This window comes from Armigeres subalbatus, chromosome 3 (genome assembly GCF_024139115.2).
Source record: "Armigeres subalbatus isolate Guangzhou_Male chromosome 3, GZ_Asu_2, whole genome shotgun sequence".
Classification (NCBI taxonomy): domain Eukaryota; kingdom Metazoa; phylum Arthropoda; class Insecta; order Diptera; family Culicidae; genus Armigeres; species Armigeres subalbatus.
In genome coordinates, this window is record NC_085141.1 from 74,070,886 (window position 1) to 74,215,064 (window position 144,179).

A 144,179-nucleotide genomic window follows, 5' to 3' on the forward strand; every position below is an offset into this window, starting at 1 on the left:
AATTGAAAGCTGGCGAAAAGAGTTTAACTAACTAATATTTAATTTATAATGTATTCTAGGTTCGAAGCAAATAAAAAAATCCTTTAAAAATCAGGATCATATCGCCTCATATTCTATTTACGGCGAGCGCATGGTTTTCTGAACCTATCAAGGATTTTGGGAATCCTACGAGATTTCTAGATTTTTGAAACAGGGCTGAGCGTCGATGAACATCATTTGAAATATTTAAGACATCAGTTGAATCGAGCGAAAATGGTAAACTGTTTTGTCTTATGAATGTAAAAATAGAAAAGTTCAGAAAAAAGTTAGCCCCCCTAGAATTTTTCATTCATTCACGCCAATGGACAGAGATAGGATATTTTTCCCATTGGTATTAATTATTTTGAAATTTCTGTGTCAGATTCAGAGTGTAAAATAATCGAAAATTTTTAGTGAAAACCATTTTTCTTCATTCGTCAGTTCACTTCCGTTTTGATAAGAAAATTGTCAGACTTGTCAGTCGAGTCAAGTACGAGACACTGAAGACGGCCTTACTGTTGAGGTCGAAATACGTATCTGTCAAGATACAATTAAGTGGTGGTATTCAATGGGATTGTATAAACTCGTCTTATGACAAGTGAGTTCACTTCCGACACATTCATAGTCGGCTCTGGACAGTCAATATTCAGTTGAATATTTTTGCACATTTTACAAATTGATAAATTTTCTGAAATCTGAACACGTTGCAAATGAGTAAAGTGATTTATCATACAGGACTGAATCCGATTTTCATCCGCGAGGCACTTTCAGTAGTAAACATCAACATAAACAATGCTAATTATGTTTTTTTCTGCACATAATAACCACATTCAGTGAAAGTCGAATGAATGAGTTCGTGGAGTAGTCGTCTGACTATGTCATTCTATGTTTTGAATATTCATGCGATGTTTGTCAAAATTCGGACCGAAGTTGCTTCATGAAGATGAATATTTTAAGCTCTGGTCAGATTATGGCGTGATTAGCGTGAAAAATGATTTGCCTTTCTTGTATATTTGCTTTTCGGATTTTTGACGAAAATGTGTTTTTTTTTCCAAGCGTCCCCCCTTGGCAGCAAAGGCGCAAAAAAAAATGTTTTTACTTATAATGCGTTTTCCGACTAGGAATCTCCACTAAAAAATGTAACGTGCCTGGTTTTGATTTATTTTACGTAAAACTTAATTTTTAAAAATCTTCTATTTATTTTGTTTGTTGTTGCCACCAATGTTTTCCCTCTTGCAAGTCAGTGGCAACTATATTGTTATCAATTTTTAAATGTTTCTGAACTGTTTAATGTATAACAAACATACATTTGAGTTTAAGACGAGCTAGGTAGTCTAGTGGCTACCGCTTCTACCTTATAAGCAGAAAGTCGAGGGTTCAATTACAGGCTCGTCCCTTTTCCTACTTTGTATTTTTATCTTAGTTCTTTCTGTGTTTCACGTTCTACCGGAACGATTCCTACTGTTATAACCTTCCACACAAATCCAAAACCTTCCGGGCCATCTATGAGAGGTCGAGTTCTCTGCATCTTTCTTAAGTAGGTGTCCAACTTACCATCCTTCCCCTTCCTCAGCATTTGTAAGGACGTGAACAGATCTCGACTATTGGAGAGTGCAATGCTTCCATCTAAGAGATAGTTATTAGTCCCAAATCAATGTCTGAGGTAACGGATGAAAGTAATGCTACTCTCATACAATAGTCTTGGCTTGTACCACCTACGAATTTGTGCGAGTTGCTCAATACTAATGCTAACAAATATACATTTGAGTTTAATATCTAGGGCAGCAGGGACTATATCCAAGGGCTTGACGATCCCTCCCCAGGCCATCTGCTGTGGCGCCTGCCTGAATGTGGTGGGGTTTGACAGTGGGCCCTGTTAAAACTCTATAAAAAGCTGCATGTATCCACAAGTAGGCTCCGCCAAAGCGACCGTGTGCCGCTTAAAGCACACAAGCCCAAGTCCTGGTGTTAGGTGGGACGCTAACCGACTACCTTCTACCAAAGCTGTGACACCACCAACGAGCTGGGAACCGGCTTCATAGTGCTGGGAAAGATGCACCAACGCGTGATTGGGTGGCAGCCAATCAACGCAAGGATGTGCAAGCTGAGGATAAAATGCCGTTTCTTCAACTATAGCATTATCAACGTGCACTGCCCACACGAAGGGAGACCCGACGACGAGAAAGAAGCATTCTATGCACAGCTGGAGCAGACATACGATGGATGCCCACTGCGGGACGTCAAAATCGTCATCGGTGACATGAACGCTCAGGTAGGAAGGGAGAAAATGTACAGACCGGTCATCGGACCGGATAGTCTGCATACCGTATCGAACGGCAACAGCCAACGATGCATAAACTTTGCAGCCTCCCGCGGAATGGTAGTCCGAATCACTTTCTTCCCCCGCAAGAATATCCACAAGGCCACATGGAAATCACCTAATCAAGAATCGGAAAACCAAATCGACCGTTACAGTATGTCTGCGCTCAAAACTCTCGACGGTGTACAACACGCGTCGGAGTCGTCCGCCGCGGCTAAACACTGGGCGGCTACAAGAACGGAAGAGCAGCTAGACGCAGCGTCTCTTAAAGATGGCTGAAGAGATATTCGATCCGCCATTGGAAGCACCGCAACCGCTGCACTAGGCACGGTGGCTCCGGATCAGAGAATCGACTGGTATGACGGCGAATTTGAGCAGTTAGTTGAGAAGCAGAATACAGCATGGGCGCAATTGCTGCAACACCGCACGAGGGCCAACGAGGCACAATACAAACGGGCGCGGAACAGACAAATCTCGATTTTCCGGAGTAAATAGCGACAGCAGGAAAATCGAGACCATGAAGAGACGGAGGAACTGTACCCCGCTAATAACGCACGATAGTTCTATGAGAAGTTGAACCGTTCACGTAAGGGCCACGTGGCACAGCCCGATATGTGTGGAGACATAAACAGGAACCTTCTTACAAACGAGCGTGAGGTGATCCAAAGGTGGCGGCAGCACTACGAAGAGCACCTGAATGGCGATATGGCAGACAACGGTGGCGGTATGGTAATGAACCTAGGAGCACGCGCGCAGGACATGCGACTTCCGGCCGGCTGAAAAACAACAAAGTCCCTGGAGTTGACCAACTACCAGGAGAGCTGTTTAAACACGGTGGTGAAGCACTGGCTAGAGCGCTGCACTGGGTGATTACCAAGGTTTGGGAGAATGAGGCTCTGCCACAGGAGTGGATGGAAGGTGTCGTGTGTCTCATCTACAAAAAGGGCGATGAGCTGGATTGTAGCAACTACCGCGCAATCACATTGCTGAACGCCGCCTACAAGGTACTCTCCCAAATTTTATGCCGCCGACTAACACCAATTGCAAGAAAGTTCGTGGGGCAGTACCAGGCGGGTTTTATGGGTGAACGCTCTACCACAGACCAGGTGTTCGCCATATGTCAGGTATTGCAGAAATGCCGCGAATACAACGTGCCCACATCATCTATTTATCGACTTCAAAGCCGCATATGATACAATCGATCAGGACCAGCTATGGCAGCTAATGCACGAAAAAGGATTTCCGGATAAACTGATACGGTTGATCAAGACGACGATGAATCGGGTGATGTGCGTAGTTCGAGTTTCAGGGGCATTCTCGAGTCCCTTCGAAACGCATAGAGGGTTACGGCAAGGTGATGGTCTTTCGTGTCTGCTATTCAACATCGCTTTGGAGGGAGTAATACGAAGGGCAGGGATTGACACGGGTGGTACGATTTTCACGAAGTCCGTCCAGTTATTTGGTTTCGCCGACGACATTGATATCATGGCACGTAACTTTGAGAGGATGAAGGAAGCCTACATCAGACTGAAAAGCGAAGCTAAACGGATTGGACTAGTCATCAACACGTCGAAGACGAAGTACATGATAGGAAGAGGCTCAAGAGGTCAATGTAAGCCACCCACCACGAGTTTCTATCGGTGGTAATCGGTGGAAATCGAGGTGGTTGAAGAATTCGTGTACTTGGGCTCACTGGTGACCGCCGGTAACGATACCAGCAGAGAAATTTTGAGACGCATAGTGGCTGGAAATCATACGTACTTTGGACTTCGCAAGGCGCTCCGATCGAATAGAGTTCGCCGCCGTACCAAACTGACTCTCTACAAAACGCTTATAAGACCAGTAGTTCTCTACGGAAACAGAGACCTGGACGATGCTCGTGGAGGACCAACGCGCACTGGGAGTTTTGAAAGGAAAGTGTTGCGTACCATCTGTGGTGGGGTGCATATGGCGGACGGTACGTGGAGGAGGCGAATGAACCACGAGTTGCATCAGCTGTTGGGAGAACCATCCATCGTTCACACCGCGAAAATCGGAAGACTGCGGTGGGCCGGGCACGTAGCCAGAATGTCGGACAGTCTTCTTCTCTTCTTCTTTATTGGCATTACATCCCCACACTGGGACATTGCCGCCTCGCAGCTTAGTGTTCATTAAGCACTTCCACAGTTATTAACTGCGAAGTTTCTAAGCCAGGATTCCATTTCTGCATTCGTATATCATGAGGCTAACACGATGATACTTTTATGCCCAGGGAAGTCGAGACAATTTCCAATCCGAAAATTGCCTAGACCGGCACCGGGAATCGAACCCAGGCACCCTCTGCATGGTCTTGCTTTGAAGCCGCGCGTCTTACCGCACGGCTAAGGAGGGCCGGACAGTAATCCGGTGAAAATGGTTCTCGACAACGATCCGACGGGAACAAGAAGGCGAGGTGCGCAGCGGGCAAGGTGGATCGATCAGGTGGAGGATGATTTGCGGACCCTCCGCAGACTGCGTGGTTGGCGAAGTGCAGCCATGGACCGAGCTGAATGGAGAAGACTTTTATGTGCAGCCTAGACCACTCCGGCCTTAGTCTGATAATAAAAATAAATAAATAAGTATTCGGGAGAGAATGTGTAAATCCCACATTCCTCTCAAATACCATGTAGACATTGTGTCTTATTTAAATTGTTATTCTTTTTTTCTAATTTATTGTTTAGATTTGTCTGCCTTATAAAGGATTAAAAATAGAGGTGAAACACTTAAATAGTGGTGAAAAATGACTCGATTGCATGAGAAATAAAATTTAATGATAAAGGCATGGTTGTTTGTATATCTTAGCAGTGATAAAGAGAGTGTGAGATGTAGTGTTGTGCTGAATCATTATCAGATGATAATGATTGCAATTTCCATGTGAAAACAGTAGGCGAGTTGTCGCCGGCGATTCAATTCAATGTTCAATTTTGTAGGGGAAACTGGACACACATGATCCCCACTTTTTGTTTAGGATATTTCTCGATGTAACATGCACTGATTTGCACGCTGTTGGAGGAACTTGATAAAGAATTTAGTTAGATATACAAAAACGTCATTGGAAGTGATTACATGTTGAGAAGAGTTAGCAAAAACTAGATTTTGCCGAAAGAGAGAAAATATGGCATTTTCAAAACTTGCGGAGACTTGATCCCCATATAGGGGAAATTGATCCTTTCATGAGCTGAACATGTTTAGGTTCTTCCAAGCCCTAGTGAAAGGTCAAATTGGTCTATTCTCAAATCCTAACAATTATTCATAGTCTGTCGTAATATTAGCAGTCATTCGCAAATGAAATATTGTTGGTATTAAGCAAGGCAAGTATTTTGGTTCTCGAATAGAGTAATAGTGACAGATATAATGTCGGCTATAGCAACAAAGTTGGCATGGTGATGATGATGATGATGATCTGCAAACCATTCACTCCACTGAAAGACACTGGTCATATCATGACAACCATGATGTTCCCAAGAGGATCTCTTCTGAAAATTGGCCACACTGCAAATGCCATGGCCAATGGTAAATATGCCTGAGTGCCTGTTTTGGGACCAACGAAAAAAGTCTGTGATACATCGAGATCGGCAGACTACTACCAATACCAAAACCGTGATCATACCAGGATGCTGACTTCATACATCAATATGGCCCTGTCACTCATTCTTTAAACACCATATTTTTCTGTAGTGCGTGTTATTATTACACAAATGCGATTTCTCTTAAACGGCTGACCAAAAGTTGTTGAATGAACATACTACATATTAAAAATTCTTTAGAAAGATTTACAAATAAATGGTGATTATAAGCAAACTTCCCCTAGTTGCAACGGAAAGAATTGAATACCAGATCGAAAAATACTGATTTTAAGCCCAGTGATTTGTTGAGTATTTTCAAAGCTTAATTTATACTCGTTTTCATTGAAAATAATGTTGAAATGCATTTGATAAAACTAATCAAAACTAAGTGAATCATTTGTTTGAGAAACTGCAAAAGTCCATTTTACACTATTTCGAGAAAACAACAAAAAACTGTTTTTGAACAAATTTGCACCGAATCTTTCGATTTCCTCGATACAGATCAATAGTTTTTGGCAAACTCAACACCCTGGGGCACTTTCAGTGCAAAAAATGTAAGCAGTACTCCACAATTGCTCTTCAAAGTACGTGGACATATGTAGTTTCTCAAACAAACGAAAATTTTCTCATACATTCCTGAACAAAAATTTTTTCTTCGTATTTTTTGCCAGAATACGTATTTTTGGACGAGGATTTAGAATATATAAAAATCTCATTTTGGCCAAAAATGTTACATATGCAGTTTCTCAAACAAACGGTTCAAGTATGTGCAACTACACTTTTTTCTGGTTCATGAAATAAGGTTATTGAGACATTCAAATTGCGCGTGTATTGCCTGATTGACAAAATTAAAGGGGAAATAAAAATTATTTATACTGTTTAACTAGAAAAGAATTTTAACAGATCAATTTAGTTACATACAATACATAAATATGCGATGGTATACAACAAACGCCTTAATATATGCAATATCGGGATCAAGTGTGTCCAAACTGTGGGGGATCAGTGTGTCCATGTTGAGTATTTATCTTATTTCGTTTATTGTATTAAATTGAAATAAGCAATAATTAATACAATGAATTTATATAATTCTACAATAATAAAACTTTGTCCAGTAAAAATTTGACACGTTTTGGTTGGACATATTCACAGTTATTAAACTTTTTTCCTTTGAAGAAAAAAAGGATTGAGAATGTTTAAATAATAAAACCTCTCTAAAACCCATATACATAAAGTAACTAATATCAAATGTTACTCAGATTCAATAATCTATCTAACGGATCCTTTTGCACATATCAGAGGTATAAAAATGTGATTAGTTTTCGAGAAAACAGGGGGGGATCATGTGTCCCCGGGGATCATGTGTGTCCAGTTTCCCCTACTCAAACGATAATAAACACAAAATTTTCATTCCAACATTAATCTTTCCTAATATCAGCTAATTGTCAATAGTCCCGTTATGTCTTCTATTTGGCGTAATGGTTTTATGGTATTTAGTAAGGAGAAAGAGTTCAAAATGTAACGGTAAATGCTTCAAATTAAGATACAATTTTCAAACGATTATTCTTAATCGCCGTCGAGTTTTTATCACTTGATAATTTAAAAAAAAAGATCGCTGGTGAGTGGCAAGTTTTGATCAACCTCGATTTTTTGAAAATTTGATTTTTCCCATGAGATGTAAGAAATGCAAATCAATAAATTTAAGTGAAAATAAAGGGATTTTATTCAATCAAATTAATCAATGTTGCATCATTGTAAGAGTAATATATGTTCATGAATGTAATATAAACGATTTTATATTTTGGCGATTTTGCTCCATACATCCAGAAATTGTAAAATCATGTTTATTGTACACAGGATTTTGTTTTTACACGATTTTTTTTCGCTCGTATTTTTGATCGTGTGACTTCAATTTGCCAGCAAACTCTTCGCAACATGTTTCAAAAAGTCCAGAATAAATCATGATAATGATTATTATGATGATTATTATTATGAATTATCATGATAATTAATATACGTTAAACATTTAGGATGAGTGGAAAATTGAGAAAATGTAAATCGCGTAAAACAAAATCCAGTGTATATAATAAACGCAAAATAAATGGCGCTCTTGGATGCGCTGTAGTTTTAGTTCTTGTTCCACTCAAAATTACACTATCATGTAACAATAAAACAGATTCAATTGGAATTTAAATGAATATGACAGTTGTAATTACATCAAATGTGATTTACTTTTACAACTATTTTACATGTCGTTTAATTTATTCATTTATCTGAGCATGGGTGCATTTAGCATCATCGTCCCTACTCCTATCAAGTAATAAAACTAGTAGTCAAAAAAAGCTATAAAAAGCCGCTCAAATGGACCTACAGATACAGTGGAATTGTAGCAAAAACATGTTGCTTCAAAAATGTTTTCCATACGGCGTGACAGGAATAAAATCCCACATGTGTGGGGTGACTTGCATCAGCTTAGAACTCAAGTTTACTCAAAACTTTGAATTATTTTCTGTCTTTATTTTACACTGTAATAAACTGAGATTTTTCGTCAATGTAGCTCAAAAACGATATGGAACCATAATTTTATCAGAATCTCAACGTCAGTGCGTAAGCTTCAAGACCAATCCAACAACTCCCGACCAGTATTGCAAAATGTCAGGATCGTCATAAGACAAAGAGCTTTTGCTGTCTCAGGCGATCAAATGAAAGTATCATAGGCTCTTTGATCAATTTTGGATGAAAAGCAGTCATGAAAGGAAGTTACGTTTTGTTTCGAAGTTAATATTCCGAAATTATTTTAATGGATATCTTTGCAGATACGTGTTTCGACCACAACTGTGTGATCGTCTTCAGTGTCTCGTACTTGACTCGACTAAAAGAGCTTTAAGGTGGTTATACAACAAAGCCACAAATCGGCCATCTTGGAAACCACGTGCTTTTTCTAGTGATTTTTCAAGAGCACGAATTGATAGAACAACAATGCCCATGGGGATCGCAACATCTGTAGATCGTTTGATTACTCATATTAAGCAATTGACTTTAATTTCAGCATTGTACAACAAATATTACGCTGGTTTTGAACTTTAGATAATAGGAGTAGAAAAACGTGTGGTGAATTTGAAATTCACCACATGGCTTGATTGTATAATCACCTTAAGTATTTTTCCAAAAAAATCAATTAATATTGGCCTGTTCTGAATGTGATATGTGTACATTGTGAAATATAGAATAGAATATGTGTATGGAGCATGTTCGCGGTTATCCAAGAAACACCTGAAGTGGAGGCACTCAGATCTTTACGCGTAACCAATGATCTTCAAGCTTGTTTTGTAAATGTAATGTACCCATTGTGATACAAATAACAGAATCTGCATATGGAAAATCTTCGTGGTTATCCAAGAAATCCCTGAAGTGAAGGTCATCAGGTCTACAGGCATAACCAATGATCTACAGGCCTGTTTTGTAAATGTAATGTACCCTTTGAGGTACATATGACATAATGTGCGTGTGGAAGATCTTCACGGTCATCCAAGAAATGCCGGAAGTGAAGGCTTTCAGGTCGACACGCGTAACCAATGATCTGCAGGCCTGTTTTGTAAATGTAATGTACCCGTTGTGATACATATGATATAATGTGCGTATGGAAGATCTTCACGATTATCCAAGAAATCCCTGAAGTGAAGGCCATCAGGTCTACAGTCATAGCCAATGATCTACAGGCCTGTTTTGTAAATGTTATGTACCCGTTGTGGTACATATGATATAATTTGCGTATGGAAGATCTTCACGATTATCCAAGAAATCCCTGAAGTGAAGGCCATCAGGTCGACACGCGTAACCAATGATCTACAGGCCTGTTTTGTAAATGTAATGTACCTATTGTGGTACATATGATAGATCCTGCGTATGGCAGATCTTCAAGGTTATGCAAGAACTGGCGGAAGTGAAGGCCTTCAGGTCGACACGCGTAACCAATGATCTACAGGCCTGTTTTGTAAATGTAATGTACCCATTGTGGTACATATAACAGAATCTGCGTATGAAAGCCGTTCGCAGATATCCAAGAAATACCTGAAGTGGAGGCCTTCAGGTCGACACGCGTAACCTACGATTCAAAGGCCTGTTCTGAATATGTAATATACCCATTATGAAGAGAGCATCTACCATATTTGAAACCGACAAAATGATCTTTAGTTCCGCATTTAAATCGAAAGGCCGTACTCTAGGAATTTCTTGGATGACCAAGAACATATGCTGTGAACACATTCTGTTCTTTGTACTACAGAAAGCATGTACCATATTTGAAATCGGAGAACTAATCTTTAGTTACGTGTGTAGATCGAAAGGCTTTACTCCAGAGATTTCTTGGATGACCATGAACCTATGCTGTGAATGCATTCTGTTCTTTGTACTACAGAGAGCATGTGCCATATTTGAAACCGGAAAATTGATCTTTAGTTACGCGTGTAGATCGAAAGGCCTTACTCCAGGGATTTCTTGGATGACCAAGAACATATGCTAAGCACACATTCTGTTCTTTGTACTACAGAGAGCATGTACCATATTTAAGGTGACCAGACGTCCCGCGTTTCGCGGGACAGTCCCGCTTTTTCGCCATTTGTCCCGCGCTGAAAAGAGTCCCGCGAAATGTCCCGCGTTTCACTTATTTCAAGATAATGTCCCGCGAAATAAAGATATATTTAATAAATAGCAGTAATTTAGTAAACGTTCTTCAAGAAGATTTTGAAAAAATGTATTATATTGATTAACGGTTTTCGATTTTCGTCACATACCTACAAAGCATCGCTCCGGAGGCTTGATGAGTGGTCTTTCACCCAATGCCACGGCCACACATGTGGTTCAAACCTCTTTTCTGCGTCCAAATTATATTTCTTACATCTTAAATAAAATTATCATCAGTAACAAATAGAGTAAGAAAGAGCTAAACAAAAGCTCTCTCCTACTCTGTTTGTTACTGATGATAATTTTATTTAAGATGTAAGAAATATAATTTGGACGCAGAAAAGAGGTTTCTCGAAGGGTTTCTCATATTATCATCAACGTCATTTGTATCTTCCCGTCTCCCACAAAATTATAACTGTGGTAGTACAACGCCGAGCGGCAGCACAAGCGCTCACTAAAGACACGTGTTTGTCGGTTTACAATTTTATTTCGTCCAAAAATCTCGCGAGTTTGAGGAATTTTGACAAGCCTGCTTTGGTATATTCTAGGGATCCTAGTCAAATCCTCATGGACACGAGAACGAGGAAAGATTCAATTGGATATCTACTAAAAGAGCTATAATAAGTGAAATGGAACAATACTTTTAAAAGTGAAGAACTGAAATCATTTCAAAATTTACAGAAATAATAAATTTTCGAGATTTTTAGACTATACAGTCTGATTTATTAGAACAAATTTTTAAATTTTGTCCAACGTTTCGACATCGGGTTCGATGTCTTCTTCAGGGAAAAAAATGGTTTGCTCTTTGCTACGGAACGCCTATCATACTTAACAAAAAGCGATCAATATTTTTCTCCTGGAAGAAAATATCGAACCCGATGACGAAACGCTGGACAAAATTTAAAAATATGTTCTAATAAATCAGACTGCATTGCCGAAAAATCTCGAAAATCAACACTACAGTAGAAGTCAACAACTAGAAATAATAAAAAAAAAAAATAACAATAATCCTTTGGCCCAGATTCTGACAGTTCTGAAAGGATAGTTGGCTAAAGATCTCTGAATGTAGGATCCCTAGCTCAACAATTTCGTCTTACATCGTGTTCGTATGCTGTTATTATTTCAGTAAAAACTTTACTTGAAATCTAAGCAAGTTCGACGAATTTTAAGTAACTCGTATCTTTTTTTGTTTCAAACTTATGGAAAAATTTATGATAAATCGTCTGTCAGTTTGCGGGGAATAATAAAAAACCTGAGTAAGATGTAGGCATTTTAAGCAAATTTGAGCGCTCTGCTTAATTGCATAAAACGAATAATACGATCACTTTGAACAATTGCCTTAGAACACATTCTTTTTTTTTTTACTACAGAGAGCATGTACCATATTTGAAACCGGAAAACTGATCCTTAGTTACGCGTGTAGATCAAAAGGCCTTACTCCAAGGATTTCTTGGATGACCAAGAACATATGCTATGAACGCATTCTGTTCTTTGTACTACAGAGAGCATGTACAATATTTGAAACCGGAAAACGTAATTCTCAAAATCTGGAACGAAATGCCCATGCAGACCGTGCGTGCCGCTTGCGATAGATTTCAGAAACGTTTGAAGCTTTTGAAGAAGTACAAAATAAAGGTCATTCCAGAAGAAATGTTACAAACGTTCTTTATAAACAATACTTTCAATGAAATGTAACCGGAAAAGAAACAATTTTTAATTTTTTCAATTTTAAACATTTTTAAAAGTGTTTTCGAACTTATTGAACACCCTGTAGATCAAAAGGCCTTTACCCCAGGGATTTCTTGGATGACCATGAACATATGCCTTAGAACACATTCTGTTCTTTTGTACTACAGAGAGCATGTTCCATATTTGAAATCGGAAAATTTTTCATCTACGTATCTTTTCTCTGTACCACAAAGAGCATGTACCATACTTAAAACAGGACTGCAAATCTTTGTTCCTGAGCTCAAGCCATTTCTTGGAGAACTAGATGACTTATCTGTATCTTCATGCAGAATAACTACACTGAAAATATTATACACGTCCATGTAATGTTCTATTTCACAAGAATCCAACGTGTTTCATCCAGTTAGATTATCACTAACTTTCCACGTTACTGGCTAGAAGAAAACATTGAATTGATACTACAAGGGAAACTATGCACTTTAACGTGTTTTGAACATCAGTTCTCTATATCATCCAATTGAAAAAATAAAACATGGCGGTAAAAGAAAACAATTCTGTTGAGAAAAAAATATTTCTATTTTATATTCAGATGCATGGAATTCAACGTAAACACGTAACAGTAAATTAAATGATAATTATACCAGTGGCAAGATATATGCGGAAACATACAAAAATGTAAGTTTATACTATAAAATCAATAAAAAAATCTCTAAAGCGTTAACAAATTTTCAGATTGATACAAGCGATAAAGCAATGGAGAACCATCAAATTGGTTACGTTAATCGGATCCAATATACAAGTAGAAGACATAAAATCAATTCAAAATGTCCTTTTGCGCATTATGGATTTAAGCCAGCTATCGAGCAGTTTTGTGTTCCAGAATCAAGAACAAACTACCGGGTAATCATCGACAGGACGATAGTGGAATACTTTGCCGAATGACTTAAACAGTGATTGTAAGATTATTTATGCTATGGAAGACTTGTATCTAATAATAAATAACCCTTTTGGAAAAGAAAATTTAGTCGAACTTATTCTTCGTTATTTATGTTTTTCATCATTCATACATAGGAGGCAAACAAAAACAATTAAAGCCTTTAGAACGCCATTTACGTCACAAAGCGTTCCATTATATTCTAACGTGTTTTTCATTTCTATTCTCAATGAAATTCCACTGTATCGCACGTTATGATTTTTGACATTTGAGAATGGAAATCACGTTATTAAAATATGTTTTGCAACTAGTGAAAAATCACGTGTGAAACCAGTAGTATGAGCGTGTAGAATATTTTCAGTGTATCATTTCGGTCAATTTTGAAAGTAAAATTTGAAAGTTTATTTCGGTTCCAGTTAACAAAAATTCCCTAGTGCAATCCCATTTCGACCGCATAAAAATGGTTTTGATTGTGCTGCCATTCAGTTAAATGCCTCAGTCTGTCGAACAACTAACACACATGCTCAACATGTACGTGGGTAGTGCTGCCAGCAAATTTCTATTATGAAATTATTTCTCCTGTTTCAAACTTTTGGAATAGTAGAAAATTTTAGTATGAATGACGAGTGTGCATGAAAAATATTTATTTGGAAGCAGCCCGCGGGCGCGGTGGCATCCCTATCTCACACAATAGATTTGTTTTGCAGCCAACATTGCGCGGCCGTATCCCACTGACAGTTCTGTATCCTAATGAGAATCAAATGTGATGTTTGTACACAAAACACATACTATCATGAATTTTACACTGAGATGTTGGCTGCAAAAACATGGCGTCGTGCCACCCACCTGTTTGGAAGACTTTACTTTTGTTTGTTACGCTAGCGGAAAATAATTGAAAACCCCACTTTTATTGACTGCATGATGTATTATCAGATGGGTAACATAAGATTATTTCAGTTCAAACCGCCAGTTTGGCAACGCGGTTTTCGACTATAAACAAGGCGACAAAGAAAATAAATTTCAAACGCTCTAAAGTTTGAAAAATAGATCATTTGAACGCCTTCCGGTAGTTATTTTTCAATTAGTTTTCACTTCAGCAATGAACATTGCTTTATTTAGTGCGCAGTGAGAAATTTATGTAAAAAGTGCGGTGAAAATCAGTGAATTACGTTGATTTTGGTGACGATGTTGCGCGTCTTCTACAGTACTGAACGAAGGGCCGATGCCCACGTAGCGTTTTCTCAACGCTGCGTGCACGTGGCGTTGAAAAACGCAGGTGTGCATCGGTGCGGCCACGCTGCGTTACCGCTTTTTCCCGATGCACACATGCGTCCTTTAACGCCGTGTGCACGCAGCGTTGAAAAGACGCTACGTGGGCATCGGGCCGAACTGGATTTTCCTTCGTCGCACGGATAACGTAGGAAATTGTGCAAAAAGTCACAGTCGAAAAGTTAAATTTAACTGTATTTCAAGTAAGTAACACCGGAACGTAATTTAAATGAATGCAGATCGTAGTGTACACTTTTTTCTATCTCGCCAGATGATTAGTTTATTATGTTAGTTTACGATTCGCGAGTATTTAGTGATTTAGAATTTGATATGACGGATACTAGCGCCACGGACGAATTAGCGCATAACCCCACCGACGAACCGACGTGTCACTGAATGGAAAATAATTCAAATTTGCTGCCCACGACGCCATGATGAAAAATCATCGAACACTACCGCCACCCCCATAATGGCTCGCGAAGTTTTCATAGCTCTGCCTCCACCCAACGTGTATTAACATTGCAGCGGAGTTGTGTCTTAGCTCATTTGACAGAAGCGATCGCCCGCAAAGCAAATGACCGTTAAAAAGCGTGAGACAGTCAGAGAGTGCCAGTGACAAGTCGGTTCGTCGGTGATAACCCTATGTGTATATGCAAAGAACATTAACAGCCCCGGATTCAACCTATCTGTCCCGCATTGCCAGGCACAACGTCCCGGATTCTATGATGAATCTGAGAGGTCTGGAAAATCTGTGAAATCCGTAGAAAAAAGGGTATCCACAAAAATTGTAACAGATTCGAACAATTATACAAACAAAATGATTAACAAGAAATGAATGGTCAGTTTGTGCCACCCCATTTTTGTGACACAAAATAGAAGCTAAATATTTTCAAAATATTCAGAAAAATTACATCACGTTTATAAAATGGATATTATCTATAGGATACATCGAAATTTTCATGGAACATTTCGTGCATTTCAATTGGCCGACTACTTTTTAGTGTGCTTATAATTTCTGGAACAGTCTATATGAAAATCTCAGTGTCTTATTTAAAAGTATACCGTAAGAAGACTGCAAACTATAATAATATATTCGTAAATTCGTACAAACGTATGTTGTACGAAATGCAGAATCTTCAGGAAAATTAAGGAACTCCGAGAGGCTCCAGAAAGTTGATACACACTTCTGGAAGCCTGAACGAATTTACAATTTATGCCTTTCTAGAAATAAAAACTAGATTTAAAAAAATCCTTCAGTCTTTCGTGACAAATAATCAGTCTGCGAATAAAAAATGGGTCTGCGAAATAACACCACCAGATAATTTCCATAATTTTCAGGTCATTCTGGTTTGGAAAGCACACAACCCAATAGCTTTTGAATCCAATTAGTACCTATTAACATCAATTTGGCTTATTCTATACATTGAATGATGGTGAGTAAAGCAATGAATAAGCACTGCATTGTATTGCATCGATAACTTCACGATAAGCACAATCTCTTTGGTGACATTCTAACAACTTTCAAGGCCGTAGACAGGCGCAAGCAATTTCCATATCGCCGCTAGAGTGTTTGGTGCGTAGCAATATACCTACTAACTGATACTAAAAATTGATTTCCTAATGACATACATCGAGTGAACTCTCTGAGCTCGTGCGCGTCCGTGGATTGCAATAATGCGTGGAGGGGCTTATCTTGCAGTTGCTCACCGTTGTTGGTTGACCGGCCAAAACAGTGTCAACGGCGCTGACGAGCGCGGTCACGACGATTGCCATTCAAGGACGCATAAAAATGTGCAATTTCTTCATCGCGCCCCAAACCTATTACTAATATGTTCATCATGGGGCTTTAACCATGCAGTAAGTCGAGCTAGCGGCAAAATGCTAAACGCCTGTGCAGCACAATATCGAAGTTTGAATGCACTGAGAATTCCGCGAGATACATTCGCATGCTCTCTTGCTTCGCGCATCAGCATGAGAGCACAGGATATACATACGTTGCGGTTGAACATTTTAGTCGACACTACAGCACCACATTGATTACGATGTTTAGTATTTATATTTCGAGATATAGCTAAAATCTAAACTTGTTCCACAGCATTTGTAGTTATAATACCTGAGCATCGAGATAAGCTTCATTGAGTTCTTCTTTTTGTAGGCGACATAGTTTCGAACTAGATATTAATTGAGATTCATGAGCTCCGTAATCGATGCCATTGGAGCGTTCAATGGATCATGTCGCAGCTACATGTTTGCGATGTGACACGCTATCAATGAGGTGTAACATTTAGTGATAACTAAAAATTTGTACTGGTGTTTTTTTTTTCATTTTGTAGGGATGGAATAACAGTCAACAACGAATGCAAGATATTCTTACATTCTTAGTAGAATATATACGAATAAATAGAAAGGGTATACTCATTGGCGTAAGTACATGTGGGGCTAGGGGGGCTTAAGCCCCACTTAGGATCTAGTTAGCCCATAATATAGAATATTTCAAGACAAAATTTTCAAAACGACTTACCTGTTTTTGTAAACTCTCCCCTTGTAGCTCTCCCACGCAAACCAACACCATCAACAGGTAGCGGAAACCTTCACCTACATATGTAGATAACTCGAGTAAATTAGTATACAGCTGACCGACCGCGTCGGAGACCAAACTGTTCCTCGAGCAAGATGTTGAGATTTTCGGCAGACTCAAGTAACAGGCGCTGGAATAGCTTTTTCGAATATCTTGGATGATCCTGAGAGAACGCTAACTTTTGGGGGACGAATGATCCTTCCCAGGCTCATGGATGGGGATGACTTTCGCTGACTTCCAGGACGATAGAAAGTAGCTGAGCCGGAGACACTGATTAAAGATCAGCGAAAGGTGCTCAAAGAACATAGCACTCATGTGTTTGAGCTCGAGATTCAGAATGTTATCGAGACCTGGAGCCTTCATGTTCTTAGATGATTTGATATAGAGGGAATGACGGCTTTGGCAGGTTTTGTTCTATTATTGGCAGGGGGGTTTTTTATGACTGACTAATTTATGACTCAAATTTGGCCTAAACATTCTTTGCATATCAAAGCATATTGTGGCCAAATTTCATAAAATTTGGTCGACAAAACCCCCCCTGCCAATATTAGAACAAAACCTGCCAAAGCCGTTTTTCCCCCTAGGTCATCAATTCGTCAGCTGTGATCTCCATCTCCTCCGAGAAGTCGTTTGGAGTCAGAATAATGCTGTTTGTTGTGCATACTCGTTAATGGCTGCTTCGTATGGACTGATGATGTTCTGCCCAAGATTGTGTGAGTTGACAAAGTGACGACCTATTTAAGCGACCTTCTCTGCAGGAACCATCAAGCGATCCTTAGAGCCATTATTGTCTACTGGGATTAAAGGTGGAATGGGTCGAGGCTTGGATTTTGGTCATTTTCCAGAACGGCTTAGCATAGTCTAGGAGAGTGCAGATCTTATTCGAGAAATCATTATTTTCGAGGTCCACCATTCTGTCCTTGTTATTTGTTTGTGATTCGTTTGCAGCGTGGCTTAAGCTCAGGCAGTCCAGAACGAAGAAACTGCCTGCGTGTGACATTCCGCATTCGAATCAAATCTTTGACGAGTGAACCGATGGTTATGGTGTTCTCGGGCCACCGAGATCGACTCCTTGATGGAACACAGCTGCCGATAAATTGTCGTAGTCGACGTTGGCGTCCACGAACCTTTGGAACCGGCCCCATTCGACTCGATGATAGTTTCGCCGGGCCAGCTGATGTCGATTTACTGAGAAGCCCATTTTCGCTGGAAAGTTTACCTCGTTAAGGACAGGAATACGGTTCTTCTTCGGCAATGGTGGAAATCTTCTTACGGATTTACAAGAACGCCGCCCGCTTTGGATTGTCCTTGGTTGTAGCCCGATGTTTGTCTCCGCAGTTGGCGCACTTGGGATCAGTGATGGGAAATGTCAAAAAAATGTCATGGCATTGCTATTACTAATTTTCTAATAACTTTTTACACAAGTCATTTACAGTTCGGATTTTTTGATTGACATGAAGTGTTTAAAGGGTCCTAGAAGTTTGCCGAACAGATCATTGTTCTAAATACAAAGTTTGAGTCATGAGAGCTATATTTAAAAAATGTCATGGAATGTCATGACATTAATGTCATTTGACACTAATTCGGCTCTCACGTCGCCAATATCACGTTTCGATAAATTACCTGTTAGAAAAAGTTTTCAGGTCCTTTGAGGGCTACATGTTTACATGTAAAACATAATGTTAAATGACTTGTGAAAAAAGTTATTAGCAAATTAGTCTCATGACATCGAAATGACATTTCCCGTCACTGCTTGGGATCAGCCACACTTGTTCCTGGTGGGGGCAGCAGGAACTTTGTCCAAGGGTGTCCAGTTGTCCAGTGTGTGCCAATTGGCATGGAGAGTGTCCCTACTTCATTAGGGTAGTGCGAGTGCTGCTTCAGCAGAGAGTGAGTGATCTGCATGTGTTGAGGCAGAAGTGTCATAAGGCGTCACCACTACTGTCACTTCACCACGGCAGAAGTTTGAGTGTGGACTGCGCATGCTGAGGCAAGAGTGCCGTAGCGTAGTATCGTTGATTGGTCCCTACCTACCGCTATTAACACCTCGAGGCATGCCAGTAGACTGTTAGGGTGAGCACCCAAATAAGACTCACATGGGTCGAGTGGCATTTGGAGAAGCTGCTTCGGCGACAGGGTGGTAGTGGGTTGAATCCACACACCCACAATGAGGCACAAGTGGTGCACGGGAGTGCCCCTACTTCGGTAGGGTAGCGCGTGGTCTACTTCGGCAGAAGAGTAAGTTATCGGCCTGTGCTGAGGAAGGAGTGTCGTAGCGGGTAACCACTATGGTCACCCCGTGGCATGGCTGAAGTTTGTGCATAGACTACACATGCTGAGGTAGGAGTGTCTTAGCGTAGTATCTGTTGGTCCATTCAGTTGCCGCTATTAACTCCTCGAGGCATGGTAGTTGAGTGTTAGAATGAGCATCCAAGTAAGTGTCAAATGGTGTGAGTTCCTGTGTGAATGAGTACATTAAGTACAGCCTATCATCCAGAAGTAATGCTGGAAAGCTGTACCGGGCAAAAATTAGGGTTGGAGCCCGAGGAGGAGTTAGAGGATAGGAACCCCACACTCCGGTACACTGTACATGTCGTACACACACTGTACATTCGTGAAAAAGATCAATTTTAGAAACTCATTTTGATTGGCCTGAGAGGTCATTGCAGGTCCTTCAGAAGATCCGGAACATCCGTAAAAGTAATCAGTTCATGAAACTCATTCTAAAAAGCGATAAATAACTTTCGACAAAGGAGCGCAATTTTGTTCAAATCTTTTCATCAACATACTCTGTGTAACAAATTATTGTCGTTATTATGAATGAACCCATTCATACTTCAAGTTTCTTTGATATTTATAAACTTTCTTTCTCAAATTATCAGATCTTTCAGGGGTTAGAATTTAATAAATTCAATCTGAATTTCCTGAAATACCTAGAATGTTAAAAACTCCTAGAATCTTTTGTACGCATATAGAAGTTTTAAACAAATATCTTAGGCAGACCTCCTTTTGAAACAATACAGGTTACGGCAATTGAAGTGCTACATGAGAACAAACAGATAAATTGATCAAAATAAAAATATTTCATTTAAATTTCATTCAATTTCACAAAAAAAACGTATCACTTTTTGATAGCTCACTGTTCAAGCTCTTGTGGTAGGTATTTTACCAAAGGCCACCAGATGTCGCTTCAGGGCTTACATAAAAAAATATGATATTTTAGAGCAGACGTGGCATCCAACATACTCCAGACAGTGACATTCATAGGGTTCAGGTCCGGCGATCTCGCTGGCCGCTTTTATTGCTCGTACTGAATCCTGAAAAACACTTTATTGGCGTTTCTTCACTGTTTGAGCCGTCGTAAAACCTAACCCCTGGTATCAAAATCACGACGTGCCCATTGGTCGACGACGTTGTGTAGAACTAGTTTCCAATACATATTTTGTATTACACTGGAGTCGGTTTTTACTCGGGGGATACGTTCCGCGTAAATCAAGACCGCGTAAAAAAACCGCGTAAGTCCCAAAAACCGCGTAAAAAACGACTTCACTAAAAATCGTTTTTTGTGGTTGTCACGTGTTTCCAAACATTTTTTAAAAACCGCGTAAAAAAAACTTTCGAAAAAATCCACGTAAAAAAAACCGCTTGAATCCCGAAAATCGCGTAAAAATAAACCGCGTAAAAACTACTTTTTATAAAAAATCGGTTTTTCGCTATTTTTACACGTAACCAAAGGTCTATCCATTTGTTTCAAATATGGTGCATGCTCCTTGTGCAACATAGAATAGAATGTGTATGAAGAACAACTTCTTGGCCATCGAAGAAATTCCTGAAATAAGGCCATTTGATCTACACGCGTAACCAAAGGTCTGTCGACCTGTTTCAAAGATAGTGCATGCTCTTTGTGGTACATAGAATAAAATGTGAATGAAGAAAAACTACTTGGCCATCCAAGAAATTCCTGGAGTAAGGCCTTTAGATCTACACGCGTAACCAAAGGTCTGTCGACCTATTTCAAATATGGTGCATGCTCTTGTGGTACATAGAATAGAATGCGTACAAAGCTTAACTTCTTGGTCATCCAAGAAATTCCTACAGTAAGGCCTTTTGATCTACACGCGTAACCAAAGGTCTGACGACCTGTTTTATATATGGTACATGTTCCTTATTGTAGATAGAATATAATGTGTGCACAGCATAGTTTCTTGTCTCTCAAGAAATTCCTACCGCAAGGCCTTTCGATCTACACGCGTAAACAAAGGTCTGTCGACCTGTTTCAAATAAATTGCTTGCTCCTTGTGGTACATGGAATAAATTCCGAGTGCAAATAGTCACGTAAATAACGACCCAAGTCAGGGACGTTGTACGGGTCGGACAGGAGAGTGACATCGGTCCTCCACTCCGAGACCGACTGCCACAGCAGCTGCTGGACAGATGCACAGTGGTTAAGATTCAACTGTGTTGCTTGCATGGCTTCTTCTTGTTTTCTCTCCGATGGGACACAGAGGTCCACCCATAACGTGATTATATGCTTGCTTTTTGCTGGCGCAGATGGACACTTTGGTAACTTATCGCATTCCTGCGCCTTGTGCCCTTCCCAACCACAATGACGACACAGGTTGCTACGGTCTGGGCCCTTAAAGTCGTAGGACTTATGTCCCGACTCTAAGCACCAATAGTACCAGTCCAGTTTGCTTATTGGGCTTACTGACCAGCCGATTTCAGCATCCCTCGCTCCATTAACTAGGGTAGGCTAGCTGCGTGCCAAATAGACGACCTTTGTACCGAACTGCGCTCTGACGGCAAAGACGACGTCGTCCGCGTTTGTGACCTCGTCCAGTTGCTTGCACTGAAGGTCACTTCCGTCCCGTACTTATGCTTATCAGTTTTGAGCAGCAATGCCTCTACTCTGTCCTTAACTTTTTTTGTGGGTCGAGATGCGCTCAACTTCCGCTTTGAGCTACTGACCAGCTGCCAGGGATTTCGGTCCCTTGTGCCGATGGCACTGGCCGGCAGGTACCCTCTTGCGGCCCGGTGACTTGCGTTTGGTTGGTGCCTCTCGCTTCTTTTGGCCGAGAAGTCGCCTTCTCGGGTCAACGCATCACTACATCCCGATCTGCTCCGTCAAGACGACGTCTGGCCTACTGTCGCCTACTGCTTGGCTTTGCTCTGAGCACCTTCGTCGGCTTGCTGCCTGAGCCGTTTTTGGTTGGGCGCAATACTTTCCTCGTTGGCCGTCAGGGCGAAATTAATCGCCTCTTCTGCCATAGTCTCACTTTTCATTTCTCGCCTCTCACTTCTCACTTCTCAGTTCTCAACATTTTGCTGCTCACCTCTCACATCACACACCTCACTTCCCTCTTCTAACTTCTCTCTTGTCCCTTCTTACTTCTCACATCTTACAAATTGCTTTTTATTTCTCACTCTTCACTTCTCATAACTCACTTCTCACAACTCACTTCTCTCCATTCGCTTCTCGGCTTCCACTTATGATTTCTCGTTTCTCACTTCCCACATCTTACATCTCACTTCTCGTATCAAATGTCTCACTTCTCACTTCTAAATCTCACTTTTCACTTGTAGCTTCTCATTTCTCGGCTCTCACTTATAACTTCTCACTTTTAACATATCTCATCTCCATCTCATTTCTCACTTCTCACCTCTCATTTTGCACTTCTAGCTCCTCAATTCTCACTTCTCACTTCTTACTTTCCACTCCCCACTGCTATCTTCTAACTTCACCCTTTTTGCCTTCATTTCTCACATCTTACAAATTGCTTTTTATTTCTCACTCTTCACTTCTCATAACTCACTTCTCACAACTCACTTTTCTCCACTCGCTAGCCGGAAGCCGAGCACTTATCACTTCTCGTTTCTCACTTCCCACATCTTACATCTCACTTCTCGTATCAAATGTTTCACTTCTCACTTGTAGCTTCTCATTTGTCGGCTCTCACTTATAACTTCTCACTTTTAACATTCAACATCTTTCTCATTTCTCACTTCTCGCTCCTCAATTCTCACTTCTTACTTCCCACTCCCCACTCACTCTTCTAACTTCACTCTTCTTTCCTTCCCTTCTCACATCTTACTACTTTCCATTTCTCGTTCCTCACTTCTCCCAACTCAGTTCTCTCCATTCAATTCTGGCTTCTTACTTTTCACTTCTCGCTTCTCACTTCTCACATCTTACTTCTCGGCTTTCACTTCTCGTTTCTCACTTCTCACATCTTGCATCGCACTTCTCGTATTGAATTTCTCACTTTTTAATTTCACTTCTCATTTGTCGCTTTCAACCCATTTATCGGTTCTCACTTATCACTTCTCGTTTCTCACTTCTCGCTTCTCACATCTTACACCTCACTTAACGTATCGAATTTCTAACTTCAAAATCTCACTTCTCACTTATAGCTTCTCATTTTTCGGCTCTCACTTATCACTTCTCGTTTCTCACTTCTCATTTTTCAAATCTCACATATTTATCTCATTTCTCACTTCACGCTATTCACTTCTCGCCTCTTACTTCTGACTTCCCGCGTCTCACTTTTCACTTCTCGCTCCCCACTTCTTACTTCTGTCTTCTCGCTTCTTACTTCTCACTTCTAATTTCTCCACTACTCGCATATCATTCCTTACTTCACACTTCCCAAATCTCACATTTCGCTTCTCGCTACCGTTTTCTTACTTATTATTTCTCCCTTCCTATTTCTCACTTCTCACATCGCACATCTCACTTCTCATTCACTTTTTACTTCTTCCTTCTCGCTTCTCATTTTTTGCTTCTCGGGTCACACCACTCGTTTCTTACTTCTCAGTTCTTACTTCTCACTATTCACTTCTTACTCCTCACTTCTCACTTTACACTACTTACTTCACACTTCTCATTTTTCACTACGTACTTCCTACTTCTCTCTTCTCACTTTTTCTTTCTTAAATCTCACTTATCGTATCTAATCTCTCATTTGTCACTTCTCACTTTCCTCTTTTTACTTACCGCTTCTCGCTTCTCAGTTTTCCCTTCTCACATCTCACATGTTTATCTCATTACTCACTTCTCACTATTCACTTCTCGGCTCTCACTATTCACTATTCACTTCTCGGCTCTCACTTGTCACTTCTCATTTCTTGCTTCTTATTTCTCACTTATCGCTGTCATTTCACTCTCCTCACTTCTCCCTTCTTGCTTCTCACTTCTTACAAATTATTTCTCACTCCTCATTTCTCACATATCACTTCTCAATTCTCACTTGTCACCTCTCTCTCATTTCACTTCACACTATTCACTTCTCGCTTCTCACTTATTACTTCTCACTTCTCACTTCCTCACTTCTCGCTTCTCACTTCACACTTCTCGCTTCTTACTTCTTACTTCTCCCTTCTCACTTCTACCTTCTTGTTACTCACTTCTCACATATTACACCTTTTTTCTCATTTCTCACTTCTCACTTATCACTTCTCACTTGGCCTAACGGCTGTGGCCAAATGACCTTCGGGACTGATGGCCTTCGCTCTAATGACCCAGCATTGCACCTCCTTTAAATATTCTAGTGTTTTCCCTTGAAAAGGACTTAGAATATTTTTTGAAAACCGCGTAAAATCCGAAATCCGCGTAAAAAACGACTTTTGAAAAAATCGATAAAAAATCAACTTTTCACCATTTTTACGTGATTTCAAGACATTTTCGAAAAATCACGTAGAAAAATAAAATCGCGTAAAAAAAACCGCGTAAATCCCAAAATCCGCGTAAATCCCAAAATCCGCGTAAAAAAAGTCGCGTAAAAAGCGCCCGGCGTAAAAAAAAACCGCGTAAAAGAGACCCCAGTGTATATTATTTTTTCTCTCTTTTGTAGCAGTTCAATTTCTAGACCCTGTAAATATGAAGCAGAAGCATGAAGAAGGTCAAATCAATAAAACTATTCATATCTGTAAAATAATTAGGTCACATTTTAGTTTAAATCATTTAATATAAAAAATATCGAAATAAATGTTTTTGCCAGGGTTTGCAGAAATCGCTCTCAATAGATAATAAACAACGATAAAAGAGAGGCAAAAACTGTTCCGAATCATAACAAGCCATGATAACAAATTTATCAAACTTGTATTATACAAGTGCGAAAAAACAGAATCGAATAGGCAGCCTCCACAGAAAAACGGTGATTCATCATCAGAGCCAGTGCTCCCCGCATTTGGAGCTGTCTAAAAGAAATTTATCATGGGGTGTAGCCTCCCGAATTAGTTCTCTATCATGACAGCTTGCGAAAAAAGTCTCTCACGGTATGATACATATCGTATATGTATACAGAGATGATAAGTGAGAGACTTGTTCTTTCTCTTTAGAATTCAATCCCTGGTTTTTGCCAGATTTTAAATTTGTAGCATACTAGACTTTTCCCAAAAAGTAGTGGTAACCCTGTAATATGATTTGAGTGACTTATAAAAACTATTGCAGTACGATCAGTTTTAAGTGGAGTTGGGAAGTTTCTTTCATTTCTACCGTAAATATACACGCACAAGTTTGAATCATTTTTCTCTATTTCTCGTTTCAGTTTTATTTTGTTTGTTATTGTTTTACCTCACGAGTGGTACACAGAAAATGCTAGTCTTGTCAGAAGACTGAGTGTGTGGAAAGTACGTTAACTATAGTTTATGTTTTTTTTTATTTGTTTAAGCGTGTGTTTAGCTTTCAAATGTTTTTCGACATTGTCCTTTGTGACACCACCACTCATCTTTTTTCGATATTTACAACATTCCTCCGCTCGTAAGGACTCGACATTTCTCTCGCGCATTCACGGGAAAAGGCAAATGTACACCCGGATATAGGTCAATTTACACGCACGTATATCAGAGAACGGAACAAAAACAATCAGTTTATGTCGGCTAGAGTTAGAAGCCTCCTAATTAACCACGAACAATAATCGTAAGATTGCAGAAAGTTTATACAGGTTTACAGAACTGAAGTGTAACGAACAGGAAGTGGAATTGAACTGCTGACAAATACAGGGATTGCATCATAATAAAGTCGAACAAGCGGCAACAACCTTAATTGATCATGCAGATTAATTAGGCCGAAAGAAAAACTTTCAATGTAAATAACAATGTTTGCATTTAGTTTTATTCTTTTTCATCTCTCTCCATAATAAATCAATTGGCAACGGAGACAAACTAACAAAGCGTATTTCAATGTTCACTCTCTGCTCTTCGATTCTGTAGGCTTCCATTGTTCCCGGCGAAACACATACCGCGGGTAGGTTACTTAACTAAAATTTCAAATAAATAGGACAAAAAAACGAATGGTATAATTTGCATAATTTTTTGAAAGAACAACAAAAAATCTCTTGCACAAGTTTTTCTCGCTACTCGATCATCTTTTGACTGTGTATTTTTATTCTGTATTTTTTACGGAATAATCATGGGGCTTATGTTTTACTGGATTTATCAGTTTTTAGACATTCCTATTAAAAATATATGTATAAATGAAGAATTTCTGCTTAAAATCTGGAGGGTCATCAGGTGACAACCTCTGATCGTATGCTTATGATTTGTGTGCATTCATTTAGTACGACTGTACTTACTATTACTAGACTTGAGTTTTTTCACGATTGGCCTAAGTAAATTTATATCAGCTCTTGTTTTCATTTATGCGCAGAAGACGAACTTTACCATTTCGTTTCATCTTATGTTGCCTGGTTCACGAAATCAAATCTTCTCGCCATTGTTATAGGTTTTGATGATCATTGTAATCGTTTTTAAATAAGCGCTTTGACAAAAGGGTTCCAGTTACACCTGGGAGAATTATGGTCAGGTCACTATAGATTCTCTCGAGATAAAATATGGGCCGCATCGCTGATTTGTTTTATCCTCTTTTTTTAATAATTTACAAACAATATTTACAAAAATGTAGAACTTATCACCAATCAATAGCGGATAGTATAAACAATTCTGTTGTTACATGGCTGCTTCCATGTTGAAACACCAAGTGCCTAGTTGCAAGTTTTACGAAAAATAACGCTTTCATTTTTCCTCTCCATAACATATTATAAGGAAAACTGTCCCTGCAGATCTCGCCTGAGAAAAAAATATATCCAACAAAATATGGGCGAACCTGTTCTAACCACCTTCTCGAATACCTATCATATGCTTGTTCTAGCTCAGTTCTAGCAGCAAACCTAGCTTACACTAATAATAATAATGATAATAAAATATTAATTGAAATAAAATAAAGATATATACGTATATTGTATATTCCCACATAAATTTGAACTAAAAAGTAAAATCGAACAAATCAAACACACCCTCGGTATGGTCCAGGGAAAAGTTGTAATCGTTGTCCAACGGTTCCAGAGGCAGGAATGCATCCATTTCGGGCACTGCAATGTAAAACAGGGAGGTAGTTTGTGAGTATGGAATCGGATATGGGGCAAACAGAATATGGTGTGATAACTGCTTTGCGCTACTACGTGGTTTATATTTTGTATTATGTATCAGAATAAACAGCGTTTCATATTTAATCACTTCAACGCGGGAATATCTAATTATTATTAAAAAAGTGGAAACTACATCTTAAGATCGACTGCAATATACAACAAGCGTTAATTCAGACACGATTCAATTATAACATCTTCTTCTTCTTCTATGGCTCTACATTCCAACTGGAACTTGGCCTGCTTTTCAACTATTAGCATTTCTTTATTTATTAATTGAAACCTTTTCTATGCCCGCCAATACATGAGTATGTATCTTGTGTGGCAAATACATTGCCCAGGGAGTCGAGAATGTTTCTAACCCGAAAACATCCTAGACCGGACCGAGATTCAAACTCGCAATCTCCGGATTGGCAATCCTACGCCTTCGCTCGCAAGGCTACTGGAGACCCCATTAACATCTATTATTATGTGCTAATTGTCTCGTACCTATAGACTGTATCAAAATATATAAGCACTAAAGTGGCTCAAAAAACACTTTTTCAAATTTTTTTATGGGCCGCCCTCTTATTCGGTTCTATTTGATGCCCTGATGCTCTGGACAAAATTTTAGCCAAATCGGTCAACGTTTGGGTAGTGCTAAACTCGTTGGAAGTTTATATGGACTGCAGTACTAATATGGACGACTGCAGTACTAATCACAGAGCTATTTATCATTACTCTGGTCAATGCTGTGGTGGCTTTTGCTGCCTTATCGCAGTCGTAATAGACTTGGCTGTTGAAGTTGAGCTGGTCATTTAGGTTGCTGATTATCATCACTTCGGTTTTATGGTGGGCTAATGCCAGCTTTTTTCTTGCGTATCCAGTTCTCCACTATTCCCATGGCCTCCGTAGCACGTACTTCCACCTCATCTACTGTTTTTTTCGATTACCAAGAGCATCTCGTCGTCCACAAACCCAATTATCTTCACGCCTCTTGGTAGGATGGGACCTAGTTGAACACCAGCTGCTATTCCTACTCTCTTAAGTCCCTCATGTGTTTCATAATCTAGTGTCCGATTCTCAAAATAGCACTTTAGAATTCTGCAGAGATATCCCGGAACCCTCATCATGTGTAGAGAATTAGCTATTGCTTCCTAACTCGAACCGTTGAACGCATTTTTCACGTCTAGGGTAACCACAGCGCAATAGCGATTACCTCTCCTCCTCTGTTGCTTCTTGGCTGCTTCAGCTGCTTCTACGACTTCCCGGATAGCGTCTACTGTGGATCTGCTCTTCCGGAACCAAAACTGCCTGCTTGATAATCCATTATCGCCTTCTGTGTAGATAGCCCAAGTAACATTTTTCGTTTTATAACGCTCTTTAAGACCATAATTTACTCTACTTCATCTTCTTCTTATTGGCATTACATCCCCACGCTGGGACAGAGCCGCCTCGCAGCTTAGTGTTCATTAAGCACTTCCACAGGTTTCTGCTAGGTTTCTAAGCCAGGTTACCATTTTTGCATTCGTATATCATGAGGCTAGCACGATGATACTTTTATGCCCAGGGAAGTCGAGACAATTTCCAATCCGAAAATTGCCTAGACCGCCACCGGGAATCGAACCCAACCACCCTCAGCATGGTCTTGCTTTGTAGCCGCGCGTCTTACCGCACGGCTAAGGAGGGCCCCAATTTACTCTACAAGAGTGTAATAAAATCAGTATAAAACCAAAATGTTACTAATCTGTTGAACATAACCTTCTTCAGAAGTTTTCCGACCGTGACAAATAGGTCTGTAGGACGATGGGTCTCCGGGTGGCTTACTCGGCTTCGGTAGCACTACTAGTTTTTGTCGCTTTCAGCAATCGAGAAAGTTTCTTCATCGATGCACTTCTGCATCGCGATACGGACGAATACGAAGTTTAGTTTTAGGCTTTTCACAGCAGTGATGAGTTCCTGATTCGTAAGCAGGGCTTCATCCGCGTGGGTGGCCAGACCGTTGGCTCGTGGTGTGGAAACAGACCTTCGATAATTGCCTTAAGCTTTTCTGGGCACCTCCTTTTCTGTATGCATCTTCCTATGGGTTAACATCTGCCTTACGGCAAAGCTCTTGCATGCAGGCTGCTTTGCTAACCCTGATTTCCTTTTTGAAAGTAGCTCTTGCTGCGCTGAACACAGGTCTACGCTCTTCTCTTTCGAAATTATTGCGGGCTCTCTGTATACTCCTCCTTGCTCGAAGACTGTTGCGATGGAGTTCGGCGATCATTCCATTCCACCAGTAGACTGGATGGCGGACATGTCGTGGCTGTACTTTTCTCGGCATGGTTGCATCGCAGGCTCGAGTCAATGCTGCAATCAGCTCGTTTGAACTCAGGTTTACCAGATTGCGCTCAAATATAATTGCTTCTGTTAGCACATCCTTGTTAAAGGTTTCTCCTCTATGGACTCGCGACTTCACAAGCTGGCGATGAAGAACAATATTAAACATCCGTTCAATACCGAGGCCCAACTGGCCGGTGAAGATTGGTTACACGGTTTCCGTCAACGCCACCCTGAACTGTGCCTGCGTATTCCTGAAACAACACCGCCATTACTCTGGTCAATGCTGTGAAGGCTTTTGCCATTTTTTGAAACACAGCCGGCCGACTGCCGCAGCTCCAGTGTTGCTGATTTTAGATGGGCACGTCACGCATACCAAAAACATGGGGCTGCCCCAATGAGATAGATAGAAGGTGAGGAAGAAGACCAAATGCAAGTGTACTAGTGGATGATGAAAATGTAAACAGCAAATGGTAACGTACATATTTGCACGGCTTCTTATGGGAGCTCGTTCGAATGTAGTAGTGAAAGCTTTATCACACGAAAGGCACTCACACAAAATATGGATTTCCATACCTTAGTATCTATTTTCATTGGGGCTGCCCCATTTGGCATAATGCCGTTTGGCATAAGTCCGTTTGACATAACTAGTTGAATAGTCAGGGGCCATTTGGCATAATGGAGAAAAATAGTCAATGATTTTAGGGCCATTTGGCATAACGACCATTTGGCATAAAAATTAAAAGAATTATAAAAACTCTAGGCAGAAGCAAATTCCGGGTAATTTTTTTAAATAGATTTAAAGGAATAAATAATGTGCTTAATTTGCCTTATTCCTGAAAAACTGTGATTTTTATAAGTGTTTTTTTTCAAATGCATACTTTGAATGGAGGAATGATCTACTCTTCAGAATTCTTCCAACTAAATGCATGCATGCTATCTCGTTATAAGGAGAAATCGTGTGCTTCAAAGAATGGAATCATCAGCTTATTTGTCTTATTCCGATCGTCGTATGCGTAGAAAAGAAATTATATACGCTTCGAATTTTGCGTTCTGTTGGAAAATGGGTCGTCTAGTCTTCTGCCTTCTTCCGGAAAAGGCGTAGTTTTAAACAAAGGGGTTATTGACTCTTTTGCCTTGTACTTTTAAAGAAAGGATCATCTACTCTGTTGCCTTATTCCGGGCAAATGCATACTTTCAAAGAAGGAGTCATCCACTGTTTTGCTTCATTCCGGGCAAATGCGTACTTTTAAAGAAGGAGTCATCTACTCATTTGCCTTTTTCCAAAAAATGCATACTTTTAAAGGAGTCATCTACTTTTTTTGCATTATCCCGGGCAAATGCATACTTTTAAAAATGAGTCATTTACTATTTCGCCTTTTTCTAGGCAAATGCGTACTTTATAAGAAGTACTTATCTACTATTTTGAATTTTTTCGGGCAAATGCATATTTTTGAAGAAGGAGTCATCTACTATTTTGCCTTTTTCCGGGCAAATGCACACTTTTGAAGAAGGATTCATCTACTATTCTCCCTTATTCCGGGCAAATGGACCATTTTAATGAAGGAGTCATCAACTCATTGCTTTATTCTGGGCAAATGCGTACTTTTAGAGAAGTAGTCATCTACACTTTTGCCTTACTCCGGGCGAATGCATACCTTAATTAAGCAGTCATCTACTCTTTTGCTTTACTTCGGGAAAATGCGTACTTTTAAAGAAGGGGTCATCTACACTTTTGGCTTATTCCGGGCAAATGCGTGCTTTTAAATGAGGAGTCACCCCCAACTCTTTTGCCTTATTGCAGGTAAATATACTATTAACATTCTTACTATTAACCTTTTTTTGTGCCAAATGGTCGTTATGCCAAACGACCCATGTTATTTGATACATCTTTTCAACGATTAAGCCAAATGGTCGTTATGCCAAATGGCCTCGAGGTAGCCAACAAATTATGTCAAATGGTCTTTATGCCAAATGACCTTTAGACATTTAAGCCGTTATGCCATATGGGCTTCAGCCCCCCAAAAACGTAGCCTACCTCGAAAAATCCTAGCAAAATTACGTGACGGTGGTTAGTTTGCTTCATTATCGCAGCCATCGTATGCAACCCCTGCCTTATTCGGAGAAGCCTACTTGAAGACCGCAACAGCTTCCGTGGCACTGAGTGGATTCAAAGCTACAGTAATTGTACCCTTTATTCAGTTCATTTTGACTGCGGCCGATTTCGCACCGTCCGATGTAACTGATGTTCCGGAAGCCATGGACCAACCCGCTGAAGATGGCGCTCTTACAATACTGCTGCATCCTGAGCATGTCGATCAATCCGTTAAGCCACCAATACCATCGACCAATCCAATCAATCCATACCCTTCGTTGGAACATCATATCGAAGATGTCGATGAGAGCTTCTTCCTCGGATTCGACGAATCTGACCAACCGATTTTCCAGAACCTCGATGGGGTTTATGTCGATGAACCTATGCCTTGCTCTAGCAAGGCAATTGCCAAAATGTCATTCGCAGGAAGTGCGTTTGATGTCACTCCTGAAGATATCTTTCCGTTACCAAAGGTAACCGTCAAGAAAATTCGTAAGAAGTCAAAGCGTGAAAAAGCAACATAATTGACTTCGAGCCCCCACCGACGAAGTCTCAAAGGATTGCGTGCTTCGAATGACATAAAACAACTTCAGAACGATCATTAAAAATGCTTAAGGTGACCTTCTTGCCCAGGGTTCCCCTATCCAATTCGTCGGAGACTAAACTCTAGTTGATCACTATTGAATTTGATAATCGATCATTGCGTTCTAAAGTTATAAAGGAAATGGTGTTCAAGCCATATACGATTGGTACATTGCGGTACATCCAACGTAGTTGATACGCAAGGTAGGCAATTATTTTTTGGCATCGCGCTAAGTTGAAATCAAATCTTGTATGATTTTTTAAAACATCGTAAGTCCAAAAGAGAGACTCTATTTGTTTACTTTCTCTTTTGATTATTACAAAGCCAAACTAACATTTAGATCGGTTCAATCAAAGGTAATTGCCTATTTCTGGGGATTAAACCACCCGACTTGGACGTTAATTTACAATGTTATGAAAACTCATATGTGAATATGTACGTTATGTGGAAGACATTGATTTGGAAAATGTATTGGAGGTAACCACTTTCCCTTCGATGGGACTCGAACCCATGACCCTACAGTATTGTAGGGTACCTACTGTAGGGTCATGGGTTCGAGTCCCATCGAAGGGAAAGTGGTTACCTCCAATACATTTTCCAAATCAATATCTTCCACATAACGTACATATTCACATATAAGTTTTCATAACATTGTAAATTTAGATCGGATTTCTTAGCATAAATCTGAAGAAAATAGCTTTGTTTAGCAGGCTGAGTTAAAAATGTTGCCGCAAATGCAAAACCATTCTAGATATTAGCGGAAGAGAGTCTCTTATTTGGACATACAACATTTTCAAAAATCATGCTAGAAATTATTGCTGGTGAAAGACATCAAAACCGCTAGGTGGATTTGTCTGGATTTTAATTAAATTTTTATATAGTTGAAAACAATCAGTGATGAACTTCAACTATAATAAATTAAAAAAAAATTGTCCCTATTAGACATTACGTTTCGGAAGCACAACGCAAGATTACTGTTTCCTTACAACATTTTCTTGAAAAAGTTGTTATATGTACAAACGACTGCTAAATAATAAGCCCTTGTTTCGTAAAACTCTATTAAAGACGATGTTTACATGTTTTTCTTCTAACCTTCCGTTAAACATAATAAAAGCGTCATCACTACTAGGTGGTTTAATCTCGGTGGTTTTTAATTAAACAAATCACCAAAATGTCCCGTTTTGCAAATTTTGATTAAAACCATTAACTGAATTCGCAATATAGCCAAAATAGCTGACACGCAAGCTATTTTCATTTGTTTGGTCTAATTACATTCGACTCGCCAAATCCGCCCGTTCGTGCGCGATGACGCCACCAGCAGCACTCTGCTACTTTCTGGAGTTATATTTGCATACATTTTACGACTCTTTCTATCGCGATTGTCTGCACAGCCGAATTCGATCAAGAAGCAACCCCGAAACACACATACACCACCGTCTCCTATGAACCGAACCAACACCGGAGCTGAATCTCATGGTGCTACAAGCTTTCGAAACATCAACTGCAGACCCACGAGAGTTCAGTTCTGGTATCAATTCTTTCCAAACTGCTACCACCGCGTTGAGGAACAATGTCTTATCACCACTTGCTGAACCAGGAACCGGCTCTGCACACTTGGTATTAGTAGCTAATGAACTGTTATCTACTGGAGTTATGTACATTAAGCGATTAGATGTTTAAGAAATTGTTTCGATATTTTGATCCATTTGTTGATCGACGAACGTCCAAGCAAGAACTCAGACTGTGATGTGATTAGGGTAAAGTGCACACAGGTCACAGCCAGAGTTCTCGCGCGGCACTGTTCGCACCAATGTTTCAACACTTTTTTTTTCAGTAGACAGTATGTAAACCATTTCCTCGTGTTGCCCAGTTATTAGCATTGCTAGCGCGAAAAGGTTAGTAAGTGCGAATCGATGGGTTTCGGACTTACCTTCCGGGTACGGTAGATTGAAGGGACTGTAGATGCCGAGCTCGGGGAGCATAGAGTTCCGTTCGCGCGGATTGACCGGAGTCGTTTTGGCGCTCAGTACTTTCGGTGATAATTCGTCCACGTTGAGCTGAGAATTGACTTCCTGGGGTAGCAGCGTCTCTGGGCTCAGTTTGTTACCATCACTCAACGATGCGTTCTTGTGGGTGATTTCCATCGGTAGGAGCTTGTGGGAATCGATGGTAGCAGATTCAGTAAGATCCGGATCAAACCGCTCTTTTTTAATTGAATCTTCTATTCTGTTGAACATTTCAAGCATTGGGCCAGATGGCGTCGCCATCAAGGGTGTTGCAAAGTTGCTTTGCATTGATTCAGTCGTGCTGATAGGATGTCCGGTTAATGAATCCAACGCGTTGGGTTCCGTTTTTACTTCAGCACCTCCAAACAAGACCTTCAGGTTTCGGACCGAACTTAATGTTTTCGTAACATTGGTGGTTCCTAAAAAAAAAGTAGAGGGTTAAAATATGGAAGTTGATAATGTTAAAAAAATTGTTTCTTACTCAGTTTGTTTTTAGGACTGAATAACTTTTCACTGAACGGTGATAATAGCGGGTCGATGTTTTCCAGCAAGGGATCCGGACCAGACCTGCTGCCGTTCCCACCACCGGTACTGTCACCAAACAAGCTTCCACTACAACTACCGATTCCACCGAGGCTTCCACCATTTGGTGACCCTTCTGATGGTTCCGAACACAGGAACACGTCTATTTCTCCCTTTTCCGATTCTAAAAATATTTCTCGCGGCGGTTGCACGCCAGGTAGCTTTGGAAACAAAAATAAAATGATTGCTTATCGTTATCAGAGAAAATTCCAATGCTTATACATACCACCATATTAGCTTGCGGAGGGGCCTTAATAACCACGATGACCTGATCTTTAAACATATCGATCGAGTTCAGATCCTGACAGGTGACGTACGCATGCTTCATGGTCTGCATGTCATTCTCCGTCATATTGCGCATTTCGACAATCAACCGGTCCAGCATGTTCTCCTTCTGCTCCAGCAGATACCGATCGCGCTGTATCCGGTTGTTCTTTTCGATATTGCACAACGAATTCCCACACTTCCACTGGATATTGTTCTTGGACTTTTTCTCCAGGATACCGATCCCCTCGAGCACGTTGGTAATGTCGTAGATACGACGCTTTTGTACGTTAAGTTTGTTGGAGGCAATGTTTAAGTCGACCACGCCTTCGGACGATTCATTTAGCAAGTCGACGAATTTTTTCGTTAGCAGTCCTAGCGAAGTGTCATACCTGTGAGGGAAGAAGATCGCAACATTAACAAACTAACGATACGAAACTTCATTGATTTTGTCCGCTAACCTCGTTCCCTCGGAGTACCGTTTTTTAGACGAACAGGACGACACGGATGACGTGGGTGTAGAGCAGGTTGAGCTTGGTTGTTTACTACTGGATTGTTTGGAAATCTTGGCCGGAGTTGGCGACAAACTGGATGGCGCTCTGCGTTTTACGGCCTGGATTTAAATTTAGAGGAATAATTAATTAACAATGAAGATAAATTAAGGTATAACAACTTACTTTGAAATAATTTGTAATTTGAGGATCGCCGCTAACACTTTTGTGCTGCTGATGTAGTCCCGCAGTTCGATTCGGTGTCGATTGCTTAGCATGATGACTGCGCGTCGGAGTGGTCGCCGTGCCACTTCTCGACGACGCACCGGAACCGGATGCCGAGGGACTATGATGACGACTATAATTACTATTCTGTTGACTACTGCTATTATGACTATTACTACTAGTACTACTACTGCTATGGTGATGATGGCTTGGTTGTTGCTGCTGCTGCTGCTGTTGAGGCGGATGATACTGCGGCGTTACCCCGTATCCGTATCCATGATCGAGCAGATGCGAGCTGACTTTGATGTCCGGTTTCACATCCTCGTAGTCTTCAGATAGTTCACTACCGCTGCCAACCGATGATTTTCGGCTGCCGCCAAAGGCCATCGATTGGTTTGTACTTGCACATTCAATGTGGTTGCTTTTGCCGCTGCTGCTACTGCCGCTACCATTCAGTCCATACGACTCGCCAGTCTTTTTGTTGAATTCCATATTAGTTGAGCTACCCCTCCAACTATTGGACACTACATAGTGCTGTTGTTTTTGTTGCTGCTGTTGTAGCTGTTTCTGCTTAGGTTGAAAAGTGTACATACTTTAATTCTTTCCTTCTAGTGGAAAGCGTTTCGCGATGCCGCCTGTGCAAGCATTTGCGCGAGGAGCAACGCCTGACGTCCTATTGTTTACTACCGTTTATTTGCTCGAACGGATCTGAAATGAAGCCGGGAGGAAAAAAAATGGGATGTTATTAATAGTCATTCGGTCGACTCGATATGCAGTGATATGTTTGTGACACAATTTTCGCCGACACGCGGCAAATTTAATAACCATTTGGGCAAACCTTCTCTATCTAAGGCTGAGGAACGATAGCAGAAAAATAATTATCGCAAACCGCAACATTTTTTGCCCGCTGGTGTGGTTATCAGTATTGGTTACAATGGCAATAATGAGTAGCAGAACAAATTTTTGCCAAGGTGGAAGTAGAAACGAAAATCATGCGCAGTTGTCGTTGGAGGATTCAGAAAAAAAAGTATGAAAAACCTGACAGACAAAAACGATTACGGCGAGATATTTAGAAGCCAGATTTGACATTGAATCCAAGGTGTGGGAGCAGATGATAGGCTTCGAGGTATGATTGATCAAAGTTCTGTTTTCAGAATTGTCGTGAATGAGGAGAAAGCAGAACTTTATTTTTAATTTTTACTTCTTCGATCATTTTTAATGAGTTTTTAATGTTTGTGGGATATATAACTTAATATAATACTTCTTTCAACGTTGAGCGAAGCTTCAATTATTTCGCTACTATCAATATTTTGAATGGCATCAGGTTTGAATATACTTTTTAACCTTTTTCGCCTTAAAACGCTTAGAAATAGATTGTTTATTTTTGTTGACTTGAAATAAATAATCTCTAGATAATTTTTGTTTTCATCTATTTTTCTATTTTTTAAACTATTTTAGTATAAATAATTATATTTCGGATGATAACGTGATGTCAGTTTTTCACAAAGCTATCACTAGATTCTACATCTCTCACATCATCGCACGCGTATTTTAAATATGTACATATATTGTTGTGACTGATATGTAACCTGATTCGATCATCAATCATGGTGCAATAACCAAATTCGTCGGGTGTGTTGGGCAGAACAATCAGGGAAATATTCTGAAGAACTTGTTCCTTGTTCTTGTTTTCAGGCTGTTCGGCCACATTGAGAGTTGACGTTAAGTCAATGTCAACTTCTCTCCCCGAACAGCCAAGATAGCTGTGTGGTGTCGGCAGCCAGTTATCTGGCTAAGAATAACGCTACGGATTGCTTGTTCCGGTGGTAGAAGTCCACCATACAGGTGATCCCAAATTCTTGGTGTGATGCGGCTTTATGCTTACCGTGCCTACGAATGAATGGTTAGGGGGGTCTAAAAAGAACCTAACCGCTAACGGAGCCTGTGAAGCACCAGGGCACCCTTCACAGTATCTAGCCCTTACTGCGCTAACCGGAGCTATGGCGTAGTTGACTTTTTGCTTCTCCGAAAAAATCGGCTACTCTTATTCAATCTCAACTTGAGGTTAAATAAGGGTGGGATTATGAGCATGTTTTTATTTAGTTTTCCACCAAATTGTCACCTATATGGATTCGCTTTATGCGTCATACACATTGTACTCTGTGTTTCGTCTTTGACTTTCATGATCCAGGCTTGACAAAACTCCTCACCCTCGCTAGAGTCAAATAAAATCATCATCAGCAAAATGCTGCCTTTGCATCCTCACAATTGAGCGGAAGCGTAAAAAAGCAGAGGTACAAAAACGCAGAGTGAGGAAAAGCAAATTAAAAACACATGTGAGTGAGGCGTCGGGCGAAAGAGCATTCATTGAGCCTCCGGAGCGCCGCTTTGTATGTGAAAAAATCTTGGAGGTTGTTTTGAGTGTGAGTGTAAGTGAGTGACGCACCACAAGAAAAAGATGAACAGATAGACTCGCTCTTGTTTTGCGAAGCACAAGCTCGGGTTTAATGATGCACAATGTTGTGAGTTTTGATGCTTATTTCTGCTCCTCAAAAAAACTCTTGCTCTTGCTCATTTTCTACTCGGCGAGGAGTTTTTGGCAAGCCTGATGATAAGATACCAATTTGGTTTCATCGTTGCTGTTCATATTAATGCTGAAGTTGTGGAGTGCATTATCTTAATTTGCAATGGCTTCAGTTAAGATAGCTCAAATCAATCTTCAGCATAAAAGAACAACAACGATTAATCTTTGTAGACTCATGCAAAATGGCAAATCCCAAGTGGCTTTGGTGCAGGAACCCTATTTTCGCAAGGGTAGCTTCTACCTAGGTAACCTAGTGAACCCGGTTTTTGCTGCTTTCAGTAAAGAAATGGCAAACTCTCGATCAATGCCGCGTGCATGTGTGCTTGTTAACAATGCTATTGTTGCTACACTTATCTCTGAACTAACAACCAGAGATGTATGTGCTGTCACAATTGATGCAACTGGCGGAACCCCCGTTAGGAAATACGTCTATTGTTCGGTTTATTTACCACATGATGAACCATCCCCTACGGATGCTTTCAAACGAGTTGTCATATATTGCACTTCAAAAGGCCTCCCGCTAATTGTCGGCAGTGATGCTAATGCTCATCACATCACCTGGGGTAGCTCGGATATCAATCTGAGAGGCTCCAGCTTGATGGAATACTTAAGTAGTACCGAACTTAGTTTACTTAACATAGGCAATCGCCCAACCTTTATGGTATCTAATAGAGCAGAAGTGTTAGACATAACCCTTTGCTCCAATAGAATCAGTCACGAGTTGACGAATTGGCATGTGTCAGATGAGGAATCGATATCTGACCATCGCTACATCTACTTTGATCATTTGAATGTTACTTCGCAGACCTTGCGTTTTAGAAATCCCCGTTCAACCAACTGGGATCTTTACACAGAGTTGCTCTCTACTAAATTTCATGGATATCTACCTTCTATAGAAACTCCTACCGACTTGGACGATGCAGTTGATACTACAACGTTGCACATCGTGGAAGCTTTCGAAGAAGCTTGCCCTTTACGTTCTGTAAAAACCTCAAGAGGATTTGGCTAAGCTAAGGAAGCAGTGCAGAAGGAGTTGGAACAGACGCCATTCAGCAGGGACGGATTCTTTCAAGTTGGCTCGCAAAGCTTACAAGAAGGCTCTACGATCTGCTGAACGATCCGGCTGGAAAAACTTTTGTGCAAATGTTTCCAATTTGAGTGAAGCCAGTCGATCGAATAAAATTCTTGCGAGATCCAAGGATTTCCAAGTTGGCGAAATTCGCAAGCCAAATGGCGACTACACTTCTTCTGATGAAGAATCGTTAGAACACTTATTTGATACGCACTTCCCTGGATGTGTCGATATAACATCATCGGATGATCCTGATGTCTTTTCATGTAGCTATGGGTCTTGGGCTCAAGCACGTAGAATCATAACTACTGAATCGATTCAATGGGCACTTAACAGTTTTGCTCCCTACAAATCTCCAGGGGAGGATGGGATTTATCCCGTTCTACTTCAGAGAGGTTTTGAACATATCAAACATGTTTTGAAAAAGCTTTTAGTATGCAGTTTTGCTACTGGGTATATTCCCATATCCTGGCGGGATGTCACTGTAAAGTTTATCCCAAAAGGAGGACGTGCTTCTAGACCCATCAGTCTGACCTCATTTCTTCTGAAATGCTTAGAACGTATTATCGACCATCACATTCGTGATGACTGTTTGGCAAACATGCCTCTTCATGTTAATCAACATGCTTACCAATCTGGAACTCGATTTTCCGGAGGAAAAAGCGCCAGCAGGAAGATCGAGACCGTGAAGAAACGGAGCAACTGTACCGCGCTAATAACACACGAAAGTTCTATGAGAAGTTAAACCGTTCACGTAAGGGCCACGTGCCACAGCCTGATATGTGTAAGGACATAAACGGGAACCTTCTTACGAACGAGCGTGAGGTGATCCAAAGGTGGCGGCAGCACTACGAAGAGCACCTGAATGGCGATGTGGCAGACGAATATGGCGGTATGGTGATGGACCTGGGAGAACGCGCGCAGGACATAATTCTACCGGCTCCGGATCTCCAGGAAATCCAGGAGGAGATTGGCCGGCTGAAGAACAACAAAGCCCCTGGGGCTGACCAACTACCAGGAGAGCTATTTAAACACGGTGGTGAGGCACTGGCTAGAGCGCTGCACTGGGTCATTACCAAGATTTGGGAGGAGGAAGTTTTGCCGCAGGAGTGGATGGAAGGTGTCGTGTGTCCCATCTACAAAAAGGGCGATAAGCTGGATTGTAGCAACTACCGCGCAATCACATTGCTGAACGCCGCCTACAAGGTACTCTCCCAAATTTTATGCCGTCGACTAGCACCAACTGCAAGGGAGTTCGTGGGGCAGTACCAGGCGGGTTTTATGGGCGAACGCTCCACCACGGACCAGGTGTTCGCCATTCGCCAAGTACTGCAGAAATGCCGCGAATACAACGTGCCCACACATCATCTATTCATCGACTTCAAAGCCGCATATGATACAATCGATCGGGACCAGCTATGGCAGCTAATGCACGAACACGGTTTTCCGGATAAACTGACACGATTGATCAAAGCGACGATGGATCGGGTGATGTGCGTATTTCGAGTTTCAGGGCATTCTCGAGTCCCTTCGAAACCCGCAGAGGGTTACGGCAAGGTGATGGTCTTTCGTGTTTGCTATTCAACATCGCTTTGGAAGGGGTAATACGAAGAGCAGGGATTAACACGAGTGGTACAATTTTCAATAAGTCCGTCCAGCTATTTGGTTTCGCCGACGACATAGATATTATGGCACGTAACTTTGAGAAGATGGAGGAAGCCTACATCAGACTGAAGAGGGAAGCTAAGCGGATCGGACTAGTCATCAACACGTCGAAGACGAAGTACATGATAGGCAGAGGTTCAAGAGAAGACAATGTGAGCCACCCACCGCGAGTTTGCATCGGTGGTGACGAAATCGAGGTGGTAGAAGAATTTGTGTACTTGGGCTCACTGGTGACTGCCGAAAATGACACCAGCAGAGAAATTCGGAGACGCATAGTGGCTGGAAATCGTACGTACTTTGGACTCCGCAAGACGCTCCGATCGAATAGAGTTCGCCGCCGTACCAAACTGACAATCTACAAAACGCTAATTAGACCGGTAGTCCTCTACGGACACGAGACCTGGACGATGCTCGTGGAGGACCAACGCGCACTTGGAGTTTTCGAAAGGAAAGTGCTGCGTACCATCTATGGTGGGGTGCAGATGGGGGACGGTACGTGGAGGAGGCGAATGAACCACGAATTGCATCAGCTGTTGGGAGAACCATCCATCGTTCACACCGCGAAAATCGGACGACTGCGATGGGCCGGGCACGTAGCCAGAATGTCGGACAGTAACCCGGTGAAAATGGTTCTCGACAACGATCCGACGGGCACAAGAAGGCGAGGTGCGCAGCGGGCAAGGTGGATCGATCAGGTGGAAGATGACTTGCGGACCCTCCGTAGACTGCGTGGTTGGCGACGTGTAGCCATGGACCGAGCCGAATGGAGAAGACTCTTATATACCGCACAGGCCACTTCGGCCTTAGTCTGAATAAATAAAATAATACCAATCTGGAAAGTCCACCGTGACTCTTCTACACAAGGTTGTGTACGATATCGAGAAAGCATTCGCTCAAAAGCAATCGTGCTTGGGTGCTTTCTTAGATATTGAAGGTGCTTTCTACAACGTGTCTTTCGATGCAATATTGGAAGCCGCACGTTGTCATGGGCTACCTAATATTATTACCAAATGGATTCACCAGATGCTTAAAAACCGACATCTCTACTCGACATTACGTCAAGCAGCGATTAGGAAATTAAGTGTCTGCGGATGCCCTCAAGGGGGAGTATTATCTCCACTTTTGTGGAATCTCGTTGCAGATACGCTATTGAGGTTACTCAATAATGGCGGTTTTCCTACCTATGGATTTGCCGACGACTATCTTACATTGATAGTGGGTTTGGGCATTACTACCTTATTCGACCTGATGCAAAATGCTCTTCAGGTAGTTGAAAGTTGGTGTCGCCAATATGGCCTTTCGGTCAGATCAGTGGAAGAGTAAAAGAGAGAGCTAGTGGCACGCAGTGCTGATCTGCATCACCTTGGTAAAGCCTAGCTCCTTGGGTCAATATGAAGAAGAAACTCGAGGTGTTACTATGGCTGCAGTGCATTTTGAAATGAAGAATTTGGTCATGAAACAGTCATGAAAAAAACAACTTGTCAACTGGAAAGAGTCGTTTGTGGACCGATAACCCCTCAGGCTGGGAAGGATCTCAATATTTCGTGTCCTTTATAGATGATTATAATCCTTTCGCAATCATTTTTAACACCAAAGAGAAGTCGCAGGTGTTCGAATGTCTCAAAGAATATGAAGCGATGGCGGTTAGCGAAGAACTTAAAATTTAAAAATTCTCATAAAAAAGAAGAAAAAATTAAGCGATGGCGTCGTCACACTGGAATTTTAAAATAAGTAAGCTGACTGTAGATCAAGGAAGAGTATTACTCAAATGATCAACGAAAATTTTACAAGGAAAAGGGAATTCCAAATCCAATCGATAGTTGGAATGGCGTGGCGTAGAGGTTCTATCGTATCCTGGTGGAGAAGATTCGGAGTATATGTGGTGCGAAGCCGCTCTTCCCACCACATAGCTGATCTACAAAAGCCCAAATACTGCTATCGCAAAAAAAATTGAAATCGGGTGAATGTTGGACGAAACTAAACCAGACGGCGTTAAGTTTCGAATCTTCGGGTGCAAGGCTTTTGCATGGGTACCGAATAAATTGCGGAAAAAGTTGGACGAAAAAAAGTCGTGGAGCTGTGATGGTAGGATTCGCTCACAATGCATACCGTTTGTGGGTTGCGCAGTTTTCATAGCTCGAGACGTCCGTTTAGACCAGTGGTCCCCAATGTGCGGCCCGCGGGCCGCATGCGGCCCTCCAAGCCTTTTCTTGCGGCCCGCGAAGAATTTCAGAGAACGCACTACATGTGACCCATTGCACTATGGTCCAGTATACAGATTTACGCGGAAAGATGCATTTTACACCAAAGCTATATTTTTTAGAAAAAACTGTTGTTCTACAAAATTGTTCGAAATAGTAAGGCCATCATTGTGGTTCTACCAAAAAATAAGGTGGCCCATCATATTAAAAAAATAGATTTTTTTTATTTCTTGGAATATTGACATGTTATATTCTACAAAGTTGTAGCGTAGCTTATTCCAATCAATTTAGCTAAAAAAACTTTTTCTGTAGCTCTTAAGTTGGCTGATTTAGAGCAATTTTACCTAATTGGATTGGGGTGTACCTCAAAAAACAGTATTTTTGATCTACTTTTTTGTTTCAGATTTTTCGAAAAAGTCGCTTTTGGGTGACTTTCAGAGATAAAAAATGCAACTTTTGATGGGTAAATATGCTCAATATTTTTTTCCGATCAAAAGTTATATTTGTTTTTCTGTCAAAATTACATTTTTTTTTTCATAAGTTGATATATCCGGTTAGGGCAAACCAAAAAAATATATTTACATGGCATCTGAGAGAAAAAATAATATTCTTTATTATGTCAAAAAATTGGGGATTTGTTAATTTTTTATCACAAGTTTCACCAATTTTACTAAAAACATGTTTTTTTTTAAATAAATTGATATAACTCGACAACGGAAAAAGATACAGACGATATTCTTATAGCAAAACACGCGTTTTGAAAAGCCCCAAAAGTCTTCAGAAGAAGACATTTGTGAAAAATAAAAAATTAAATGAGCAGATCATAAATAAAAAAAATAGCTCAGCATACTTTCTGCCAACTGATTCGAAAAGAAGGTGATGCAAACGAATTATCTCCTGTCAAGTCTTAAAGAGCAGAAGCAGTAGTTTCGACTCATAGTTAGCTATGGCGATAAAACATCACTTAGTACTAAGCTTAAAAATTTTAATAGAAATGAAAAACAAATATATTGCAAATATACTACGGCCCGCTTCAACAGTTCAAAATTGCGATGTGGCCCTTGACAGTGAGCATGCTGGGGACCACTGGTTTAGACGAACCCTGTCTACCGTCCGGGTCGAAGGATCTTTTACTGGAGGACAACCATTCAGTGATTCCAATACGCCATAAGCAAGAGGGGAAAACCCAAAATGCTGTGAACAATGTAGAATCTGAGGGAAACCATTTATATGGCTGTTCCAAAAGACGCTAAAGCAAACCTGGAGAAATATGTCAACTACGTAAGTCGTTATATGGTCTCAAGCAATCGCCACGCTGCTGGAATGGGAAGTTTAACAGAGTTATGTTGAAACTTGGATTCAAGCGATCAAAATATGATTACTGTTGTCTTTATATTAGAATAGGGAAGAATGATGAAGAAACTAAATATCTAGTACTGTACGCCGACGACATACTGATTGCTGGTCTCACTGCACAAATCCTAATCGAAACATTGAGAAACAATTTATTCAAGAATTAAAAAGGACAAATTGTGGTGTATTAAATTTTTTTCTTGGGATTAAAATTCATTCACGATGCCGGAAAAATGATCTCAAAGAAGTACTGTTGGACTTCTTGGAAGATTTCAACAACAATCTGGTCAAGAACACTGGACAGCACTAAAAAGAGTAGTACGATACTTAAAGGGTACTCAGTACATGGCGATTGAACTCGAACGACAAGAAAATGAAAAACCTTTTACCGAATTTGAAATCGATTTTTTATGGCACTTTTTTTTGAAAAATTTGGTGTTATCTGGTGTATATTTTGGTGTATATTATAAAAAAAATGACTTTTTGGGACTTTAACAATTTGCGGGCGGTGTCGCATTTGCTCAGATAAGTTATTTTTCTATCAGACATCATGGCTAGGCTTGCCAACCATCCTTTCTAGTTCTTTAATCCATTGATGGGTTCTTTTGTTGGCCACCAGGGCAGCAAGAAGGTCATCAACTACAAACGACATGGGACAACTATGCTTGGGACGGTAATAGAATTGTATGAAATAAAATTTTGTTCCTGTTCATAATACTTCGTCTTACGAATTACTTCAATTACTGAGTTCAATATTAGAAAGAAAATTGAATGTATGGGGATTGGTATTAAGTTATTCTTTATCATAATATTTTTTATATATATCATATAAAAGCCTCATCCATTTTTTCTCTTTCTTCAATGGCTCAACATTGCAACTAGAGCTTGGCATGTTTTTCAATTTAGTATTGTATTAGCATTTCCAAAGTGATGAAATAATCGAAAGCTTTTCCTATGAACGCCATTGCATGAGTATGTATATTTGTAGCAAGTACAATGGATCCACTAAGCCCAGGGAGTCGAGAATGTTTCCAACCCGAAAACATCCCTGATCGGATCGAGATTCGAACTCGCCATCTCCGGATTGGCAATCCTACACCTTTGCTCGCAAGCCCAACTGGAGACCTTGCTTCTGGAACATCCCAAGGAAATCATCAAACCCGGGGCTTAGAAGAATGGAAATTTACTGTTACAAGAATTCACATTCGTTCGTAAGCTACCAGTATTGATCAGTTCAGAATGGTTAGTACATACTTAGATCCCGAACGGAAAATGTTACAAGGTTAAAATACTTCACTCTTCCATTTACTTCCGCTGTATTCCAAATGTAGCGGAAGTAAATGGAAGAGTGAAATATTTTAACCTTGTAACATTTACCTCTAAGACGCTCAATATTAATTATTCATCCAAAATCTTTTCCAACCATGAATTTGGCCTAGGATGGAGGCAATAATTTCGAGGTTTTTTGCTAGTGAAAGTTTTTCCCCTGCATAAGGTTTAGCCTCAAATAAAGTCAACCATCTTCAGGGTAAAGTTGATTGTTTTAGAACAGAAACTTGGGCTTGGGATTGGGAGATCTTACATCGTAACACACCACGTGAAAATCCAATAATACATGAATTCTAGATCTCACTTCACCCGAGCAAAGTCTGAAAACATAATGAGAGCATATAGAAAACATATTTTGATTTTGACATCAAATCGAAATCATAATTTGTTTTCAAATATGAATCATCATGATTGATTACATATTTTGATCTCATTTTGCTGTAGATTTCTGAATTGTATGATCTGACAGCACACTGTGTACTAATTTTGTTATCAGAACCAATATCAAAATTAGTTTTCGATTTGCTCTCATCGATAGCAGGAATAGTTTTCGATTTGATGTCACAGTAAGATTTTTCTGCTGTAGATTTTGATCTTTTAACCGTTAAAACGACCAAAAGGATATCAACCTGAGTTATAAAAATTAGGCAATTTCACAACAACAAAATCAGTTATCGATTTGCTCTCAAGCTTTGCTCGGGCAATCTCATGATTACTATTAATGGTATTCTAATTTTTCTGATATTAATCCTTAATTGACACCTCTGCCTTCAAATATCGCATTCTGAATAACTAACAAACATTAGAAAACAACATCATACGACACATTCTTCACCAATAGATATACCTTTATGGTTCAAAACACGTGATAATCCTTTTTAAACATGTATCCATTAACGAACTTTAAGTTAGGAACTTCCTTCCTAAAACACATCCATATAAAATGAAATCTTCCAAACACCATTTTCCAGCTTCACCGCAAGCAGCCACATTTTATCTCACAGCCTCCATTAAATGTCCATTCACTGAATATTCCAGCTGCAGTCTGAAAATTCGCACACACGATCCCACCAACCAGTATTGAAAGAAGACGGATTCCGAACAAGAAAAAAATCTTACACTGCACTAAATTACCCATCGCCATCACGTCTTCCTGAATGGATTCTCCGCCGTCGCAGCACAGCAGCGTAACTACTTGCGTCAGATGTCGTCGAGCTCTGGTCCGAAAAGAGCCCCCAACAAACAACAACCACATTTCGGCCATTTAATTTTGCAGCTTGCATTGCAGCCGCCACAGTTCGATTCGATGCCTACAACTACTCTGCACTTACACTCGTCTCGTCACATCACAATCCGGCGGCGATGCGATGCGAACGATGGATGATGGTGAAGTTTGGTTCGGGTTCGCCGCATCAACCGGAATGTTGTGCACTCTCCAGTCAGTCCAGCCCAGACACGCACTCACACACCGACCCCAGAGCGCCAGCCGTGCGCTGAGTTGTGGTGGTTGCGGTACATGCATGGGTAAGGCAGGTATAGGTATCCGTGCGCAATTAGTCCCAAAAAAAACGCAGAGGATACCGATTATTGGTTGATCACGACGACAGCAGCGAGAAGAGAGTGCATTCCAATTGTATGTACTGCTACGAGGATAGCTGCTTCTGCCTGATGCACATACCGGTTTTTCTGATATCGGCGAGGACGACGACGACGATGGAAACGAGGAGGCCATCATCCAGAGAATCGATCCCTACTATTTGCGATGACGACGACTACCTAATAGAAGGGCCCCTGTCCGTGGCAGGATAACCGTACTTTACGAACACGAACACGTTAAAGAGGAGTGCCGTGCGGATATTCGGCAGAGGTTCTCAAATGTTGTTTGCAAGGATTTGTCAGTCTTCAGGGAATAGATATATTTTTCCAATATAAAAAGTAGTTAGGGTAATTGAACCAGTTTTGGCCACTTTAGTTTCTTATTTGGCCTACCCTAAAAAATATATATTTTTCAAAAATAATTGGTTATTTAGTAAGCAGCGTTGAAGCATAAGGAATATATCAAGACAAAATTTTCAAAACGACTTATCTGCTTTTGTAAACAAAGATTCAAACGACGATTCGACGAAGCTGATAGCTCTCCCACGCAAACCAACACCATCAACAAGTAGCGGAGTCCTTCGGCTACCTATTGATGGTGTTGGTTTGCGTGGGAGAGCTATCAGATTCGTCAAATCGTTGTTTGAATCTTTGTTTACAAAAGCAGATAAGTCGTTTTGAAAATTTTGTCTTGATATCACCTATTGGAACTAATATAACCCCACGTTAATTGCTTTATTTTTGGAGTTATTTGTTGAATTGGCCAAATTAGGAGCCATGACCAAAACGTGCGATAGTGGATGCAGAATTCGATCATCAACATTTTGTGCAAGTTCATGGCGGATGTCAATGGCCAGGGTTTGCAAAAATCGTCCTCAATAGATAACGAACAATGATAAAATAGAGGCAAAAACCTCTATGAATTATAAAATGATCGGAGAAAAATAGCATGATCTTGAGCTACAAACACCGAAACTCTGTACACGACGAAAATGTCGATGTTTGAAAATATTACCAGTTTTTTGACAGCGACCTGTCTTTCCCTACCATTCCTATATATCTTTTTGAATTGTCTTTCCTCTCCCCGTGCAAAACATATTTTTAAAATTAGTGATCATACGACATCGCTCCCTTCTCATCTCTCTTTATTTGTGTAGGTTCCCACAGCTCGGACATTTCCGTTTAGCATTCAGTTAGCACTTCCACAGTAATTAACCGCGAAGTTTCTTAGCCACGTAATCATTTATGCATTCGTGAGTAACCTAATTTAACGATCTGAATATATTTTGGATTTTTGGTATTTTTTCTGCTTCCTGATTATGTGTTTCTCTAATGCTCTTACAGTTGAAAAATCAAGTTGCAAAATATAGGCGACAGCAAAAAAAAAACTATCATGCTTAGCAAAATAGACGAAAATAACTCTACCCGAAACTTTCTTAAACCCCAATTCAGTTTTGAAATCGAGCAAATTACCGTTGACCTACAAATGGCTCTAGACAACTCTATTAATGATAGGGTTTTTTACACAGCTATATAGATCAAGTTAAACACATCATTCGTATCGCTCTAGATACTTTTCTTAAAGGAATTTATCAAGGGTTGTTACATTACAGGGCCATTTCCCGCGGCACGAAATTCAATCCGCGCGACAAAAAAGAATAAAATTTCCTATAGCAATTTTTTGAACGGTTTCTCTTTAAGTGCATTTAAGATGATATATCTGGCTTTTAAATATATGTAATTTTAAACTACAACTTTATAAGAAAATTATTTTGAGCTTTTTAGTGGAATGTCTTCACTTGTCCTAAGACTAGTTTATACCATCCCATTGAATTCCACCACTTAATTGTATCCTGACAGATACGTATTTCGACCTCAACAGTAAGGCCGTCTTCAGTGTCTCGTACTTGACTCGACTTCGTAAGTCGAGTCAAGTACGAGACACTGAAGACGGCCTTACTGTTGAGGTCGAAATACGTATCTGTCAGGATACAATTAAGTGGTGGAATTCAATGGGATGGTATAAACTCGTCTTAGGACAAGGGCTACAACTTTATACAAATTGAACAAAATAGTAAAACAACCCTCCTAGATGGCTCCATTTATACAGTACAAAAGCACTTAAAGTAGTCAAAACTAAGACAACAACATTGTCCTCTATTGTAAATATTGGGACAAACTCAACTCGCAATAAGCGTTTGTCCCAAACTGCAACAGAATAGGACAATGATCGCCTGTCGCACATTTAGAGAAGTAGTCGGGTTTCGGCTATGTTTTTGGTGAAGTAAGTATCAGTTATCAATGTTTAGACATAGACCTGTTTACATAGTTTACCTGTTTAGACATAGATCTGTTTACATGATTTGTGTTTAGTTCTAAAATATACATAGATAATGCAACCTGATGTTTTAAATAAAACTTATTTGAATTCGTATCAGGAAGAAATAATTAAAAATCTAACAAAGTTACTCGAAACTCGTTGAATGCAATCCAGAAATCTGAGTATGAAGCGGAAATGACTTTAAAGGTTTTCGGGAAATTTTTGCAAATAAAATTGCGGAATTTCCTGCCAAAATAGGTCCGAAAGTTGTGCGAAAAGTCCTCTTTTACTTCTTGTGAAAACTTTCTCCAGGAGCTCCTATGATTTCCAGCAGGAATTTTACTGGAAATTCTGCGGAAATCTCAGAGAATATACCTTTGAGGGCCCTCCTTAGCCGTGCGATAAGACGTGCGGCTACAAAGCAAGACCATTCTGAGGGTGGCTGGGTTCAATTCCCGGCGCCGGTCTAGACAATTTTTGGTTTGGAAATGAAATGGAAGAAGAACCTTTGGGAATTCCTGGTAGAAATTCATCATTCGTGCAGATTTTTTTTTTCTGGAAATTCTTGCGGTTGAACCTCTAGGAATACTCTCGAATGTTCTCCTGGAAATTTCTGCGAAAACCAGCTGCACTTTTTTTTCATATATTTATTTGGTAGGCACTCTGTGTTCTTAACCGCTACTGTGCCGTGATCTACTGAGGTACTCTGATGTACAGAGTCCACACAGAATCTATTTTTAGATGTCCATAATTCGTTATTGTTGTCGTTGCCAGTCCATATCATCGTGAGTCCATTGTGTTAATTTGTCCATGTGGTAAATCCAGTGATCGTTGCTTTGTTCGGTTACCATTAATTGAAAAACGTTGGAGGAATGCCTCCGAGAAGAACAGTTTTTGTCAGTCGTCATCAAGCAGCCGTGTCGGTGAGGCGCGTTCCCCAAAACGCCACCGTACGGACTGCACTTCTGGCGACTGACAAGGGTTTGGTGGAGGGGCTGGGAATCGAACCCAAGACCATTCGCTTAGGAGGCGAACGTTTAGCCAACTACGCTACGGGACCCCCCTAAAACCAGCTGCGCTTAGAACTACTGAATTCTTGCAAAAGTTTTGTTTCGTAAATCCAAGTCATTCCGCCTGCGGTAAATAATACCAGAATACGTGCGGAAATTCATCCATCAATTGCTGTGGGAATTCCTGCAGACGTTTTTGGTCAGTATCTGAGAAAAACATCCTCCCAGGAATTCTATCGTAAATTCTAAGCGGAAGCCATGCAGAATTTTCTACAGAAACTTCAGAAATGTCCGCAAAAATTCTTCCGGAAACTCCTGCTAAACTAACTCGAAATTTTTTTTTTCGTGATTATTCAAAACGAAATCCTGCAGGAATCCTCTCCTGCAGGAAAATTTTGTCGGATATTTCTTTGTTATTTTTCAGCAAAATTTCTTGTGAAAAAATCTTCGCAAAATATTGCGGAAATTTCTCGCGAAGTTGTTGTGCTGTGTGGTTTGAAATATCTCGAAACTTTCACGTGTCATATCCTTAACCTGCGAACTGCATGATTCTTGCTTTCTTCGCACTGGACATTTTGAATTTTGGAACGGCTTTGAGAACTTTCTTACACTCTTAGTTATGGCGTGACTGAAGAGAAACACGTTTTAATAACTTTAACACTGGAGGTTTATTCAATTAGGGTAAAGTGCCCAATAGTAGACCCTCCAGCCATTTTTGCATTATTACAGCACAATGTAAACATTTTGCTATGAAATTCCATCGGGAGAACCTACCTTACAGTCCTATGATTTGATTACATGCATTGTAAATACTATGGAAAGTAAAATTAAATGATTTTTTACAATTCTATAAAAAAATATACACGAGAGTGTCCATTATAGGAATATTTTGGGGGTCTATAATAGGGAAGAAGAACGTCCCGAAACGGAACATAAAAATCAAATGAAGTGTCGACTATAGGGAAGCAAATTCCTATTAATTACTGAAGGGCGAATTCAATCATACTTTAAAATGTTAATTTCAACGAATAACGTCATGTATTTGAGTGTTTTATGTATGCATCGTGAAGAGGAGATGCAGAACTTGGTATTACATGTCAAGCAGAATTAATACAGTGAACGTTCGCTAATTGGGGTTTTTCTAGTTGGGGCGCTTTTTAGTTGGGGGTTCGCTAATTGGAGCGAAACCCAATTAAAAAGCAGCTAAACGTCAGAATGTGATGTCAAAAACGCGTTGACGTTTTGTTTCCGTGTTTGGCGGGATCGATATTTTCTGGCGCGTAAAATTTTCCTTTGTTCAATGCAAAAAGTAAACAACATTGACGCTTGTCAAAGCGCCCCAATTAGCGAACGGCATTCGCTAGTTGGGGTGAGGTCGTGCCCCAATTAGCGAACGATCACTGTATGTTGAAAATTTCTACTACTTATGACAAAAAGGTCAAAATTTCGCTACTAGGGGGTCCACTATTGGGCATTTTACCCTACGACTAAAAGTATCTAGCCACAGAGGCTGGTTTAATAGTTGCTGGTTGCCATGCAATAGTTATATACTAAGTGCATAGCAACCGGTGTTGCTATGGTGACGTTATGTATAAATTCAAATCTGGATTGCTTCGATTACAATTTCAAATGTTACTGATGACTTACTACGATTTACAAAAACTAACTGCCACATCATATTTCAAAAATAAAATTAACACCTCATCGGCCATCGCGAATTTCTTCAGGAAATGCTTTAGAAAATTCTCTAGAAAATCCTTCGGATACCCGCACAAAAATTCCTTTCGTAAATTCTTTCTGACAAACGGGCCTGGTAGCAGGTCACTTTTTAGTGACTTGGTCACTTTTTTCGGGCTAGTCTCTAAAAAGTCTCTTTTTTCGACCTCAAGTCACTAAAGTCACTTTTTCTCGCAAAAAGTCACTATTTTCAACTATTTTGAAACTATTGACTAAGATTTTTTACGTGATGAACTTATTATAAATATAAAAAATCACGATAATAAAGATAAAAAAACTAAGATTTTTTTATAAGGCTTTATGTATCCATCGGAAGATGCTTTGTTCATGGCGAAAATGAAATTACGGACCTTGGAAAAATGATCGCTCTGTAACTTCGCCAGCCATTTAACTCGCTGCTCTTATTGGCATTTCAACAGTAGCAAATTGAAGCAGTTTTACGTCACAATTTATAAATTGGTATACAGTCATGCAAGGAGGAGACCTGTCGATTACGAGTTTTTTTTTAACTCAAACTTTATGCAGCAGGGGATGGTAGGGAGACTTGATTCTCTTCTGTTTTACCAAGAACTAAAGTAGTATTGTTATAGTGTATTTTTATAATAGATCCTGTAGACACATGATCATTATGTTGCGAGTTTTTTTTTTAAATTGACGACCTTATTTACTGTGTTTTGTTCCTCCTAAGGATGTTTTTAGTGGCCACGCAAAATTAGAACAACTTCTCCCAATAATGACCAAATGCTATCATTTTGTTATCATGCTATCACAGCACAAATCCGTAAATTGAATTGAATTGATTAAATGCTTGAATTGATAAAAATGCAGTCATTCCACCACAATTTCAGGATATTTGGTTTTTAAGTTGTTGGCTCAATTTGAGCAGACTTCCCTCATTAGGCATCCATATAAAAATTTGTCTAAAAAATTTAAGAAATTTTAATTTGTTCTCAAGCGGCTATTTTTTTGTAGATTTGACAGATGTGATGAAGGGTTTGCTCTAAAAAAATATTTATTGAGTATCATAGATATCATAGAAAGGCGATCATCAAGTCTCCCCAATTTTGAAGATTGCATGCGCTGTCGAATTCCATAGTAAAAATCGTTCATGAATACGCACAGCAAGTCGGAAAACCTGCGTATTTTGGAGTAAAAATATCTAAAAGTTCAGAGAGCATGGTCCTCATTACAAGCAGTAGGTCGAGGGTTCAATCCCAGGCTCACATGAATCTCCATAATTTTTGAATCGTTTTTAACTAAAACGATCCGTATTGTTGCCGCACTAAAAATTCAAAAAACATCCGTTTCACCTATGACAAATCGTAGAGTTCTCTGCATCTTTTATAAGTAGGTGTTCAGCTAATCCAATGATCGAAATTTTCACTCATTCTCACGAAAAATAAATGCTCATTCATGCAGATTTTTGCCGAGAAATAATTTTCAGAAAAGGAAAACAGATGTTAAGAGTGATAACCATATTTCGCTCACTTCCAGTGGCGTAAAAAATTGATTTGCTGGCAGACTACTCATAGTTTTGAGTTGTCCTACTTTTTACAGATATTGAGTAGAATTTCCGTAGGTTAAAAGAGAAAGCAATACAAATTTACTTAGTCACTAAGTAGATAAAAGTTAGCGAGTACGATTTTCGTTTTTCTTCTGAGTTCGTTCTAAGAGAAAAGAGTGGTGAGTGAAAGATGTTTTCCGCCACAAATTACGAAAAAAATATTCTCCTTCGACCCAAAACGCCTGATTTCGTCTCATCGAAGTCACTATTTGGTCACTTTTTCAGCAACTGAAAGTCACTATTTGGTCCCTTTTTTCGTCAGCTTTGGTCACTAAAGTCACTATTTTGAGTGGCTTCAGTCGCTACCAGCCCTGGACAAAGGAACTTCGGGACCGTTCAAGAATTACGTCCATCGTTTTTCGGAATTTTCAACCCCCTCCCCCTTCCTGTCACAAATCATTGATCCCCCCTGTACATGTGTCATTTTTATTTTGGGGATTTTCTTGTTATTTTTCGTACACTATTTTTACAATAACATTGGGAGTTATGTCCCTTACTAGCAGTTTGAATTTTTTTAAAATGCAAATTATTCCTAAAATGCTATGAAAATTATTTTGAGCTTTTTAGTGGAATGTCTTCACTTGTCATAAGACGAGTTTGTACAATCCCATTTAATTCCACCAGTTAATTGTATCTTGACAGATACATATTTCGACCTCAACAGTAAGGCCGTCTTCAGTGTCTCGTACTTGACTCGACTCAAGTCAAGTCAAGAGACTGACATCAAAAATCAATCAATTTCGGGTTTGGATCTAATTCTCAGATTGAACAAGATTTCACGCAGAGCGGACGCATCAAAGCGATCGCAGGGAGCGGACACTGCATCACGGAGGCGCTGCTAACATTTTCAACGGAAATCCATCGCATTGGTGGTGGTCCTCGGTGTGTTGCTGCAGATCGTTCAACCTCAATGAACCAGCATTTTATATGAAGAAAGAGTTGACTACAAAAATAGCACTGTTGCGATCCCCTGCCTCCAGCGACGATGCTGAAGACATATTATAAATTGTGGTCTCAGTTAATTGTTGGAAAGGCGCATTGGGTAAAGACAATTGGTTCTTCTCAGGACCAGCATTTTCTGAACAGAAAGGTTTAATTGCGAAAATGGACTGTTTCGGTGGCATCGGTGTTTGGCGTGGAAGCTTGGTTTCTGTTAGTGATTCCATCCATTCAAATTTACTGCATCATCTCCCTCCGACGCGCTATCAAATGCGCTATTTACGAATGAGTTTTGCACTTTGAAGAAAGATTATTTCGGATGGTTGGATCAACCATCCACCAACCATCAGTGAAAACTATCTACGGCAACCACCCATCGGTGAACGTCGGTCGGAAAGACAGATGTTAAGATATAATGTTTTGTAATATGAAGAAACTTCGTCTTGAGTCAAATTTCTGTTGTTATTCTTCGCAACAATACGCATCTTAGATAACCAACATCTCATAACCAAATTCAGAATCTTGCGAGAAAATTTCACAGGATGCTTAGATAGAATTTGTCATTCTCTCCGATGCTTCGAAAAAGCAGTCTGCTCTGCACTATCCGCTGATGACAGCCAAATCGATGAAGACGCTAACACCTCTTCTTGGATAAATAGTTTAAGTCCCGAAAAGGACTGTGTGTAATTAATTCTTGAAGTTCTCCTTACTTTGTCACGTACGCTTCCGTGCGCGACTTACTGCACGGCTGAGGATGTGTCCTCAAAAAAGTCCGAAACAAAGGAGAAATAAGTAGAATCAGAAGTGGCGTGAAACCAAACGCAAATATATTTATTTGCAACGTTTGGTTTTCGCCCACGATGGAAGCATACGTGGCAAAGTAAGGATTGTGATGTCCCCCACTGAAAGTCGGATGAGTCATGTTAATTCCACGGTTAGAGACTCAAAGTCCATCCAACTGGGAGCAACTATTTGACTTCTTTATTCAGTTGACCTCCGAGCAGTTTGCTCAATGTTAATAAAACGACACAAATTATTATGGCAAATACCATTAATTTCGAATAGCTACGTAGTCCTACGTCACCTTTCCGTACAACCCGATTGGGCTGCACCTTTTTTTCATATTTTTTGCCAGAATACGTATTATTGGACGAGGATTCAGAATATATAAAAATCTCATTTTGACCAAAAATGTTACATATGCAGTTTTTCAAACAAACGATTCAATAAGCATCGTATTCTCGGAAATATCAGAGCATGCACGCCAAATGATTCTTGTCTTATTGTGTTTGGGTTGTGAAAAAGGCTTGTTTCGAGGTGCGTTTGTCAGTTACAAACTCTGTTGACGTCAAAGAGTATATTGTTAGGCGTTGTTCAAATATTGATTCGCTGGTCAAAACATACGTTTAAAAACAAGAGCTCGTAAAATTAATCAAAAGGTATCAAAATACTGCTTTATATCATTAGAAAAATGATAATCTCACACGAACGTTTTAAACAAAAACGCATTATTGTCAAGTGTAGTGTAGTGTAATGTGGGGCATATTTTTTCCAGATGTTTATTTTTAAATAAATGGAGGAATAAAGCAGACTGGGCAAATTGTGCTAAGCATTGCTAATTCAACTCCTGAGTCTACTGAAAACAATTTTTGATTGTGTACGTACTATCGAGGTAAAATGTACGTACAATCAAAGGTATGTACTATCGATGTATGCCTGTATATGTGCATCTATGAAGTTTTTTTTTTTAATTTTTCCAATTGTTTTCTCGAACCATCTGATGTGTAATTTAGTACCTTATTTTATAAAAAAATGCATAGAATTGTGGTAAATATTCCAAATATTTCCAAGGAGCATGAATGCATCTGTGACAAGAACCTAATTAAGATGCTGTTAAGACAGAGACAGTTTCAATAATACCCGCCGAATGCAGCTTGTTGTGAGCAAATCCGATGGGAATTCCCAAAACTAAGTTTTTCCTATACGCGTTTATAAATTATTATTTTTGAACCCATTATTCGATTCGGCCATTTTCCCATAACAAACGATGAGGCAGGATTTCCCGTCGAATTTATGTTGATACCTGGGAGCAAACCGATCAAGTTTAATTGCGCATATACACGCACAAATACCTTAGACTAGGGCTGTGCAAATATCGATAAAATCGATAATATCGATATTATCGGATGAAATTTATCGATATGATAGCCGATATCTTTCAGCTCGAATATCGCCGATATCGATAAATCTCTGTAATCGATTTAAAAAATGATGCCAATTAAATCAACTATAAAACACTAGCTCACTTACTACGTCCATTAAAACATATGTAGCAAGTCCATTACATTTTTTAAATGTCCATTTCGTCTGGTGTTGAGAATATGGACTCATCAGGATGACGGAGGTCCTTCCCCTAGCAGCACCATTCAAACCGTTTTGGTTGCTGCAAATCAAATGTGACCCAATTCAGTTGCATATAGGTTACATAAACTTCTATATCACATGTGTGTTGCTCGGGTCGTAGCTTGGTTGGGAAAGCACATGTCTAACATACTGGGTTACCCTCCAATACATTTTCGGAACTAAATCTTTCACATGTTGTGCTATTTCACTAAGCTTCCCAAGTAACATTATAAGTTTTATAACGCTCTTGAAGACCACAATCTACTCTACAAGAGTGTTATAAAACCAGCATAAAACCAAAATGTTACTAGGGTTCTTATCAAACTAGTAATTAATTTCCAATCCAGGTGGTAAATATCCGGAAAATATTAATTTAACTTTGATTAAACCATGAAACAGTTTATGCCTTGGGAAGGCGAAATACGTGAACGAAAAAGCTTACAAAAATCTTGACAGGAACTCTAAAATCATTCAGAATAAACCACAGGCGGGGAAAGTTCTTTAATAAAAATAATTGTTGTTTGCGATGTTGTTACCGGCATGAATTAGAACGACTAAAATCTTCATCCAAAAAAAAATTTGGTGACGAAATAAAGTCACAAACGTGATAAAATCGGGGGTAAACTAAATCAGGTCAAAATTGTTTTTTTTTCTAATTTATCGGATATCGATCCGATATCCGATATTTTCAAACCCGATATATCGCCGATACCGATATAACACCAAATGAATATCGCCGATATCGATAAACCTTCAATGTGCACAGCCCTACCTTAGACACACATCGAGTTGAGTTGATTGGCATAATATATAACACTAATGCCCTGTTCGTCAAATCTAGCAGCATCAACTACTTGATAAAGAATATCTTCTAAGATAGGTGTAAGTTTTTACTTTTGATCAAGTCATCCTTGTAAACTAAATAGGCGGTAATCATCCGCCTTCCTTCAAAAATACGTCTCTGGAAACCCTGAAACAGGCAATAACATTATTTTAGCATTTAGGAGAACTGTTTCCATCATTTCCATCCCATCAAAAACAAAGCAATGAAAAGGAATTTGATTTTTTTTTTTTCAGCACGCATGTTAGCAAAAATAAGCGACTAGATTGATGGCTGTATTTCTCTGTTTTGCGATGAGATGAATATATGCTCAGTAAGATGGAAAACGGAACACGGTTCCCCTATCTGAAATTCAGATCCTGATTCTCGATATTTAAACCTTATATTATGAACCACAATATGTTTAAACTTCAGGGTTTCATATATTCACAACTGACAATCTATATTTCACACCTTCACTGCATGTTATCATATAACTGTCCCATATGAATAGGCAACCCAGCAAAGATGGGACAGCGATGCGGTTACAGGCAGTTTAGTGCTTATTGAAAATCGATCGAAATCTAGATCAGAAAACTGCTGATTTGTTCGCTATTATCCAGATCATCACATGGAACAAACCAGTTTTGGTACGTTCAAAGAAACGAGTCGTGCATTCCCCATCTAAGACCAAATGCACTCACTGAGCATACAGAAAATAATGTTAAAGACAAACGCTTCATTTGTTTTTAAATCACCTCAAATGCAGCTTTAATACTGCACAGAAAATGAATAATCAGAAATATCCAATAGACACTAATTGAAACTTTAGTCACTAAAGTGCAAAAAACTCTTACCACGATCTACGCAAGGTGAGGTTTGTGAACCTCTGTCCCTAGAGTACGTATAGATTAATGGTGTGCACGGTGCCGACGAATATCTTCTTACACGCACACGAATTTTCCTCGCACTTTCGCTGGACGGATCACTTCTCCCTTTCGATTGCACTGCAATGGCCAACGATGGTGTTGCTGTCATGCAAGGGTTTCCCGTTGCATGTTCTGTTTTTCTTTTCCCATTTAGAGGTATTATGGACGGATGGATGGAGGAGTCCAGATGGGATACCGTGCCTCCTTCTGTCACGGTCTAGGTTCCTATATGGATAGGGTGTTCGGTAGTGTTTGTGTGTTGTGTTGCCCTGCTGTCTGTATCCGGATGGCTGTTTTGCGGACCGTAGTGTAGTGGTCTCCTATCGGTGCCGATTTTGTCTGTGTTTGCGTTTTTGTTGTTGTTTTCAGTCGTTTGATTCTTCCTCCTCACCCTACGCCGCTACTGGTTGTGTTCCGTGTACGGTGAGCTGAATACGACGGTTAGACTCAATGTTTGCACTCTTTTTTGTTGATTAGTGGGTTTCTTTTCGGGGGTTCTTTGGCGCTGCTCATCGTCGGCGCGCTCTATTTGCTTCAATATTCGAATTATTATTATACTTCTCCGAGTCGAGTTCAGGAAGACGAAGGTTTCGAAAATTAAAAGCGTTCGATCAATGTTCTTTTTTTCTCCATGCGTGCGTGTCTAAGGCCATTACCTCCTGCGCCCTAGTGTATTATACGGTCGACTTCTTCCTGGTTCTAAGGTGTAACTTTGGATAGGGCAGAATAGAATACTATGTGTATCTTTGAACGCGAAAACTGGATCATCACGAGCTGAAGTATGAAGAACACAGAGAAATCTTTTAAATAAAACTAGCTGCGGATGCGTGATAATTGACCAAATTATATGAATTTAGGAAATGAGCGTTTCATCTCTTTCGCGATTTTGATTCCAATATGTTATGATATGCAAATATTCACCTTGCTATTCGAGTGTAGCTGCTATGCTCTTTGTATTCAACAGGAAGCACGCACTTAGACTGGATCTCGTTGGATTTCGGCGACTCCCCTCAACCACTTGCGTCTGCTATTTCTCTCCCTTTACACCGGTAAAAGCAGGAACATGATGGTGCCACTGCCGTCGACTGATTTGCATCCATGTTGTTTTCGCCCCTTATCCTTTTTTTCATTTCTCCTGCCTATCGGGTGATGTTAGTATTATTCTTGCACAACACATATTTTTTCTTGCGATGTTATGCCACATAACGCTATCGTGTCGGTTCTGCGTTGTATAGAATGCAACTACTACCCGCAGCTTCTCCGGTAATTACGGCGTTTGTTTCACTCCTCGTTTGATGTGCACAAGGATTTTTTCTTTATTGCCGAATGAATTCTTTGCAGGGGGTCAAAGGAACATCTGTGTGCAATTTTTGCAACACATTTTTGCCAGACGTTCTTGGTGTTCAGGGCCCGTCCATTTGGAAGGGTCTTTCTTTTTATCTGTCCATTTAGAGTAGAGAAGGCACGCGTTTTTAAATTATTCACTACACACTTTTGAATGGGATCTTGAACTGATTTGCGCCTTACGGCCTCCTCCATCTTTTTTTCTGGTCATCACCATTGATTGCATTGCAGCAGATACGTAGTAAAGCATACACTGAGAAAAAGTTGAAAAAGGCTAGCCCGCTTCAACCAAGAATGCCTAAAACCTGCTTACCATCGTTACTAGATTCCCGATTGTCGAGGACAGGTTGCTGCTGGCGTCCAGGACGACTTCCCCCGTTGACGTTGATCATTGGAAACTTGTCCGCACAAAACCGGTCACAAATCCGCGGTTCCTCCGAAAATCTCTAATTACTGCGTTTTCCTTGCTAACTCTCGCGGCTCAGAACAGGAGCGTAGTGTATTAGTTTGCAGCTACGACCGAACTGTGATGTGTGTACGTGATCAGCGCACTGCCGATGCCCGTGGTGCCACGATAGAAGGAGAAACCGAAGGATGGTGGTGAGCGCTGCGATGTTCGCTGGGAGCAGAAGCGCAGCGATTTTTCGACATCATACCTACACCGAGAACGGCGGCGGCGGCGGTGACAACCACGAACAACAAGCTGAGCGTATCGAGAAGGAGCAAATTATCATTATCGGATCGGTATCGAATTCGAGCGCCAGTGCTCCAGTGTTGGCGAAAGGATTTCGGCGCGAGATTCGACAATCTTCGGTTATGGCAGAAAATGTCGGCTAGGATATCAAAATAATATGATTTTTGCCGACATTACAGTTCTTTGTTGGGCACAATCAATTTTACGAACCAACGAGACAACTAATTCGACTGACTAAATATCTAAGTCCAAATCGCATAAGTGGTCTCGATCAGAGACAAAATATATTTGTTATTATGGGTGTAGGAAAACCTCATATATAAGGAGAAAAATTGTTACAAATAGTCAATAATTAAGGTGGGATGTAGTTAATGCTATAATGTTAATCTATAAGAAAGGACACATACTAGAGTGTGGCAATTACAGAAGAATCACCCTTCAGTCTGTCGCGTTTAACAGACTGAGACCGCTTGAGGAGTCCTTTGTCAGCGAATACCAGGCAGGTTTTCGTGGGGGCGATTAACGACGGATGAAATGTATAGCCTGCGGATGCTCCTTGATAAATTCCGAGAGTACAACTTGCAGACTCACCATCTGTTCATTGATTTCAAAGCAGCGTACGACTCAGTGAAAAGAAATGAGCTGTGGCAGATAATGTCCGAAAATGGTTTTCCGGCGAAACTGATTAGACTGGATGGCTCGAAATCAAGTATTCGGTTTGCAGACGAAGTGTAAACCTCGAATGTGACCTTAGACAAGTTGAAGCAGGGTGATGCACTTTCGAATTAATTGTTTAACATTGCACTCAAGGGCACTATTAGGAGATCTGGCGTGCAGAGGAATGGCACTATCATCACACGGTCGCATATGCTTCTGGGCTTTGCGGACGACATCGACCTCATTGAAATCGATCCCAAAGCAGTAGTGGAGGCCTTTGTCCCACTGAAGAGGGAGACGGCGAGGATAGGCTCTACTATTAGCTCTACCAAGACAAAGTACATGGTGGCAGGTAGAGATAGAGGAAGACCTAATGGTGTTGGTGGTGAGGTACTGCTTAATGGGAATGTGTTTGAAGTTGTTGAAGAATTTGTTAACCTTGTAACGCTTGTGACATGTGACACTGCGTACAATACTCGGAGAAAAACTAGAAAATGGTGTGTGGCGCAGACGCACAAAAAAATCATATGAAATACGGCAGACTTCAATTGGCTAGTCACTTAGTGCGAATGTCGGAAGAAAGAATAGCGAAAACAATATTCAACAGAGAACCAGATAGAGGCCGGCGACGATACGCTGGCTGCAGGTGGTGGAATCATGGAATCGGACCAGAGGACCCTAAACGTTCGAGGAAACTGGATGAACATCGCCCAAGACCGACGATTATGGAGTTCTACAATACGCCAAGAATAGTTGTACCGACGCTGTAGCGAACCAGGTATCCAGGTAGGCAGTTAATGCATCTTTATTAGGCAGTTTTGCATTAAATAAGGACTTTAACATAACGTTTAGATTTTGTCTAATGCATTTTATTACATTTTGGATCCTATTTGATCACTTCTGGATTTCATTACGTTTAGACAATGTGAACGATGTTTAGATAAGAAGTATGACGTATGTTTGCCTGTGGCACTATTCGCCAGCAAAGCTCGAGGTCCGATGAAATCAATATTGGAACTGACTGAAGTCCGTTGGCCAAAAACCAGGCATTGCAAACCATCCAATCATTCGATCTTTTGAGCAAAGATACTGATGAAATAATGGGATATCGATCTTAGCTATCTATCCGCTCAGTACACAAAGTGCAATGTTCGTCATGGAGAAACATTTTTTTCACAGCTTTTGTTGTAGCAACACCTTCGCAACGCGAACAAACCCCGATCATCAGCGGATCATCAGCGAACGCTCAAATGATAATATCTTTCCAGAGTGCTCTTTGATTAGAGATAATATCTTTGCACAAGCAAAGATAATATCCTGTGCTCAGATGATATTGCAATGCCTGCCAAAAACTACCGTCGGGAGATACATTGACATATTCTGATAATTAAGAAATTCCCCGCAATCGATGATTGACTGATTCCAAAAGTGCCCAATATGAGCCGCCCATTTGCGGCTGATCTAATCACGAATCAGTGGTGATCAGGAATTGAATCCTAAAGAGAATGAACAAGTCTAGCACTCATCTCTGTATAGGGGCAGTAGGGGCAATATGAACATACGGGGCAATATGAGCCACCCTCATTTTGAGCTTATTGACAAGTTTTATCATGTAAAAGTTATATGATCTTTAAGAGGATGCTCCACATATGCATCAACGTGAAAACCGCATTAAAATTCAATTCAAACATGAAAATATACTTGAAAATGTAAATTTTCACTGCATAGGCAAAATTATTATAAGATTTCAAGTTTATAAATAAGGTTTTGACACAAAACTGATTAAAATACAGGTCAAAAGTACACCACAATCAAAAGATATATTAAAATTGAATATTGTGCACACATGTTTATATTGATACAAATCTGAATTTATCATAAAACTTTTTTTTTCCAAAACCAGTCTCTATGGGGCAATATGGGCATACCTGCATAGAACAAGATATCTGGCCTTAAAATGCGAATAAGTTCAAATTTCAGTATTCAAATACAAGAATTCTATCATATATGTAAGATTCATTACGAAAAAATTACAACAGCGCATTACTGCGATAGAAACAGAAAAAAAGACCATTGACCAATTGAAATGTGGCTGTTCAGACGGTGAAGAGTGGCAAATCAGTTCAGTCCGCTGTTGTGCATTTTTTTCATTTTATTTGATATGGAATACTCACAACTGTTGTAGGAATATCATATTCTTCTATATTACGATATTTTTTTCGCCTAAATAAAGGTTTTGGAAGGGTGGCCCATACTGCCCCAAATGGTGGCTCATATTGCCCCGTATAGTCGGGAACACACATTGAAATCAATACATTTTCAAAAGTGCATTCCAACAATTTCCAAACGAATTTTTCGTCATTCATCGACGAAATATGAAAGGTAACATTCTCTAGTATGAGTCAACTACATTTGAACGATGCTTTTTAGAGCTTTTCAGCGCTTTTCGGAACGATTTCCTTAGGTGGCCCATATTGCCCCGATCACCCCTACATATACGATATGTAGCATACCGCGATAGACTTTTTTTGCAAGCTGTCATGATAGAGAACTGATTCGGGAGGCTATACCTCATGATAAATTCTTTTAGAAAGCTCCAAACTCGGGGAGCACTGGCTCTGATGATGAATTTCAACTTGTTCTACACAGCTGTGCAATAACCAACACGAAATGAGCGAAAACAAAGCGAGAATCATCATTTTTCTATGGGGGCTGCCTATCCGATTTTTTTGTTTTCGCACTTGTATACAAGTTAGATAAATATGTTATCATGGCTTGTTATGATTCGAAACAGTTTTTGCCTCTCTTTTATTGTTGTTCGTTATCTATTGAGAGCGATTTCTGCAAACCCTGGTGGTGATAAATTTCGTCTCATTTATTTGTCTTTAGAAGCGTTATAAAATTCAAAATGTTACTTGAGATAATTAATTAGTACTGAGCGTCTTGGCATAGTGGAGACTATAGCAGAGCACCATGCAATGACGTTACTTAGCAGCAGAAGCCCTCGTATTCCTCCAAGTCCTTCAGGATCCCGTGAACAGCGCTAGAAGACATGCCGGACGACGATCTCTACAACGCCATTGTATGCTTGGTCGAGCTGATTCCTGACCATCAGCAGCAGATTTTCGCCCATCATAGGACGAACGGAACAACTGACGACGCCGAGAAAATCGTCGAGTTTTTGGAAAGTGGAATTCAGGAGTTTGACTTCGACCTGGATGAAGCAGGAAGATGAACGGCGCCTCGATGACGGCTGCTCCTTCGTAAGCTGAGCACTTCGTTCCATGAAAAATACATCAACAGAATACTTTACAAGCTCAAAAATATTCCACGGGTCTGAATGAAGCGTTCCAGTCAGATCGTCATCCGTTACCACATCCCGACGACCTGTTTGCCGAATTAGGCCTACCTACATGTCGTAAGTACTCATCGAGATCTCTTCCAGCTTAACCGTCTGCCACCTGGAGTCAAATCGGAAGTAGCGCATGTTTCAGCGCATAATCGACAGTATGGTTGCTGGTAAAACTGGAGTAGAACCCTACTTGGACGATGTCCTCGTCGCAGATCGAACCAGAGAAGAACACGACCGTACTTTTCAAACAGTTCTGAAAACGAGAGTGCGTGAGTATGGTTTTCACTCGAAGCTCAAAAAGGGTCGTTTTGCCATGTCCGAAATTCAATTCTTCGGGCACATTGGACAATGACGGCATCCACCCCGATCCAGTGAAGACGAAAGGCATCTCTCAAATGCCACCCCCTCAAAACGTTCAGCAGCTCCGGTTTTAGCTTGGTGCAGTGAACCACTACGACCGGTTTGTCAAGCAGAAAAAAGAGCTCAGAGCCCCCGTTGGAATTGGTCGAGTGCCACAAATCGACCGGTTCAAATCTATCCTCCTGTCGGGTTTGCTGCAGACTCAGAAGGGTCGCAGCTTCAGGCTTCAAAGGAGATCATTGTTACCGGCTACGCTTTCAAGTACAAACCGGGAGTCGTGATACTGCATCGTTTCCCATCTAGAGAGTTCAAAGCAATCGTTCATGCACCCGGTTGAAGTCGCAGAGGTCAATTACGGTCAGATGGAGGAGGCCCTGGCGCTGATTTTAGCGGCCACGGAGTTCCACAAAATGCTGTACGTAACACGCTTCGTTTTGCAAATTGACCAGCAACGTGCCGTCAAAATTTTCGGTTCGAAAAAGCATCAATCAGACTGCAGCGATAGGCTCTCACTTTTTTGCTGCACAACGTGATGAAACGTACCGTTTCCGCTATTGAAAAAATCTACTCCCGTCGCGATGCACTCCGGCTCAAAGATAACTGTGTGATGTTCGGCGAGCGAGTCGGCGTTTCGCAAAGTGACCGCAAGCAATACTGGCTGTGCATGTGCCAAGACAAAATAAGACTAGTGTCGGACAACGGAACACAATTCACCAGTGAGTATTTCCACAATTTCCACCATAGCCACGGAGTTACACACCTTCGAACTGCTCCATACCATGCACAAACCAATGGGCAGGCTGGCCGTTACACCTTGGAGTTGCTAAGGACAGATCAATTTTCAGCTTCGATCAGCTTAATTCATGCATTTTTAAATGTGGTTGATTAAGCAAAACATTCAGCCATCGAATTTTCTTGATAGAAAGATAGTTTTTTGCGCTATCCTTTAAATTATCAATTTTACCTACAAGACGAGCCGAGCTGTAATATAGAACTGTTCCGTTTTCCATATCACTTAGCATATACCTATTCATTTAATCGCGAAACACAGAAATCAGGCACCAATTCCGCATTTTTTTTACTAACATGCGTGTTTTGCTCACTTTACAGTAATGAACTTCAAATCCATTTTCAAAAATCACTCTAAAAAGCTTGAAAAAATACACTGTAAAAATCCGAAAAATACAAAAAGAAAAAATCCTTTTATTTTTTTTTTCTTTTATGATAACAAATATCGGAGCTATGCGATGAAATCCAGTAGCAGTAACCCTACTAAAAGAAGTCGTAGAAGCATTTCATGAAAAGTTCAATGCCCTTCTTAAGGACGGAATACACTTCCGCTGTATTTGAAATCCCATACTTTTGTCTACAAGTCCTTTTGCAGAAGTTATGCCATCAACTAACATTAATATTAAACGTAATAGAGTAGACTTAGTCGTTATTTTCCCATCGTGGTTAAAATTTTACACGAAACCGACGCATTGGAGTTTTGACAGATTGATAGTTGTATGAAAAAATGAACTTGGCGCTAATTTTCTCGCGAACAAAGTTTAACTATCGAATCTTTAAATCTAACCATGTTCCGGAACAACGTTATTTTCAACCACAGGTCAATAACCATCGAGCTGTTAATTTTTTACTTAAAGTTAAACGAATTGGCGGATCAATGAAGGTTTTATTGTTTTCTGATCCCACATTTCTCGGGTACTTTTTCAAAACGACGTATGTCGCAAATTGTAAACAAACCCGTTTTCAACAGCATATAGCATCAAATTCATCTAAAAATGTGTATATCTTCAAAGCTACATGAAAATGTGTTTTTAAAAATGTAAATCAATTTTTTGCAAAACGGTGTAACATCATTGTTGAAAATATTGCACATACACCGCTTAGCAGAAAATGTACTTTAAATAGTTTTTTCGAACAACTAAATAGTTTAAAACGTGCGTCTGCTTGTACTTTTTCATCACTGATTTCAAAATTAAGCATGTCGCTTAAATATTCTGATTTTCGTTAAGAAAAACATTTTACGTTGTTTTTCTGCAGCAAATGTTGTTACGTCGTGTTGTAAGTGTTGCAGTTTTTTGTCGCATGTGCGTGAAACGTTTCAACTTGACGCAACATTTCGACGTATCAACAATGCAGCGTACGGAGCAGCGTAACATTTCGACGAAAGTAGCATGACCTCGGTCATACTGACGTATCAAAACGACGTATGTGATTTATCTGTTGCAGAACGTTGTAACATATATTTTTATCAAAATAACTGAAATGTTCACACGCAGTGCAGATTTCAGGGTCAGTGACGATGAACCTTTTCATAATGTATCGTTGAGGTATATTCAATTGCAATAAAAATGATTAGTTTCTAAATAGGAATAAAAATGAAATCTGAAAACTTTCAAGCTCATTTTCTCAGCTTGATCAAAATGTTACATACGCCGATTTGAAAAAGTTCCCGAGATTTCTCCGTGCACATGTTGAAGATGTGTGTAATACAGTGATACCCGGACAGTGCTCTCTGCCGTACTACCACCCATTCATGCTCACTTACTAGTTCTAATATGACAGAGCATCGAGAGAATAACAGAGAGCTACTACACCAACGATGAGCAAACTATCACACGGTATGTTGTATTGATATAATTCTAGATGTCGCAAAGCCGTTTGACAGTTGTTACAAGTAACTGTCAAAACGAGGCCCCTCTTCTCCCCTCATCTCTCACACTTTGTTCGAATGAGGTCGGATAAACATCAACCCCCCGCAAGAGCCCAGGCTCGGTGTGTTTGTCATGTGCAATTTTGTCGCTGCTCGCTGCTCCATACAAATCGATCATCATGGATGACCGACAACGATGTCGAGAACACCATAACCGGCAGCAAACAGTCAGAGGTTAACCTTCACCCGTTCTCTAACCATCCTCGCCGTCGAGGTTCGCGTCTACAACCATCGCGAGAGCTATAGGGGGATACGTGCCCGCAAAGGTACTACATATGCGTGATATGTACGGAAATACGGGTGGGAAGCCCATGAAAAGTATGCGACGCACAAGAACATGACTTGAAAGAGGAAAAAATTTAAAATTCGAAGGGGAAATTCAAAAATGTGCATCAAAGTGAAATACAGAATAGCAGGATATTGTTGCTTTAGATTGGGCGACAAGGACCCTTTCCTCAAGCCCTGTCGAAACTGCACTAATCAAAAGGAATTAGGATCAACTGCAGAGGAAGTACAAGACTAAGGACATGTAATTTTCAAAGTAAAAGTATTTTTGCACAGTTTTGAATGGAAATACTTACGTTCCAACCCATTTTCATTTTTTGTGGGGCGCGGGCTTAATTTTTGCTACTGCGGCTGTTTCGGTGGCGGAAATCTCTACACCGTCATCATTTTTTTCTCTGCGTTCTTCTTCAACTTGTCGACTTGCGGTCGGCGAACGTGTCGCGCTTTCTTATGTAAAAATGGTCCGAAAATCTACGCCCGACACTAATCACACTTTCCCGATACCGGAGAACTGTTCCATGTTCAAGTTACCACTTCTGGTCCGCCTTCACGGCCCTATTTAGCGCATTTTCACGCAACCATAATTCGAGTGAAAAATGTCCGCCACGACGGAGGGAACTCTTCCTAGGTTTTTCTTATTTCCTTCACCCTCACTGTGTGTGAGCACAGAAAACTTGCTTTTGCTGCTACTACTGACTGGCTGGCTGGCTGTTCCCTCCTGGTTGAAATTGGATTCTTTAATAATGCTTCTTCTTTGAACGGTCGGTTCTCTCTGTGGCTTCGTTCGACTCTGTCAAAGCAATGGGAGGCAATCCCGCAAAAGTTGTGTTGGATAGGCTTCAGAAGTGCCGTCTGTGTTGGTGTATACGTTCTCTCTGCCATTGAAATTGTATATTTTTGCATTTTTCTCGTACAACAAAGTGTACCGAAAGGCTATAGTATCACTCATGCAACGATCATCCGATAGCATGGTAGCATACTTTGAAGATCTAATGTACCTGTTTGGATAAATTTAAGTAATTTCAATGTTAGTGTATGTACAAAAAATAATTCATCCTACTTATCCTGATAGCCAACTAGACTTCAAGTTCACACATCGTATTTTCATTTACATAATACAACATCAAGTAACAAAGCTTGCTATGCAAACAAGCTGTTGTACAGTTTCAATTAGGTCAGTATATTGACCAATTCTTCGACTCGATCATTTCATTTTTCTAGCCTAAACAAAGCCGCATTAATTTGCATTAAATTGCATTCGACATCGAATTTTAAATTATTGCTTTCTATTCTATTGTATTATATTATTTCTGATTCGTCAGTTCTGTAGTTATAGTCAAATAGCTGTTTTAGAAATTGCAAAATCTTTCCAGAGAAAGCTTTCAGTTTTACACATGTAAAACAATGGGACCTATCCTAAAGATAAATTTCGTAACGGTTTCGTTTCACTACAATTTATGAGGGCACCATCACTGCTAGGTTGATCAATCTGGATTTTTGTCATCCGAAAAAGGTCAGATCGGTCAATGCGTTCGACAACGATGTCAACATTGCTAATTTGAAATATTGGTCGTACTTTGACGCAAGGAAAGCGACATCAAAACGATGGTGGATTAATCTGGGATTTTTCTACATGTAGGTGCTTTGACAAATTGGTGCAAAGAGATGTGCGTAAGTTTTAGCAGTACGGACTCAATGTCATCTACAGAGGTCTGAAATCCAGAACATTGATACAGATTGACTGCCGAAACGCAGAGATGTTCTCAAACTTACGTCCATTGACAGTTGTTGTTGTTTTTGTACGGTATAGCTACGACGAGGGAGACAGACATTGGCGACATCTAGGAAGCATAATGCGCAGGACGCAGAACCGCTCCAACGAACTGTCACGGATGCCTTTCAAACCATATTTTGTAATTATGTATGTACCAAGGGTTACTTTACTGCTCCTTAAATTCGTAAATAGCTCCTTAAATTCGTCCAATAAGCACCTTGAAGTAGCTCAAAGTTATTCCCATCCCGCTCATGTCCAACTGTTAACAAAAAAGAACAAGCAGGACGAGAGAAACTTCAAGCTACTTCATGCTGCTAATTGGACTGCTAAAATGTACTCATGTCAAAAAAATACAAAACATAGAATTTGGGCACAAATTGCTTTGTTTCTATTTTTGATCAATATATAGGTAGTAGGCATGCTAATAATGAAAAACGATTATGCCGAATTCTTTCCCTTTGAGAATATTGTTAGAATACAATGTTTATAATAATGGAAGAAATACCTTACTTTCGAACAATAATCAATCTAAAAATAATAATATAAGAATATTTTTCGCCATGAAAAGGGCGTAATAGCCTCGGGGGCTTAGTGCCACTACTTCTGCTTTATAAGCAGGAGATCAAGGATTCAATATCTGGCCCCTTCCTATTTCATATTAAGATAATTTCGTTAATTATATAGCTAAAATCTTTGCAAATGAAATTCTAATTGCTATCAAGCATGGTTCTAAATATAGAATTGCTATACACCCAGTTCTTTTTTTACACGGGTGGGTTTTAGTTGATTACGACCTTAAGCGTTGATGAAACTATGAGTTAACCCCATGAAAAAATTCACAAAAAATCAAAAAAAAATCAGGTGGTATTAAAAAAGATGTGGAAAATCAGGTTAACCGGGAAATTGAAGAATACCAACCGTGTAAAAAAATATTGGGTGTAACAAGTTTCCTGTAGTAGTAGTAAATAAATGTAAAAATAAATTGGTATTCATATGTGCCTGTATACGGATGCTCCATACGGCCGCTGTTTTCGAACAGGCCTCATGCAGGTACAAATGTATGAGGCCTGCTGCAAGGTAGCGGTGATGTGGAAAACTTGTCAAATACCGTCGTGCGGGGCTTCTTTCGACAAATCGGGGGCTACTTTTGACATTGTGAAACAAGAATTTTTACGAAAATTACTATCAAATCGCCTTTATTACAATTCGGGTATCTTGTTGATAGTTGAGTGCTAACTTTCAGTTTCAAATTTGGTATTTTTTTCGCTTAATTTTTACAGAAAATCCAAATTCCAAAGTAGCCCGTGAAGTCAAAAGAAGCACGACGGTAGCATTCAATTTCTATTAGTAAACAAATTAACCCCCTGTAGAATTTACTTTGATACTTTCCAACTGCTTTTTTTTTTTTTTTTTTTTTTTTTTTGTATCTTTATTAAAGAGACTTTCAGCCCAAGGCTGGCTCGTCTCCGTTTCCAACTGCTTGATCATTCAAATCTATATACATAAAAATGAATTTCTGTCTGTCTGAACCTTATAGACTCCGAAACTACTGAACCGATCGGCGTGAAAATTTGTATGCAGAGGTTTTAAGGCCCGGGGAAGGTTCTTAACCCTCTCCCGCCCATAGTGTCTGTGGAGCACCATCGAATTTTGCACCTTCTAACCTTCATCGAATTGTTTCACCAACAAAAAGGAATATTTGACACATCTTTATGGTTCCATTAGACTGCAAATATAATCAATTTTAAGCACAAATAGTGAAACTATTGAAAACAATCAATTAACTATTGATTTACAATCAAAAACTTTTTTTTTCGTTTTCCACTAATTTTGGCTATGCCAAATAACTTTTGTTCTAGAATTTTTCTCAAAGATGATTCCTTCCTATTGAAATCTTTGAAAAAAGTCGTGGTCGGGAAAGAGTTAAGAATTTAAGATGGTTAGAGACCCCTCCCCCCTTTGGAAAGCGGGGCTCCCATACAAATTAAACAGAAATTTCTGCATAACTCGAGTACTAATCAGAGAATAAATCAATTTTAGGCGAAACGAAGTTCGTCGGTTCTTCTAGTTTCTAATAACTTTGATCATTCAAATATTCCCTTCCCATAGATCGCATCACTTATCCAAAGTGAATCCAGATGATATATCCCTTCTTACTAACGCAATATCCTATAATGAGACGATCGTGGAGATGCAGACGTATACTCGGTCTCTGGTAACAACAAGACTACAACTACAAATCCTTCCATTTCTTGATGACCGTAAGGACGTGGCCGGCGCCGTTATTGACTTAGTAAAATGCAACAAATTTTCAAAATTCATACATTTTGAGAATGATAGCTAAATCCCAAGCTTCATTCAATTGGTTCCCTGTTCTAGTCAATCACATGGTAGCAACTACGAATTGTACGGTTATCCAGTTCATGCTCATGCTCATTGAAATTGCGTAATAACCTGTTCAGATTACGAGCTTCGCGTTCGCCTTCGAGTATTACGAAAGAACAAGGGCGTAGCCAGAGAGGGCTAGAACAATTTGTTTCAAAATCCATCGCCCAGTTATTTTACCGCCATCTAACGTACATGTTGTACGAAACAAAGATTAGTACATATGACAATGTCAAACACAAAAGTATACGATGCGCGCGCCCCTGGATGTGAAACTCGCAAGCTGTTGAATTTAAAACGACCGTGTTACGTCTGTTTGTCTGTGGCGACACTATATAAGATAATAGCGTACAGCTCGAGGCTATTGAGCGCGAACTGCAACGTCCGCAAGTTGGAAAGAATCATCAACACATACCACACCATATCTTACGAGCCAGCATGCTTACCCCGGGGTAAGGTGACCATCAAACTGGTGGTCAAGGAAAACGACTGCAACTTCTTCAGGGCACCGTTAATTACTGGATGAAGATCAATGCAACCCTGTGTTCATGGTTCGAAGCGGAGAAGAATTGCGAAGTTGGGGGTGTGGTGAAATGGACAATACCTCCCATTGTCGGAAGAATGTGGTGAAATGGACAACACCTCTCATTGTCGGAAGAATGTCCACGCAGAGCAGTGGAGTGCTGTCGCAGGCCAGCCGACACAACATCCTACAAGGCCCGATTAAGGCAAGACCTAACCAAAACAACGATTCAGAAGATTTTAATAATTTGGCCCCTACTTGCTCGAAGTAATAGCTACTCCCATGCAAAAGAAAACCAATACTATTTTTGGAACCTAAGGAAAGATGCAACCAAGATGAATATACTACTAAGTGTTCCAATCTGCCAGAATAATGAAGACTAAAATAAAAACTCCCCCTAAAAAATTAGAAATTTTCCATAAAAAATAGGAAATTGCCTAAGAAGAAATCAGGGTATGAGTATGTAATGAATAAATATAAAATACTTTTAAAAACAAGTTCTAATTAATTTTTGTTTTGTGGAAAATTCTCAATTGTTTATGGAAATTTTGCAGTTGTAGAAATTTTATATTTATTTATTGCTCATACCCTGATTTCTTTATGGAAAACTTCCTAATTTTTTATTAAAAATTTCTAATTCTACATGGAAATTTTATTTTGTTGCCAAGATTTAACAAAAGGAGGACTGATATTCGATTTTAGTCAAACATTTTTTTTTACAAAAGCTTGGTATATAATGAAGCTAAAACTACGAACCACATACGCAAATTGTTCGATCTAACCAATCGTGTGTCCGTTTATCCGAGGAATGACGAAAGGAAGCTAGGAAGGACGAGATCCCGGTCGAACTTCTTAAACACGGAAGTGAGCAGCTGCTTCACTCGATCAACAATATTATCCAGAAATCATGGCATGATGAAGAACGGCCTACTGGTTGGTTGGATGGCCTCACATGCCCAATCTATAAGAAAGGGCACAAACTACCGTGTGCCAATTACAAAGGGATTACCCTTGAGGAGATATCGCTTGAGGAGTCTTCGTCGGCGAATACTAGGCAGATTTTCGTGATGACCGATCAAAGACATTTATTATAACGTTCTAGCGGTTTCCGGAGACGAGCCAGCCTAGGGCTAAAAGTCTCCTTAATAAAGACATAAAAAAAACAAAAAACCTTCTAGCGGCATATTAATTTTCATTTTCTATGTCATGCCATGTCAAACTTCCATGATTCTACTTTTTCTCGAAACTTTTCCAGATGACAGCACTGATTCGCTTTGACGCAGCCGAGCCGCGCTGTTGCCATCTAGTGGCGACGGACGTGTGCGTGAAATCACTGTTTTTTGACATGGAAGTATAGGAAGTACATTTTAAAATGCTTTTAAAATGTTATTGACAGTGATATGTTGAAAACCAGGGTAAGAATTTTGAAAAACTACATGCTAGGCTCCTTATCTACAAATGTTTTTTTAATCAAAATAATTCAACTTTCGTGTAACCTATATAAAAGTAAATTAAATTTCTAATCCAAAAAGTTGCGCAATTTTCGGCTAAAATATGTCTTAAGCTTTAATAAGCATTTTAAAAGTGACGTCCCATATCCCTTGCCGGGTGAAATGAAAAACCATCACCCGACCCCCTTTTTGTTTTCTCGCTTTCGTCAGGGCCAATAAAGGAACCGCTCTGTAGAGAACATATGATATGAATCGAAAAATATATTCGGCTACATATGTAGAGAACATATGATATGAATCGAAAAATATTTACGATTCATATCATATGTTCTCTACACGCTCCTACACGCCCGTTTCAAATCACTCAGAGACTGAGTGAAATTGTATGGTCCAATGCACCGAATGAACACAATGACGTTTGAGACGGGCGCTGTTTACTAAAAATGAACACTTGCATGAACTCGATGAATGAAAAAGTATTCATTCTTAGTAAACAGCGCCCGTCTCAAACGTCAATGATGAACTCGGTGCATTGGACCATTGCTGTCTCTTTTTTTCTCACGAAAATCTTACTCATTTTTCGTAAAAAGTGGAACTACTAAAATATTGAGTAGTTCCACTTTTTACGAAATTTCCGTGGGAAAAAAGAGACGGCAATACAATTTCAGGGCTGGTAGCGATGAACGCCGTTCAAAATAATGACTTTAGTGACCACCGATGACGAAAAAGTGAACAAATAGTGACGTTCAATTGCAAAAAAGTGACCACATAGTGACTTTTGTACAGTCTACTCTCTACATCTCGATGTTCTATATCTCAATTATCTCTCCCTATGTCGATGGTTTCCTCAGTCACTTCAATCTACATATATTTGAGCTTTCTACATCTCGATTACATCCCTATCTCGATAACCTCCCTATCTCAATATCCCTCTATCTCGATGTGTTCTGATCATATTTTGTTCAGGAATCACTCTCCTTATGTCGATATGTTCAAATTTTTAGGCTATTAGACCATTTGAAATTTTTATCTAGAATGCTATCTGAAATCAAGAAAAGGTAAAAACAACAAAAGCATGAGGATTACTGGTACTGGCCACGCCCATCTTCATCGTAAGGAGGGAGAGGATGGAAGCACTGGCCTGACTGAGACACTCTCATAAGTACCACAGATTGGATATTGAGGATGGTATTCGTTGGATCAGCCAGAAGCTAGCTATGTAACCATGATACCTCATATTAAGTAACACACCACGAGAAGGAAACTACCCGGTGTCAGGGAAACTGGTAGTGAGTTACAAGTTGCGTCTCGAAATTATGTTGAACATTTCTCGCTTAACTTTTCAAAAGGACCTAAGTAACATTTTTTTCATGAATTAATTTGAGTGCTGCAATCAAAAGCTTTCATGTTGTTCTGTTGATTGCGCTATTCAAATTAATTAATGAAAAAATGTTACTTAGGTCCTTTTGAAAAGTTAAGCGAGATTTGTTGTTTCATTGATACATATTTCCTTAAATTAATATATTACTACCAGATTCACATTTGACAGTCTCTGAGTGATTTGAAAGGGGTTTGTATGGGGGCGGTTCCTTCATCAGTGCTGCCACATGGAAAAGTTTCGAGAAAAAGTAGAATCATGGAAATTTGATATGGCATGATATAGAAAATGAGAATTAGAATGTCTCTAGAACGTTTTAAAATGTTTTTAGTCAAACCATTTTTAGTTTGTGGTCAGCAAGCTCTATACCGCAGTTGAATTTTTCCCCAGATACAAGCAACTTTCCCAACTTCGGAAGTAGTGCTCTGAATTTGCCTAAAGATGGGCTAAACAACGCATCAATTAGTTTAACAGATAAAACTTCGGAAGAAAGTTCGGTTCGGAAGTCCCGACTTCCGAATTTTAGGTTGGTGCTACGCCGACAATATTCAATTATGACTTTCAAAGTACTCTCTTTCGTGGGAAAATGGGACTACACAAAAGATATTTTAGTTACTAGATAAAGATTGTCGCTGTCGTCTCTGTCCGGAACATCTTTTGCTGAAGAGGATAGGGGATCTAAATGTCAATGAAGGCAAAATACATACGATTTGACAGTTTAGTACCACACATGTTTCGGACAGCAGAACAAAAGGAACCGAAGCGACAATCAAGATCTTTTTATGTACAGGTTATCCGACTTGTCAATATCCCCAACTCAGCCATCTTGGATTTTTGTATGGAATTTATTCTCGTTTGTTTACGTTTTGCACTGAAAATGTATGTTTCCCCCCCGCGCTGGTTATTCCCATCTACTGACGAAGTCGGATAACCTGTACATAAAAAGATCTTGGCGACAATCTTTATCTACACGCCCGTTTCAAATCACTCAGAGACTGAGTGAAATTGTATTGCCGTCTCTTTTTTTCTCACGTAAATCTCACTCAATTTTCGTAAAAAGTTACGTTTTACGAAAATTGAGTAACTTTTCCGTGGGAAAAAAAAGAGACGGCAATACAATTTCACTCAGTCTCTGAGTGATTTGAAACGGGTGTGTAGTAACTAAAATATCTTTTGACTACACATAAAAAGGAATAAATATTTATTATGCATAATAATGACTATATTTTATTTACAAATGATTACCTTGTAGGCATAAAAACAGGGAAAAAGTGCTAAACTTATGCTTTTTATGCATCAAATTTTACTCCTTTTGTGGGTAGTCCCATTCTCCGCAAAAGAGCATACCTTAGCATACTTTCAGTTTTGCGTGTACCGAGTCCGTTCTGTATACGGTAACACCGGAGTACTCATTTTAGGAGTATATTTTAAACATATTTGAGAATATTGCCTATACGTCATAAAATGCGTACTTTGAAACCATTGTTGGAGAGTATTTTTCACTCCTTTTAGCTCGCCTTTTAGTAGTAGTATTTTGGAGAAAAGAAAATTTCATAACCAAACTGCTGACAAGCGAACAAAAATAGTGCTGGAAAGGCAATTTCATCGAGCTGGTTGGTTTATATTCCTAATTTGCTTATAGAAAAATAACTGGAAATATATTTAAAGGTCTTCGCTATGAGATGGTCGAAATGTCGGATGGCCCATATTGGCAACCAATCTATCTGTATGCAGTATATTTTGGACTTTGCCAAACAGGTGAGTTGCTTTTGAATTTGGAGAACACGTCTGGGATTTAAATGCTCAAACAATGTTTTCGATTAATATTTCCGTTTGCAGCTTGATGTTGACCCCCGTACCTGTGTCAAATACTTCTTAAAGCGCATTCAAGTAGCAGAACTCGACTACAAGAAGCAGTTCCGATGGGCGATCAAGGCATTCCAGGAAGGGATCGCGAAGCAAGCTCGGATAAAGAAGCAATAAGCTACCGAGGAGCAGAAAAAGGAAGAACGGGAAGCTCGTTTTTGCCCGGGAGGTTTTAAGCCAATAAAGGTGTCTTCAAATCCCTCCCCGAAGTGTTGAAAACGTGTTTCGAGATGCCCGACATTGAAATGCTGCTGGAAGTAACGAGCACTCTGCTCGCTATTACTTAAAATGTTGTATAGATTCCGGAATGTGGGTTCCGGATCACATTAATTTGAATAAAATAACTGCATTTATGCTCTCATCTTGGCTCTCATTTATTATTATAGCATGGAAAGAGAGAATCGTCTTCCCTTTTAAAAAAATAATAATTTATAATAAAGAGTAAAAAGTATACATTTTTGCTTTTGTTATTGGTAGTAAAAAATACGCATTTTTTAGTTTGAGAAAAGAAGTAAAAAGTATACATCATTTGACGTATAAGGAATATATTCATAAATGAGTAAACGAAATATACTCCTTTTAAGCGTAGTTCTAACACAGACAAACAGACGTAACAGCTTGAACATTTTTCTAAAAATCCATCGCTCAACTCCTCTACCACCATCTTGCGAGCATGTTACACGAAGCACTATTTCGTATGACATTGTCACCAGGAGGCGCTGATGTGAAATGTCGAACTCGAAGGATTTCGATGCTAGCACCTCTAGTTGTGAAACGCACAATCAATCAAATTCAAATTGATCATTGAAATCATGGTCGATAGTAATTTCTCCAGTGTTACTTCTGTTTGTCTGTGGTTCCACTTTTCCAGCATTATGCGTACTTTATAGTCCTAAAAGAGTATATTCTGATTACCGTGTAATGTCAAAATTTGATGGATACCATGGATACTGACAACAGATATTTTAGTTACTAGATAAAGATTGTCGCTGTCGTCGCTGTCCGGAACATCTTTTGCTGGCGAGGATAGGGGAGCTAAATGTCAAAGAAGGAAAATCCATACGATTTGACAGGTATGTACCACACATGTTTCGGACAACAGAACAAAGGGAACCGAAGCGGCAATCTTTATCTAGTAACTAAAATCAAGCATAATTTTCCATAATCCTTTGCAGAAAGTTGGCAAAACTTTTTCTAAAACTGTTTTAAAACTAAATCTTTTTTCAACACTTTTTTCCGCTGGCATGCATCATTACATGACACGTAATAAGCGTGCTTCACAGTAAAGCTCAGTTCATTCAAATTCATTGTGAAAAACGATAAAATTATACATACACCGGTATGCTACACGTACGACGGTGTACATTGGTCGGTTTTCCATAGTGCACGATTGACGCAACTGCAGTTTTGTTTTGCTTTTTTTGTTACATAGGTCGCTCTTATTTCCCATATGTTAAAGCGACGTATGTAACAGTGAGACTTCAAAAATAGAAATTTTTACATACGTCGATTCGCAAAAAGATTGAATTAAAGAATTTTAAGATCTGAAATCAGTAAAATCGATGCGTATTATATAAAGCCGCGTGTGATTGTCACGTTGTATTAAAAACCCCGTTTTGTTGACTTTTGTTACATACGTCGTTATGAAAAATTATGCTTGAAATATCTTTTATACTGAAGATGCCGCAATGACGTATGGCATCACTGGTCTCGACCAATGACAACAGATACTTAGGTAAAGAAATCCATATTTTGTGTGCGTGACATTCGTGTAAAAGCTTTCACTACTGCATTTAGGAAGCCCTCATCCACCAATACATTTGCAGTGATTCTTTCTCACCTTCCAATGCATTCCATACTCCACACTGCACACGCTCGTCTGGCTCAACTCAAATTTGGGTCAGTTTAACTCAAAATAGGAAAAACTGGCTCAAGACAAAATTGAGTTCATGGCCTTGAACTCAATTTTGAGTCATGGTGTAAGATATTTAATTTTGAGTTATATCTACTCAATTTCATAAAATCGAATATTTATGAAATTGAGTTTGTCAAACTAAAAGAAGCTCATTATTATCATTTTTTGTTTTCAAAGCAAAAAATACAAATTTTATTTACGTTTATTAAAGTGAATGAATACATAAATTGAAAATAGCTTATATAATTATAATAATGTCGTATAAAACTCGGCATGAAGGAGTCTTCAGAATTTCCGAATCGGCCAATTTCATTTACATCTCGGGGGGATATTTTAGGTTCCAATTCTGCATTGTTTTGCGCCGAGCATCTGGCGAGTCTTCACCGGTCTGTCCGACGTCTTCCAGTAACATTGGATTTTTCTATTAGGTCGTCCAGTCATTAACTTTCTCCAAAATTCATCAATTCGCTATCCGGAAAGTTTGGAAGTAACTCTATAAATTCGAATCAACAAAGGTTATTATTTAACTTTATTCATGAATATGAAACATGTCAGAAACTTACTCTTTAAGCAGAAGTGACCGCTTCTTGCCATCTTTGCTATAAGACCACTCTTTGTCTTGGCTATTACCGTTGCGAGCAAAGACGATTACCGATACGGAGATGGCGAGTTTTATTTCCGATATCTGGCCTATAGGATGGGATGGAAAACATTCTCGGGTCGAGTGTATCTGTTGTGCTTGTCACACAACATGTATCTTATGCAAAAAACGAACATATACAAATTAATCCAATAAATAATTGTGGAAATGGTAATAGAACACAAGTTGAAATGCAGGCCAAGTTACAGTTGAAATTGTAGAGCCATTGAAGAAGAAACCTATATGAGTAATTGAACTGAATGTGAAAAACATACAAGTTGCTGACGTATGTTGGCTAAACTTACCGAGAAACTTACGTATTTTAAATTACTATATTTTCCCACTAAAGATTTTCACTCATATAAAACGTTTAGATTGAGGTTTGGACTTCGCCATTTTTCTAACAGTTTCTCGGTGAACTCAGTTTCATATTTTAGCCTTTTTATATTATTTTGAGTGACAATTACTCAAATTCAATAATTCTCAGTTACTCAGCGTTTGACGTCTCAGAAGAAGTTATGAATTTGAGTTAAATCGACCCAAAATTGAGTTCAGCCGGACGAGCGTGCAGTAACATAGAATCCACACGATACACACATTATTAGTGCTGTCAAATGAGAGCTTGAAGCAAGATCTTTTTATGTACAGGTTATCCGACTTGTCAATATCCCCAACTCAGCCATCTTGGATTTTTGTATGGAATTTATTCTCGTTTGTTTACGTTTTGCACTGAAAATGTATGTTTCCCCCCCGCGCTGGTTATTCCCATCTACTGACGAAGTCGGATAACCTGTACATAAAAAGATCTTGGCTCGAAGTTTCTCCCTGTCCTGCTCATACCCGTTTGTTGACAAAAAAGAACAAGCAGGACGGGAACAACCGAGCTGCTCATTGGACAGCACTATTGTGAACATCCAATCCCATGAAAATGCAGAGCCACAAACAAGATCTTTTTATGTACAGGTTATCCGACTTGTCAATATCCTCAACTCAGCCATCTTGGATTTTTGTATGGAATTTATTCTCGTTTGTTTACGTTTTGCACTGAAAATGTATGTTTCCCCCCCGCGCTGGTTATTCCCATCTACTGACGAAGTCGGATAACCTGTACATAAAAAGATCTTGGCCACAAACACAATCTACCTACTAATTTTTCCACATTTTCCGCAACGCTCCTTGGTGGAAAAAATTCTACCTACCATTAGTCGATAAGGTTTTCACAAATGGTAAAAATCATCTTAAATACATATTGTAATGAAATGTAAGGGAAAACTATTCCCATTTTTGTATTTTTCACTTACCTGCTTTCAAACTTCTACAAGGTCCTTGCTCTGAATCGGAGGGACCCAAATCATCGCCATCACTGCAACTCGAAAGCAATGGTAACAGTAGCCATCATGACATAGAACTTTGGATGCAGTTATCGAAATTTTTTAAAGAATCGGCACTTAGGTGTACCCAATTTCTAGGCCAAAATCCACATCAGCGGTTTTCTTTTACTTTGGGTATACTCCGCCACACCACCATTCATTAATCATGAAAATTTTTATCGACGTCCGCTAGACGGCGGACTTTTCACGGCTACTTCCTTCGACCGGATCAACCGGTATAAAAAATGGAGAAAAATATGCGCACTTTTCGTTGGTAATAAATTAAACGATTTCCACTACAAGTAACATACTTTCAAAGGCAAGTAACAAGTCCCATTTGAAGCGCACTTTTCAATTTTGTTTTCTATAAATTATTGCGTATAAAATTGGGTGTTTCACTTTTTTCTTCTTGAATCAATGGAATCCTCAATAGTGCACCTGAGAAAGGAAAAACGACTCTTCTTTTCGGCGGCAGTCCGCGCTTTGAAAGCTTGAATTTTCTTTCACTACCACAGATGACCAGCCGAATTCGTGATCGCGAGCGCGACTGCGAAGCTAATGCCTCCCTTCACTCCTATGGGGAAAATGCTGGCTATCTGTCGGCAAACTATGCAAACTATGGACGCAAATACATGGACGATATCCACTTCTCTCATTTGCACTAGGCAAAAATACCGTCGGAACGTCGGACGGAAGAATTTTGAAGAAACCGAAGAAACGCACCCAAACACAACAGTGTTGCCCAGTTTACATTTTTGAAATTTCTTTATCAAATCAAGCGTTTATAAAAATAAGGACGTCAGCACGCATAATGAAAAACGATTGCAGTCAAAATTACATATGCGTTATTGTCACTATTCACTTCATTGTAAGCTTGCAATTTTAAGCTTGATTCACCATACCAACCCTACATTAACACCTACTGTTAATATATAACATGCTGTCGATGTGTAATTGTTTTTTATTTATTTATCATCAGACTAAGGCCGGAGTGGCCTGTGCTGCACAGGCCTTCTTCTTCATTCAGCTCGGTTCATGGCTGCACTTCGCCAACCACGCAGTCTGCGGAGGGTCCGCAAGCCGTCCTCCACCTGATCGATCCACCTTGCCCGCTGTGCACCTCGCCTTCTTGTTCCCGTCGGATCGTTGTCGAGAACCATTTTCACCGGATTACTGTCCGACATTCTGGCTACGTGCCCGGCCCACCGCAGTCTTCCGATTTTCGCGGTGTGAACGATGGATGGTTCTCCCAACAGCTGATGCAACTCGTGGTTCATTCGCCTCCTCCACGTACCGTCCGCCATCTGCAACCCACCATAGATGGTACGCAACACTTTCCTTTCGAAAACTCCCAGTGCGCGTTGGTGCTCCACGAGCATCGTCCAGGTCTCGTGTCCGTAGAGAACTACCGGTCTTATAAGCGTTTTGTAGATAGTCAGTTTGGTACGGCGGCGAACTCTATTCGATCGGAGCGTCTTGCGGAGTCAAAGTACGCACGATTTCCAGCCACTATGCGTCTCCGAATTTCTCTGCTGGTATCGTTATCGGCGGTCACCAGTGAGCCCAAGTACACGAATTCTTCAACCACCTCGATTTCGTCACCACCGATAGAAACTCGTGGTGGGTGGCTCACATTGACCTCTCTTGAGCCTCTTCCTATTATGTACTTCGTCTTCGACGTGTTGATGACTAGTCCAAGCCGTTTAGCTTCGCTTTTCAGTCTGATGTAGGCTTCCTCCATCCTCTCAAAGTTACGTGCCATGATATCAATGTCGTCGGCGAAACCAAATAACTGGACGGACTTCGTGAAAATCGTACCACTCGTGTCAATCCCTGCCCTTCGTATTACTCCTCCAAAGCGATGTTGAATAGCAGACACGAAAGACCATCACCTTGCCGTAACCCTCTACGGGTTTCGAAGGGACTCGAGAATGCCCCTGAAACTCGAACTACGCACATCACCCGATCCATCGTCGCCTTGATCAACCGTATCAGTTTATCCGGAAATCCGTTTTCGTGCATTAGCTGCCATAGCTGGTCCGATGTGTAATTGTATAGTTCTTCAATTGTACATCTATCATGCATCCCGAGATAAACACTCAGAGCAAGATTACCGGTGATGAGTTTAAGCCGTTTGGCAAAAAGATATTTTAGTTACTAGATAAAGATTGTCGCTTCGGTTCCCTTTGTTCTGCTGTCCGGAACATGTTGGGTACCAAGCTGTCAAATCGTATGGATTTTCCTTCTTTGACATTTAGCTCCCCTATCCTCGCCAGCAAAAGATGTCAGCGACGGACAGCGACGACAGCGACAATCTTTATCTAGTAACTAAAATATCTTTTGTTTGGCAGCGCAATATCATAACTTGACACTTTACCGGTCGCTACTAAACGCGCTGCTATAACAGTAGCGCGACTGACAGGTGACCAAATTTAGTAGCGCGATAAGAGCGCTGTTATTTCATGAACTGTCAACTATCAAACGTCACCGGTACGGAATAAAGCAACCAAATTGGGTCCAAAAGCCCTACCTTGTTTATGGTTGCAAACGATAGTGCATCGGTCAAGAATACTTGAATCGTTGTTATAAAAATTCTGGTAAAATTATAAATCAGTAAAAATTATATTTTTGTGTTTAAGATATTTTAAGGCAAATTTTGGGCTGTGCAACATTTCAGAACGAATGAACCATCAGCCCAAAACGTCAGCCCCATATATTAACTGTCAAAAGTTGAGTCAAGTGCCCTGCGGTGTTTTGCTAGTGCGTTTGAATCCGTACGTCAAACAAGACCGAAAATGTCGAGGAAGCATTTTTCATCTATTTTTCAATTTCAAATTAAACAATGTTCTTTTCGATTTTGAGGCGAAAGAAAAACTGACACGTGCAGGATGATTACCTTCATCGTTCCCTGAAAGAAAATCGAATATCGATTCTTCATTTTAGGACCCAATTGAGAGCCGAAAATAGTGACCGATACGGAAACGAGTGACGAAACTAAAATGAAAGCGCTGCGCGGGTGATTAAATGCTCGCGACTGATAATGATGCTCAAAAAGCTTATGGGCGCGCTGCATACGCAATATTTGCTTGCGCGTTACCACCGCAAAGAGCTGAGCGTTTGGGTCTGTCTCATTTGGAGAATTAAACTTAAAAGTGACAGTTCGAAAATTAAAAAATCACCCCGTTATAAGAATGGCTGGTGCTACCCAGCAATTCCAATAGGACATCGATGGAAAATGATTCGATATCTGTCAAAAGTAATCTTGCTCTGCGAGCAGGGTTATTGGTAATTATTGAAATGTCACTTTTAAGTTTAATTTCAGTTTAATTATTCAATTGAGACAGACCCTTGATGCTCTAACGCGCACTAACACTTTAAATACTTACCACGGTACAGAAGCCTAATATTGTCGATGCAGATGAAATCAAGAACATGTATGAACTTGTCTCACCAACGTCGCTCGACTGAAACGTCGCTGGTCACTGGCGACCCTTTCCAGTAAGTGCTCCAGCGACGCAGGAAAAATCAATGCGTCGCTGCAGCACCAAACTGGAAAGCGCTCGCTGGTTGAGCGACGCGACGGTCCAGCGACGTTTCAGCGATGACTCGCATAGACAATAGTGATCTACCGCATGCCCAGCAGCAGAAACTGTAATGAAAAAGACACTTTCTGCACCACCATACAGTTTCATTATTTTCATCTCTTCACTATAATTATAAACAAAACTGTACACGCTCAAATGAATTCAGCCATTCTCCGAGTAAAATGATAAGCAAAAGTTTTTGTTCCCTTTTATTTTTTTGAATTAATTTTTTTATTGCATAACATTTCTAGAACTGCAATATGAAAATATATACTTGAGAATCGGTATAACATTTTAATTAATTTAATAAGCAAAGCTATTGTAATTTTATTGTTTTCAATTGTTATTTCATCAATATAATAAATCCATGAAATATTCCAAAATTATATTAATACAATTACATTAGACGGATTTCCAGATCATCCAAACCGAATATTGCGCATAAGCCCCAAAATTTTATTCCCACCTTTGGGTTTCCGCGCCAAGCACTCAGCGCCAGACTCGGCGACAAGGAGATAGTGGTCAAGTTGGTACTCCTGATTTTTTGACAACTGATGTCGTTTGGTTGTGTGAGTGCACCGGTGTCAAAAAATAGAGCTTTTAGCTAAAAATTTAGTTGTCAAATGCACATTTTGACAGCAATATAGATGTATGAGTGAATGAAATGTGCAAATGCTCTATCGCGGAAGCAGTCGCTGAAGACAAGTGTCAATGGTTTCAGTGACGAAACGAAAAGTTTCAATGCAAAAAGCAATACTTTAAAAATTTGTTTAGTTTTTGGATGAGCAATACTAAACATAAGCGAACAATAAAAATATAATAGAATGTATTGGTAACATTTAAATATATTGTTATTTTAATGGACGTACAATAAAGATCTTTTACAACCGTGAACATTTTACAATAAGCGTACAATAGTTTGTATTGTTTGCCACATAATCTATTGTATTTCAATGGGTTATGTCATATTGTACGTGGATTTCCCTATTGGACCCGACCGTTCGAAATAGTCGCTCCTTGAACGGTCGTTGGAATCGCCGTTTTCACCTTCACACCGGTTTTCATATTAAAATCTGTCAAAACTGGCAAGTCTGCTACGTGTTTTTTACTGTTTCCCTCGGACTTCTCTTTCTTTTTCCGATGTTTTGACATCTGTTTTGATAGGCAAGGAGCAAAAAACAAGGTAATCTACCAAACATTTATTGAGTTTGGCAAACCTTGCTGCAAAAGGGAACGTTTGAAATAGTCAAGTGAACCGACCTTCGAATCCATTGGTCAAGTAAATCCACAATACAAGTTACTGTAAATTTTTATCCGGGCGATCAATCAAGTAAACGGGATGTAGAAAGCGCGTTTACATATTCGCAAAACATATACAGTAAGCATTTATCCAGCAGTAGGCATCCAACTCGCAGTCGAGTCAATACAAAATTTGCAAATTTCGAAAATAATAAACACAAGAATTAACAAATTTGATGTTTATTAAATAATCAGAACTTATTTCAAATATCAATTATTACAAACACCTCGTTTTTATCATGCTCCGGCTTCTGGTTAATCTGCATAGCCGAATAGGTAATTGCTTTAACCTCGGTTCCCTGGGGATGCTTTCCAAGATCGAATTCTTCTCCGTAGCACCGGCAAACGATGTGGAAATTTTCCGGCTCCATCTCAAACTTCATAATTTCCAATTTTTTGCAAATCAGAAAAGGTTCAGCCGAAAAAAGGAACAATAGCTCGTCTAAAAATCGAAACAGTAAATTTTCCAGATCATCCGTAGGGTCGGTTTGGATTTCGTAGCATTTCTGTATTTCAACGGATGATAGCTCCGTCATGTAACCAAACATGGCCATGCCACATTGTTCGAACGCTTCCTTCAATGATTCGCCCCATGCGTGCAACCTGAAGAAAATGATAATACAGTTAAGTTCATATAGTTTTTCATAATTTTTATGTTATATGTTAAATAACTCTCTTTTAAGGGTTAGTTTAAAGCTCGAAATAATTTTCCTTCGGGTTTTGGTAACCATGTATTTTATATGGGTCTTTGAATTTCCGTGACTGCATTCCTGAACCTAGCTTTTTTGAAAACACAGGGAGAACAAAATCGCAGATAAGATTCGCAAACTACGAATCGACCCTACGGTAGCCTTACGGCTCGATGTCCACGTAGCGTCACTTCAACTCTGCGTGCCCGCGGCATTTAAAATACGCAGATGTGCATCGAGAAAAAGCGCTACCGCAGCGTCGTCGCGCCGATGCACACTTGCGTTATTTTAACGCTGCGTGGGCATCGGGCCTTAAAATACATAGGGTCCAAAATCAACCGGAAAACATTCCCGGAATGTAACATAGTAAGACCAAACTATAAAAGTACTTACTGTACGTCAGCAGTGTGATCCAAGTCTGTGACATAAATTAAACAATTTATTAGCATCTACATGACAATAAAAATAATGTGAAAATTCACTCACATTCATACTTGACCTCCGGAATGATGTGTTCTTTCGTTTCCAGTGTCGTCTCCATGGGGATGAGTTATCTAAATCCATAAATAAAATCTCTATTTATTATTAAATCTAATTATTACTAAATCAACCTTTCTATTGGCTGAATCGGTTTCCTTTCTTCTTTAAAGTTGGTTTATAGTTCGGGAAAAAATCCAGGATTAATTTTTAATTACAAGATCCCATGAATCATGTATTTTCGAGAGCAAATGGTAGCAAAATCTGCAGACAGGATACCCAAGCTGTAAACATAGCTGTATATGTACTATACTACATCCTCAAGGATGTTCTCGATCGTCTAGAAATCTGGGTATGATCATTTAGTAGTTTATCAATAAAACATCCGAGGGCTGAGTTTCAAAATGTGTTTGATGGTGGACTTCTAATGCAAAAGTTTTTCCACAACTCTGTATCATAGTTCGATTTTTGAATTTACTGGCATTTACATAGAACGACAACGGCCAACGATGCATAAACTTTGCAGTCTCCCGCGGAATGGTAGTCCGAAGCACTTTCTTCCCCCGTAAGAATATCCACAAGGCCACATGGAAATCACCTGAACAAGTAACGGAAAACAAAATTCGTTCTAATCGACGGTAAATTCTTCTCCGACATCACGAACGTACGCACTTAACGCAGTGCGAATATTGAATTGCAGTGCGCTCAAAACTCTCGACGGTGTATAACACGCGTCGGAGTCGTCCGTCCATTGGGCGGCTACAAGATGATAGACTAGCACAAGACTACGCGCAGCAACGAAAGAGCAGCTAGTCGCAGCATCTCTTGAAGATGGCTGGAGAGATATTCGATCCCCAACGTGCCCACACATCATCTATTCATCGACTTCAAAGCCGCATATGATACAATCGATCGGGACCAGTTATGGCAGCTAATGCACGAAAACGGATTTCCGGATAAACTGATATGGTTGATCAAGGCGATGATGGATCGGGTGATGTGCGTAGTTCGAGTTTCAGTTTCGTGTCTGCTATTCAACATCGCTTTGGAGGGAGTAATACGGTCAAGGGACATTGATGTACAGTCGGGATTCGCTGGTTGGGATCTTAATACTTGGGTCACTTTTTAGTTGGGCCTCCGCTGGTTGGGCCATGGCCCAACTAAAAAGCAACCGTACGTCAAAATTCAATGTAAACGCGGAAAACGGGGTTGGGAATCACTGGACATCATTTGTGATGTTCAAGTCGAAATACACGTGTTCAAATGGCTGTCAGTTGGCCCAACTAAAAAACCGAATTCGTTAGTTGGGCCGAGGTCGTGGCCCAACCAGCGAATCGCGACTGTACATTGATGTAAGCCACCCACCACGAGTTTCTATCGGTGGTAACGAAATCGAGGGGTTGAAGAATTCGTGTTCTTGGGCTCAATGGTGACCGCCGATAACGATAGCAGAGACATTCGGAGACTCATCATGGCAGGCTATCGTACGTACTTTGGACTCCCGAAAACGCTCCGATCGAATAGAGTTCGCCGCCGTACCAAACTGACTATCCGGTAGTTCCGGTAGTTCTCTACGGACACAAGACCTGGACGATGCTCGTGGAGGACCAACGTGCACTGAGTTTTCAAAAGGAAAGTGTTGCGTATGTCGAGGAGGTGAATGCACCACGAGTTGCATCAGCTGTTGGGACCATCCATCGTACACACCATAAAAATCGGACGACTGCGGTGGGCCGGGCACGTAGCCAGAATGTCGGATAGTAATCCGGTGAAAATGGTTCTTGACAACGATCCGACAGGAACAAGAAGGTGAGGTGCACAGCGGGACCGATCAGGTGAAGGACGATTTGCGGACCCTCCGCAGACTGCGTGGTTGGCGAAGTGCAGCCATGGACCGAGCTGAATGTAGAAGACTTTTATGTATTGCACAGGCCACTCCGGCCTTAGTCTGGAATTACTATTAACGCATTTGCCCAAAACTACACGCGGCGCTCCCCAGAGGAAACGACGCACCGTACTTTTTGCTGCCCGTATACTTGATTCTTATAGAGCTTGCTGATGTTTGATCTCCTTTCTCTTGTACGCGCACAAAATGGATAGGATTTGTTTTCATCGGGAAACGCTTCGGAAGCGTTTCCCGATGAAAACAAATCCTATCCCCATAAAGCTTACTGACGTTAATCATCTTTCTCTTGCGCGTGCAAGAGAAAGATGATTAACGTCAGTAAGCCTTATGGAAAGATAACATTGCGGCGTTTCCTAGGGTGCGGTTGTTCCCTCGGTTGTTCCTTTCGAATGGGATACGCCGCGTGGAATTTTGTGCAAATGCGCTTTTGGAAACATTATGTGTGATGGAAAGGTGGAAATGAGTTGCTGTCAGTTACTGGGTTTTGCGTTATGCAACGTTTGACGAACATTGACTCCGTCCCCAAGAAAACGCTTCGGTTGCTGCTTTGTTTGAACGTGTGTGAAGTTGTTCGAACAACCATTTGACTGTGGGCAGCTCGGTTGGAAAAAATTAAAACGGTTTGATTTTGGTTTGAGTTGTCGGGGGTGGAGTCAAGGTTCGCCGAACATGTTTGAGCATTTGTAGTGAAGTTGCACAAACCCCCATATATTTTTTGACGGTTGGTGCTCAAGTTGGCGCTTCGGTCGTTCGTGTGTGATATTGTTGGTCGAATGAATTGATTGTTCGTGCCGGTGTTGTCAAAACTTGATGGATGTTTGAATAAACGAGAGGTGGAGTCAATGTTGGTCAAAGTGCTTGACCGTGTGTACATTCCATTAGGGCCTGTTCAAATATTACGTTACGCGAAAAATGTTGTTTTTAAGAACCCCCACCCCCTCGTAACAATCCGTAACAATTTTCAGAACCACCCCCACCCCTATGCGTAACGCGTAACAAATGCGATTTTTTTAAAAAGATCCTAATTTTAGTAGAATTTGAAGGACGGTGCCATAAATTATTATCTTTTGTATATTTCATGCTTTTTCAAAGATAATGAATATTTTTTGAATTTTTAAAAATATTTTTCCCTTTGGAAATAACTTGTTACGCGTAACAATATTTCGAAGGACCCCCATCCCCTATATCTTGCATAACAAAGCGTAACAAAAATCAAACAACCCCCCACCCCTATTGCGTTACGTAATATTTGAACAGACCCTTAGGAGCAAGCCAGAATAAACGCAATTTAAAAGACAATTTTTGGATATGGATCAATTCTTGCAAACAGCTTGGGTAACATTTATTGTAATTTATCCTATAGGAGTATACTCTTTCATTGATTATGAAAATTAATTAAATGTATAAGGGTCTGTTCAAATATTACGTAACGCAAGGGGGGGTGGGGGTTGTTTGTTTTTTGTTACGCTTTGTTACGAAAAATATAGGGGGTGGGGGTCCTTCGAAATATTGTTACGCGTAACAAGTTATTTGCATAGAGAAAAAATATTATTTTTTCCAAAATATTCATTATTTTAAAAAGCCGAGAAAAAAGCATGAAATATACAATAGATAATAATTTATTGCACCGTCCTTCAAATTCTACAAAACTCAGATCTTTTTCTAAAATATCATTTGTTACGCGTTACGCATAGGGGTGGGGGTGGTTCTGAAAATTGTTACGAATTGTTACGAGGGGGTCGGGGGTTCTTAAAAACAACGTTTTTCGCGTTACGTAATATTTGAACAGGGCCTAAGACTAATGATTTTAGCTGCCAAAAAATCGACCAGAATGAATCGATTCAAAAAATCGATTAATCGGGTTTAAAAAATCGATCCACGAAAAAACGGATTAAGATCGCCCACTCCTATTAGTTTTGTTTGAGCTTTGGCAACACTGCACATGGAATGATTCATTCGAGATTTACATTTTCGGGATAAATATCTTTTTTAAATACTATACGGAATAATTTCTATTTGTAATTAATATTATTTAGAATATTCTACTTACTCTTTAGTGAAGAAAACCAGCTATCTAATCGCTTATTGTAGAATTTATTTTTAATTTAACCACGTTATTAACGTTGCTTTGACTGAGGAAGTTTGTAAACAAGAACCCTTGTGTGAGAAGTGCAGCCGATTGGTTTGTTAGGAACAATTCGACATTGCCTATTAAAATAATTTAAGTGAGTAATAGAAACAGAGTGACTTTTACAAATTATTATAGTGTACCTGTATTTGTTGAACCAAGCACTTTATTTTGTACCATAGACCTGTGCAGGAGTTCATCAAATTCACTCACCTGATGGATTTTGACATTTGAGCGGGTCGTCTTCTCGAACAAAAGTTCATTTTGCGTTCATTATGCGACCCGCTCAAACGTCATAATTTCTTGGGGGAGTTCATTTTGCGTTAGTCTATTATGCTTTTGAAATTTTTTTGCTTATTTAAATGCCATTTTTTTTTTGTATTTCTGGATTTTTCCTAGACATTTATTACGGCAACACTGCCAACATATAATCCACACCAGTTATCATATGTTCCACAATCCTTCCATTTTTTGACGTTTCGACGAACGTGAAAGTGAAATCAAAACATCTGCATTTTCGATTGTGAGTGATGGATTGTGATGAAATTGAAAAAAGCATAGCAAATAAAATTTGATTGTAATAATGAAACCAGACATCATTGATCGTGCTTAGTTTATAAGGGAGTTCATCATAAATAGTCGCTCTTTAAGGAAAGGACTAGTACGCCAGTGTCTTAGTATACACCATGAAGAAGCTTACGGGGACGTTCCGGAGTACCCAGTGGGATCCGTACCTGTTGATAGCGCAAATTGTGGCATTGCAAGCCCTTCTCTACGTCAGTCTTGGCACGATCATGTTTGTGATGGATCTTTTTGCCGAGGCGAATCACACACTGGACCACCTCTTCGAGTATCACGTAAGTGAAGTTGATAAACAGCGGCCAGTTTAATGCTATGATATGCCCATTCCCGTTTCGGTATTCGTTAGATTGATACGTTTTTGCATCTATGTAATAAGAATAACTATTCTCTTATTTTACCCTGTAGGAAATTCACGTCACCGACATTGGTGGACGGTTGGTAATATTCGCATTCGTACTCAACTCCTTGTGCGGTTCGGGTCTGCTGTGGTTCATAGTGCGCCGCACCAAGCTCTGTCTGGATTTCAGCGTGACGTTCCACTTCATCCATCTGGTGGTTTGCTGGTGGTACAACAGCGCGTTTCCCTCGACCATCAGCTGGTGGATGCTGAATGCGGTTTGTACGGCGCTGATGTGCGTGTGCGGTGAGTTTTTGTGTCTGAAAACAGAACTGCGAGAGATTCCCGTTGGATACTCTGCCCTCAACAACAAAGTTGATCTGTAAAGTCTGATACCTAATCGCTTTCAGTACGAGAATTCTTTGAGTGTGAATGTGGAGTGGATTTATAAGGGACGTAGTAGTATGCATGAGTCATTGCTGTTAATATTTTGTGATTTATAATTCATGTAAATACACTTTCAAATAGTCGATTTGTTCAACTTTTAACAAAGTTGAATCAAATAGGACATAATTAGTTCAGTAGGAAACCCATCTCACCTGTTTTATCAACTGTTTTAAAAAAGCAGTTTTAATTTATGTTTGCAGTCTTTTTTAAAACACTAAATTTCAAGAAAACGCAATTTGTTCATACCTAATAGTAGCTTTTTATAAATAGGAATAAAAGAAATCCAAATGCAAAGTTAGTGTCCGGAATATCTGCGGGAATACTATTGATAGAGTTCAAGATATGTCGATTCACGCTGTTTGAGTCTTTCTTTTTGTGAGAACCATTTTCACCGGGTTACGGTACGACATTCTGGCTACATGTCTAGCACACTGCAGTCGTCCAATTTTCGTTGTTTGATGTATTGAGTAACATGCATGAATACCATCATCTTGTCGTAACCATATGCGTGTTTCAAGGTGGACTCCAGAATGCCCTTGTACTCAATCCATCGTCGCCGTGACGCTTGGAGGAAGCCCGTAATACCATTTGACATAATGCCGTTTGGTTTTAATAAGTTCAAAGTCTTAGGGCCATTTGGCATTTAAACTATTTGGCATGACGACCATTTCGCATAATGTTTTGGGTACCTTAAAAACATTTGGCATAACCGTTGTTTTGCATAAAATTGTGTCAAGTAAAGTGGGTCGTTTGACATAATGGTTATTTTGCATTATGATCACAAAAAAAGGTTAAGCATGTAAATATATCGCGTCAGCTATTTATACCTAAGGTGGAAGCCCCACCAGCGCAATGTAGGTAACGCGACCCCGGTAAGGTTGCTTACTGAAGCATCTCAAATACACCGAAAAATGGAGAAAGAAGCAAGAGAGAACGTTATTTTTGGGCTATGATTGGATACTCGGTACCCGGAATGTCAGGACCCTAGATGAACCTGGACGCGTGCACCGCTAAACAAGAAGTCCGGTGGCCTAGACTCGGAAAACGTGAATGAGAACTGTGGATTCTACGACCACGAACACTGCATTTAAATATAACATCTACTACTACTGCGGCGGCGAAAAGGAGAGCAAGAAGTTGGTTTCGTGGTCAAGCAGTTGAAGCGAGTAATGCGGTGGAAACCCATTAGCGAACGGATCTGTGTGTTGATGATACGAGGTAAATTCTTCAATTACAGCTTGATCAGCATCTACGCACCGACAAACGATAAATCCGACGACTTGAAGGACACGTTTTATAAATTGTTATCGGAGACGAAAACGCTCAGGTCGGTAGAGAGGATTTTCCGTCGTATAATCGGTAGGGAGAGCCTTCACTCCGCTACCAACGACAACGGCCTACGGCTAGTAAATGTCGCTGCTGCCAGAGGGATGGCCATCAGAAGCACCTACTTTGCAGAAAGAACATCCGAAAAACACCCCATTGGTGAAACTTGCAATCAGATAGACCATTTTGTGGTAGATGGATGTTATTTTGGATGTTATCCGTGTAGGAGTCAACGACGATACAGGATCCACAAACACCAAACTGTTAATGTATAGCAAATTAATAATTGATTTTTCATTCATTATCTGAACATCGAACAAGACAGACGTGTTCTATGGCTATATTCCCACAACCGGAAATGATCGCTAATGAGAAGATGATGTTATTCCTCAGCCATAGCCAATCTGGCCAATTTTCAATTGCAAACAATGAGAAAGGATTCACCGCTAAATGTACCTTGTTGCGAGTAAATCAAATCCAATTCAGTCCAAATCTAATACAAATCAAGTCCAACTCTAATCCAAATCCAATCCAAATCCATTCGGAATTCAATGTACATCCAATTCAAATTCAATTCCAATTTCAATGCAAATACAAACTAAATCCAATCCAAATAAAAATCATATTTAAATATATTTCAAATTCAATCCAATCCAAATGCAATCCCAATTAGCATTAGCAATAGCATTGAGCATTTCGCACAAATTCGTAGGTGGTACAAGCCAAGACTATTGTATGAGAGTAGCATCACTTTCATTCGTTACCACAGAAATTGATTTGGGACTCTATCACTATCTCTTAGATGGAAGCAATGCACTCTCCAATAGTCGAGATCTGTCCTGGTCACGTCCTTGCGAATACTGAGGAAGGAGAAGGATGGTTAGTTGGACACCTACTTAAGAAAGATGTAGAATACACCCCATTGGTAGGAATCGTTTTGGTAGAACGTGAAACATAGATAGAACGCAGATAGAAATACAAAGTAGAGAAGGGACAAGCCTGGAAATGCACACGACCTCCTGCTTATAAGGCAGAAGCGGTAGCCATTAGACCCCTGAGCTCGTCTTCCAATCCAAATTGGATCTAAATCCAATCCGATGTCAATGCAAATACAATACAAATCCAATCCGCATCCAATCCAAATCCAACATTAGTCCAACTCCACTCCAAATCCAATCCAAATCAAATTGGAGTTCAGTCCAAATCCAATTCACATTCAATAGCAAACAATGAGACAGGATTCACCGTCAAATGTAGCTTGTTGCGAGTAAATCGGTTAAGGATGAGTGCCCCAAAAATGAGTGAGTTTTTGTAATTTATTGGTCTGAATAAACGCATTTTAAGCTTAAAAATAGTATTTTGATCACAGCTTCAGAGCCCATAGTCCGATCTGGTCAATTTTCAATAGAAAGCAATAGGACAGGTTATCCATCGAAAACAACTTGTGTTCCGTCTTCGATCTAAGGGAACTAGTTATAACGATCGTCACTACGGTGTTCTCAATTTAATTCTGTTCTGATTCACACACCTCACGGACAGGACACTATTCGTGACCTCGGGACGATTAACAGAGGAAATTATTACTAAACGGCATTGAGTTTCGTAGAAATGGTTTATAAATCAGACCAAAAAATTACAGTCGACTGGTTTATTCGCGCACAATCCAGCTGGCAAACTAAGCTGATCTACCAAATTTGCTGTTACTATTAAATGATAGAATTCGGTTGAGCAGTAGAGGAAACCGCCAAATGTTGAACGGCTAATTTTGTCGCCTATTGTTGATCTCTCATAAGAAATACACGTGCGTTCAACAATACGCGAAGAAATTAGCCGTTCAACATTTGGCGAATTACCCTAGTACCTAAAATCAGCGCATGTTGGATGCTGCGAATTATATCTCCGAGAATATTTACACTCGCACGTATCAGTTATGCTTATGTGCATTGCCAGTGGGCCAAGCTTCAAAAATACTATATAAATTGGTCGATACTTTACATACCGGTCACATTTGAATACGCGGTTGTAGAATATACGATTATACATTGTAGGTATGAATAAATTAATGGAAAGCTAAACCGTTATAGTTAATTAATTACATTAACATTAGCCTAAATAACCATTGTCGCGACCAGATCAATCAAAGTTCCTCATCGGTGCTAATGCTGCTACCTCCGAAAGACAATCAAAGTAGAGAGCAGTTCTACCCGCTCTCTGACTTGATTGTCATCGAGAACTGCTTCCTCCGGCGACATTTCGACCAGCAGGGGCGGTGCCACCCGCTTACACGCTGCCTAGCAATGCCACCGAGAACACGGACCTACTCCTGTAGGTTCTCCGCTGCTTGGACCTACTCCTGTAGGCCCTGGTCCAGAAATGGGCACGACGATGTGGTAGTCTCCGCCCAGGTGCACGTCCCACATTCGATGCGCTTAAACAAATCGGCCAAAAATTCCCAAAATTCCAATCCAAATCCAGTTCAAATCCAATTGGAGTACAATCCAAATTCAATCCTAATCCAATCCAAAATCAATCCAAATCCAATCCAAATCAAATCCATTACAAATTCAATCTAATCCAAATGCAATTTAAATCTAGTCTAGTCCAACCTCAATCCTAATCCAATCCGAATCCAATACGAAGTCAATCCAAATTTAATCTAAATCAAATCCATTCAAAATCCTATACACATCCAATTCAAATCCAATCCAATCCAAATCAAGTCCAACTGTAATCCAAATCCATTCGGAATTAAATTAATGTCCAATCCATATTCAATGCACATCCAATTCAAATTTAATCCAAATCCAGTACAGTTTCAATGAAAATACAAACTAAATCCAATACAAACAAAAATCATATTTAAATAACACAGCAAATAATTTTGAAAATTCAACGATGTGTAAAATTAAAGCCCATCGCATCAAACGAATTAACATTCGATATTCAAATAAATTTGATTGAATTTTACAAGCAAGCACCGTTTAAATTTATTTCGATTTAAAAGAATAGTGAGATCGATTGAATGTTACGTTTATTTGCATGCTCCAAATATGTGCATGAAAATACATTTAAAATCACAACATATTTTTATCTGTGAAATTTCAAATTCAATCCAATCCAAACGCAATCCCAATTGAATCCAAATTGGATTTAAATTCAATCCGTGTTACGTAAGAATGGAATTGTGAGCCCCTGATCATAAGTAGAATTAGAAATGTGGTTTATTTGTGTGTGAATTCATCTTCGGTGTTGTTTTGCCTGCTAATCAAATAAAACAGAAACAATGAAGCGGCAGCACGGGAGTGACGGAATTGAAGTTTCCGTTGCTTTATAAGTGAAACACCGAAGATGTAAGTATTTATTTATTATGTTTAAAGTTCTTTAATATTAATATTAAATAAATGTAGCTTTATAGCATGACGCAATATATTGTGTATTTATTGCCGCGCTGAAAGATCGGTGACTTCTGTGCTGTTCGCAACAATCCGATTTCAATGTAAATACAATACAAATCCAATCTAAATCCAAAATTAGTCCAACTCCATTCCAAATCCAATTCACATTCAATGCAAATCTAAATCCAATTCAAATTCAATTTAACTCCAATCCCAAATGCAATCCAAATCCAAACCAAATTCAATGCAAATCCAAATCCAAATCAACTCCAATTTAATTTAATCGAAAGGCAATCCAAATCCAATCCAAACTGAATCCAAATTCTATAAAAATTCAATCCAAATCCAATCCAGATCTAATTCAAATCCATTCAACTCGAATCCAAATCTAATCTAATGAAAATCCAATCCAATTTCACTGCAATTACAATCAAAATACAAATCCTATTCAAATCTATTCCAAATTTCATTCCAATCTCAATCCAATTCAAATCCACTCCAATCCAAATCTAATCTGATTTCAATGCAAATACAAATAAAATTCAAATCTATTCCATATTCAATAAAATCCAGTGCAATTCAAATTCAATCCAATTCCAATCCAAATCTAATCTACATTCAATGCAATCCAATCCACCATTCAAATCTAATCCAATCTAAATCCATGCATACCAAATCCATCTCCATTCCAAGTCCATCCCAAAACCAATCAAATCCAATCCACGTCCAGTTCCAATCCAATCCGTATCTAATCTGAATCCAGTGCAAAGTATCACATGTATTCGATATCTATGAAAGTTATTAAATTCGTTTGTAAATCGCATCTAATCAAAATGTTTTTGTTTTCCAACTCAGTTAGCAGTATAGTTTTAAGGTGAAGGTGGGTTGAGTACCAAAACAAAGCTTCGATAGTATTGGTACAGTAAAAACTTTCATATACTGTAGTGGTATTGGTGTCGTATTTATAAAAAACAAAGAATATTAGTAGGGTGGTTCAAAAAACGACCCAGCACCATCACGCTCACTCGATTCCGTCCCATGCTCCGAGTGTCCTAGAAAAACCGATTTGAACAAAAACAAAAACTAGAATGGGAAACTAAACCTTTTATTACACTGATTACGGCGCTTTCCCTCCAAACGCTGGCGAAAAGAGAACCCACATTGCTGAAAGCAACATTCCAGAGACTTCAGTGAACGAAAAACGCACCGCAGGAAAGATCCATTGATTACGTAACGCAAATATAGCATTTTATACTCACCCTTATGTCACACTTTTTGTATAAAGTATCTGCCCCTGGTACGATAGTGTAGACTAGACTAGACTAGAAGTATCTGCCCCTGGTGCGATAGATATCACAGACAAATTCTGGGTATTTTGTTGAATTGCACGTTTCACTGATGCCTTCTGAGAAGCCTAATTATCATGCGAAAGAATCGCAACCTCGATTAAAATCGACTCCCAACTATTGGAACGACCATTCAATATGGATTGTCTATGGAGTTGAAGCTCTTAAATATTTCATCCCGTCATATGGTCTCCCCCCTCGCCATCGCCCAATGACGGAGTGCCAGAATCAGAATAATGTTAAATTCAACCTCGCCATATCAACTGTCATACAAACCTGAAACGACCTGCGCACGGTAAGCCTATTCAAACCAGCCCAAACCATTGGATGACACCCAAATTATATGACTGAGCGTGGCGAAGCAAAATTATTTTTTGAGCCACCCTACTTATTAGTTTGCTTCTGCCGGTGCCGGTGCACCGCGGTGTTTACATTCGCTCCGCGATCAGTTTTTAATCGTTTTTTTCGGGCAAATCTAGCAGTTTATACTAAGTTTTCGGTTCAAATAAGTGACTGATTTCAAAAAGTGGTGTTTAATTTGCATTCTATCAACATTTCGGGCTGCTCATGTGCGGAGAAGTGAGTAAAAACTTGATTTTTCCAATGCCCTTTGAGAAGAAGGGAAGTGCAGTGATGAACCCAACAAATCGCGGACGGCTATTAAATTGGCACGAAACTGCTAATTTATGCTACAATTCGAGCCGGAATACATAGGATTCATTGAAGAAACATGTTCATTATCACGGGAAGTAAGGAAATATGCACGGCGTCCAGCAACCACCGTGCGCACGCGTGCCAAGACAAGCAATGTATTCGAGTGTTGCCTGTCTTGGCACGGTGGTTTCCATACCACTAACCAAGCCGTCCACAACCAGGGCGTTAGGCAAGAAGATTCACGCTTCGATTGTGTGCTGTTCAATAGATGGTCTTCCTTTCTCCCTTTCACCCTCTATCGCTTCATACTTGTTCGCGCCCTAGCGAACGCCTTTCAATCTAATGATTTTCAATTATCTTTCGATTATCTACTCCCTCATACTTTGAGTAGAAATGACCGATAAAGCCGATAAACAAATCATTCACCACAATTACGGTCGTAAAATCTGTTTCAATCTAATTAAAATGCTATATCATTTCTCCGTGACACCTTTAAATTTCAGTCCTCAGTCTACTTCCACCGAAGCCTCCATTTTTCTTAGCACTTCGTCTATCTTCACTGAAGAGCAATCTTTGTTTTAGTGCTCCGTCTACCTCAACCGGAATCTTTTCAATTCCGACCAAAATTTATGCGGCGGATGTGTTGAAGCCCATCAATGGCGGGCGGAGACTACCAGAGCGTAGTGCCCATTTCTGGACCAGAACCTACAGGAGTAAATTCGAACAGCAGTTACCGAGTAGCCTACAAGAGTAGGCTCGTATTTCCCGGTGGCATTGGTAGACAGCGGGTAAGCAAGTGGCACCGCCCCCGGCTGGTCGAAATGTCGCCGGAGGTAGCAGTTCCCGATGACGATCAAGTCAGAAAGTAGTAGCATTCGTGTATTCGCTCCGATGGGGAGCGTTGGTTAGTCTGGTCGCGACATGTCGTAACTGGTCATCATACAAATGGAATGGCTGCCCTCTTCCTCTGTCGGCGTGCGAGTCACGAATGAGTCGGTATGCCTTAAATGGCAAGGAAATAGGCGATCTCGCTCCGCCGGACTGGATGTTGCTGCTGGTCTTCACTGGTCGGTTCCGAATTCCTGCTGGGGATTTGCGACACCAAGCGAGATTGTTTATTCCCTTGCCATTTAAGGCAAGGACCGCAGGCATGCCGACTCATTCGTGACTTGGACGCCGACCAGGAGACAAGAGAGACCGAGGAAAACTTGTCTTCCTTTGTAAAAGATTTCAGGAATCCCTCTTGTGCAATCTCAAGCAGCGTTACTTTAAGTGTCGCTATCTGGCCAAAATGATGACCAGGCACGACAATGGAGTTATTTCGGCTAATGTGCTCAGACGCACATAGCAAACGGGTTGAGACTATCGTAGTGTAGTGCCCATTTCACCCTTTTCCTGTAGATCCTGGTCATGGGTCCTGGGACCTACCCATGTTCAGGATCTACAGGAGTAATTCCGAGCATGGTCAAACATGTCACTATAAGAAGCATTTGTTCCCGATGGCTTCAATGGCGAGCAAGTTGATATCACCACGCTTTGCTCCACCACTGAATTCCAATCGAAGGAAGCAAAAGTGGCTCCAATAGCGAGAAGTTCTCTGCTTATCGGGGCTTTGAATGTAAGATCGCGACATGGCGCAGACGGTAGTAGCAATAGGTACAGAAACATACTGAAAAGCAAATTGAAAATGTAATCTACTTCGACGGAGATGGGCAAAGTAGAAGGTTAAAAGCAAAGAATGAAGGTCCCCGGTAGAGATTGACGGGACCTCGAATAGAAGTATATACTTCGACGGAGATGGGCGAAGTACTCTAGAACAATAAAATGTACAATGTACAATACATGTACAAAAAAAAATAAGGATCGTGACAGATTTCCATTCAAAAATAAATTGATGGATTTTAAATTGAGTTCCATTTGAAATGAAACAGATCTACACAAAGAAATAGCTCCTGACGACTGTGGGTAACTCAATTGAAAATCAAGTCGTTTTCGGTCGTTGCAGTCTTGTGAAGCAGCAAAAACAAGTTTACTTCGCATCCGACGGATTCGGTCATTTATTTTACTTTTTTCAAGGATTTGAAGCTTGTTTTGTATTAGAATGGTAAATCTGAGCTCATTTAGAAAAACCATGTAATTTTTTGAATAAAACAGTATGTCAATATAACAACTTCTTTTTTTACATTACTCACGTAATTTCTTAAATTACTTTTACTTATTTATTTCAATCAGGAATATCTATTTCACTTAAGATCAAAACACAAAGGTTTTTTTTACGTCGATCTTTTTCAATGTAAATCAAAACCGTGCAAAATAAACTGCGTTGTTTAAAAAACCGACGTGAAAAATCATGTTATTTAAAAAATCCGATAAAAAAAGTTCCGCAATAACATGAATCGTGTTTCTACAATAACAGTTTTCTTTTATCTTTACACGTTGTGTTTTGAATTCATGCGGTACCGCGTAAAAATAAACCTCAGTGTAATAAACATTTGCTTTATTAAAAACGATAGCTTGTTAGTGCAAGACTTTTGATCAGGTCAAAGAAACAGGCCAAACATAAACATTGCAATCTGATAATTTTCTCCGTAAATCTGATCTCATGATTCAAAGTTACAAAAAATACAAAATTTTTAAAGCAGTATGTTGAGCACCCCTCATGTCCGATGGAGCTCAAATTTTGCATAGGGGCTTATTTTAGGGCTTAGGGAATGTTTGCGTAACGTCCGGTTTTTAAATTCGATGAAATATTGTTTTCGCCATGAGAATGTTTTTCAAAATCCCAAAACAGTCGATTTTTTCAAAAAATTATTCTCAAAGTTTCATGCATTTTGAGTCTTCAAGCATCAAAAAACAAAAAAATATTTCCCCCTTGTGAGAAAAAAAAAGTTTTGATTTGAAAATAAATCAAATTCAAATTTAGCTTAGAGGATTTTTTCGCTACGAAAACGTTTGCGAATCTATGAAAAAAAGTTTCATCATCTGAAAAAAGTCCCAAAAACATTTTTTTGAATAACATCACATCTTGAAGTTTCATGCATTTTTAAGTTATTTAGCATCAAAAACAAAAACTCGATTTTCGACTTTTCCTTTGTCTTTTCTTGGAAAAAAATTCATAGATAATAATGAATTTTAGGCACCCCCAAATCATGTCCGATTGAGCTCAAATTTTGCATGGGGTCATATTTCGGGGTAATTAATCTTGTGGTTGTGAGCAATGTCGTTTTTGGAAATTCGAAAATGTCATTTTCAATGGCACCCTATTATGTACCACATACATCTTTTGATGAATAGCTGCGGCCTTTGATTGCCCGGCTACTGTAAAACGGGAAGAGGTCGCCGTGTTTACATCCAACGAGTTGGTTTTGTTGACGTTGATGACTGGAACTGCCGAAGAGGAGCGTTCGGCAAGCTCGTTGAGCTGTTTGCATATCAGAGCGCTGTTGAGCGAGCAGTGCAACGTCATCAGTCAATTCGAAGTCGTTTAGGTGCTCCATGGTTATAGGCTGCCATACCAGCCCACGGTTTTGTTCACGGTCAACCGCTCCAACCAGAATCACGTCGATTTCAATGAGGAATATTAACGGTGATAGAATACATCCTTGCCTCTCACTAGCTACGACCCGGATAGGGACGGACAAGACCCCACTGTGCAGCACTCTACACGAGAAGGCCTCGATTAGGTTGATGATTTTATCAGGAGCCCCCTTGCGTCTCAAGGCGTCCAACATATTCTCGTGATTGGGACGATCGAAAGCTTTTTCGTAGGCAATGAATACCAAGTAAAGGGACTCTTGGAATTTGCTGACCTGCTCGAGAATGATACAGAGCATGACAATATGGTTCACACAGGACCTTCCGGCACGGAATCCAGTCTGATGCCGCCGTAAAGTCGCATCGATCTTCTCCTGAATCCGGGGTAGGATAACTTTGCACAGAACTTTGAGAACTGTACACAGCAATATAATGCCTCGCCAGTTAATGCATGCAGTTAGGTTACCCATTTTGGGTACTATTGAGATACCTTGCATCCAGTCGACCGGGAAGGTGCCGGTGTCCCTGTAACGTTTGAAATAATTGCGATTAGAGAATCTAGGTTTTAGTTGGTTAATTGATTGAAACTATAACACAAAACAACCAGTCCACAAACAAAATGCTGATCCGTAGACCTTGTACCGAGAACCCCATTCCATGTAGATAACCGTGTTGCACGCGATCCGGGCCATGTGACTGTTCGGATTAAACACTTAGGGTATCTGTGCCCATGTCCATCTCAGCCCCTATCTCAATCTCATTTGGCACGCATCAAATTTCAATTAGGCATACAACTTTAAAATCTCACTGAACGATTCGAAAAACTAATGCAGCACATTCTTACGGGTTCAATTTAGATGTTTTCCAACTAATATATGCGTGAGTTATCTTTACATATCGCAATTTCCAATAAAAAGTGAAGCATGTTCCATCTAGGATGGAAAACTTACCTTCAAAAGTTATCCGTCTTACTAGTTCATACATTCTAGTAGAAAACCACTTTCAAACACTCAACTTTTTCACATTATTGCGAACTAATTGCAACACTTTCCTCTACGAAGCACGGCGCACGACAAAGTTCAGGAAATAGATTAACAATTTCACTAGTTTCTAATGAAAAATAACTTTCAAATGCTAGAAAACTATGAGATTATTTTTTTAATTAAAAATAACACTTATACGTATGTACATCTCATTTTACTATCTTCTTGGCAGCACAGAGGTGCCAGTTTTGAAGACTATTGTACTGTTTCAAAATAATGTTTCTTAGCATATCACGCTGTATCTAACACTGATATCATAGTAAATTTATATTTATATATAATCATCATCTATTTCACATAATTTCGCTAAAAATATAAGCGATGCATTGTGCAGTAAATTATGTGCAAAGCATTTTTTTTTATTTTGGCATCACAGCCACCACGCTTGCTTAGCATCGAAATGCGCATGCGCAAGTTGGCAATGTGTGCGAGTTTGTTGGAAATAGGCAAATCAGCAAATTACTTCAAGCGCTTTTTTGTTGTCGGTATTGCCTTTGCAATAAAGTAAACAAATCAATTGATAATGTCATTATCTATACAAGAAAATCGTTTATGTATGAGTTATACAAAAGATCTACGTGAGTCTGTACAAGACCCACAGTAGTGTTGAGCAAATTTGCGGCAATCAAAAATAAGACCGATATCGGTACACTCATCGCCATCCACGTGAGATGAAAATTCTACGGTGAGATGGATATATGTTCAATTCGCTGACTGTTTTAAATGTTCGTTAGAATAATTAGGTAAGGAAAAAGCACCACTTTTGATATGCAATCAAATCATCGTTTGTGAGCAAGCACGGTATTGATATTTGTTTGAACATCATATTCGATTTCATTACGTTATTGCCAATTATTATATGTTCGCTTGCTTATTGAGATGGATATAGGGACATACACCCTACATAGTATGCGTGCAAAACCGATAGACCTACTGAATCAGAGAATCATCGAGAGGGCTGAAGAGAGACGCCATTAGATGCTGAACGCCTATGAATCCGGAAAAATAACGATCTCATTCCCACCGACTCAGCTTCATCATCGCTGTTGCCATGTTGGGGGAGAGAATAATTGTGGGAAGCGATTTGAAAGAGCGAGATGCGATCAAGACTGACTCTCGTAAGCGATCGACGTCGATTCTACCTTGCGAAACGTTATGAGAGGAGCAAAGATTAGTCCCAGATAGACCGTCCGACGGATCGCAAGAAAAAGCGAAATCGCGGCCGAACATATACATCGTCACGTCTCGAGAAGTGTTCTCTATTTCTGGCAGCATTATGTCTCGTTCTCGGTCAAGCTCGACAACGGCAATGCAGAGTGAGGTGGTAGGCGAATTGATGGAATGTGTGTCCGAAGATGCAGATCCGGTGGCGGGTCCAGGAAATCTCGACGGCACCGTGGACGCACGGTTTGCCACACAGAATGAAACCAGGAGAATCGAAGGGATCCAGAAGCTGCGGTGTGTCAACCAACAACCCATCATGGGAGTTTGGAGCGAGAAATGTTAGGTAATGATACTGAGGTAGTGAGGTTAGGGTCAGCTAGGGTATTGAACAATAAATAATTGTGAAAGTGTACGATTTGGTCTGTTGTTTTCGGCGAGAGAAGAAGCCCCAATTTTTCAACGTAACATCCCAGATATTACAAAATAACCGATGCAGCAGTTGAGTGGATGTCATGGGGTCAGCTTTGAACATCTCGGCAGATATGCGCTTTGGATGGCTGTTTGAATCTCTAGCAGTGATGGAACTATATGTATTGACGCGTGTTATACGTCGGATCCTAGGCAAATCATTCCGAAGTTGTTTCAGCTGATCAGTTGGGTCGGTCATTAACTGATCATTTGCGTCTTTCACAGGCATCGTTGCATTCATCTTCGTCCATCTTAAGCGTCGAGAGATATCGTAGAGGAGGCGAATGTCCCCGGTTGCTGCGGCTCTCTCTCCTTCGTCGGTCAAAGAGTCCGCTAACGCTCGCTTGTCTCGTCGACATGAGCGTTTCACTCCCTTCTCCAGAGCCGAGTATCGTTGACGAGCGAAGACTTTGGCCCCTCTGGTTTTTGTTCGCTTTATAGCAGCTTTGGTTTCTCTTCGCCCCTCTATCTTCCCCCAGGTCTCATCGGTGATCCATCGTTTTCTCTGGGTGCGCAGTTTGCCGAGATTATTCTCGCTGGTGGCGATGAAGGCATTCTTGATGGCGGTCCATTGATCTTCCACGCTGCCCCCTTCTGAAATATCTGCAGCACGCGTCTCCAGTTCTTCAACGAAGGACCGTCCCACCGTGGCATCTTCCAGTCGGCGTATTTTGAGCCGTCGTCCAACTCTCTCTTCAATCAGTTCAATAAAAATCAATTGCCTATATTCCGGGTGTTCAACCACCCGACTTGGACATTAATTTACAATGTTCTGAAAACTCAGTAGGGGCCCTCCTTAGCCATGCGGTAAGACGCGCGGCTACAAAGCAACAAGACCATGCTGAGGGTGGCTGGATTCGATTCCCAGTGCCGGTCTAGGCAATTTTCGGATTGAAAAATTCCCTGGGCATAAAAGTATCATCGTGTTAGCCTTAGAAACCTCGCAGTTAATAACTGTGGAAGTGCTTAATGAACACTAAGCTGCGAGGCGGCTCTGTCCCAGTGTGGGGATGTAATGCCAATAAGAAGAAGAAGAAGAATGAAAACTCTTATGTGAATACATAAGTACATTATATGGAAGATATTGATTTGAAAAATGTATTGGAGGTAACCACTTTCTCTTCGATGGGATTCGAACCCACGACCCTTACTCTTCTTGCCGACGAATCCTGCTACTCTGTTTTGAAATTTTCAGAATTTGAGCTTGAACCTTGAGCTCGTGGAAGAATGGTACCGTGAGCGTGCCTTATTCTGCGCAGCTCCTAATTCTACGCACTTTGACACAAAAACATTTTTTTAAATTTTCTTTACTGTTTTTATCATATTTACTTACATGTCACGGCAAATGCTGGGTAAAGCGTACCATTGGTACTTCGCGTACCTGAAGGAATAAAATAGACCCCATCTCGCGGTCCTTAGCCTCTTACCCAGCAACTCCTATCCCTACCTCCCCGCGGTGCTGGCCGGGATACGAGCAACCTTAGGGAAGAACGGGTAACCAACCCCGGTGGGAACTATGGTCGTATGCTGACAGGGAAGGGGGGGTTTGCTCCTCTCCGGAGGTGCAAATCTTATTGAGCGTCTGTTCTCATGTCAGGATCGGCTCACAACAGCGTCTGTTCTCCATGTTAGGGGCGGCTGATCATCGTCCGAGTGCCAGCGAGGGACTCTAAGTGAAACTGTGCACCATGGTCCACCGTAAATTTAGGGGGTTTGGTGTCAGGACCAGCAAGCCAGCCTTTAAAAATCATAAGCAACGAACAATCAACAAGAGAGTACGGACCGGAACCATCGGCGAAGACCAATGCGACGAAAAGGGACTAGCGATTGGAAACTCGGTTCGTGGAACTGCAAATCTCTCAACTTCATCGGGAGCACACGCATACTCGCCGATGTGCTCAAGGACCGTGGATTCGGCATCGTAGCGCTGCAGGAGGTTTGTTGGAAGGGATCAATGGTGCGAACGTTTAGAGGTAATCATACCATCTATCAGAGCTGCGGCAACACACACGAGCTGGAAACAGCTTTCATAGTGAGGGGCGACATGTAAAGGCGCGTGATCGGGTGGTGGCCGATCAACGAGAGAATGTGCAGGTTGAGGATCAAAGGCCGGTTCTTCAACTTCAGCATAATCAACGTCCATAGCCCACACTCCGGAAGCACTGATGATGATAAGGACGCATTCTACGCGCAGCTGGAACGTGAGTACGACAGCTGCCCAAGCCACGACGTCAAAATCATCATAGGAGATTTGAACGCTCAGGTTGGCCAAGAGGAGGAGTTTAGACCGACTATCGGAAAGTGTTCGCTTCCGATCCGGCAGGTACGAGACGGCGTGGAGCGCAGCGATCGAGATGGGCAGACCAGGTGCAGAACGACTTGGCGAGCGTGGGGCGTATCCGAGGATGGAGAGATGCGGCCTCGAACCGTGCATTGTGGCGTCAAATTGTTGATTCAGTGTTATCTGTTTAGATGTTAACTAAATAAATGAAAAAATGAACTTACATGTCATCAAAAAGTTGGGAATTCATTCGGAGTATTTCCAGAGGTTCTTCCAGGTATTTCGCCGAAAGATCTTCATGATGTTCCTCATGTAGTGACTCAGGACGTTCGTTCAGGAATTTCTCCGAAAGTTTCTCCGTAAATTTTTCCGGAAATTTCTTCAGAAGTTCTTCGAAAATCCCTTCAAAAATTCTTCCAAAAGTTCCTCCACGATTATTCCACAAGTTGTTCCAGAAATTCCTCCGACAGTTCCTGAACAATTTTCTCCGGAAATTTCTTCAGGAATTCTCCCGAGAATCCCTTCAGAAATTCTTCCGAAAATTCCTCCAGGAACTCCTCCAGAAGTTGCTCCTTGAGCAACACACTTGTCTACATGAATTTCTGTAACTCATATAGGGCTGTATTCAGTCATAATTAAGTTGCTTCTACCAAATAAGACTAAAATGTGCTTCTTGGGTTCACGAATTCCTCCGGAATATTCTCTGGAAATTCCTCTCAAGTTTCCTCCGGGTATTCCTCCAGAAGTCCTTCCGGGAATTCATCCAGAAGTTCGTCCGGAAGTTTCTCCAGGAATTCCTCCGGGAATTGCTCCGAAAGTTTATCCAGGGTTCCCTCCGGAAGATCCTTCAGAAATTTATCCGGAAGTTCCTCCAGGAATTCCTATGGAAGTTCCTCCAGGAATTCCTACGGAAGTTCCTCCAGGAATTCCAACGGAAGTTCCTCCGAAAGTTTCTCCGGGAGTTCCTCCAGGAATTCCTCCGGAAGTTCTTCCATATTTAAGTATTTTACCCCTTATGCAAGGCTAGTTCATAACAAGTTCTGTTATTAATGTCGTCGCTCCAGCTCGGGCGGGGACTAAAGAGATCTTGTTGGCCTAATCACGATAGCACCTTATTCTGAGAACAAACAGCTTTTGTTTTTAATTTCAGTCTGAAATACCAAAGAAATTCTAGACAAAAATGCGAAGGTGTCTCAAAAACAATTTCTCAAATTATTGAACAACAGTTTCCACGTTTTCTGAAACATTGAATATCAGGCAAATTTTTGAAAAAATACGAGAAAGGCAAAATGTTAATTTTTTGCCGTCGTATAGGAAAGGATCTAATAATCAAGTTGGCCTTACAAATATATTTGCCCTCAACATTTTTCTCGTTATTTTAGATATAAATTAGCTCCGTGCTAGTTGTAGTTATATATACATTACCATCCTTCTAATCCTTCTATGGTTCTATACTCCAACTTAGTATTCTATTAGAATTTCTTCAATTTTTATTTGAAAGCTTTTTTTGTCCCAGTCATTGCATGAGTTTGTATCTTATGTGCAAGTACAATGAATGTACTATGCCCAACGAGTCGAAAATGTTTCCCACCCGGAAACATCCTAAACCAGACTGAGAATCGAACTCACCATCTCAGGATTTGCAATCCTACGCCCTAGCTCGTAGACTAACTGGAGACCTCATCGCCATTCAATGATTTTGATTTAAAGACTTTATAAGAATAAATTTTGCATATGTATTTGAAAGTAGAAAATTGTCATATTAGTTGGCTGAAAATGTGTATTTCGACAAGCTGAATTAAAAAAAAATGTACGGAACCCTTCTGCTTCAATAGTGGCGCGGCGAGCAGCTATTATTTCGAAAAATAATATCTTGTATGTAATTTTCAAACAAGTTGATCATTAAATTTGGTATTTTGTGTATGTCTTTTTTCTGCGCAATCGGTCATCAGGGAAGAAAGTTACAGTATGTCAAAGTTGGCTATTTTATGTGACAATCGGCCTTTGCTGCTATTACTCCGAACACTACTAACTGTACTTACTTTGTGCGCACTATACTCGTAGAGTTGCCAGAGGATTTTCAATTGGAATTCCTGGAGGAATTCTCAAAAAATGTACGGAACGAGTTTGTTCGAAAATGAAGAACAAATGATAGAACATAGCACCGTGAGCAGAAAAATTGTTTCTTGAGCACGTTTAGATGTAATGTGTAATAATACCGTTTTCCATACACGAATGATACGCACACAAGAGTGGATATCCCCGCCTTAGTAAAAAAAAGAAAGAGAAAATAAGAATGGATGAATATTATCCTATCTTTATGTGTAGTCTTTTGATCTAAATTTCTCATGGTTATAACGTATTGTTAACCAAAATCAGATATAAATTCTTACTAGAAAAATTAGTTTTTAGAATGATATGCATAAGCACATGTGCATGCATAAGCACACGTGGGAAATTTGTTTTACAAAAGTAGTAGTGGCATCTAATGGCAATACACTGAGGCCACTTTTTACGCGGGTCGTTTTTGCCGCGACTATTTTTAAGCGATTTTTGGCATTTAAGTGGATTGTGTCCCAATATTTGTTACGCGGTTCTTTGAAAAGAACCGGGAACGTGAAAAATCGGTTTTTGGCATAGTAGTTTTTTACGTGGTTTTCGGGATTCAGGCGGTTTATATTCAGTTTTGGGGATTTACGCGATTTTTTTATGTGGTTTTGTTTTATGCGGAACGTATTCCTCGCGTAAAAATCGATTTCAGTGTAGCATTCTTTGTATGCGTGCTCCCTATTGTTTTCAACCTACCACCGTTTTTGCTCACTTCCTGTTAGATTGATTTCCTGTTCAGTTTGTTTGAATTGTGTTCTGCGAGGTCGGAAGTTCAAAATGCTTGAAGTTTTCGGTGACTCGGATAACGAATCCGTTTGCTCTGAAATAGACGACAACGTTCCAGAACAAAATGACAGAGAAGATGACGAGATCAGTGCGAGTTTGTTCGAAAATGAAGAATTTGATACCGCCAGCAATAAATATGTTGCAAAAAATGGTAAAAACAAAATCATTTGAACTACTCTGTGATTTGAAACTATGTGTATTCCAACAGGCTTCGTATGGTCTACAACACAGGAGGAGGCTCCAGATAGATTTGAGTGTAATCCTGGGCCTGCTCTCACGGAGTACAGTGAAAGTATTGGAAATTCAATGGACGCATTCCTCAAATTTTTCGATAGTACCGCATTAGATATTGTTATCAAACATACAAATATGCACGCGCAGAGTGACCAGGAATGGTCCGAACTAACTATGGATGAATTTTTGGCATTTCTGGCTGTTTTAATCATCATTGGCCTCAACAAATCTAGAAAACGATCGTTAGAATCGCTTTGGTCAACCGATTATTTTTTCAGCGTGCCGTTTTATAGGACCGTGTTTAGTCGAACACGTTTCAAGTCTATTTTATCTCATCTACGTTTCGACAACACAATCACACGCACCTCACGTATCCAGAATTCGGGTGATAAACTTCAGGCAATAAGGGATTTTACTGAAGCTCTGCGTCTCAATTGCATGAAGGCGTATACACCGTCCAGATGGTTAACAGTAGATGAACGTCTTCAACCATTCAGAGGAAGATACTTTGGAAAAGTATATATGGCTTCGAAGCCTGGAAAGTTTGGTCTAAAGCTGTGGGTCTGCTGTGATGCTATAAATTCTTACGTGTACAAATTTCAGGTTTATTACCCGGGTAAGTAATTTAGTTAAATATATTACCATCTCGTTTCTCGTGCATCACGAAATTCAAAATGTTTATAAGAAAAACTAAACATATGAAAAGATAATATTATTATTTTTAAATATTTATTGCAAGACTCTCGTTGATTGTCATTAGTTTCAATGAAATTATTTGAACATACATACGATATGGGAACATTTTGGCAGCACCTCCCATTTCCGTCCACAATGTTCATAACTCGACCTCCTTTCAACCATATGATTTGATGTTTCGTACATAACTAGAAATCTGCAGTTTCTATCCATATAGGGGAACGGTTTGGCACTTCATCCCATAGCTCCTATTTCCATCCCATCAAAAACAAAGCAATGAAATGGAATTTGGTTTGTTTCTTAGTTTTGTGATTTTTTTCAGCAGTAAGCACGCGTGTTAGCAAAAAGAAGCGACGAGATTGGTGCTGTATTTTTTTATTTTGCGGTGAGATGAATATATGTTCAGTGAGATGGAAAATGGAACAGTCCCCCTACTAAAAACCAAATAATTCAGTTGTAATGCGCCCGAGTGATAGACATCGCGGACGGGAATGGGGGGTGCTGCCCAAATAGTCCGATGCCCTACATCAACTCAATCCGTCTATTCACGGAGAAAAACCAATCTAGTTTGAAACAACCAAAATGTTGGTTGAATTACAAACTAAAATTTTGGTTATTTTCAAGTCTGAGTTGTTTGATTCAAATTTCAAAGAACAGTTTGATACAACATACTTTTTTGCTTGTTTCTACCTCCAAACGTATGGTTACTACAACATTAATTATGTTTATGTCAAACAAATATTTTAGTTTGTTTCAACCATTATTCGAGTTGAATTTAAATGTGGTGTGTTTTATATGTCAAACAACGTTATTAGGTTATTTCAATAAATTTGACATATTGAATCAAACAAAATGATTGTTTGGTCAAAAAAGAACCAGATTATTAGTTTGAGATGAGCTTACATTTTAGGTTGTTCTTTATTTACCATCGTGCAGAGTGCATTGAAAATTTTGTCTGTAGCTTTGTCGTGAAATCCGGTCTGTAAGTGTTTCGTACGTAAATTTTCAAATGTTTCAGACGACATAAAAAATGAAGTGCAGTCATGTACATCTTCCTGGAACTCTCTATCAATGTAAGTAAAACTGCCTTAGAATCATAACAGATGAATATTATTTTAATGTCATGCTTACTCCAGGCAAGCCTTTGATCTCCCGATTTGAGGAATCTAGAGAGAACAATCGGAAGCTCCTGGAATGTTAAAACTGAAAGCCCGATCATATCGATCCGGAACAGTATAGGAACATGTTTGAATTGCAAATATTATTGTATGACTAAACCAGGAATTCAACCCCCAAGTTTTCCGGGCGACCGATGGGCAAAATAAATATTTATATAGTGGTTTCATAAAATCACAACATACATTATTTCATATGAAGTTGAATAAAATTATGATCTCGATTATGATATTATGATTGATTTGTTTTTGTATGTATTTATTAGAAATAAAAGAAACTGAAATAATCCGGCTATTAATTAATAACCATAACGCAGGTTAATTCAAACTAGATTTAGTATATTTTGTTAGTTTCAAACTAACTTGTTTGGTTGAATCAACCTAATATTTGCTTTAATTCTGTAGCTGTCAAAACAAAACAACCAACATTTTGGTTGTTTCAAACAAACCTTTGTTGAACTTAAGTAAAACAGCACGAGAAAAACAACTTTCAATTTTAGTTAGTTTCAAACAACGTACTCAGTTGATTCAAACCAAAGTTTTGTTTGGGCCAAATTCAACCTAAACTTTAGGTTGAAGCAACCTCAGTTTTGTTTATGTTTACCATATATTTTTCTCCGTGATGGTATCTTTGGTATCTATATATATAAAAATCAATCTATGTATGTATGTTCGCTAACTACTTCTGAACCACTTGGCCGAATTCAACCAAATTTGGTACACACGTTCTCTATCCTCAGGGGAAGTTGACAAAGGGGGTGGGAGGGTCATTTAGCAAAGGGGAGGGTTTTGTTTAGAAAACGAACAATTATGTGTAACTTGCATCTCCTAGGGCCGATTTCAATCAAATTTTGTACACATATTCAATATAAGGAGACAACCATATGAGAGTGTAATCTTTGAAAGGGGGGAGGGGTCTGGAGGGAGGGGTATGGTTCAGAAAACGGGTAATTCAGAGTAAATTCTGAACCCCTGCACCGATTTCAACCAAATTTGATACAAACATTCTCAACCCTAACAAAAAGATAACAAGGCGGGTGGGGGGGTCTTTGTAAAAAAAGGGGGGGTAGGGGGAGGGTTGTCTTTATAAAACGAGCAATTCAATTGTAACTCCCAACCCCAGTACCCATATCAACCAAATTTTGTACACATATTCACTAAGAGTAGTCGATCATATGGAAGTGTAATTTGGTAAAGAGGGAGGGGCTGGGGAGGGTATTGTTCAGAAAACAAGCAATTCAGTGTATCTTTTGAACCCCTGGACCGATTTCATCCAAATTTGGTACACACATTCTCTATCCTAAGGAGAAAATAACAAAGGGTGGTATGATCATTGGGAAAAAGGGATGGTAAGGGGAAGGGTTGTATTTAGAAAAGAGCAATTCAGTGTAACACCTAACTCCCAGGACCGATTTCAACCAAAATTGGTGTACACATTTTCTATCCCAAGGAGAAGATAACAAAGGAGGTGGGAGGGTCATTGGGGAAAAAGGGAAGTTATGGGGGAAGGGTTGTCTTTAAAAAAATGAGCAATTCAGTGTAACTCCCAGGATAAATTACAACCAGATTTGGTACACTTATTCTCTATTTTTGGAAGATGTTTATTGAAAAGGTAGAAGGGCCAAACAAATATATAAAAATAGATTGATACAAAGGAACAATTCTATGAGCGGTAGATCTACCTCTGTGGGTTTTGTACTACAGCATTGGACATTTTAATTGAATAATTTACTTTTCAGTCCCTAGCAAAGCCGAATACATATAGCTATTAGCTATCTATATATCTCGGATACTTATTCAACGTATGTGACGTATGTGATTTTGTAAACAAAAATTTAAACGTTGATTTCTGCAATCTGATAGCACTCCCACGCAAACCATCGCCACATACAGGTAGGGGAGGTTTCGGCTACATGTTCGTTGTGTTGGTTTGCGTAGGAGTGCCATCATATTTGACAAATCGACGTATGCATCTTTGTTTACAAAATCACATACGTCCTTTTGAATAAGTACCCGAGATATATAAAACTCAATGTTTGTATGTTTGTGTGTATGCTCCAGCCTAACTTCTGAACCCATTATTGTATTGTTTAGTTATCGATCAATTTAACCATTTATCGAAATTATGGTTGCCCAGTGACAAGCAATGATTAATGTGTTTCCTTCTGGATGGTGAATGTGATCCCTTCTTTAAAAATAGACGTTTGCCCGGAATAAGGCATCGGTGGATGTTTTTCCTTCTTTAGAAATAAACGTTTGCCCGGAATATGGCGATTATGGGTTTGCTCCCTTCTTCAAAACCAGTCAATGTTTTCAAATGAAATCTGCCTTCTTCTGATCAAATGATGAAGTATCGATAAGAAAACGCAATTATCCTGTTGACCAATTGGTTTATTCATTTTCCGATTGTGAAAAAAAAACTGCGAATCAAACTGGCAATTCCGAGCAAGGCCGGGTACATAAAGCTAGTATTTGTATATTTATTTAGACGAGCTCGGTGTTCTATTGGTTACCGCTTCTGCCTTATAAGCAGGAGGTCGTGGTTTTGATCTTAGGCTCGCTCATTTCCTACTAACACCTACTTTCACACTAACCATTCTATGACACCTATAAAAGATCGTAAAGTTCTCCAATTGTTCGGCGAGTTCGATTCTCGTTTCGGTCTAGGATGTTTTCGGGTGGGAAACATTCTCAACACCTGGCATAGTGTATCCACTGCACTTGCCATACATACTCATGCAATGGCGGGCATAGAAAAGTTTTAAATTAATAACTGAGAAAAAGCCAATAGAATACTAAGTTGAAAAGTTGGTCAAGTTCCAGTTGGAATATAGAACCATAGAAGAAGAAGAAGAAGAAGAAGAAGAAGAAGAAAGTATAGTCTTCTGGTAAAGCACTGTTGTACGAGAAAAACAGAAAAAAAACTTGGAATGGAAAAAATAAATTTTGAGAAACATACTAAATATTACTTTCATAAATATTGGTTAATCTTGACACACTCATAATAAATATTTATTTGAATTTCAAGGTTCGCATTTACTATCGGAGAATATTGAGAGCACAAGTGCCTCTGTATCATCTAAGAAGATGCTTACGAAAAATGCTCAATTGGGTAAGATCTTTATGGCTTTATTATTTAATAAAAAGTTGTTCTAATAATTTATTTCGTATTTTGGTTGATGTTCAATTGAATTTTGAAAAATTAATTTACCTTGCTCAACTACAAATATAATGATTGGCACCGATTGACAATACATTCAATAGTACAGAACTACTGATTAATAATTTCCGCCAAAGTTAAAATTGCAGAATGACGGTATTGAAATCAATTTTCCATAAATTCATTTTTGGAATATAAATATACCACGCGAAAATTTAAATCTAAATTTGCATGAATACTTCAGGACTGTTTTTTAGATCCAGAATTTGCAGTCCCAAAATTGGCTGTGGAGAGATTATAATACGAATATAGCAAAATACCTTATAATTTTGAAAGCGTTATTCACAATATCTGTATGAAACCTTGGATTTTTTGTATAAAAAACTAACAATTTCACAGTAGATGTACAAATTTTGGTTAGTTCTTACACAGAGTTGGAAGAAAATTTAACATTTTCCAGTTGGTTGTATTCTTTACTGTATCAAAGCAAATTTATGATTCTTGAAAAAAATATTCAGTTTTTAAAGAATAGCATTTTTAAAGGGATTTTTATTTATTTTCACAGTAAATTTAACTTTTTCCATTGCAACGGAAGATTGCTAATTTTATCCGGATTATATTTACTTATTTGTAATTTCTTCAAAGTTTTTTTTATTTAGTAAATACTATTTTTTGGATTTATTTATTGCAAATTTTTTGGGTAAATTTTCATATTTTCAATTGAACAAATAACATAATGCATTGATTTACATTTTTCCAAAACCAAAAATGGTTTGCAGACTTGATATTGTTTGTTATAATATTTGCAGCGAGTTCAGCTTCACAACACACATCGACACCACTATCCCCCGTTGATGTAGCCTCACATACACACAATGAAGAAACAGGTAGGATAACAGTCTTTCCTCAAATCTTGAAAAGTAAAAATTTCGATCATCGTAGGTAATGTAAGTGAAACAACATTTAAAGCAAAGATATTACGAAACTCGAAGACCAAGCGATCGCAACAAATTCCGAAAGATGTTAACCAAGGGAAACGAGTTCTGTTAGATATGATTCAGAACCTTGAAGGAAGTGGACGGGAGGTTGTAGCCGATAACTGGTTCGTCAGTGCAGAGGCAGCACAGGCGCTGTATTCCAGGAAAATTTATCTCACCGGTACAATGCGAGCCTCACGGAGGGAAGTACCCAAGGAATTTCTACCAAGTAAGACAAGGGAGTTAAAATCGAAACTAGTAGGATACAATGGAGTGAAAACTTTAACCTCCTTTGTTTGTCGGAAAAATAAAGCTATTTTATTTTTATCCACAAATCCTGATATGGTAGACGTAAGCGGTAGTGATGGCGTAATGCCGCTTGTGAACGAGTACTACAATTCAAAGAAATGCGGCGTAGACATTTTGGATAAGATAACAAAAGAGTTCTCGCTATCGAAGCCAACGAAAAGATGGCCAATGGTGGTTTTTCACGGAGATTTCGAAATGATGCTACAAAACTCGTTCGTATTGTTTACAACGCAATTTCCAACCTGGGAAAATAGAAATATTCGACTTGTTTTTGAAAGACTTGGCGTTTTGTCTTGCCGAAAATCATGTGCGACAAAGGCTGAAGCAGTCTCAAAGCGGAAGTATACACACAGGTCTCAAAACGATATGCAGAAGTTCCTCGTGGAGATTGAGAAATTGAAAAACGAAATGGTAGTTCACGAAAATGTTCAACATGCTCTTCTGAAGCAGACCTAAACGTTTGTTCCAAATGTGAGAATATCACATGTCTATCCCATTCATTCAAGAAAAAGCAATACACATGTAGTGTGTGTCTTGGAGAACCTATTCCGCACAGGCAGCAGAAAGGAAAGACCATCTGCAACTTCTGTACCAGATAAAAAAAAAGTCAAATGCAGTGTAATTCATGCAGAGCTTGTGTGTTCCTTGAGCACAGAGTAGAGGATATTTTAAACTGTTGCCCAAACTGTGCAAAGCGGTAGTGAAATAAGAATAAGTATGTTTAATCGGTTATGTTAAATATTCGCTTTGACTTGAACACCTTTTTTTATTTTTTTTTCTACAGAAATAGTGTTATTGAATGAATTATCAAATAAAATAACGATTAAAAAAGTGGTTTATGGTTTTCGTGTGTGCTAACTAATATTCATTCAAGCAGATGAATTCCAAACTTTTAAAATCATAATATAATGACTTTGAGCTAACAAAAAAGTTTGTAGAAGATAGACACTTTTCCAAATCTCCCAGTTTCCAAGATAATGTATCAACTATGCATAGTCCATATAAATTAGCGCCACCAAGCGGATAGGTCTCGAAATAATATTAACTAATACAGTATGGTTTTGACCTTCTGAACAAATATGTAGGAGACGGCCACTTTGTAAATATCACGGATTCCGAAATGTTTGACTGACCGAGTATACCCATATACACTGGCGCCGCCAAACGGACGAGTTCCAGAATAATATGATCAGCGACAGTATGAATTAACCCTTCTGAATAAAATGGTAGAAGCCAGCAACTTTCTAGATCTAACGGATTCAGAAATTTTTGACCCAACGAGTATTCCAATATACACTAGCGCCGCCAAGCAGAGTAGTTCCGAAATAATGTAATCTTCGACCGTATGATTTTGACCTTCTGAACAAAGATGTAGAAGACGCCCACTTTGTAAATCTTACAGATTCCGAAATATTTGACCCAACGAGTCACTAGTGCCGCCAAGCGGACGAGTTCCGAAATAATATTTTCTGCGACAGTATGGTTTTGGCCTCCTGAACAAAATTGTAGAAGACGGCAGCTTTCTATATCTTACGGCTTCTGAAATATTTGACCCAACGAGTTTTCCCATATACACTAGCACCGCCAAGCGGACGAGTTCCAAAACAATATGATCTATACGGCCTCCTGAACAAAATTGTAGAAGACGGCAGCTTTCTAAATCTTTCGTATTCTGAAATATTTGGCCCAACGAGTTTTCGCATATGCACTAGCGCCGCCAAGCGGACGAGTTCCAGAATAATATGATCAGTGACAGTATGAATTAACCCTCCTGAATAAAATGGTAGAAGACAGCAACTTTCTAGATCTAACGGATTCAGAAATTTTTGACCCAACGAGTATTCCAATATACACTAGCGCCGCCAAGCAGAGTAGTTCCGAAATAATGTAATCTTCGACCGTATGATTTTGACCTTCTGAACAAAGATGTAGAAGACGCCCACTTTGTAAATCTTACAGATTCCGAAATATTTGACCCAACGAGTCACTAGCGCCGCCAAGTGGACGAGTTCCGAAATAATATTTTCTGCGACAGTATGGTTTTGGCCTCCTGAACAAAATTGTAGAAGACGGCAGCTTTCTAAATCTTTCGTATTCCGAAATATTTAGCCCAACGAGTTTTCGCATATGCACTAGCGCCGCCAAGCGGACGAGTTCCAAAATAATGTGATCTACGGCAGTATGGTTCTGGCCTCCTAAACAAAATTCTAGAAGACGACAACTTTCTAGATCTAACGGATACAGAAATTTTTGACCAAACGAGTATTCCAATATACACTAGCGCCGCCAAGCGGAGTAGTTCCGAAATAATGTGATCTTCGACCGTATGTTTTTGACCTTCTGAACAAATATCTACATAAGACGGCCACCTTGTAAATCTCACAGATTCTGAAATATTTGACCCAACGAGTCACTAGCGCCGCCAAGCGGACGAGTTCCGAAATAATATTTTCTGCGGCAGTATGGTTTTGGCCTCCTGAACAAAATTGCAGAAGACGGCAGCTTTCTATATCTTACGAATTCTGAAATATTTGACCAAACGAGCATTCCCATATACACTAGCGCCGCCAAGCGGACGAGTTCCGAAATAATGTGATCTTTGACAGTATGGTTTTGGCCTCCTGTACATGATTGTAGAAGACGGCAGCTTTCTAAATCTTACGGATTCCGAAATATTTGATCCAACGAGTTTTCCATATACACTAGCACCGCCAAGCGGACGAGTTCCTAAATAATATTTTCTGCAGCAGTATGGTTTTGGCCTCCTGAACAAAATTGTAGAAGACGGCAGCTTTCTATATCTTACGGATTCTGAAATATTTGACCAAACGAGCATTCCCATATACACTTGCGTCGCCAAGCGGACGAGTTCCGAAATAATGTGATCTTCGACCGCATGATTTTGACCTTCTGAACAAATATGTAGAAGACGGCCACTTTGTAAATCTTACAGATTCCGAAATATTTGACCCACAAGTCACTAGCGCCGCCAAGCGGACGAGTTCCGAAATAATATTTTCTGCGGCAGTATGGTTTTGGCCTCCTGAACAAAATTGCAGAAGACGGCAGCTTTCTATATCTTACGGATTCTGAAATATTTGACCAAACGAGCATTCCTATATACACTAGCGCCGCCAAGCGTACGAGTTTCGAAATAATGTGATCTTTGACAGTATGGTTTTGGCCTCCTGTACAAGATTGTAGAAGACGGCAGCTTTCTAAATATTACGGATTCCGAAATATTTGACCCAAAGAGTTTTCCCATATACACTAGCGCCGCCAAGCGGACGAGTTCCTAAATAATATAATCAGCGACAGTATGGTTTTGGCCTCCTGAACAAAATTGTAGAAGACGGCAACTTTCTAAATCTCACAGATTTCGAAATATTTGACCCAACGGGCATTCCCATATACACTAGCGCCGCCAAGCGTACGAGTTCCGAAATAATATGATCTTTGACAGTATGGTTTTGGCCTCCTGAACAAGGTTGTAGAAGACGGCAGCTTTCTAAATCTTACGGATTCCGAAATATTTGACCCAACGAATATTCCCATATACACTACCGCCGACAAGCGGACGAGTTCCTAAATAATATAATCAGCGACAGTATGGTTTTGGCCACCTGAACAAAATTGTAGAAGACGGCAACTTTGTAAATCTCACGGATTTCGAAATATCTCACTAATTAGCATGAACATCAAGCTGGTGAGCACCAACCACGCAATTTGTATGAAAATCACGACTTGCTCCGACGTTTGGAGGTCCACAGAAGTCATTTTTGGTCCGATCGGAGGTCTCAACATCTCAGACAAATCTTGATGGACGGGAAAATTTGTGAGTCTCAAATGTGTTCAAATCGATTCACTAACGGCTGAGATATAGCGATTTGAAAATAGCGTTCCGACTGTTCGGGAGGCACGGTCGGAGGAGTGTTAATAATTCCCGAGATTTCTTGATATATTAATACGTAACACACCTGCGTAACGCATACAAAGTGAAATTATAGACACTTCCGAAGGAAGGGTCAAAAACAATGATATTATTGGTAATCTTCGCGTTTATTTTTTTTTTCGAATACCTAGTGGTGATATTCTGTTTATCGAAAGCTGATGGAGCCAACACGCCTGTTGTTTGAACAATCGTAGGCAACGGGAACTGTGTTTGAGCTTCATTTTAGCTATTTATCTACAGATAAGACATAGTCACATTACTGATAACGCATAATCGCAAACCTGTTGGCACCAAAGCGAAAGCAATATAATCACACGACGATTGTAGGTCTGAAAGAAAAATGAATCTCAATTTTCACAAAACTATGAATGTGATATCGAAATTAAAAACACATGTCACATTGGTTTCCTTACGTTATATTTCTTAACCTAGAGCGTTTCCTTCTTGCATGATCTTATGTTTCAGTTAATACTATAAATATAGTGACGTGGTACCACCATGGAACCACATCGCATCTCTTGCGTTAAATTTTGAAAATAACTAGGCAAAATAAGCGAGAAAAGTGTTGTACAACCATCGACGCCAGGGAATGTAAAAGAAAATAAACAATTCAAAATTAACAAAAAACGAACCATATGGCCAGCGCGCGGATGTATCTAAGTGAAAATCAACTTCTGTCCTTGTTGGGCGGTCTTCAGCGGGTACGGTCGTTTCCCCTCCGTCTGCTTGCATCTATTGACGATAGTTCTTGTGCAGTTCCAGCTTGATGGCATAGACGTACTCGAGCACGTCCTTGATCACGGACTCCTTGTGGGTGCTGAGGGACCGGTTCATCTCGTCGATGCGCACCCGAGTGTCGGCGTCGATCTTGTTGGATACACCCTCGCGTGAGCCGATGTGCTGTAGGTGGGGTGGAGGGGATAAAACAATTGTTGATTATTTGAAATTGATTCGAAGATGTTCAGATTGTGTGATTGGTTATCTGTTAGATTAGATTTCTATGATTCCAATTTGATATCTGAGCTATAAAATGTGAACTTTCAACTAGTTATCGAATGTTTGACGTGGAAAACCTCACCGTGGCTTAGTAGTTAAAAACAAAAATCGAATTCGCTGTCTCGAAATAGAGAATTTTATAATTAGGATAGTTTTAATCATCACGTGATTTTATCAAAATTACTTTATTGGCTTTTTTCGGTGATAATTATACTTGCGGTGTCAATCGAATCTGTATCTTCATTACTTTCATCTACTCCCTTGAGTAGTATAATTATTACCGAAAAAAGCCAATACAATAATTTCGATAAAGTCACGCGGTGATCAAAACGATCCTAATTATAGAATCCAATTAGCGAAAAATTAATGAAAATACAGTAATAAGATTCAGTTTGGGCAAAGTATGGGCTTGCGAGAGATATGCGTGAAGAGATTTATCGCGCTCTTATATGAATCTCTGAAAATGTGCCACGAATTAATAGAACTGTTTACGCTTGCCGAACAGCATATTAGCGGGTTGAAATCGCTGTTACTTTGCCTGTCTTGGTACCGTGATCATCAATATCCAAGCCGTTCCTGGGTGGGCGTTAGGCAGAATAACATCGATTTCATCTTTGCTTATTTTCACATACCTATGCCTTCTGCAAATCTTCAGTTTTTATACATTTCACAATCCAGCGATGCCAGATTGCTTCAACATCAATTCCGTAGATTCGCTCGAAAAATTTGGCTGGCCCTACTTTGGCGCTCATCCACTGTAGTAATAATATACTTGATCATAGTAGACCTAGGCATGAACTAAACATGAACTAGACGCTGACAGTGACTTAAAGATCATTCTGAAATACACGATCAAACTAATAAGCTGTGTTTCATTAAAATTCAGAAGTGGGATACAACATATCGCCCAATATGTTTTTGAAAAGCCAGAAACCCTCGGAAATCGAAGATTCGAAAAATCTTGGAAGAAGTCTTCCTTTGCCGAATCAAGAAAATCAATCCGAAGGGGTAAGAAATCTGGCCAAAATACGTGTCAAGAAGGAAGTTCGCGCGCTGTAGACGGTCGCCAAGTTTCTGGAATACCATCTGTGTGTAGATAAGAAGAAGAGCAACGTAATGTTGGAACAACGGCAATTTCAAATCAGGTGTTCAAGTTGGAAGAAATTTCCTCACTATTGCCGGACTACTCTGGATCCTATGCGGAGAATGTCGAACATTTCATTAGCGTCGTTGAGCATACGAAGCAAATTTCAAGATTAACGACGACATCGTGAAGCTGCTAGTTTTGAAACACTTAAAAATAAATGCTCAAGTTTGGCTCTCATCGTCACTGGAGCTGTTGTCTATGGATCTTCACAACTTTTTTTGTGTTATGAAAACAACTTTTTCTTCAAAAATAAGTCTATTCGAAGCGCGTAAACGATTGGAATTAAGGAAGTGGAACACTATGGAAACATTCGGTCAATATTGTAACGAGAAAAGAATGCTAGCTATGACATTACGTCTACAAGAAAATGAGTTTGTCGAATATCTTGTTGAAGGAATTCCAGATCAGCACTTGAAAAATCAAGCCAGAATGCAGAATTTCTCAAAGGTAGCAGACATTGCAAGAGCTTTTTCGAAGATCAAGATTCGAGGACCTTTAATTTCAACTACAACCGTGTGTTACAACTGTAAGCAGCCAGGACATGTTACCTAGGATGCCAATGGAATGTATGGGGAAAAATTGTCATAGAATTTCAAAAAACGAAATTGCTCACAAGTTTTATTTCCCCAAAATATGACCCTATGCGAAATTTGAGTTCAATCGGACATGATTTAGGGGTGCCTAAAATTCATCAGAGTTTTGAAATTTTTACCCATGAAAATTGTCCCCCGTTGGCAAAAAGTTGAAAATCGAATTTTTGCTTTTGATGCAAAAAGACTTCAAAATGCATGAAACGTCGAGATCTGATGTAATTTAAAATTTTTTTTTTAGTCAGTTTGGGACTTTATTTCCCAATAATTTTTCAAGTCCCAATATTTTTTTTTCAAATGATGACATTTTTTTTTCATCGATTTTTTTCGTAGCCAAAAATAACCCCTTATGCAAAATTTGAGCTCAATTGGACATGATTTAGGGGTGCCTAAAATTCATCAAAATTTTGAAATTTTTACCCATGTTTACCAAATATGTTCTAAGAGAAAAAATCAATTTTTCTCAAAAAAAAAAATGTAGTAACATCAGATCTCGACGTCGCATGCATTTTTAAGTCATTTGGTATCGAAATCAAAAATTCGATTTTCGACTTTTCCTTTGGTCCCCCCTTGAAAAAATTTCATGGGTAAAAATTTCAAAACTTTGATGAATTTTAGGCACCCCTAAATCATGTCCGATTGAGCTAAAATTTTGCATGGGGTCATATTTTGGGGTAATGAAACTCGTGAGCAATGTCGTTTTTTTTAAATTCGAAAGTCATTTTCATTGGCACCCTAATGTTGCCGCAAGATGTTACCATGCTCACCAAATGTTTGGAAGGAAAGAACAATCTACTCACAAGCATATCCCAAAGATGCGATCGAATGCAATAGGAATTGTGGATGCTGAATTAGACAAACAGACCGACAACAACAACGGATTGGTAGATATAACATTGACTGATACTGATTAATACTTGAAATCTTTATTCGATACTGGAAGCCCTGTTTCTCTAATATACTTAACTTTTACGAAACAATCGAAAATTGAACATTATGATCACAAAAAATCTATAAGTTGTGTTTCATTAAATCCACAAGCCTATTAGTATCCAGGCATTACAAGGACGATCTCTCACTTTTTCTCAATGTATAAAAATGAGATACAAATAATAGTTACTGGTGACAGCACCAGTAACCAGGTATTTCTCAACATTCATGAAAAATTAAAAAGAAAGAGATTCATACGCATAATGGCCTTTACAATTTTCTACGCTCGCCATGAATGCTATAAATATTTCTGACAGAAACTGTTTCCAACACTGAGACTAGGTAACATTTTCACATAGTTTATTTATTGAGTTCTGTTAAAAAAAATTAAATACATATGATCAGTTTAATATTATGAACTTCTTATTTTTATTTTATTCACTACGAATGTTTCTTTATTATAGTGATTTTTTCGCTTTATGAAGTTCATCACTTGAGCTCCGCAAGGGGGTTGGAGAGACCCCAGTTTGACTATGTCACTGGTAGTTTAGTTTTCTCAAATTCATGCAGATCTCTCTTCAGTTTAGGACAATGATTAAGTTTTTATCACTTAGGAGATCATCTGGACCCTTGTAAATTAGCACGTCAAGACTGGCGGTGTCAAAGTTCTGGCGAAATCAATTCATATTATCGCAAAGTTTAGACTTACTTGCCCCTTGACATTTATCGTTGTAAATCTTCGCCGCGCTACGGGAATGCCCGTAAAGGAGAGGGCACACCTTCCAATGGTCATGGCAGGAAGGACAGAGGCGAAGCAATTATCGTCAAGACTGATGGTAAGAGCTATGCTGACGTTCTGAAGGCTTTGCGGGGCGATAAAAAGCTCACTGGCCTAGGGGATGATGTCAACTGCATCCGCAGAACGCAGAAGGGCGAGATGATCCTCGTCCTGAAGCGGGATGCTGGCCTGCAATGTCACATGACTGCAATGGTCCTGATCGGAGTCGGCTCTGCCGGAGGTGGGGAGCTGAACGTCACAAGGGTCACACCTGCCTGGCCGCGCCGTGGTGTTTGATCTGTGGTCCTCCTGGCACAGACAACAAACACCTATCCGATGGGCAGGCCTATCCGGTCTCCACACGGGCTCGGTCATGCAAGTAGCTCAGCTAAATCTCAACCACTGCGAGGCAGCACAAGCTGCTACAACATTCGGTACACGACAATAAGACTGATGTTGCCTTGCTGTCCGACCCGTACCGCATCCCCGCTAAACATAGCAGTTGGGTTGCGGATAAATCCGGAATAGTGATCATCTGGACTTGCGGGAGGTACCCATCCAGGAGATAGTATCATCTCCTGATGACGATGGTTTTGTTAGTTAAGCAAAGGTAAACGGAGTCTACTTTTGTAGCTGCTACTGTCCTCTTAGATGGAGCATAGAGCAGTATACAAGGACGTTATATAATCTTGTAGGAGACTAGCTGATCTTTACCCATTAGTTGTAGCAGGGGACTTCAACGCGTGGGCAGTGGATTGGGCCTCTCGTTCACTAACGGTAGAGGTCATATCCTGCTACAGTCTAGCGGTACTGAACGTAGTCCTGCTGAATGAGGGCCAAGCGTCAACGTTCAGAGGAGCGAATGGCGAGCTATGCATCGATGCCTTCTGCAGCACGGGATGGACGATGAAACTTGAAGGGAGGGTTCACGAAGGGTATACTGCTAGTGACCATCAGGAAATAAGTTTTATGGTCAGCTATACCCCCAATAGAATCACAAGGCGGGTCAGTAAAATTGATCTAGGATGGCGTACCTCGCAGTTCGACCCAGAACTGCTGGAAGAATCACTACAGTGGGAAAATCGGGCTCTAGGCCTTAGTGGTGATGAGTAATCCGATGTCTTAACACGATCATGTGACAATGCCCAGGAGGACTATGCCAAACGGCAACCGCAAACCGGTGCACTGGTGGACGAGCACGATAGCTGATCTTCGCAGAACCTGTCTTAGAGCTAAAAGAAGGTTGCGACGTGCTAGAACTGAAGCGGACAGGCGAGAAAGCTCTGAGCTACGAAATCAAATGTAGTAAGAAAGCTTCTTTGAAGAGCTGTGTAGGATGGCCAAGAATACTCCATAGGGTGGTGCATACAGGATAGCGATGGCTAGGACCAACAGCACACCTCCTGAGAATTTCCCGGAGATGTTAGCCAGGATCGTTGAAGGTGTGTTCCCGAAGCACCATGACTCATCGGACTGGCCAGCCACACTGTACAAGTCAATCATCATGGTACCGCTAGTGACTAACGATGAGCTTAACGCCGTTGCAAGAAAACTTAAGCTAAATTCGGTCGGTAACGGAAACGGCTAAGATAGCGCGTGGTTTGAATAGGAGAGGTATTAGGTACTGTGCATTGATTACACTAGATGTAAAGAATGCATTTAATGACGCTAGCTGGGCAGCTATAGCTGATTCCCTGTATCGCTTAAGAGTCCCGGATTATCTGTGCAGGATTCTGAAAAGCTATTTTCAGAACAGGATATTGTTATTCGACACCGACGCTGGTTAGCAGTCGATTGAAGTGTCAGCAGGTGTTCCACAGGGATCGATCCTCGGACCGGTTCCGAATATCATGTATGGCGGAGTATTACACTTAAATCTCCCGGCTGGTGTGAAAATAGAAGGCTTTGTGGATGATATAATGCTAAAGGTCACAGGCGACACTCTAGACGAAGTTGAATTGAAAGCTTCGTACGTGATTAGCAGAGTCGAAGAATGGCTCAACTCAAGGAGGTTGGCGTTAACATATCACAAGACTAAGGTTGTTGTGGTGCATAACCACCATGGGTTGCAGCAAACGAGGATAGACGTAGGGACCTGCACAGTTAACTCCGTGAGGTTATTAAAGCATCTGGGCGTGATGATCGACGATAAGCTCAATGTTACGAGCCACGTCGATTATGTATGCCAAAGGGCTTCATTGGCGATAAAATCTTTATAGCGAATGATGTCCAACGGATCGGCGGTGCAAAGTCAGGTGCGTAGGCTTATAGCGGGTGTAGCATCAGGGTACACTGGCTGATGTGTCTGCGGGTTGCAAGCGCATACCGCACCATATCTTATGAGGCGCTGTGCGTCATTGCTGGGATGATGCCGATAGACATACCTCTGGAGGAGGAGAGTGCTTCAACGACAGGGCCTCGGTGCAAGTGCGACGTGTCAAGAGAGCAGCTCCGTTGCTCAAATGGCAAAGAGCATGGGACACTGCAGACAAAGGTCGTTGTAACCACAGACTGATTCCGGAGGTATCGAATTGGATTAGTAGGAAGCATGGTCAGGTCAACTTCCACCTATCACAGGTGTTGTCTAAACATGGCTACTTTAAAAAGTTCCTGCATATGTTCGGGTTCGCAGATTCTGCGGAGTGCCGGAATGTGTAGGTGTGGTAGAATTGGCAGAGCATGTGATGTTTGCATGCCCGCGATTCAATGTTGAACGCAATGTCATGCTGCTTGTCAGTGGACTGTCAATAGACTATGTCGAATAGACTATGTCGAAACTATAGCGCTGGTGGCGTCTTGAACAAAACCAGCAGCTGCAGCAGAGATTACTGTGATGCAGTGAACACTAGAGTGATTCAAATTTTGACTTTTTTGCTCCCCTATGCTTAAACGATGGCATTTGCCATTTTAATAATCGTTCTAAATTTTTAGCTAATTTGGATGTAATTTGACTGAGCACAAGCAGTTTGAAGCTTATATGAAAATTACTATGAAAGCAGTAACTTTTGTGATAAACCGTTCCCCATCATTGCCCATTAAACTCTAAAAATGTATGAATACGTTAGCAACATAGGAAATTTATCAAGGGAAAATATCGTCGTTGTTGCTAAACGATTTGATGCTGGCAACAAAAGTTATTAGGGAAATACTGAATTGTGGGAAATTCAATTTAACACGTAAAAGAATAACATCAATATCAATAATGACAATGAGCCTTTCTGTTTTCTTTATAATTTTGCTCTCAAAAGTCAGATTGCTTCGCAACAACAACTGGCTTTCGGCTTAGGATCTATTATATCAGTGGTGCTCAGCACTTCGGGCGTTTTTTTCCTCAATTTGCTTCTCACTCAATAAAAATGAACTTCGACCATACAAATTGGCGCTTGGTCGAAAGCTTTCAAATATATCTATCTGCTAAGGGTAATAAAACGGTTATTGGTGTTAAATTCACTCCGTACGAAACAGCAAAAAGCAAAACAAAGGTGCGGCCCGCGGGCCGCAGTGTAATTTTACTTTGATTAAGTCGTACGGAGTGATTTCGACACCAATATTTGTTTTAATGGTGGACTTCGTGGCCGTGCGGTTAGCGACGTCAATCGTCTAGACGCATGTGCTGCGGAGTGTGGGTTCGATTCCCGCCCCGGTAAAGAGAAAACTTTTCGTAAAGCGAAAAGCTCTCCACTGGTCCACTGGGTGTTGTGTAAATGTCCTGTCCGTTGTCTCATGCTAGATGTTAAGTGTTCAGTCTGTGCGACCTCTGGTCGAAGACGGTGATTCTGTCTTGTTAAAAAAAATACCCTCAGCTGATAGATAAATTTGAAAGCTTTCGTCCAAGTACTAACTTGTTAGAAGAAAGCTTTTTTTCATTGTGTGACAAGCAAATTAATGAGAAAAACGCTCAAAAATGCTGAGCACCACTGTATTATATGATGGCGATGCGTTAAATATATTCAAATAGATTCTGGGCTGCTTCACAAAACGATTCTTTACATAAGTGGCAATTCTCATAGTAATTTTCATATAACCTTCAAACGGCACGTGCACAACCAAATTACATCCAAATCAGCTAAAAATTTGGGATAGAGATGTCGCAAATTAATCGATTATTTCGATTAATCGATTAATCGTTGTGATAATCGATTAATTTTGAATCGATTATTACCCAACGACTAATCGATTCAATAATCGAGAAGAATCAACAGTAATCGATTAGTTACTAATCGATTAATCGGGATTTTACGACATCATAAGGATGTCGCAAATTAAGCGATTACTTAGATTAATCGATTCATCGTTGTGATAATCGATTAATTTTTAATCGATTACTACCCAACGATTAATCGATTCAATAATCGATAAGAATCGAGAGTAATCGATTAGTTACTAATCGATTAATCGAGATTTTACGACATCTCTAATTTGGGAGGACTATTAAACTAGCAAAAACAATCGTTTAAGCACAGGGGAGCGAAAAAGTCAAAATTTGAATCACTCTAGTGAACACCCCAACAACAAAAACGTCGCGGGTGGGCTGCGGTGACATACGTATGTAGATATAGAGGTCATTGTGGTTCACGCATGGCGTTTGTTGTGGGGGTGCTCGTCTCCTACGCGAGTTTATGATACAGACCGATAGGTTACTATCATAGCTTGCGATCGACGGGTGGTGAGGTTACCTGTTGCGTTATAACGTCGAGTGCGTTAGCATAGGCGTGAGCGTTCTCAATAGTCCTCCCCTGATGTATTGCTTAATTGCGGGCCGGGAAATACGAACTGGCGAAAGGATTTTGGTTTTAGTGAGTCCTCCTCAGGTGTCTGTTTGCAGATTTCCGTTTACCCTTGCTCAAGAAAAAAAAAAATCTTCGCTGCATCTTCGTGAATCACATATTTGTCCCATATAAATAGGAAACCCTGCAAAGATGGGACAGATATGCGATTCACGGGCAGTATATCGTTGGTTATTACGGGAAGTACCCAGTCAAAAACAACAATAATTGTCCACAATCTCTTATATAAGCAATTAAAAGCATTGAGCGAAATGGGCTTTATGTACAGCAAATTTTCCTAATCTCATCTCTGGCGGTGGATGCTTTTTCAGCCCATGAAAGGCTGGTGTATTATTCACTATGAATCTTTTGTAAAAATCGAAAGGTGGGCAATAATAATGTGCTGCCTCGAATGCCCAAATTTGGCATTGTCCCAAAAAGTTTAGGGTAATCGTGTCGCTATACTAATGGAAATTGTAAGTTTAATATGAGTGCTAAAATACTGTGATTGTAGTCCATTCATCCAATGTGCGAAAATGATTAAGTCCATTTAGAGAACTGCTTTATTAGGCAAGAGAAAACATTTTGCACAGCCGCCATATACAGATGTGCTCGACTTGCGGTTAGCGGCAGCATAAGTGTCTACTAAAAAACGAATAAAAGTGATTTTTCTCGCAAGTTCATTACGTTTAACAGTTGAAGAAATTCATGAATCTAGCGTAATGTAACTAAAATATGCTTGATACACTTTTTAAAAAAGCAGTGATCAATATTTCTCTACCAAATGATATACTATCGCTAAATTGATGATTATTTTGCATGATGAACCAACGCACAATGGAAAAAAGTTGTTCATAACGCGAATAAATTCAATATCTCGATTCGGTATGGGCGGATTGCGTTGAAATTTTGACACAAATCGTAGAACTACCTGGAAAATCATGCGAAAATAGTTAGGTTCTCTGCATGAAGCTGCAAGATCTCATATCACCCCAATGTCCTTTTTGCCTTTTTTGTTATGCCTTGGCTTTATAATGGGGGTAAATGAGCAATATTTTAGTTTCTTAGGTGGTGGGTGGATAAAAAGAACTCCACTCGATTCCCTGGAAAATTCTAGATCAAACTAATAATGTTAGGTTATCAGTAAACAACTTGAGGAATATGAGAACGAGGGGTAAAATCAGCAAGATCTTAATTCCTAACATCGTGCAGTAGAGCTCACATAACCCGATTGGCAAAATTGTTAACTTTTGTCAATTATTTGTAACTCGGATAAATTCTTGGTGAATTACAAAACAAATAACGTACATTAGAGTGAAACGAGGTCTCGCAGCTTCGTGCAGTAAACTTAACCACCTTTGCACGATTCTCCAGAAAGTTCCACGATGCATATCAAAATTTCAACGCCCAACACGAGATATTGAAATAATTCGCGATATGGACATTTTTTTCCATTGCACAACGTTACATCCTAGGCTAACATTATCTCCTGTTCTCATATAAGAGTTACCTACCTAGAATCATTACAAATAGATTTTATAGGCAGTGACCAGCAATCAGGCGCATCCTGTAAAGCTTGTATATTTGGTAAGTTGTGGAACAGAATTTGTATCTAATGTTTACGGTGGCTATGAAATTCAAGTTGTACTAATGATCACATGTTTGTCTCTTCGTTGACTTCCATGCAAACATTGAACTGAACACTTTTTTGCATGTTTGTAAAATATCGAGTGGGTAATAACAAGCATTTCCTTTGGTTTTATACGATTCTTTGCAAAATCCTAGTATAGCAGTATTCGAAATAATTCCGGGGATTTATATTTAGTTGTCATGTTTCTTACATGGTAGGATTATCTTCTCCGTATTAGACTAGAGAAAATCACATTCAAATAATGTTTGAGTTACTGCCTGGAATTTGAATTTGCTCGTAGATATATCTACAAGAACATCATACTTATATAAACATGTATGAGATTCGTTTTCGAAGCAAGTTTCGCTATCTAACTTTTCTGTTCCTTATCACGTGTCAAAAATTAACACTCGCACACATTTTTTTGATGGGCGATTCCACTCATATTCAAGAACATTAAAATTTAATTGTCCAGCAATCCTTTCTTCACAATCTCACTTCCTAGCTACTAACCTTAGCTTCGAAATCCTTGAATTGCTTTTCGCGCTCGCCTCGGTACTTCTCGATCTCATCAGTGGCCTCATCCTTGGCCTGCTTTAGACGGCGAGCCTTTCCTGAAAGCAAAATAGAAATGACAAGCACCACATCAGTTCCTTTCTTTTTTCCCTTTCGAGGTGATAATTATGCCCAGCATTTCAAATTCACTTCTTGGATACACGATCCGATAGTCCAACAGGTCATGTGACTACCGTGCAGTTTTCGCACTGAGCTTCGTAACAGTTGAAGAAACAGGCAGAAATACCCGAAATACTTACGCTTGCGGGCCTCTCCGACCTTTTCGGCGGCCTTCTTCTCAGCGGACAACAGCTGCTGGATTCCCTGGGTGTTGCTTGCCATCGCTGGTGTTGGCCGCGGATCAGAAACGCAATCGAAAGGGGCAAAATGAAAATCAAGCTCTTGGCTAGCTGCTGCTACTGCGACGGCTGAAGTTGAAGAACCGTTCGCACCAAAGTCACGAGTTGATTTGCCACTGTACCAGTGAGGCAAACGCAACACACGATTACAGCACACAGTCCGATACGGCGGGTGACAGAGCGGAGACTTTAGTCAGCGAATCGGACAAAAATGTGTTTGTGAGTAGATGGATCATATGACTGGTTATCGCTGACAATTACATTCGGTGTGGGTGGGTTTTGGAAGTTGCAAGATAGGAGACCAGCAATTGAATACAACCTTGCGTACAAATGAGCTTTTTATGTGGTGAGATTGGATGCTTTCGTGATCCGGAGCTTTAATGGAAGTATTTCCTGTATAGGATGTTTTGTTTCCTGAATTTGCCGTTCAAATCCAAACGTCTCATTTGGTGTTATACTTATTTTAACAAGAAACTGTGTCTCCGGGGGCATGTTTACCAATATCAATACTAATACTGGTGGCAGCATATATGTAGAATGTGAAGGTACAAACAACGTATCGCATGTTTATGTTGCACCATTTTTTTAATCACTCCACTCATTGAAATGCTGCCAATTGAAGGTTCTCCCAAACACACGCGACGCGATTTTATGGCTTATTCTCTGCAGCGACCCAATGATAGAATCCGTGCAACTAGTTGTCGCCGTCGTGGCGATGTAAACGCTTAGGTTTGGGCGTTTGGGGGAGCTTTAAAACAAGTATAATGGACATCAATAGGTATTGCATTTCCGAAATAGAACACCATGCGCCTCCACTGAGTCGACTAGAGGAGCACAATTTCTTGCAGAAGCAAGAAAATGTGTTGTACCTATTGATTGAAATTGGCATTCCTCATCAATTTTTGTCTTTCTCGTACAACAATTTGTACCGCAAGGCTATAGGATTAGGGGAAGTAGGGGCAATATTCCCTAGCTAAGCGAAATCTGCTTTAATGTCTTAACTGTAACGATTTTCATAGGCGTTTTGGGGCCTCTTCCCTTACTCCAGAAAAGAACGTTTGATAGAAGGCCCGGAGACCCATAGTATTATATACCGATCGACTCAGCTCGACGAACTGAGGTGATGTCTGTCTTTTGCCCTGGCGGCGGCGGCGGCGTCACAGCGGCGCGTTGTTGACTTTTATCGGTGGCGGCGGTAGCGGCGTGAACCGGCGTGGATGAAGAAATCAATGCCTGAAAAAAAACAATTTTAACGCGGATTTTTGGATTCGCGCGGGTTTGATTCACACGGTACGACTTCAGTGGATTAAAATTGCAATATTCTTCGTTTGCCGATCATCAAACAGCACATTCAAAATAGTCAGTTGCCGCCGACACTAATCTAAATTATTTAAAAATGTTTGCTATTTTGTTATTCTCTGATTTTGATTCAAATTTCAACAATAAATCCTGCTTCATATTTCGTGACTCCTGAGCAGTGTTGAGAATGAGATTTCGGTGTCATTGAACTAATTTGTTAATAACTTTTTTCATTGTACTCCAGTCTTTTTACTTCTCAATACCTATCTAAATTTCTGAAAAATATTCTTTGAATTACATATACAATTGGGCAATGTTTGAGTGGCTGCATATTTATTTTTTTAGAGAATTTTTTAGAACTTGTTATAAATAGCTCTTTGTGGTATGTAAGTTTTTCCGAAAGAGAAAAAAAAATTTTTGGTGTTAGGGTGAAGTAACTTCGAAAATTCATCAAAAAAATGTGTGTTTTCCGATATTTAAAAAGTTCTGCAGACTGTAAAAACGCATAATACCGAAAACTAATTCATGGAGAATATGGGCAAAGATCTACAGAAAAATAAAAAAAATGTGAAAGGAATGGGTGACCCTGAAAGAAATGTGAAAGGACCCAATATTTGATTTTTTACCAAAAAACGATCAGGCGCGACCTCTAAACCATTTTTTAGAAATTCGGTTGGTTCTACAAAAATTATCCAGACAGGTATATCTTTCATTTCAGGGTTGAGCACCATGACTTTTCGAACATAGATTTTTTTTGGACACTCTAACCAGCAGGCATTTCCTCTGAAATTATATTATTAATGACTACCTGGCGTCGACTACCTGAAAAAACAGTCAGGGAAAGTCAGGGAATTTCGTTTTGGACCTGGAAAGTCAGGGAAAGTCAGGGAATTTTGATTAAGGTCAGGGAAAAAATCACAAATCCAAAAGTTGAAAATTTATAGTGATTTTTTTTTAATTCAAGCAATATACTAAACCAAGGACACTTATGGCAATAAAACTCTGAGCCAATTCTTATCCATTTATAACGATTAATAAAGGTACTGAAACGTTGGATCGAAATTAATATTGCGTTTTATCCGGTCATCAGACTGCATAGCCGATAAACAATACTCAGAGGCAGCTACAGTCGACAACCACCTCCACTATCAAGCTATAAAGCTTATTTTTTGTGTGGCCGTTGGCAGTCTTTTTGACTAAAAGTCTACTCCGGGCCCTTTTAATGTTTGTTTCTAATAATCTTGAAGAAATAACAGATGTTCCAAAGTCGTGTTACTCAAATGGTCACTGTTGAGACCTGATCCAAATAGTCTTTTTAAGTCCCCCTTCATATTTTAGATTATTTAGTTTGAGTGGTTTTGTGCCGGAGTCGTTTTGATTTTTTTTGCAGTTTCCTTATTAGTAGAGTTTGAGTTATGGCCCAAAGTTCAGAACTGTTCAACAATCAATCATCAAACATGTTTAACCTACAACCAATAACTGGATATTTGTAAGTTTGTTGAAAGAAAACGCCGAATAGTAACTTTGTGGACCTGTGTTGGCCCTCCACTGCATCAGCATCATCTCCAAACAAAATTATGTAGGTAATGTTTTAACCCTATTTCCGCCCACGACATTTTTTGAAGATTTCATTAGGAAGGAATCATCTTTGAAAAAAATGCTAGAACAAAAGTTATTCGGCATAGATAAAATTGGTGGAAAACAAAAACAAAAATTGATTGTAAATCAATATTCAACCGATTGTTTTCAATAGTTCAACTATTTGTACTCAAAATTGATTATATTTGCAGTCTAATGAAACCATAAAGATGTGCCTAATATTACTTTTTGTTGTCGAAACAATACGATGAAGGTTAGAAGGTGCAAAGTTTGATAATGATTCACAGACACCAAGGGCGGGGATAGGTTTAAAAACATTACGTGAACTTCCATTTGATGATGGGCTTCTAAAATCGATTCTCACGTCCTTAGGTGGTTATGTAGAGAGAATGATAGTGGATAAACGCATTATATGGTCTAACTCATGTACGTAGGTGGCGATGGTCTCAATTAAACGTTACTCGATACTGCATAATCATGCTCGGATGCAAGAGGAGGATAATGTTGTTGTCAATGGTAATGTTTCAGTATTACATTCGCTGCTTTAGATGATTATAAAACAATTTCATCAGGAAATATTCAGGTTGATCTTCGAGAATTTTGTCCAGAAATTACTTCAGAATTCTCACTGAAACATAAAAAAAAATCCCATGGGATTTAAAAAAGCTGTCTCGATAGGTTTTATCCTGGAGCTCCTCGATGGATGTTAAGTTTATTTTTTTTTCTAAAGCTCCGCTCCAAAAACTTTGTATATTGTATGGTATTTACTCAAATTTTAACTAAATGTCTTTGTGAAGGGATTCATATAACAAATATACCAAGGAATCTTCAAACATATTTCCATGAGTTCTTCAAAAAATTATTAGATGTTCCTTATTAAGTTTCATTGCTTGTTGCAGTTGTCTCACATCTAGTGGATAGTAGTTAAACTTTCTATAAATAAAACAATGCTGGAACTCCAAGACCATTTTTGAAAAAAAAAACAACAACTGAAAATCGATCAAATTACTGGAGTGGGTGAAGCTCCCCTCAGCATTTGAGACTAGTTATGGCACTTCTTCACAAACATTCCCTATTTTTGATATTTTTCCATGGGACCATTGATTTATTTAAACAGAAATTAAACGACCTGAGTTTATTCAGACCAAATTATTTAAATTATTGCAGTGGTTAGAATGTTTTGCTGGGCTTAATGTAAGTGCTGCATATAGATTTATTCGAGCTTGTAGGGATTGTATTCTTGATTATCTGGATGATAGCAAGCAGCCCGTAACTATTTTTAGAAGTCCATAAACTCTACAGAATAAGAATTCTTACCCCGTAAGTAAACTTGAGAGCCATGGAGGTTTCTCGATGTTCACGAAAATAGCTTATCCGGAAGATTTTTTAACGGCATTAGAACGATCGCTAGAAGCTATCACGATTGTTTAGAAAGAGTTCAAAAGTCGTGTCAAAAGATACAAGATTTCACACAATTTTCCACAAAGATAATAATAACTTCAACGATTTGAAGAAGTCCGTCAGTAGTCTTAGAGGTCTCCAGGGAGTCCGTGAGAATTCCAAATGGTGGATGAGGGCACCAAAAAACTTATTACATTAATTGCAGCTAATTTTAACGATGTGAATTTTGAAAATCTTTCAGGAGTTCTGCGCATTTACTTAGATCTTTGCGAACGACTTGAATAACCTATCGCTATTCTACGAATCCTTAATGTTCTATTTCTAGAAGTGATTAGACTTCCAGTAACTCAGGAAGTCATATGGACTTCAAGGATTCACACATGCTTTTTTTACATTTTTTTACATTTTACAGATTTTCATACGCTTTTAGAAAATGAAAAAAAAAACCCTGATTAATCCACCTAGCGGTGATGATGCCTTTCTCGCTCGTTCAAAATAGTTGATAAACATATATGAAAAGTCTAAAATAACAATTGGTGAATAAGAGTTATTTTTCACATTTATTTATACCAGATGAACCGGCCTAGGGTCGAAGATCTCGTAAATAAAGATACACACCAAAAAATTATTAATGTTACAGATGACGTATTGGAAAAAACTGACACAATACCACAAGACGTAATATCAATTGAGATGTATTTTTCAGTCAATTTGGATGCACACAAAAGTTTCAGTACAATCGTCACAGTTTTAATGAACAACAAACTGAAATTTACATCCATCGAACCCAAAGCACAGCAACCGGTGCGATGAACGTATGAAACGACAACACACGCACCCAACAGCCAAGCAGCCGACGGGTTGATGCAATGAACAGAGCATGCGCAGATGAATGTAGAACTTGTTCCCGTTTGAACTCTGCTTCTTCATGAAGCGGTGCTGGCTGTATGGTAGCGTGAGTGGCGCTCACGCAGTGAACCAATGTTCGATTCCCCGTCTGGTGCTTTATCATTTTTATTGAAATAATACAGCCGTGTAAATTTAAAAGTGAATTTAGTTTCACATTTATCATGACACAATTTCGCATCAATAATGATGCTCGTGGGTGTCGGTCTCAAAGCATCTAAAGTTACATGGCTTTTTCGAAGAGTAATGAATGGAAAATTCATATTTTTTATAATTGCTGCCGGATGCAATTTGTTGCAAGCAAATCGGATGAGGTTAAGTGCCTGGAAAATGTGATGAGGTTGTGCAATTGCACAAATCGCGTTCAGGCATAGTATAAAAATTTGTATTTTGGCCATAACTTTTGAGCCCATAGTGAGTTCGCCGTTTAAATAATCGGTTCAGGATAAGATTTCGAAAAATGAGTTAGATTTTTTTTGCACACATGCACATACACATACTTCTTCTGAAAAAGTTCGTATCGTTTGCTTTGAATACGAGAAAAGCCAAAAAATGGTTGTGAGAAAAAACAAATGTTTCCATTTGTCAAACTTTCGAGTGCTTTCCGTTTCGAAGCCAGAATCCAGCTTAGACTTCCATCATCCAATCAATAAGTTATCTTTTTTGAAATTGTTGTTTTGAATAATATGATTCTTCATATAAATAAAAATTCAGTTGACCCTTTCCGTCAAAATGATAGATGATAGATGGGGATAGGGGATGATAGGGGAGCTCAATGTTCGTTCAAAATCGGGTCAATCTAAAAAAACAGTACTTTTTCGATTTTTGTTTTGAATTTAAAAAAACATTTAGTGGCGTAAAAAAAATATAGGTTAATTGGGAATGTTGACCTTAAATAAGCCAAAGAATCGATTAAGGGAATGAACATTTTTGACGAGAAAGGTAAATTTTTGCTGATGAGCAGTTCCATTTTTGTCATTATCATTCAAACACTTTTCAGCAAGATTTATAAATTTGATCCGACTTAAAAAAAATCTGAAGAGAATTCTACTGGGGTTGCTTTTATTTATATAGAAAGCATTTCGCAGTAATTGGTATGAATGTATGGTTAAAATGGAATATTTTAATTTCTAAACTGATCCAAAACTATTTATCAGATCACTCTTTACAGGTAAACGATTCAAGCACAAAATCTGATAGATCACGCGTGACAGAGCGTGACAGCACAGACAAACAGACATAACACTCGTCAAATTTACATCGTTCACTGATTTACTGGTCAATTCAAATAATCATTAGTTGGCCAATCGATCACTCGTAGCGCGCGCATCGTTTTTGCTCGAGTTTGACGTTTGCTCACTACCGCCATCTGGTTCGTGATTTGCCCAACTAACTGATATCAACAGATGTCGTTAGTGTTTGAACGACGATGAATTTGATGAGTAAATGTTCAATGTGTTATGTCTGGTTGTCTGTGGTGACAGCATTCTTGAGCTCTTATTGTGCAATACTTTATATCGTATTGATAACATATATCGGAAAATCGAAAATCGTTGCTTACCTTCGTGTAATTTGTTATGGATTATAGCAAGACTGTTTTTGATCATTTAGTAATATAGTTTCGATAGTTTAGTAGTTTGCCAATAACTCATTCCAGAGGTTAAATTTCAAAAGTGATATGTGGAGGACTTCTAGAGCGAAGGTTTTTACAACTCTGCCTAATTGTTGTTTCTATTGCACTAATAACAGAGTTATTGCGCTAGTTGCAGTAACTTATTATACAGGCTGATCGAAATTTTGTTATCATTTAGTATTAGTAACTAGTCCTTTAACTCTGTTATTAGTTGAATTGAAACAACAAACTATTAGGCAGAGCTGTAGGAAAAGAATCGCACTAGAACTCTGCTGTAACACGTTTTGACATTTAACCTCTGGAATGAGTCATTGTAGTTTGTCAATGATCGAACTAAGACTATTAAATTATCTAAAACATACTTGGATTATAGAAAAGTTTGAATACTTTTTCTACTGACTTCCAAAAATAGAAAATTTTCTCCGAAGCCTACCAAAACTCATTTTCTCCTACATAATCCGAGTGCTTTTTATTTGAATTCTTCTAACAGACATGCTGTCGCTATGAACGGGGTTCCAATTATTTGGTCTAGCGAAGTCCAAGATTTAGGACTTATGTGTAGCATGAATGAATTAACTATCAAAAACCACACAGAAGGTATGCAAGCAAAAAGGTACAAATATAGTAAGTGAATATTCATAGAAAATTAAAATCTCAAAATATTTTTTTAATTTACAAACTAATTGTTAGGCCAGCCATATTTTACATATACTGTGCCAATATGGGTTATTTGCTGCAATGCCAGGAAGAATGCATTTACAGAGGATTCAAAATAAAATGTTGAAATTGATTATGAAGTTGCTTCCCTGCGCACCAAAACAATAAGAATATTACATGTGCCTTATTTGAATGATATGACACAAAAGCACCTGACGTAAACTCAATCGTACCGTTTTGACTCAAATCCCGAACATGACTTATATTCCGATATAACTAAACTTTTTATCGGTTCAGATTATATGCCACCGAACCAAAGCACAGCCCCCGGTGCGTGACCACACGTATGCACAAGCAACCTATGTCTTGGATGTAGTGAAATAGTTATTTATTGCAAATCGCGTAGCCTCTTGTTCTTCGAATACTAATATCTCATAAAGCAAAGATAGCTCAGCGGTAACGTGATTGGCTCTCATTCAGAAGATTTATGTTCGATCCTCGTGTAAGCCATCTTTTTTTTCAAAATTCATATTTTCTAGTTGTGTAGTATAATACGCATTGCAAGAAAAATTTTGAAAACTAGAAAATTCAAGCACCTTTAAAAAAAAATTGTATTTAATATTTTCCATGCTAATAATCAATGGAACCTATTGCTGTGTATTGTTTATATTTATATTCATGACATTTCTATAATTGAATCCATCTGATTATTTGGAATATTTGAAAGAATTCAGGTCTGAACTTTGGATGATGGAGGTAGGAAATGAAACATAAATACATAAGTTGAGAATCGATATGTACTCAACAGTTTTCTTTAATGATTGTTAGCAGAAACAAAATAGCTTTTGATTTATCTTGGTAGTAATCAAACTTGCCCACCGAGTTTCAATAGACAGTAAACATAAGTAGGAAATTATATTCTATTGCTTCAATGCATGAAAGAAAATATGCTTTACTGAATAGAAAAGACATAATTATTCAATAAAATTAGAAGCTTGCGAGTTTATGGTGCAGCAGACGCTATATCCAAGGAATTGAGACCGGATTTCCCTCTGCGCGTTATTTCCGCGGAGCTATCCAAAATTTTCTTTCTTTCCGTAATAGGGGAACGGTTCGCCACTTCATCTCATAGCTCCTATTTCAATCCCATCAAAAACAAAGCAATGGAAAGGAATTTGGTTTGTTTATTATTTTTGTGTTTTTTTTTCAGCAGTGAGCACGCATATTGACAAAAAGAAGCGACGAAGTTGGTGCCGTATTTCTCTGTTTAGCGATGAGATGGATATATGTACAGTGAGATGGAGATCGGAACATTTCCCCTACATACTCATGAACCAGTTTCCCCAAATCTCATTTGCTCGGATCAACATTCAACCCAGCTGAGCTAAAAATAGAACATTGCCGCACGCAATGCGATGTGTGTTGGTGATGCTTCCTTCGGCAATATTCATCCGACGGCAAGAGACTGAAGCGAATGCGCATGCGTCCCGCGTCTCCCCGCACACCAGCTGCGCTCCCATATGCTGATTGAACGCCACAAAGAATGATGCATGCAAATGCGTAAAAATAGAACAGATGCTGATGCTACGATGGTTAAGCCGACCGATCCACAGTGGCGGAAACCCAGACAAAACCCAAAACAAATCGTTCTTTCGTGAAGCTGATATTATTTTAATTTTGCACATTTAGTCAATGATAATTCCTCAATTTGTTAATTGTAGTTGGTAAATTTAATTTTTGCTGTGATCCTAAGTCATGGGCTTCCGGAAGTATTTGGATAGCATAGCATATGTCGGATAACTATTTAAATTTCAAAATGAATTCAGCGTTACAAAATTACTGTTGCTAAATTTTAAGCGCAATCGTAGGTTTAGTCGAGCATTTGTATGGGGACCACCACTGCGCGACGGCACATTGCCATTCATTCTTTCAGGCGCATTCGAACGGGAGAGCGTTGAACGTGTTAAACAAAGCACGATGCTTTTTGAAATTGCGATATGAGGACTGAGGAGTATTTACAGGCTGTTATATAGGGTATTTGTGCTTTTCTTAGCGCTTGATAGCAATAAGTCATGAGAAAAGTTATGTCTAACGTTTAGCAGAGAAGAGGATTTTTAATTATTGAAAGGATATCCTATTGTAAAAAAGTCACCTCAAATTACTATTTAGTAATTTGCATAGGACTGAGGGGGTTCTTATTGATACTTCCCATTATTACACACATATGTGTCTACTAGTTTGGATGTAATTATGCAATTATACCAATATAATTTTGCATTAACATCCTCGAATCAATAGTGAATCTACTTTTATCACAATTAAAGTAACAGCGTATCCAAGCGATTTCAATAGTTTATCTATTAGAGCATCATTACTGGGCGCGAGTGTTTTGATCATCCTCGCAGCGCTGTCATTTTAGTTTAGTCACTCTTTTTCGCACTGGTCACTATTTTCGGTTATCCTTTTGGTGGCTGCATTCCGTACAGGTGACGTTTAATAGTTTATCAAATAGCAGCGCTGTTATCGCGGTACCAAATTTGATCACCTGTCCGCTGCGCTACTGTTTTAGCAGCGTGTTTAGTAGCGACCGGAAAAGT

General features: G+C 39.6%; 5 protein-coding genes across 10 annotated transcripts; 2 read left to right on the forward strand and 3 right to left on the reverse strand.

Annotated features, from left to right (window-relative positions):
* Positions 1-25,589: 25,589 nt before the first annotated feature.
* On the reverse strand, positions 25,590-82,819 carry LOC134219633 (transcription factor E2f1). Of its 6 annotated transcripts, none has more exons than XM_062698422.1 (7): positions 82,210-82,819; positions 36,005-36,751; positions 35,789-35,940; positions 35,290-35,719; positions 34,963-35,224; positions 34,406-34,900; positions 25,590-27,442 (listed from the first exon to the last, which is right to left on the reverse strand). In XM_062698422.1, exons 2-7 carry the CDS (start codon positions 36,632-36,634, stop codon positions 27,336-27,338), a joined length of 2,076 nt encoding a protein of 691 aa, XP_062554406.1. In that variant the 5' UTR covers positions 36,635-36,751; positions 82,210-82,819; the 3' UTR covers positions 25,590-27,335. The 6 variants fall into 6 exon arrangements, with proteins under 6 accessions (XP_062554406.1, XP_062554407.1, XP_062554409.1 ...); XM_062698423.1 differs by lacking the exon at positions 82,210-82,819 and adding an exon at positions 69,273-69,763; XM_062698425.1 differs by lacking the exon at positions 82,210-82,819 and adding an exon at positions 61,223-61,430.
* Positions 78,117-78,608, forward strand: LOC134224666 (hsp90 co-chaperone Cdc37-like). The gene is made up of 2 exons (XM_062704154.1): positions 78,117-78,245; positions 78,327-78,608. The coding sequence occupies exons 1-2, from the start codon at positions 78,165-78,167 to the stop codon at positions 78,468-78,470; spliced, it is 225 nt and encodes a 74-aa protein (XP_062560138.1). The 5' UTR covers positions 78,117-78,164; the 3' UTR covers positions 78,471-78,608.
* Positions 82,820-87,325: 4,506 nt separating the features above from the next.
* LOC134219635 (protein archease-like) lies at positions 87,326-92,423 on the reverse strand. The gene is made up of 4 exons (XM_062698429.1): positions 92,284-92,423; positions 88,337-88,404; positions 88,244-88,268; positions 87,326-87,764 (listed from the first exon to the last, which is right to left on the reverse strand). Exons 2-4 carry the CDS (start codon positions 88,389-88,391, stop codon positions 87,365-87,367), a joined length of 480 nt encoding a protein of 159 aa, XP_062554413.1. The 5' UTR covers positions 88,392-88,404; positions 92,284-92,423; the 3' UTR covers positions 87,326-87,364.
* On the forward strand, positions 92,332-94,021 carry LOC134219634 (protein SYS1 homolog). The gene is made up of 3 exons (XM_062698428.1): positions 92,332-92,458; positions 92,761-93,218; positions 93,349-94,021. Exons 2-3 carry the CDS (start codon positions 93,048-93,050, stop codon positions 93,664-93,666), a joined length of 489 nt encoding a protein of 162 aa, XP_062554412.1. The 5' UTR covers positions 92,332-92,458; positions 92,761-93,047; the 3' UTR covers positions 93,667-94,021.
* Positions 94,022-122,736: 28,715 nt separating this feature from the next.
* Positions 122,737-134,241, reverse strand: LOC134226638 (V-type proton ATPase subunit G-like). The gene is made up of 3 exons (XM_062707531.1): positions 133,989-134,241; positions 133,687-133,787; positions 122,737-123,236 (listed from the first exon to the last, which is right to left on the reverse strand). Exons 1-3 carry the CDS (start codon positions 134,068-134,070, stop codon positions 123,069-123,071), a joined length of 351 nt encoding a protein of 116 aa, XP_062563515.1. The 5' UTR covers positions 134,071-134,241; the 3' UTR covers positions 122,737-123,068.
* Positions 134,242-144,179: the final 9,938 nt, after the last annotated feature.

Bases quoted from the DNA above. Each gene is read 5' to 3' on its own strand.
- LOC134219634 (XM_062698428.1), top strand. From the start codon at position 93,048: ATGAAGAAGCTTACGGGGACGTTCCGGAGTACCCAGTGGGATCCGTAC. The intron at 93,219-93,348 runs GTAAGTGAAGTT...TTTACCCTGTAG, and splicing joins ACCACCTCTTCGAGTATCAC to GAAATTCACGTCACCGACAT.
- LOC134226638 (XM_062707531.1), bottom strand. From the start codon at position 134,070: ATGGCAAGCAACACCCAGGGAATCCAGCAGCTGTTGTCCGCTGAGAAG. The intron at 133,788-133,988 runs GTAAGTATTTCG...TTTTGCTTTCAG, and splicing joins GGTCGGAGAGGCCCGCAAGC to GAAAGGCTCGCCGTCTAAAG. The intron at 123,237-133,686 runs GTTAGTAGCTAG...CCCCACCTACAG, and splicing joins TCAAGGATTTCGAAGCTAAG to CACATCGGCTCACGCGAGGG.
- LOC134219633 (XM_062698422.1), bottom strand. From the start codon at position 36,634: ATGTACACTTTTCAACCTAAGCAGAAACAGCTACAACAGCAGCAACAA. The intron at 35,720-35,788 runs GTTAGCGGACAA...CTTCCCTCACAG, and splicing joins CGGTACTCCGAGGGAACGAG to GTATGACACTTCGCTAGGAC. The intron at 34,901-34,962 runs GTAAGAAACAAT...CTTTTTTTTTAG, and splicing joins CAGTCCTAAAAACAAACTGA to GAACCACCAATGTTACGAAA.
- LOC134224666 (XM_062704154.1), top strand. From the start codon at position 78,165: ATGAGATGGTCGAAATGTCGGATGGCCCATATTGGCAACCAATCTATC. The intron at 78,246-78,326 runs GTGAGTTGCTTT...TTCCGTTTGCAG, and splicing joins TTTTGGACTTTGCCAAACAG to CTTGATGTTGACCCCCGTAC.
- LOC134219635 (XM_062698429.1), bottom strand. From the start codon at position 88,391: ATGGAGACGACACTGGAAACGAAAGAACACATCATTCCGGAGGTCAAG. The intron at 88,269-88,336 runs GTGAGTGAATTT...TTTATGTCACAG, and splicing joins TCCGGAGGTCAAGTATGAAT to ACTTGGATCACACTGCTGAC. The intron at 87,765-88,243 runs GTAAGTACTTTT...CATTTTCTTCAG, and splicing joins GATCACACTGCTGACGTACA to GTTGCACGCATGGGGCGAAT.